Genomic DNA, 106,322 nt, shown 5'->3' on the forward strand with positions numbered 1-106,322 from the left:
GTGACAAAACACAGTCTGCTTAAACACTTCCACAATACTTTAATAAAAGCTATCATTAAGTAGGATAACTGGGCTTGCTTATTGCCTAAGGCCGCAGTTATTTTATTAATTGGTTTACAGATTTTTGAATGAACTATATTGCACAGGCGGACGGATATATAAATATAAATATAATTGCAATTTCAAAAGATGTTTTCTTCCGGGTTTGCCCAAAACGCACCACGGGTGGAGGGGGGGGGAGACGCGGCGCGCAGAAGCGTGTAACAGTAGATTTAGCGTGTTTTAGACAGACAGAACTGACGCTTCACGGCAAAACGCGCTCAAGAAAATGTGGTATACGGGTTTAAAATGTGTATTTGCGATATAAAGGCGCGCAGCAGCAGGGAGACGGGCGCGCGCTCCCCGGGGCGCAGGGACAGACCCGCTCCGTCACAGACTTCTGCAGGAGTTTGGCGAGAAATTGCTTCACGCGCTCTTTTGACTTACTACCGCTTTCTACATTTAATTTAATGCTATTTTGCTTTGTCGGCAGTACTTTATAAAAAAAATATATATAATAATTTATTTTATTTATATTGTATAAATCAATAATCGAAGTGCGGCGGATCCGTAAACCAAGTAATAAAATAACTAAGGCGTAATGTCAAATGTGAGATATTTTTTACTTTTACTTTGCTACATTTGAGAGCAGGAATCTGTTCTTTCTACTTACTTTTTCCCTCATAAAGAACTGAAAAGTAAAAAGTACTTTCTGTATGATTTGAGGGGTTATTTTTCAGCACGTTCATTTTAACATTGTGACTAAAGGTTTTGAGTTCCAGTCTTGGCTTTAATCAAGCAAATACACAAAAAAAATTAAAAAATGTTGAAAAATGTAAAAACTTTGAGAAATTGATTGACCAAAAAAAATAAATTCTTTATTAAGATTTTACTCTTTACTAGCTAATGTAGTGAAATTTAAACATATACTTCAATAAATGTGTATATGTGATATTTTACTCCTGCATCTGTACATTTACATTTTAAGTAACACAATTGAGCACTTCTGAATCGAGCCATTATGCAAAGCAACATAAACTCACGCCGACAGTTTGTCAGTCAGTACAAGTTTAATCATTTTGTAAAAAGGTAGCAAAACACACTGAATGTTGATGACAAACACAAGAACAATAAAAGCTCATACAACTGCTGATGCACACAGCGTCTACAGTCGTTTTTTAACAACTTCTATCCTGACAGATTCAAGAATTCCACTAAAAATTGGCTGTTTATTTTCCTCCACGCAATGCTGTTTATGGAGTGGCCCTAACACTTTCTGTCATCTCCAGAAAAGTTGAGCCGTAATCGCTGATCCCTTTAGTTTGTGTTTCCATTCTGTTTTGGCCCCGAGCTGCTGCACAGTGCTGCTTTCAACAGACTCTGCTGTTCTCTTCAGACGCACACATATCATAATCACATATTACCATTAGGCTAATAGTTTTGATTTTATTTTGAAATGCTGTTTTTCACACGAGAAGAGGCAAAAGTTCTATTGCTTTCAACACGTCAATACAAAAATCTTACAAGTGTCATTATGGGCTAGATTTTACGCACTGTCACTGCTTTTCCAGTCTTGGTTTTGTGTAATGATAAAGACCCAGTCCATTTCCATGTGTAATTTATTTTTGTCTTATCAATAATTGACAGTGGTGCGCCCTGACCCGAGCTGTAGACTGCGCTCTTGAACATGACCCGCGATGTGGCCCGTCCATCTGTCTGTCACTCAGTCAGTCCCCGGTTCTGCCCCAAACCTCTGGTCAAAGCGTCATACATATTTCACCGCACCATCTGCCACTGCTCACGCGGCGGCTCTGTGCACGCGCTCTGTTGACAGGGAACGTTAAAGGGCCTTTAGAGAAATCATCTTTTGAAGTGTAAATGAAAAGACAAGTGCCTAATCAACTGCGACAGGAGACTTCAATGGATATTTTTGAGGGATTTGTTTAAATTATGCTCTTACAAAGGCCTCAGGTTCAACATTTATAGAACAATGTACTTTTCTCTACAGAGAGTTGAGTCAGAAAGAGCAACTGACTGAAAATCTGTGTAAACTCAGTGTGCAGTAGCAGTAGCAACAGCACAAAGGAACTCATTTTTTAGTATCCTTTGCCATTTACCATAAAGCCGCATTGAGCACAGGATTTATGGTAATTATTTATTTAACAAATAAATAATTACCATAAATCCTGTGCTCAATGCGGCTTGAATCTTTTCCAACATTTTTCTATTGTTTACAGATGAAAATTTGACATGTAATCTCTAGTGTTTGTGGGTTTATTGCACTGCGGTCCTTTCCTATTTACCTAGCTGTCGTAGCCAAGGGCCATCTCAAAACTGATTTACAAGAATTCCCATAGCCCCATCCAATAACGCTCTACAGTTCTTCTAATGGTTTCCCTCTACATAAAACAAACGACTGAAACATTTTACAAGCTCAATTGGACATCTTCTGCGCAGAAAGTTGAATCCAAACTCTACTACAATGTTGTGATGTATTTTTAAATATCTGTATAAATGAGGGGTGAAGTCAGTGCAGTGTGAACATCTCATAAGTGGACATAGTTTAAGCTTCGTGGGTGCTTCAGCCATTGAGCTCTCTAATTGCTAATCCTGTCAGTTTAATTAAAGTTTAAAACTACAGGAGCCTTATAACCATCTGAGCATATCGCAGAAGGGAGGTTTTTTCTTATTCCCGCAGCCTCCTTCATGTTCTACGTTTTAGCCGTGCTCTCTGATTTACCTCGCTGTACTAATGGACGGTTTCATGGCTTTACTCTGGAGAGGCCTACACTTAAATCATTAAATTGCATACATTTTTAAATCGTTACTTTTTAAGTTTTATTGCCAATAACAGTTGGTTCAATCATTTCCTGAACGAGACCCCAAATCATGTTTTGTGCTAGTGTCACTTTTGATGCTTTCTTTTTTAATGCAACTATTTATTCAGTCCACTGTAAGATAAAATTTTTACCCTTGCTTACAACGGCTTACAGTTTTTTGTGACTCAATCGCTTGTTTGGCTTCTAAAATGCCTCAGAATTGCAGATATTAAATACAAAAAATCCTTAGATAGTGTCACAGTCTGCTCATCTCCTGTCTGCTGGTATCTTTGCGCTCTACCTGTTAGCCACGCCTCCTCATCAGACCCAGACCAACTCCCTACACCTGTCTCTGCTCTACCTGTTAGCCACGCCTCCTCATCAAACCCACTCCCTACACCTGTCTCTGCTCTACCTGTTAGCCACGCCTCCTCATCAAACCCACTCCCTACACCTGTCTCTGCTCTACCTGTTAGCCACGCCTCCTCATGAGATCAACTCCCTACACCTGTCTCTGCTCTACCTGTTAGCCACGCCTCCTCATCAGACCAACTCCCTACACCTGTCTCTGCTCTACCTGTTAGCCACGCCTCCTCATCAGACCAACTCCCTACACCTGTCTCTGCTCTGCTCTACCTGTTAGCCACGCCTCCTCATCAGACCAACTCCCTACACCTGTCTCTGCTCTGCTCTACCTGTTAGCCACTCCTCCTCATCAGACCCACTCCCTACACCTGTCTCTGCTCTGCTCTACCTGTTAGCCACGCCTCCTCATCAGACCAACTCCCTACACCTGTCTCTGCTCCGCTCTACCTGTTAGCCACGCCTCCTCATCAGACCAACTCCCTACACCTGTCTCTGCTCCGCTCTACCTGTTAGCCACGCCTCCTCATCAGACCAACTCCCTACACCTGTCTCTGCTCTGCTCTACCTGTTAGCCACGCCTCCTCATTAGACCAACTCCCTACATCTGTCTCTGCTCTGCTCTACCTGTTAGCCACGCCTCCTCATCAGACCAACTCCCTACACCTGTCTCTGCTCCGCTCTACCTGTTAGCCACGCCTCCTCATCAGACCAACTCCCTACACCTGTCTCTGCTCTGCTCTACCTGTTAGCCACGCCTCCTCATTAGACCAACTCCCTACATCTGTCTCTGCTCTGCTCTACCTGTTAGCCACGCCTCCTCATCAGACCAACTCCCTACACCTGTCTCTGCTCTGCTCTACCTGTTAGCCACGCCTCCTCATCAGACCAACTCCCTACACCTGTCTCTGCTCTGCTCTACCTGTTAGCCACGCCTCTTCATCAGGCCAACTCCTTACACCTGTCTCTGCTCCGCTCTACCTGTTAGCCACGCCTCCTCATCAGACCAACTCCCTACACCTGTCTCTGCTCCGCTCTACCTGTTAGCCACGCCTCCTCATCAGACCAACTCCCTACACCTGTCTCTGCTCTGCTCTACCTGTTAGCCACGCCTCCTCATCAGACCAACTCCCTACACCTGTCTCTGCTCTGCTCTACCTGTTAGCCACGCCTCCTCATCAAACCCACTCCCTACACCTGTCTCTGCTCTGCTCTACCTGTTAGCCACGCCTCCTCATCAAACCCACTCCCTACACCTGTCTCTGCTCCGCTCTACCTGTTAGCCACGCCTCCTCATCAAACCCACTCCCTACACCTGTCTCTGCTCCGCTCTACCTGTTAGCCACGCCTCCTCATCAAACCCACTCCCTACACCTGTCTCTGCTCTGCTCTACCTGTTAGCCACGCCTCTTCATCAGGCCAACTCCCTACACCTGTCTCTGCTCTGCTCTACCTGTTAGCCACGCCTCCTCATCAGACCAACTCCCTACATCTGTCTCTGCTCTGCTCTACCTGTTAGCCACGCCTCCTCATCAGACCAACTCCCTACACCTGTCTCTGCTCTGCTCTACCTGTTAGCCACGCCTCCTCATCAGACCAACTCCCTACACCTGTCTCTGCTCTGCTCTACCTGTTAGCCACGCCTCCTCATCAAACCCACTCCCTACACCTGTCTCTGCTCTGCTCTACCTGTTAGCCACGCCTCCTCATCAAACCCACTCCCTACACCTGTCTCTGCTCCGCTCTACCTGTTAGCCACGCCTCCTCATCAAACCCACTCCCTACACCTGTCTCTGCTCCGCTCTACCTGTTAGCCACGCCTCCTCATCAAACCCACTCCCTACACCTGTCTCTGCTCCGCTCTACCTGTTAGCCACGCCTCCTCATCAAACCCACTCCCTACACCTGTCTCTGCTCTGCTCTACCTGTTAGCCACGCCTCTTCATCAGGCCAACTCCCTACATCTGTCTCTGCTCTGCTCTACCTGTTAGCCACGCCTCCTCATCAAACCCACTCCCTACACCTGTCTCTGCTCCGCTCTACCTGTTAGCCACGCCTCCTCATCAGGCCAACTCCCTACACCTGTCTCTGCTCTGCTCTACCTGTTAGCCACGCCTCCTCATCAAACCCACTCCCTACACCTGTCTCTGCTCTGCTCTACCTGTTAGCCACGCCTCCTCATCAAACCCACTCCCTACACCTGTCTCTGCTCCGCTCTACCTGTTAGCCACGCCTCCTCATCAAACCCACTCCCTACACCTGTCTCTGCTCTGCTCTACCTGTTAGCCACGCCTCTTCATCAGGCCAACTCCCTACACCTGTCTCTGCTCTGCTCTACCTGTTAGCCACGCCTCCTCATCAGACCAACTCCCTACACCTGTCTCTGCTCTGCTCTACCTGTTAGCCACGCCTCCTCATCAGACCAACTCCCTACACCTGTCTCTGCTCTGCTCTACCTGTTAGCCACGCCTCCTCATCAGACCAACTCCCTACACCTGTCTCTGCTCTGCTCTACCTGTTAGCCACGCCTCCTCATCAGACCAACTCCCTACATCTGTCTCTGCTCTGCTCTACCTGTTAGCCACGCCTCCTCATCAGACCAACTCCCTACACCTGTCTCTGCTCTGCTCTACCTGTTAGCCACGCCTCCTCATCAGACCAACTCCCTACACCTGTCTCTGCTCTGCTCTACCTGTTAGCCACGCCTCCTCATCAAACCCACTCCCTACACCTGTCTCTGCTCTGCTCTACCTGTTAGCCACGCCTCCTCATCAAACCCACTCCCTACACCTGTCTCTGCTCCGCTCTACCTGTTAGCCACGCCTCCTCATCAAACCCACTCCCTACACCTGTCTCTGCTCCGCTCTACCTGTTAGCCACGCCTCCTCATCAAACCCACTCCCTACACCTGTCTCTGCTCCGCTCTACCTGTTAGCCACGCCTCCTCATCAAACCCACTCCCTACACCTGTCTCTGCTCTGCTCTACCTGTTAGCCACGCCTCTTCATCAGGCCAACTCCCTACATCTGTCTCTGCTCTGCTCTACCTGTTAGCCACGCCTCCTCATCAAACCCACTCCCTACACCTGTCTCTGCTCCGCTCTACCTGTTAGCCACGCCTCCTCATCAGGCCAACTCCCTACACCTGTCTCTGCTCTGCTCTACCTGTTAGCCACGCCTCCTCATCAAACCCACTCCCTACACCTGTCTCTGCTCTGCTCTACCTGTTAGCCACGCCTCCTCATCAAACCCACTCCCTACACCTGTCTCTGCTCCGCTCTACCTGTTAGCCACGCCTCTTCATCAGGCCAACTCCCTACACCTGTCTCTGCTCTGCTCTACCTGTTAGCCACGCCTCCTCATCAGACCAACTCCCTACACCTGTCTCTGCTCTGCTCTACCTGTTAGCCACGCCTCCTCATCAGACCAACTCCCTACACCTGTCTCTGCTCTGCTCTACCTGTTAGCCACGCCTCCTCATCAGACCAACTCCCTACACCTGTCTCTGCTCTGCTCTACCTGTTAGCCACGCCTCCTCATCAGGCCAACTCCCTACACCTGTCTCTGCTCTGCTCTACCTGTTAGCCACGCCTCCTCATCAAACCCACTCCCTACACCTGTCTCTGCTCTGCTCTACCTGTTAGCCACGCCTCTTCATCAGGCCAACTCCCTACACCTGTCTCTGCTCTGCTCTACCTGTTAGCCACGCCTCCTCATCAAACCCACTCCCTACACCTGTCTCTGCTCCGCTCTACCTGTTAGCCACGCCTCCTCATCAGGCCAACTCCCTACACCTGTGACACCTCCAGCTGCATTACGCCTGCTCCCGCCTGTGCAAAGAAAGATTGTTCTTGTGTTACTTATTCCCCGTTGCCTTCCTCGTCTCTGCTCTGGCTATTACCTCAGCCTTCTGTTTTTCACCACGAGTTTGGCCTGTTCCCTCCTGGTGAGCGACCCGCTTGGCTCTGTGGCTAAACCGCTCACCACTAGAGCTGCCTACCAGTTAGACTCTGTATAAACTGTTAAAATCTGCTGTGATAAATAAAGGTCATTACCGACTGATATTTCGTCTGCCTGTGCTGCTTTTGACACAGTTGTTTTTCATCCTTGAGTCTACATAGCACAACTTTCAAGCAGGTTTGTTCATTCATTCTGCAATTGTATTCAGTTTGACCTTACTGACAACTTGCCTTGCATTTCCGAAAACCTTGCTAAAAAGCTCTTCAATGAAAAAGTCTTGTTGATAATAACCCTTGGCTTCTCTTCTCACATTTGAAAACTTAAGATTTTCTCCAGTCTCATTTATTTTCTAGCAGAGAACAAAAGTAGACCCTCCTGTGTAAAGCGCACTCGCGGTTAGTCAGGTGGGTTCGATTTAGGCCTTCACAAGTGGCAGAATAGTGTTTGTTTTGCAGGTTTATACTCTTCTCTTTCATTCTCTCTGTGCCTGTAATCTATTGGTACTTCTGATCCTCCCACCCGTGAATAACAAGCAGCTCGAGGCAGGTCTGATGCCAAGTGTCACGTCACACATCTGGTTGTGATTGTAAACGGCGAACATGTTCAAAGTCAAATATTGCAATATGTGCAATACAGCGACAGAGATATTTCAAAAGGCTTTACAGTATCTTCACACATGAACGGTTAGTTACCTAGCACCACTTTCCTGTGCCAGCTCTAACCCTGATTAGTTCTTGTAATATATGTACATTTTATTTGTCCGTGTCAAAACTGGTGGTTCTGTCAGGGAATTTACTTTAAACTTTAATGTTTGTTATATATGTATAGAAATGTTAGGAGCCGCATAATAAACCAAAGAAAACACATAGGGGCTAGTGGGATAAGTCTAAAAAAGCTTCACTACTATTAAGCTTCACCTCTAAATGTATAGTATGTTCTTTGGTTGGCCTCGGACCTATTTGTTAGTGACCGCTCTAATCATTTTTACTGCAGCTGACGTTGTTGGCAAATACAACTTTCATTTATTCAATGGTTGGCCCTGTACAACCTTCATGGTGTCAGCATATGCTGCAGAGATGAAAAACTGACTTAAGCTCGAGCTTGTACACATTGAAAAACAGATCAATCATGAGCTGTTCTATCCGTAACAATGACCTTCGATCAGTGTCTAGTTGGTCGCAGTTCATGTTTATTTGGTTGTTTCTGAAGCGCTATTCAGAGCCTTGGGCGTCTCAGTGCATCCCAGATGACACAATAGTTGAGGTCTTTATTGAACCAAGAATCTTGGGAGACATCAAATTTGGTTTCTCTGATTCCTTGAAGGCAGAATTAGAAAGTCTCAGTTTGATTAGCAGAGTAAATCTCACTCCAGATCCGTGCCTGGCCTAGCAAAAAGCAAAGGTTTTAGTCTATGAGGGTTTGACCAGTATTTTCAGTGTCTTTCAATATTCCAATCAATAAAATATTTGTATTATTACATTCACAGTAAATCTGACTTTCCCAAATTGTATTTAATTGGTAAAATGTGCTGATGCTGATATTGTTCAGGATGATTAATCATTGGAGCTATAGAGATCTGTGCTTTGTTCAGTCACAATTCACAGGTCAAAGGTTTGATAGTAAGCAAAGTGGTTAAGATGCACCTTCATTGTAACTGATGGAAACAAGTGTGTTGACATTATAAACAAACCTTCAGTCGGATAACATCAAACGTCTTTGACCATAACAGACATCAATATCTGTTACGTTTGTCACCGGTATTTCACTATCATCGTTATTATACTTGTTGGTTTCAGAAGCTATTGAATGTTTACAGTGTGGCCCTAGTCATCTTACTGTTCGTAGACTCTCTAATCTTGTGAAACCCCAAGTGTCTTTACAAAGCTGGTATAGTTGATGATAAAGTTTAGATGATAAACTGAAAGGCGGAGAATATGCCCAAAACACTCTTTTAAACATTAAAGGCCGCCAGGCTTTTAACATGCAGTTGCAAATCCTTAGCCCCGATTGAGCAGAGGAAATCCGTGAAAAGTCCAGAGACAGAAGAGAAAGAAGAGAAAGTAGAGTGTCCTTTTGTGACTGCTGCTTATAACCAGAGCAGAAGCAGCAGGAGTGAGGGCAGGAGCAGGAGGAGACGAGCTGCCGTGGGACGTGGGCAACTGGCTCGTAGAGACTCTTGGTTAATCTTCTCCTGGTTGTTGGAGGAGGCGGAGTTCGAAGTCGAGGAGTGGCTGGTGAGTCTGGAGCACATCTCATACAAGTTTCCAGAGAACTCCATCTTCTTGGACTCCTGGCGCAGAGACTCCCAAACAGCTGCTGCCTCGTCAGGACAGCCCGCCATTGCCACATTAGCACAATCGTGGAACTCATCCCAGGACCTGAAAAACAGAGGGATATTTTCAGTGTCATGGATCAATGAATATTACATAGAATGATTTGGTAATAGCGTGCATTTAACTCTGAACAGACTTTGAGATAATCAACATATTCAACCTACGGGAATACAGAAATATGATGCACATTTGAATAATAAGGAGATGGTCTTTTTGAATTGAAAGCCCAGATGTCCACGTCCAATGCATGAGTTACAGTATATCTCACAATGGTAATACCTGATTAAAGTTCTAATGGTAATATCTAATTAATCAAACTTTCTTTTCAAACTCCATCAACCTTAATCTACAAAGTTAGCTTTTGTTCAAATGTTAGCTTAAACTTGAGATGTGAAATTGACACTACAAACACAGCATCAGTAAATTAATTAAGTCAAAAGTCAACGACATGCCCTGCAGTCTCTTGATAGAAATTAAATAATGAAGTTCTGTGACTCACTGCAAACACTTTCACTTAGCGGTGCATTTGCTGTCACATGAAACAGATTACTTGGCAAGAAACTTGTTAAGCCAGCATAAAGTGGTTTCTTAAAATTGTTCCATATATAAAATCCAAAGTCCAAGAAAGTCGTTCCAGTCTCTCATGTTTCGTGTCATGTTTCGTGTCATGTTACGTGTCATGTTTCATGACATGTTTCATGTCATGTTTCGTGTCATGTTTCGTGTCATGTTTCATGTCATGTTACATGTCATGTTTCGTGTCATGTTTTGTGTCATGTTTCGTGTCATGTTTCGTGTCATGTTACATGTCATGTTACATGTCATGTTTCGTGTCATGTTTCGTGTCATGTTTCGTGTCATGTTACATGTCATGTTACATGTCATGTTTCGTGTCATGTTTCGTGTCATGTTTCGTGTCATGTTACATGTCATGTTACATGTCATGTTTCGTTTTGTGTCATATTAAATGTCATGTTTCGTGTCATGTTACATGTCATGTTTCGTTTTGTGTCATATTAAATGTCATGTTTCGTGTCATGTTACATGTCATGTTTCAATGTCATGTTTCATGTCATGTTTCGTGTCATGTTACATGTCATGTTTCAATGTCATGTTTCATGTCATGTTACGTGTCATGTTTCGTGTCATGTTTCGTGTCATGTTTCATGTCATGTTTCGTGTCATGTTTCGTGTCATGTTTCGTGTCATGTTTCGTGTCATGTTTCGTGTCATGTTTCGTGTCATGTTTCGTGTCATGTTTCATGTCATGTTTCAATGTCATGTTTCGTGTCATGTTTCAATGTCATGTTTCAATGTCATGTTTCGTGTCATGTTTCGTGTCATGTTTCGTGTCATGTTTCGTGTCATGTTTCGTGTCATGTTTCGTGTCATGTTTCGTGTCATGTTTCATGTCATGTTTCAATGTCATGTTTCGTGTCATGTTTCGTGTCATGTTTCGTGTCATGTTTCATGTCATGTTTCATGTCATGTTTCATGTCATGTTTCATGTCATGTTTCATGTCATGTTTCAATGTCATGTTTCGTGTCATGTTTCGTGTCATGTTTCATGTCATGTTTCAATGTCATGTTTCATGTCGTTTCGTGTCATGTTTCATGTCGTTTCGTGTCATGTTTCGTGTCATGTTTCGTGTCATGTTACGTGTCATGTTTCGTGTCATGTTTCGTGTCATGTTTCGTGTCATGTTTCGTGTCATGTTACGTGTCATGTTTCGTGTCATGTTTCATGTCATGTTACATGTCATGTTTCAATGTCATGTTTCATGTCATGTTACATGTCATGTTTCATGTCATGTTTCATGTCATGTTTCGTGTCATGTTTCGTGTCATGTTTCGTGTCATGTTTCGTGTCATGTTTCGTGTCATGTTTCGTGTCATGTTTCGTGTCATGTTTCATGTCATGTTTCATGTCATGTTTCAATGTCATGTTTCGTGTCATGTTACGTGTCATATTTCGTGTCATGTTTCATGTCATGTTACATGTCTTTCTAATGAAAGAAAGACATGTAACTTGACAACTTGTCTTTAAAATAAGCATTTGAATGCAAATAAGAGAGATCAAGGGAGTATTTTCCAGGTTAGAGCAGTGTGTGTGGAGGGGTGTCATGGAGTCACACAGCGAGTTTTCAACTATTTAGACCAGGAACAAGTCACTGACCCAGCGCTTAGGGACTTCCTCTTTTTTGTTGCACACTAGATAGTGTGATCATAACATACATTTCTAAAGGAACTACTTAAACCCTATAGATTGTGGCTAAGTCTATCGTAGTAACACAGGTTGTTAATTCTCTCCTGCAATGTCGTTTCTCATGAAATCCACTCTGAGAGCGATTTCACTGCAGCAGCAGAAAGCACAAGCAGATGGCTCTGTTCAAATCTGTCCAATTGAATAATCCCTAACGACTCTTTTCTTTGGTTTATCAATATTCAATAGTTGATAATTTTTTATTCTTTTATGACAAATCAAATTTTCTTCACCCCTATAAAAGGGCACTGCATTGAAATGTTTTGCACTTATGTCATTTTGTTTTGATAAATGCTCCTTGACATTTTGCCTGAGTATAATATGAGAACAATGGACTGCACACAAAATGTCTTTCTTTGCTGGTTTTGCCTAATTTTTTTTCTAAGCTCAAATTTATTTACAGTTTCTATTTTTCTGTTCTTGGTGCCTTGTTCTTGTTTGTGAATGGCAGAGGGAGATAAAGGACACTTTCCCTCGTCCCATCAAATAGGCCTAATTTCTTTAAAGGTGCCATAACATGCTTTTTTTCATGTTTCGTAGTCTATCCTAAGTGTATAATTGATAATAATAAGTGTTGTGCAACACCCTTAACATAATAGTTAAGAAATATCACCCAGACCTTGGACCCCCTCACCAACCCGGAAATGCAGACGGCTTGGATTGATATTCGCCCCCACCCTTGCGAAGAGCGATCTGGCTCCCCCGCCCAACCCGTGACGTAGTCTCAGAGCGCGTGTGTGCCCCGCCCACCTGTGACGTAGTGTGTGCCCCACAGCTGTCTGCTCCGCGGTGCGCAGCGCCGCGCCAGTGAGAAACGATAGAACTTCAGATCAACACTACTTTGAGACTAAATAAATCTATAAATCTGGTGTTTATTCTAGATATAGAATATATATATATATATATATATATATATATATATATATATATAAGTCTTATGTCCATCGCGCTCTTATTTCCTGGTTTTTCGGTATCGAATAGAACTTCTCTCCGTTTATTGTCCCGGTTGCTGCATCAGCTGCCACATCAACCTTCACCATTGTGCTAATAGTAAAGAGTGCAATATCATTAATGAAGTTTTGGGCCTCTTTGAGCCGTGTTTCGTCGTAAATCGAAGCAGAAAAACTCCGGGGCTTGTATGGGGAGACACGGGAGCCTGGAGCAGTGCGGAGCCGGGGGAAGGGGGCGGGGGGGGGCGGCAGGCGGGAGGGGGGTGGAGAGGGGGGAGGGGGGATAATGACGCGTGCTTGCCCTTATGACGCGGTCTTGCCCCACCGCCTGTCAGTTTGGAGATTCGAGGAAAGGAGATAGTCTGTAATTTGGCTAAACACTGCGGGAATCAATCAAAAAAACACTCTGGGTACATATATGAAGCACAAATAGTAATGTAAGAAGGTTAAAAGCTCTGAAAAGTTGATTTTGCATGTTATGGGACCTTTAACAAACTGAATCAGGAACAACTTATTTGAGGGCAGAAAGGTAATCAACTGTATTTGACCAAAGTATGAATAAATGTGTGCAGAGCCTGCAGTGTTCTTTTTGTTTGTCTGGTTTTCAACTGCTGTTTATTTGCTTTTCCTCCTTTTAGATGTCAGACTTCATCTAAATATTAGCAGAATTGTAGACTTTTATAATAATACTTTACCAGCTCTTTCACATTTTAGAAATGTATTACTCACCACTGAAACTGTTTTGCCACTCATTGTCAACTGTTGTGATGTCATTTGCGTAGACTCTATTCATTTAGATTTTCTGTTTAGAGGTGATATTTGCCATTCAAAAGATACAATATTTTGTATTGAGTTGTTAATTGCTATGGTAACATAATAGATGTTCACCGTGGAACCCATGAATACCTGCTTGTCTCCATGGAGATGTTATTACCTTGGTCTGGGATGTTCCACAATATAGAAATAAATGTATCTATTTAGCAGCATTCATTTAATTAGTTATTTTAACCGCTCAAAAACTCCAGCATTCTCATAGAAAACATGCGTTTTCCTTGTGAGCGGACTCGCATCTCCACAGACCTGTAACGTTGTCTGCCGGTGGCTTGTCTCCATGGAGATAGATAGGTTTAAAGTCCACTGTTACTGTGGAACTTTCCAAAGCAATGTGTCTAAACACAATGCACTTTTTCAACTCATATATCAGAAAATATAAAGCATAGATCTTAGATTCTAAGGTTTCATATTCCCTATAATGTACTATTTGTATAATGTCCTAAAATAACTCTTTGGCCCGTGTAAACTAGATCACGATCTGCTCACACCAGCTCTAATCTTGAGACATATTTAGACAAATGGAGAGACGAGAGCAGACACTCTGCTGTCTAACACATTAAAAGTCAAGTCGAGCTGATCTTAAACCATCAAAACCATCTTTTTAAAAGGCACAATTCGTAGGACAGACGTACTCTGTGTCATTTTAAGGATGGCTGCCTATGATCACAAAGTCCAAAAGTAACATACACATGATCAAACATTCCTTATTCCTCTTTGACAGACTCAGCTCTCGCTGTCAGTGCACTTGTAACTGATGTGTAGCATGTCTAGATTCATCACAAGTTATAGAGATTGGTTTTATAGATGAGTGTCCCATAATGACAGTGTAAACGTGGAGGGCGAGATCTGGCTTGAGTCCAGGTTTACAGTCTGGAGGGCCGTCCTGACAAAGCAGCTTTTACCTGCTGCAGAGAGAGAGAGAGAGAGGGGAGGGGCAGCATCTGTCTACAGTGTGCCTAAGCCAAGATGATGACCATGTCAGAAAGTGGAGAGGAAGTGTTCTGTGCAGTGGAGCAGGTCGCATTAAGTTCCACTGGAGCTTTTGTTCTTGTAAATGCTGCAATGTCAAGACGACATGAATTATTTGACCAGGAGATTGTTTCATAAGTGTCTCACCTCACATGCAATTTTCCACCCCAGAATATTCATAATGACTCTGATGAAACATATAAATGAGTGACATGTCTTGTGAGTGTGCTAGCCATGCAAGAACTGGGATGTTTTCAACTTCCAGGAATTTTGGGGGCCATGCATTATCATGCTGGAACATGAGGGGATTGTTATGGATGAACAATGTCCCTCATTGAGCGTGTTTGGGATGCTCTGGATCGGTGTTTACCACAGCGTGTTCCAGTTCTAGCAAATATTCTGCAACTTGTGGGCAGCCAAAGGCACACCTGTACAATGGATGGATTATTAATATTAATTGCTCTGTAGGTTTTTTTTTTTTTTATATGTGTGAACAATATTTGAGAAGAATTGGTCTTTTGTGTTTATAACAAAAAAGGTTAATATAGACCTCTAGACCTCTAGACTATCTTATCTTATTAGCTGTTGGCATTGTAACTAAGACCTTGACTAAGAACTAGTTATTCTGAATTGGTCACTTCAACACAGTTACTACAAGATATATTATCAGAATCAGAAAACTATTAGTCTCTTGAGCGATTCCTTCTCCAAAACATGTGTGACACACTCATTTTGTGTTTTTTTTTGTGATTTTGCGTTTTTATCATGAATTACTAAGCGTCACTATTGTTAAGAAAATCATTTAGTATTTTGATGTATTGTATAAAATATAAATAATATATATAAGGCTTTGGATGATTTTGCATATGTGAAACACAGATGTTAGCACGCAACACAACACTGACAAATGCTAGGACCTAAAGACAAGAAACAGTGGTGTTCGTGCCAAAGAGCGGAAACTTTTTAAGACTGTTAAAACTTGTTAACTGGTGGAGTACACAGCAAACCTAGTGTTTGCATTGTCAAATATGTTCTCAGATTTTTGTGCTGAGAGGTGAGTGTGTTCTCAGTCACAGGTGGTGCAGAGACAGCACAAACCCAAAGAGGACTCTGACAGACAACCAGCTGCAGCTCCCTAGAATAAACCTCTGGAGAACGCCTGGGCTGCTACTAAACACTGATGACACCTCCTTGCCTTGTTTCATGTTTTTTCTTTTTCACATTGAAGAAAAAAGCTTTGTACTGTTGCTGAAATATGATATTCAAGATTGCTTGAATTTGTGTTGAATTACTAATCAACAAGGAAGAGGAGCAATGAAAAATGTGTGCCGTTGCTATGGCAATTAACAGTTCAAAACAAAATATCGGTATCACTGTAGAATCAGGTATAGATAAAAATGTTATTAATCAGTGACAAACAAACTAATAACTTAACAATAATTGACCAGGGTTAGTGTTAGTGTTAGGGCTGGTTAATGTTAAGGATTAGTTTATTTTTGTTAACAATTACTTAATGATTAACAAACCTTTATAAATGTTCTGTATCTGTGCCTTATTCTAAAGTGTTACCAAAATATCTGTTGAATGGTGAAACAGTGAACACTCTTCAGCTTTAGGAACGACACTAGTGTAACAGACAAACAAGACATTTATTCTCTAATAATCATGAGCTATTTTTGCCATGTGTCATTTTGAGTTGAGTGTCGTTCTTTATGCCACTGTGTGAAACCTTTTTATACTGAAAGGAGGAGAGGGGCCTTTTATCACCACTCCTGATGGCACAGGTGCATTACGCTACAGTTGAAGGTCAAGTAGAAGTGAAGCACAAATATATCCCCTCTGCACGCTAATTATTCAATAGTCTGAAAATAATCAGTCTAATATTCATGCAATATTTGTGTTTGTGGGTTATGTGAGATGGGAGCGAGTCGTGACTGTGCTGCTCGTGACATGTAAACGGTTAGACAAACACTGTGCTTGGCTCCAGAGTTTACAGGGGCAGAGGAATGACAAGAAAAGAGTTTTATAAAATCCACACGCGCTTAAGCACAGTGGCCTTCAGAGAGGTCAGGGGCAGCAAGCTTCAGCAGGATTATGTTTGGAACTTTAAAAATGTTCTAAACCATTGCTTTTCCCTCCACCATGAGTTCCTTTATCAGTTCAGAAACAGTTCAGTCACAGAATGACTAAAATACATCTTGTGTAGATCAGGTAAATGGCAATAAATATTACAACATATTTGATCATAGAAAATGGAAGATGACAGAGTAAATTGCACAAAAACATCCAATGAAATAAAATCAAACTAAATTACACCACATCTTGTCCACCATAGAAGTTTAATTTAGTCCAGTTATCATTTGAGTATTGGCACAGTTTGTATCGTCCATTTTCTTCTGGCCTTCTTTCCTGCCTCCAAAAGTATGCTCCAAAGATATCCATTTCTTGTATAAATGCTTTGCTTCTGCGTCTGTACTTTTACTTCAGTAACAAATCCACTGCATTCTATCAGGGTGTTTAGCCTCATCATTAGCTTATTCAGAGTTGTCCTGCACCTGAGGCTCAAGTGCTCCTATGCTGTGGTGAAATGTCACTGTGGAGAGAGGTTGTCTGTATTGAACCTATTTCTGTTACTAAGCCGCTTTGGATCCATATTGTTCTTTACAATGTAACAAAATGTAAAAAAAAAGTCAAATACCAAATCCCAGAGATACCTTTTTTAAGAAAAGCATGTCACATAATGTTGCTGTCAGAGTGACCTCTGACCTCTGCTTTATACTGTCATATCATCGTTTTAGCCTGGTTAGCATAATGTACATTTAGCAGATCTGCAGGTAGTGGACACCTTTTGATCTTGAAGCACTTTGTCCTAAAACTTTTATTATCTAAAAAAAAAGCTAAACAATGAAGAGCTGCAGTAAAAAAAAAACACCATAGGCTGAAAAGATTTACAACCAACAAGATGTAAACGTATGCATTTTATTTGCTTACTACAGAAATATGCAGCAAGGGATTTAAGGTTATTAATAGTCACAAGTGAGCCCATTAAAAGTAAGCTTTGTGTAACCTAACGTTATTGTAAATCAATCAATGCTAAGCCACTGTTCTGTGTCCATTGTAGTTAATCCCAGAGCATCTTAAGGCCGAATATTTCCTTTGCACCTTTTCTATGCACAAACTGAATGAGGTTGAATGATGTTTATTGTAAATGTGAGGAATAAAAGCAGCCTGATGCCTTTGGGAGCTTGGACTGCTGCAGCCCAGATGCAAATTCACACAGTCCGTTTGAGTGAATAGAAGGTGTGGGTCTGAGTGTGCACATGCAGTTGACAGAAAGACTCAATTTAGTTGCTATTTGCATAATAAAAGCTGTTTAATGACAAAATATGCATATAAAACAGTAAAAGCGCATTCAGTCCTTTGATTGTAGCAGACAGTGAATTCAATACAAAGTCAGTCCTTCCCTCAAAGCCCCTACCAACTTATAACATTCATAGTTACAGACTTAAATTCATTTTAACTTAAGCATTAAAGGCACACTATGTATATTTTCTGATGGCTTGCCATGCTTTTCTCCGTTGTTTTACCTGAAATTAAGATAACTTCATTTATTGTACTTTGCCTCAAGTTAAACTATCCCTATTTTCTTTTCTCCAGAGCATTTTGTGAGCCCGCACACAGTGATAATGCATGTTTTATTAAGTTTTCTTTTGTTTAACACCATGCAGAACGTTCCAGACAAACAATGCTTTACTGCATACTAGTTTTCTAGTGTTTATTATTGCAGCCCAACACTCTGTTTCTGAATGAATGCCTGACTTGTGGTAAAAGTATTTTGATTTTCTAATTGTAGAAATATGTGCTAATCTTTTTTCAACAATGGGAAATATTGGGGCCATCCAGCTCAAATGAACCTCTTTGCAGAGTTAACTTGGTGAAGTGCAGTGTGATAGTGAGAAAGAGGAGACATGAGATAGAGGACACAGGGAGCAGCACAGAGCACACCCTGAGCCGCTGGTTCAGGATTAGGACTTTAATTGGTGCCTGGAGGAATAGAGAGACTAAGAACAGGGAAGTTCTCCACGGTAACGTTCTGAGGGCCGCAACATTCACACTGTGTAAACCAGATCATTTTCACCACTGAGGACCACATTTGCTACAACAATCTTTAAATACTACAGTGGATATAAAACATCTACACACCCCTGTTAAAATGCCAGGTTTTGTTAAGTTAAAAAGATGGATCAAGATAAGTCATTTCAGAAATGTTTACACCTTTAATGTGGCCTATTGACCTTATTCCGCCCCAGCCACTTTTCCCTCTTCTTCCCATGTATCGACACTTCCGTTGTAAGCGCAACCAGAAGAAGGATTACATCCTATGGCGGTGCCTAGACGGGCTGGGTATTGCCTAGTACAGTTACAATACGTATCCCGACACAGGGAACTTTGTACGATACTCGTCCTGATTCATGGATATCCCTTAAAACCGGTGTTAAAAGTTTACTAAAATTATATTTTGATTAAGTAGAAACACCAAATGCAGTAGAATTTCATGTTCTACTGCATGAAATATCAGAATACAACTGTCCTATGATGTAGTCACATTTTTAGCTCCTCAGCTTTGGCCTTGATGCATCAGTCTGTAGGTTCAGAAGTGTAGAACTTGGACATTTCTAATGACTTCATGCTGCTTAAGTGATACACATCTCTGTATCGATACACGTACGGCCAAGACGTCCGTCACGATATCGATATATTGAGCACAGCCCTAGTGCCTGGACGGGCTTCCGGAATAAGGTAAATAGCCTGTATGAATCAGTTGGGGGAAAAAAAGTAATTTTGGGGAAGAGGGAGTAAATATTAAAAACTAGAATAATGTGGTTGAATAAGTGCGCACACCCTTCAACTAATATGTCGTTTAAGCACCTTTTGATTTTATTTCAACATTCTCATTTTGGCTAGAAGTATATCAGCATGGCACATCTTGACTTGGAAATATTTGCCCACTCTTCTTTGCAGAAATGCTCTAAATCTGTCAGATTGCGAGGGCCTCTTCAGATTCAGGTCTGGGCTCTGGCTGGGCCGTTCCAAAATGTAACTCTTCTTCTGGTGAAGCCATTCTTTTGTTGATTTGGATGTATGCTTTGGGCCATTGTAATGCTGAAAGATGAAGTTCTTCTCCATCTTCAGCTTTCTAGCAGAAGCCTGATGGTTTTGTGCCAACACTGATACTGGTATTTGAAAATGTTCCTAACCTTGACTAAGGCCCCAGTTCCAGCTGAAGATAAACAGCCCCACAGCATGATGCTGCCACCACCACCGTGCTTCACTGTGGGCATGGTGTTGTTTTGGTGATGTGCAGTGTTGTTTTTGTGCCAAACCCTTTTGGAGTTATGGCCAAGTTCAACATTGGTTTCATTAGACACCACACATTTTCCAACATGCTTTTGGTAGCCTTGCTCGATGTTTTTCTTTGTAACAAAAGGCTTTGGTCTTACCACCCTTCACCATAGCCCAGACATATGAAGAAGACAGGAGATTGTCACTACTATGTACTACACAGACAGTACTTGCCAGTAATTCCTGCAGCTCTTTTAATTTCACTGTAGGCCTCTTGGCAGTTTTCCTGACCATTTTCCTTCCTGTCTTTTCAATAATTTTGGAGGCACCCAGTTCTTGGTAAAGTCACAGTTGTGCCATATTCTCTGCACTTGGTGACGACTGTCTTCACTGTGTTCAGTGGTGTATCTAAAGCCTTGGAAATTCTTTTGTACCCTTCTCCTGACTGATACCTTTTAACAATGAGATCCCTCTGATGCTTTGAAAGCTCTCTGCGGACCATGGCTTTAGCCCTAAGATGCGACTGAGAAAATGTCAGGAAGAGCCTACAAGAAAAGCTGAACCTCACTGGGAGTTAAGGCCGCAGTTATTTCATTACTTGGTTTACGGATTTTCAAATTAAATATATTGAACAGGCGGACGAAATATAAATATAAATATAACTTAAATTTCAAAAGAGTTTTTCAACTTGAGTTGACCTAAAGCCCACTCCAATGCCACCAAGGAAGTCCAAAAGTTGATTTAATAAACGATTTGGGGCCTTTCCATCAGGCCTGAAGAAAGGGAATACCAGGCTTAAAGGCGGTATGGACGATTTTTCGGCGATTTGAGAACACAGGTGGAAGTGCGCATGCGCACTCCCCCGTGTAGACCGATACAACACACACGTGCGTTTGTTTACTAGCGCAAGGAGCGCATCGCATCTCTCGTCTCCCGTAGATTTCTGTCCTCTTCTGTGTCAGCTCGAACTGTCTTTCTCCGTCTTCATTTTGCCCCGTACACTGAGGGAACTATATTATGATAGATCCATGCGCTTAGGCACGCAGAAACAATGGGGAAGAGCCTGACGCGGCTGCAGGTGAGCGGTAGGTGCGTTTTATGATTGATACGTGGCAGGACAAATGATTTATCCACGCCACGAGGAAATATGATAAAAAATTTGCTGAAAAAAATCGTCCATACCACCTTTGAGTCTTGAGCAATCTCAAAAAGTGTTTTGAGATATTTATAAACTGTACTCCTGGTCCATCTTCATCAGAACACTAAACACAAGGTGATTTCTATGACATAATCCATGACGTCACATATATTGTCGAGCAGGTGTCTGTTTAGTATATCTCCAACTGTATCATCCCAATCACCACTTGCATATTATTTCAAGACGATATGGCCTCCAGATAGTACGGTTATGCAAAACCACACTGGCCCATGGAGCGCTGGCCACTGTGGTATCGCCATTTTAAATACCCATCATGCATCGCGCATACGCACATGGCGTCAGTACAATACATGACTCCCGCAGGATTATGGCGAAAAATTGCTTCACGCTCTCTTATCTTTTGACTTAATACCACATTTTATATTTCATTTAATGCTATTTTGCGTTGTCGGCAGTACTTTATAAAAAAAATATGATAAAAAGGTATTTTATTTATAAATTAGAAATCAATAATCTAAGTGCGGCGGATCTGTAAACCAAGTAATAAAATAACTGCGGCCTAATCAGAGGCTGTTTAAATGATGGCAGATGTGTACGGACTCTTATTTAAGATGAGTTTGAATGCGATTGTTTCATTCTGAACACAACCACATCCCAGTTATAAGATGGTGTGCATACTAATGCAACCTCATTGTTTTATTTGATCTTCGCCCCCTAAATCACAAAACTTGGCATTTTAACAGAGCTGTCTAGACATTTTTATAGCCACTGTATATACAGTGTTAGCTTTAATTTATATTAGACCAGTATGTTTATGGGAAATCTATAAGTTTGTATAACTTACAGTTTTAGAGATCTATGATACAATATATATTTACTAATTGTTTTGTTGCTTTTCAATATGTGAACATTTACATTCACTGTGTTGACTTCATGATATACTATACCTGATTAAAAAAAATGAAAGTTTTGCAAAAGATATTAATTAAATCAGAAGAAACAAACAAATTCACAATTCATAAGATTTAAACACATTTTTTCTACATTATTTTAAAAGACTGTTTTCAAAGATCCATCCATCCATCCATCTTCTACCGCTTTATCCGGGGCCGGGTCACGGGGCCAACAGTCTAAGCAGGGACTCCCAGACTTTCCTCTCCCCAGACACTTCCTCCAGCTCCTCAGGGAGGATCCCGAGGCGTTCCCAGGCCAGCCGAGAGACATAGTCCCTCCAGCGTGTCCTGGGTCTTCCCCAGGGCCTCTTCCCGGTGGGACATGCCCGAAACACCTCCCCAGGGAGGCGCCCAGGAGGCATCCGGAACAGATGCCCGAGCCACCTCAGCGGCTCTACTCCGAGCTCCCCCCGTGTGGCCGAGCTCCTCACCTTATCTCTAAGGGAGCGCCCAGCCACACGGTGGAGGAAACTCATTTCGACCGCTTGTATCCGCGATCTTGTTCTTTCGGTCACTACCCAAAGCTCATGACCATAGGTGAGGGTAGGAACGTAGACCGACCGGTAAATCGAGAGCTTTGTCTTTCGGCTCAGCTCCCTCTTCACCACAACGGTCCGATGCAGCGACTGCACTGCAGCCGCTGCACCGATCCGCCTGTCAATTTCACGCTCCATCCTTCCCTCACTCGTGAACAAGACCCCGAGATACTTGAACTCCTCCACTTGGGGCAAGGACTTCCCACCCACCTGGAGAGGGCAAACCACCTTTTTCCGGTCGAGAACCATGGCCTTGGATTTGGAGGTGCTGATTCTCATCCCAGCCGCTTCACACTCGACTGCAAACCGTCCCAGTGCATGCTGCAGGTCCGGGTTTGATGGAGCCATCAGGACAACATTGTCTGCAAACAGCAGAGATGAGATCCTGTGGACCCCAAACCGGACACCCTCCGACCCCTGACTGCGCCTAGAAATTCTGTTCATAAAAACTATGAACAGAACCGGTGACAAAGGGCAGCCCTGGCGGAGTCCAACATGCACTGGGAACAGGTCTGACTTACTGCCGGCAATGCGAACACAGCTCCTGCTCCGGTCATACAGGGACCGGACAGCCCTGAGCAAAGGGCCCCAGACCCCGTACTCCCGGAGCACCCTGCAAAGGACACCCCGAGGGACACGGTCGAAAGCCTTCTCCAGATCCACAAAGCACATGTGGACTGTTTGGGCAAACTCCCATGAACCCTCGAGCACCCGATGGAGGGTATAGAGCTGGTCCAGTGTTCCACGACCAGGACGAAAACCACTCTGCTCCTCCTGAATCCGAGGTTCGACTATCGGTCGGATTCTCCTCTCCAGTACCTTGTAATAGACCTTACCGGGAGGCTGAAGAGTGTGATCCCTCTGTAGTTGGAACACACCCTCCGGTCCCCCTTCTTGAACAGAGGGACCACCACCCCGGTCTGCCAGTCCAGAGGAACGCCACGCGATGTTGCAGAGACGTGTCAACCAAGACAGTCCTACAACATCCAGAGACTTTAGGTACTCGGTGCGAATCTCATCCACCCCCGGAGCCCTGCCACCGAGGAGTTTGCGAACAACCTCAGTGACTTCAGCTTGGGTGATGGACGAGCCAGCCTCTGAGTCCCCGGTCTCTGCTTCTGACTTAGGGATTAAGGAGGTCCTCAATGTATTCCTTCCACCGTCCGACGACATCCCCAGTTGAGGTCAGCGGGTCTTCACCCGCACCGTAAACGTTGTTGATGAAGCACTGCTTCCCCCTCCTGAGGTGCCGGACAGTTTGCCAGAATTTCTTTGGGTCCAACCGATAGTCTTCCTCCATGGCCTCCCCGAACTCCACCCAGCCCCGGGTTTTTGCCTCTGCGACAGCAGAATCTGCGGTCCGCTTGGCCAGCTGATACCTGTCAATGACCTCAGGAGACCTACAAGCCAGAGTGGCCTGATAGGCCTCCTTCTTCAGTCTGACGGCATCCCTTACTTCCGGTGTCCACCACCGGGTTCGGGGGTTGCCGCCACGACAGGCACCGGAGACCTTGCGACCACAGCTCCGAGCAGCCGCATCAACAATGGAGGTGGAGAACATGGTCCACTCGGACTCAATGTCCCCAGCCTCCCCCGGGATATGGGAGAAGCTCTCCCGGAGGTGCGAGTTGAATTCCCTACTGACAGAGGGCTCCACAAGACGTTCCCAACAGACCCTCACTTGAGCCTGCCAAGTCTGTCTGGCTTCCTCCTCCGCCAACGGATCCAACTCACCACCAGGTGGTGATCAGTTGACAACTCTGCCCCTCTCTTGACCCGAATGTCCAAGACATGCGGCCGGAGGTCAGATGACACAACAACAAAGTCGATCATTGACCTCCGGCCTAGGGTGTCCAGGTGTTCGTCATGGACAATCCGTGGCTAGCACAGAAGTCCAATAACTGAACACCGCTCGGGTTCAGATCAGGGAAGCCGTTCTTCCCGATCACCCCTCTCCAGGTGTCACTGTCATTGCCCACATGGGCGTTGAAGTCCTGGGATGGGTGCTCGACGGCGAGCGCCTGGTGGCACAGCCCGAAAGAGCGACGTGGGGCCGCCCTCCCGTGGGCCCACCACCCGCAGGAGGATCCATAGGGGCTGGTGCAGAGAGATCTGGGCGGCAGTCGACGGCAGGGGCCTCGGCGACCAGATCTCTGGACACAGACACTAACTCTGGGGACATGGAATGTTTTCAAAGATGAAAAAGTATATAAATATTATAGGGATGATACACTAAGAGGTATGGTAATTTATTTTAAAAATGTTGATGGTATTGTGAGAGATGCTAATCGTGACCTTTAAGAAAACCACTTGGGGAGATTAATATGGATAAAGGCGAGAGAGACTGGGCAAACCACAGACGGTAAAAGAACAGTGATTATTGCCATTTTCAGTCTCCAAACTGAGTTGATGAAGCAATAAATAACACCTCTTGTTATTGAATTATCATGTGTTTTAAAACCACTTCTCCTTCTTTTTACCCCATCTACCAGAGGTGGTAGGGAAACCAAAGAAGCCCTTACACAAGTAATGTTAATTTAGAATGTTATTTCTCAAGTAGAGGTCCAAAGTAGATGTCCAATAATTACTCAAGTAAGATTAATTGAAAGAGTAACTGGCCATAGCATCTGATTTGTAATTTGAAGTTAATGTAATTTGGAAAAACAAGACATAAACAAAAACAAGAAAAGCTAAACATAAGTAGTGTCACCAGGCTGATCTACCTGGTCAACATTAAGCTTTTGTCACTTACAAACTACATTACATATTATAGTTAATCATAATTGCTGTTTAATATAGAAGTACATTGAATATTTCTCAATGGTTATGATGGACCTGCAATGTGCCCCAAGAGAGTCTCACGAATAAAGCAGGCAATAACGAGTCTGCAGCCGCACTCATTGGAGGTTTACCATTTCATGTTCATAACTTCATTATAGTCCCCATAAGGACAGTAATGTCACGCCTGATCATTCATAATGAAAGACCCAGGAACAGAAGTGTGTTTTATTCACAACATGTGTCCCTCAGCCCAGAGATACTTTGTACATACAGTAACAATACAATGGGATAAACGAGGCTCATGCATGTCTTACTTTACTTTCATTTTTTCAGCGTAAGACCTTCAAGCCCTTTTGAAAACACTTTTTTGGAATCTGATGAAAATGTTTCAAGTGGGAAATGCTGCGTTTCACTTGTCCTTGATGTGATGTTTTCTCAGAATTTCTGTGTTTCACTTGTCAAGTTGGACAAATTATCTAGTGTTTATAACAGAATTTGGAAATAATACAACGTGGGAACCGATTAGAAATTCAAAGATGAAAAGTTGTTTCAGTTTAAATTTACTAATTGGAACTGGGTCAGGAAAACTTGACCTTGAACATGAGTATGAACTTTCTCTTGAGGGAAGAGTTATAAAGTTTACATGCTCTGGATAACTCAGAGTGAGCCAAACAACGTCTTTGCCCCAAAACCACTCTTGTCCCAGTGAGGCAAAGCAAGTTTACTTGTAGAGCACATTTCATACACATGGAAATTCAAAGTGCTTATTTATAAGATAGTTATTTTGTTTGTTTATTGGTCTCCCATAGGATACATTTCTTTGGAACAACTGCTGAAAATCAGTCACATAGAAACACAAAAATAAAACCTAAACACAATCATCAGGTTGAAGAATCTTATACTAGATGTTCAGGTGAGTCTTGTAATTTAGTATTAGAACTAAAACTCGCTATAATTGCTAATAAAAACGGCACCCATAAACACCCTTTTGGTAAATATGAATAAATGATACATCCTTTACGTTGAACATCTTCAGACAGAAACTGCGTTGCTGCTCAGCATAAATGAATACATTGAAGTTCCACTGGTTCTTAGCTAACTTGGCTATTCTGCAGTGGTGGGAGCGTAGTTTATCATCACTGCTGACCCAAAACACGTGAGTACACATTCAAACTCGTGTCTTATATTTCCCTGGCTCTGTACAGTTCTTCTAGTCGGCAGCAATAGGACTACACACGGACTTCTCAGATTTGGTATTGGGACGTTTGAGATTCTTATCAAGACACCTCAATCATACTTCTCAGGTTTACATGCATTTTGAACATTCGTTTTCCTGGCGTACATGTAAGCCTAGTGGATAGAACACTTATACAGAGGTTAGGAGGATAACAATAAAGTAATACTTGAACAAAGTACATTCTTATAGTTTTTGTTTCTAAATAGTTTAGTGAGTGATTCATAAGCATCCTAAATAACAACCAGGCGTTTTTGGATCTTTGTCATTCAGAGGACAGAATATTTTATATTACTGATATAGCAACAGTCTTCATTTTTCATCACCCTGAAACCCATAGATAAGTAATAAGCAGTGTTTTCCTTGTTCTCTATCTCAGTTTTCAGTTTATGAATTATTAATGCAGTAATTGACTGATTTACCAATGATTTTATACATAATTGTATGTATCATTTGTACATTAAATACTAACTAATTAACTGCCACTTCGTCTTATTGTTTTGACCTAGCAGCTGACCATAACCCGGAAGTATATTGTTAATGCTGAAGACTCAATCTGCTCATCGATTCATGTCGTTTACAAATGGCCGTTGACAGAAACACTGCACCCAATAGATAAGCAACAGTGCAGCGTACCACTCACATATTAATATCTTTGCGTGTCCAAAAGGATGCAGTTTGTGTGAAGATGGATGGAAGAGGGAGGTTGAAAGAGAGCAGCCATGATGGATTGGCAGGATATAGAGGAGTGAATGAGAAAGCCTTGTGAATATTAACCAGCAAAATCACGGAAACACCAGGTGCAGTTTAACACTGCTTATGAAGGGTCTTTACTGTATAATGAAATGTGGCATTGCAATTAAATATGGACTTAATTATCTTCAGACACCAATGAAGAACACAGTATACTGATCTGTATTCTTAAACTCTGACAGCAGAATTTGTGTAATGCATCACTCAGATGCAGTTTGCACTCATCAGTAAATCCTCTTGGACTGTTTTTTGACATGCATGACCACTTTTCTGTTGACATACGTGTTACATGTGGAGTGTGAGCGAGACAGAGTCAAGAGCGCGACCCAGCCACAGGCCAAGAGCAGCCTGACGGAGAACATCTGACACAGGAGAAAGGAGAGGAGAAAGGAGAGAAGAGCGGTCTATACTTTCAAAGAGTAATGTAAATCCCGCAATCACATTTGAAAAGAAATTAAATGTTGACTCTAATTGAATTTAATGTCCTACAATCTAAATAATTTGCTTTGAATCAACATAAATAGTGTTAATAATAAGATAAGTCATGTTTGTTGTTTGGTTGTTTAAAATGCAATTTAATATTAATTATACAAAAATATAATTAATATTAATTAATTATATTATGTATTTTATGATTTTGTATTGACTCACATTTTATCGTCGTAAATGTCTTTATAAATAAAGGTTGATTAATTGATTGATTGTTTTTGAAGATTTTTAGGACAGTCTCTTTATTAATATGACTTCTAAACATTATTTGTGATATATAAGCGCCTATTTTTCAATGCATGTTAAGTATTTGATCTTTGGCACATTTATATTCATAAATGAAGCAATCTCAGTTTTTCAGGTGCAACGTCTGTGATGGTACATTAGTTATGAAAATCCATGTTTTTTTATTGTGCATGTGAACTATAAAATACATGTACCATAGCGTGCTGCTTGACTCACTGAGCCGCTGTGGTGCTTATTGTGCATAATGCTGTAGGCATCATTAAAAGTGATTGATGAGTGCTGCTGAGATTAAATCAGCGGAGTTGATCAACACTGCAACACAACTGAGCTGTTTGAAAGAGTCACTGAGGTACAAAATAAAACTGGGAGAGAACAGAGAAGGGATCAATAAGATTACTATGGAATAAATGCAGTGGTTAAGGTCTTATCTTTGACCAGGAAAGCTTTGGTTAACGTGTTAAATACACATTCACACAAGAAAAATAATTGTTCTTTTATGTGGCTAATACATATACATTGAGAACTAAAGTTGAAAATGCAATGTGTAATTAAAAAGTTGTAAAAAAAGAAAAAGAAAAGAAAGAAGTAACCTTGAGTTCTTCTCACGACACAGTCAGCGATCAACACAAGCCAGTCCAAGTTTGATTCATTCCTTAAAGGCGGTATGGACGATTTTTCGGCGATTTGAGAACGCAGGCGGAAGTGCGCATGCCACTCCCCCGTGCGGACTGATACAACACACACGTGCGTTTGTTTATTAGCGCAACGGAGCGCATCGCATCGCTCGTCTCCCGTAGATTTCTGTCCACTTCTGCGTCAGCTCGAACTGTCTTTCTCCGTCTTCATTTTGCCCCGTACACTGAGGGAACTATATTATGATAGATCCATGCGCTTAGGCACGCGGAAACGTGGGGACGAGCCTGACGCGGCTGCAGGTGAGCGATAGGTGCGTTTTATGATTGATACGTGGCAGGACTAATGATTTATCCACGCCACGAGGAAATATGATAAAAAATTTGCTGAAAAAAATCGTCCATACCACCTTTAATTGTCTGAGAACAGATGATGAGTAAGTGCAGTGGGGAATTACACAATTTAGACTTCGATCTATGGTCTGTAGATGCAGCGCCCTATCAATATAACATACAGAAGCCTGGTGAGAAATAGTAAAATGCTGGTCTCATCCTTTTTACAAACACCGCATTTAAACTCAGATACAAGGTTTTCCCAAGAGAGGGCCAGCTTTGTTTTTATGGACAAGGCATCTGAATACATACGGTACTGCATAACAAGTACACACAGGAAAAGAGAGAGCCCCACGTGGAAAAGAAGACTTTTATTGAGTAATTTTCTACAACGATGTATCTAACTTTCATTTCCTCCCCCAAAGATGGTAGTCTGTTCTGGCTGCAGAGTCAGAGCAATGACATTGTTTTCCCCTTTGAGTGGAATTTTAAGTCGAGTTGGTTTGAGGATTGATAGTTGGTCTTGATAAATGTGCATGATTTTATACCAATGTGTTAAAATATAAGATAGCGAAAGGAGTTTGGAAATTTGCTCTGCCTTAGGGTTACTTAAGACAATAACACAGAAGTATATACAATTTGAAGTACAATACAAATACATCCAATGGCATTATGGCCCAATAGAACAATGGAGAACGGAGAACAGTTGTGTGATTGTAAAGTCTTGTGCATTACTGACCTGCAGATGGAGTGTATTTCGTGTGTGTCTTCATCCTTGCGAGCGCTGTCCGTCAGACTGTCTCCCAGAGCCACGAGACACTGAGCAAAGCCCTTATAGATGGAGTGACACCTGCGGGCGGAGGCGGCTGCCACAGGCCAAGGCCGCAGCACTACAAAGCAACAAGAGACAACACGAGTGCAAAGATGTTAGTAAGCCGACAGAGGGTGATGGTATTCGTTCAAAAGTGCGTATGTAACTTTTCTGGTCAGGTTTTTATGCGCAATAAACACACACACAAACAGACGCACCTGAAAAGTTTCCGTACAAAGTGCTCTTTTAAACTGTACGACAAAAAAGGTCAAGATGTCCAAACATTTGAAAAGCTTGAATTATGCATACTCAGTACTTCTGACAATGACATGAAATTGTTTCTTCCTCCTAATGATATATATAAAAGATCTAATCAATCAATTATAATGTATGAAAACATAAACAATGGACTCAGAAAAGTCAAACCACAGCATGCACCAGATGATGTTGAGGGTGAGCAGTGACGCTGGTTTAGATGACACTGGCGTCTTCAAGCCTATTTGTTCCATTGATGGACTGAGAGAGTCACTGCGATCCATCACACACAAACTGCTGTGGCTCCACTTTCTGCCTCATTCAGTGTTTAAAGTCCAGACCTGATGGATGGGCCACACCACCGATGAGACACGCCAATGTCTGTCCAATGCCGGCCAACGAAATACTACCAAAAATACATACGCAGTGATGGGATAGTGCAGTTTTCTGATAAATGTGGATGTCTTAGCAATGACAGCAGTGGAGATTACACATTGAGCCCCCATTGAATACCGTATGTCAGACATTGCGGAAGTGCAATTTCTTTCTGAGTGACAAATCATAATTCCAAGCATCAAGTATTAAATATTCTACACACCAGTGAGCTAAACATCTTTACTTAATTATATTGAAGATAAATGAGAAAGCGAGGGTAATTTAGTTCTGACTGACGAAGAATGGGAAAACATGTGTACATCCCAATGGAGCACCACAAAACCATATTTGGAAAGAGTTCAGTTGGAAAAATGTTATACTTTTTTTCATAACATCTTGTCAAAGTGCACATTATTCACAAGGAAATGCTATGTGCTTGAGAAATTGTGGTTGTCAGCAGGCCCACCATTTTCATTAGTTTTGGGACTGTCCTGTGGCACAGAAATACTGGAACAAGATCAAAAAAGCCCTCCAGACTTTTTTTTAAAATCATCATCCCATTCAATTTCAGAACAAGGACATTATCGATTATTATAGGTCACCTCTGGACCATACTACTGGCAGCAGGGAAAAGGCTATCATAAAAAATGGATGAAACAAATTGCACCAACAATTAAGGACTGGACTGATATTATATTGGACATTTGCAAAATTGAAAAAATTACATTGAGATTTCATTTGAAAATGCCCAAATTTGACAGACATCTGTATAGGTGTGGCAGTAGGCCCACTAGCAGCCTATGTGACCTGGGCCTTTAAAAGGAGGTTCCCTCACCCTTGTTGCCCCTTTCTCACCTCTGACGTCACCCGCCATCTGTCTCACTTCTTAAAAGTTTATTTTAATTCAAAACACCCTAATTTGGCACTGTTTGTAGCGCGTAGCGTTAGGTGAAGGGTTTGTGCACGTCGGGATTCCTCCCGGCCACGGTGCCTCGTTCATGTTAAGATTGGTATGGTAAGCATGGTTTGTCTACATGAAATGCAATCTTAAAAATGGGACTGCCTAATTATTCACTACTTTAGCATTTGGTGCTTTAGTTTACGACAACCCTTGTTGGCTTGCCCCAGGCGCGTATGGTGCATAGATTCAAGCATCGGTATGTATTGCTCTTTCGCTCTCTCTCGTTGCTCTTAAATGTAATAAAATGTGAGTTTTTCTATATCTAAGTCTCCTGGTCCACTCAATCACCTATCTGCGCTTGTCTTTACCTCTGTAAGTGTCCCTGGCACTGATTCAATCCAGGGTGGCGTTGTTTGAGACTAAACAACTAAATAATTGTTTATTTAACCCACTAATTGGAGCTTGTGGGTGAATGATCTAAAGGTATTGCCCCACAATTAATTTGGTTTATGTGTAAAGATGGAAGATGTGGATCATACCAATCTCAACCCTTTTCATTTATCTATATTTAGAATGGGTACGAAGACAGTATCTTTGAGGACTGGCCATCCACAGTACAATGAGTACTGTACTACCCCGGGATCCTGTTTATGCACTCTGCTTTGAACACCATGCTCATGCTCTGCTCCGGGACAAGCTCTCCCAGCTCAACGTGCCTGACTCCACCTGCAGATGAATCATAGACTTCCTGATGGACCGGAGAATGTCTCAGATACTCGGACCATCAGCACAAGTTACTTTACCCTCTACTCTTCTGTACACTGCAGTACCCCCTGCCACGACTCTGTAAAACTGATCAGGTTTGCAGACAATGCCAACCTCATTGGTCTCATCTTGGGCAGTGATGAGTCTGCCTACAGGAGGGTGGTGGACCGGCTGGTGTCCTGGTACAGTGGCAGCAACCTTCCAGTAGAGAGTAGAGATGATCTATGGACTCCAAGAAAGTCACAGCCTCCCAGCCCCCCTCGTCCTGACAGAATCCCCCATCCTCACAGAGGGCTCCTTTTGCTTCCTCAGCACCACCATCACCCAGGACCTCAAGTGGGAGCCCACCAGCAGCTCCCTCATCAAGAAGGGCCAGCACAGCAGAGGAAACCTTCTCCACCACTTTTGTGGTATGACTGACTGACTATGCAGCGCATTGTGCACTCTGCTGAGAAGGTGACCATCTAAGCAGGACGTGTATGTCTCCAGAACTCGAGGACCCACAGGTCGGATCACAAAGTATTATAATTCTTTCTTCTTCTTTTCATTGAATCGAATTTAATGTCAAATCAGTATGTTATAGCCATCTTAAATCAATAAAATGAAAATAGAACATTTCAAATGTGTGGTTCGAAAAACATTGTGGGAGGATGATTTTGAGTTTATTCCAAACTTCACACAAAGTAATCACATTGCATGTGGTCTAAAACAAAAGTCCTAATTTTAAGCTGCACTTGACAAAAAATGTTAAAGTTAAAAGACGAAAATATGATACTCCTTCAAAACAATAATTTTTATGAAAATTTGGAACACCCGTGAAGTGTGATTCACAACATGACCAGCGCCAGCAGTTGTTTGTTCACGCTTTACAAAGGGAAACTCTTCCAGTGCACTAAATAATTCTGAGCCATCCCTGTGTCGCTCCAGTGTTGTTCCATAATTAACACAAGCTGGAGGTGACTGAAGTCGAATCAGCTTTCATGTCCTCACTCTCTGTACAAGCATTGCTGACTTGAATAGATTAATTAAGTTCAGAGTTTTGAAATCCCACTATTCAAAAATGGCCTATTTCACAAAAAGGGATCAGATAGAGAACACGCTGCTTATTCCATGAAAGATCAGCAAACAAAAAATGATGGTGCAGTGCACCATGTGTATTTTCTTGGTCTGCTACTTGCTTGTCTTCATGGAGATGTTATGGCTTTTCTTTGCATGTTCCACAGCATGACATCAAAAATGTCTATCTTTTTTCAATTACTATAGTTTTTATTGCTCATTAGAAATAACTTGAAAATCCTAATTCCTCACTGTGAGCAAGCTTGCCTCTCCACAGATGTGGCCTGTCTTGGCCTGGTGATTTCCAAAGATACATGTATTACAATACTGTGGAACATGCTAGACAAAGCAGAAAAGAGGGTGGCAGACGCTCCACCAGAAAACATGCATATTGGACCGTTTATTTGAATATTAGGAGATTAGGCCTTACTGTCCCCATAGGGCATTTGACCCATCCTTCAACACCACTGGCATCTCCTCAGGACTTTGTTAGGGCTGCTGTAGCTGCAGCAAAATCTGCCACCATTACAACCACATATAGTGGATGGATCCCTGCCTGACTCCATTTCAAGCCAACTTCAACTTTTTTTTAAATGTTTGCGGTGTAACCTATATTTTTCTCTATTTCTCCTTTTTAATAAAGTTTCAAGTACACCATGTTTGTCACTATCATACAGAATACAACGTATGTTTCATTACAGTAATTCCTTCTTCTAAACATAGAAATGTAACGTAGAAATTATTAAACACTTTGGAAATTTGGAAATAAGCAATACAAAAAGACTGCTCTAATATAAGAGAATGGACCTGTCCCTATTTAACCTGTGTCCATTCTCCTGTCATAAACTCCTGTTAAGTGTTTGGCATTACGCTGAACTGATTACATTTGTAAATGAAAAGATATCTGCTGTGAACGCAGCTTCTGGTGTAAAAGATGACAAGACAATCAATAACAAATGATCCTGTTACTGCAGCAATCCAACCACCGCATTTGTGAAGAGCCTGAATGCTAATACCAGGGACTGGATGTAGCCTCCACTCATACTGTATTTTTGTTTTTTTTTGTACTACAATCACAGCGGAACCTGTGGTGCCAGCGGTTTAACCTGCAGATGACACATACTGGTACACGTTTGTCCCATGTGTCATGTTCAGCTCAGAACCTCTAGAATTCCCCCTCACTGAGATGCAGAGGCTGCACTGATACTGAATCATGATTGATGTACGTGTTGGGCTTTAGGTAGTCATTCAGATCAGAGAGAGGTTTAAATTAACTGGATGTAGTCATAGGACCTGCAAACGTAAATGAGCGACTGATGACAATTCTGCTTTCTAGTGGATTCAACATCATGTCCAATATTTTTTTAAATAAGAATGAATCAACATTATGACATATTGTCATCAGCAAAAGCTCTATTTGATGTCTATTTGACATGTTAACCTTGTACCTGGAGACACAGATAGGTCATGTTTATGAAATGTATTGATCCTTTAATATCTACAATAAAAAACAGTGTAAACAGGCTGTTAAAGTGTCTTCAATGTCAGGAAGCAAACCAGGCTGAAATCAGAATGTGAGCAATCACAATTGGTCAAACACAAAAGGTAAAGTCAACAAAATATTGTGGTAAATTTTATTATTTTGAAATATTGCCATTAAATTGCCATTTCCAAAATCAAAAACCAAAATCATTCAAGCTGTGTTCAAATCGTTGAAGTTATCAGAAAGCACTGGTGTCTTTATTCTTTCAATACATTTGTAAATCCTTGCACATTAGTTACTCACATTTTCCAACACTGTTTCCTGATCCCAGTTGAGCATTTGCCTAGCAACACATTGCATTAAGATTAGTGCATCTCTCTCGGGAATTTGACTTTTTGACAACACATAAACTATCTGTACCCTTCATAGACTTCTACTGCTCTCTGATTGGCCTATAAATGCCCCTTGAACACCAGAGCAGGACCGGCCTCTCTTCCATCTGTACAGTGGATGATAATTGTGAGAGACAGTGCATCCCCACAACTCTTCTCCGCTCCCCAGAGACCAACTCTTTAATATTTAATACACAGGCCATTCGTTATCCCACCACACCACACTCCACTTGCTTGAGACTTTCAATCATTTCTTTTTCTTCTTTTTTGTACAGAAAACCTATTGATTTAAGGAGGGGCTTTGGAGCCGCCTGGAGATTATTGGTCTCAGTCATCTCCATCAAAAATGAATGAAGACCTGAGGAGAAAAAGATGCAGAGAATGATTGACAAAGGAGGAAACTAAAGCTGAGAGGTTTTGTACACTACATCCAATGTCATGTTTTACACTGAAAATATAGTATGAATTTACAACTGATGGTTGTATTGTTGAGATGAGTTAAGACACAGTAAGAGAACCTTCATTTGTCTCACAGTGGGGAAATTCGAGTCCCTCACTACATTTACACAGCAGCATGGTGGCAGAGTGGCCAGCACTTGCAACTCACAGCAAGCAGTGGGTCATTTATACAGAGTTAGCATGTTTCGGGTGCTCCAGTTTCCCCCATTAATCCAAAACCATACATAAAATCCTCCTCCTCTACTGTAGTCCTGACCGAGCCAAGCACAAAGATCTGGAGACCAGTCCCTGGACGCTGAACTGTAGTGACCACTGCTTCTGAGGGGGCGCCCCAGGTTGAAGGATGGGTCAAATGCAGAGGCCAATTTTTCTATGGGTACAACAAAGGCTAATGCACATCATGAAAACTGGATAAGGAAGCAGCCTCGCATTCAACTGCACAGGGTAAGAAACAGTCAGGAAAATATGTAGAGATGTGTTTGAACGTGAAGTCACTTGTTTTAGATCAGCAGAGATGACAAACTACAGTCCGTCCGCTGCAGACTAAGCATGTGTTAGTTCATTGTTTTGGTTCGCTACGTTTAAGTGAACATGAAAACTACTGGAGCTTCAGTGTGTTTATCTGTGCTGCTGAGTAACAAATGAGATGCTGCATATCTACCGTACATATCCTCGGTGGTTAGACATTTTATCAGCGGCAGGTTTTAGCGCTGCTCATGCTAAATCTCAGCCCTTTGGCTCTTTGACTTGCTGTAGACTGGGACAAGACTGGTCTGGGGCAAAGACTATTTGAATTTTGTAGAGAGGGTACTCAGAGTTCTCTGTGCATGTAAACGCAGTGAGCTTTGCAATTCAAATTCAAGAACAACAGCAGAATATAAATAAGCAATTAAAAGACATTTGGAAAACTAAACTCTTTTACCACATATTACATTATTTTTGCACTTAATGTTGACTCATTTAGTTGATTTCTTGTTATGTTTTATTTCTCCAACTATTTATATTCTATGTTTCAACAACTAAACTAACTAAAAATAAAATAAAATAAAAAACAGGTCAAAACAGATGAACTCCTCTGCTGCTGTTATTCAGGTACTTCCTATTAGACTATAACACACAAATGAGACAATTTCTTTACTTTATTACTACATAAACTGTTTACTCTTACATAGCACAGGATACATCTCTTTAATTGAGAGCAGACTTGATTGAACCTTTCCGGGCTCACCCTGAGGTCTCCAGGGGGCAGACAGACCAGCCTTGTTAAACACTAATGGTTTGGTGCTTAAACACTGACCACGCACAGATGGATGTTTCTCTCTGTACGGCGCTCCCACATACTGTGAAGGAAGAAGATCAGGAGAGGCTAAATAACTTCTGAGGTGGGAGTATTTTCCTCATTGTCCTCAACACGTCAGTCATTAGGGATAATCAACAACAAACCAATCATTTATTTAGTTTTTTCATTAATGGATATAAGTGGACCATAAACAGTGCCATGTGGAACTCATATTTAAGAAATTCACAGAAAGGTTTGTTGATAATAATTAATTACATTCTGTGTGTGACTACAAAGATTACATGTAATTACCCTTGGACCATACATATAATATTGCGTTATCCTCTAGCGCAGAGTTGGCCCGTGGCATAAACGATCTAAACAATTGTTTTGGAGCACCAGAAGAGCCACATTTCACTGGTCATTGCTGGCTGGTTTTATCCTTTTTTGTCATTAAAACAAACCAACAAACTTGTTTAACACTGAAGAATATTGGGCCCGCGCCGCTCATTTTTCCTTCGTCCAACCCTCATTTATTGTCATTATTTGATTATATTCCAATGTCATATCTATTTAATAAAGTCTATATGACATCCGTGAAGCTGAAGACATTTTGAAAAATAAGAGTTTAAAATTACAGAAAGTAGAAGGGAATTTTAAAAAGGAATCCCCCTATGATGTCATCCAGATGAGACGTGGCTTTGAAATTAGAGGCTGCGTCCGAATGTCCACACTGGTCCCCGTACCCCTCCTTCACTACATTGTCCTGCACTATTTAGCAGACTATACAGTGCACTCAATCACGGAGCGATCTCTACTTTCTTGGATTCTTCCTGCCTGTCATGGTGTCCTCAAGCTAAAGCAGGCGGTTTGTATAGGAGTGTTTTGTTCATATTCTCGAGTCAACAGTGTGTTTAAACAGCTTTCATTCAGTCGTGAGTTCAAAGTGTACATATGCAGTGTGCTATAGAGTTAAAGTACACAAACCATATTAAGCCTTTTTCTGGCAATCAACAAAATATTCAATTCATATATGTTTATTGACCAGAAGTACTTCTTTAGAGGGTTATTTTGCCAACATACAAAATATATTCACAGCTTAAGTCTACATGTTGATGCACTGGTGTCTTTTGAAGTAAGAATTTGGAAAATCTCATCACATGACATGAAAGTTCACTGTCTTATAGTGTGGTGGACCAGTGAAGGGACGGCTGATCAACTGCTGCTCACCCTGTGTGCATTAATATTTGATTTGTGAACCAAGACTGAGCCCGGGAGGCCTGGAGCACAGAGGGCCTGAGTGATAGTTACAGACAGCATTGAAATGTCCAGGCTCGGCTCTTTTGATTGTGATCGGAGGGACATAATATGATAAAAGCAATGAAGAAGTGTACAAGAGACGATGGAATGCTGTGAAAAATACAATTGTTTGGCACTTTGGCCCGTAAGTGAGAAGATATTGTCAATAAAATCACATGGTTAAGACTTAAATGCTGAAACTGTTGAAATAAAAAGCACTTAACGTCAATGGTAATCAATGCACTAATACTAATAAATTACAATACAACTAATACAATACAACTTATACTTATTAAAGTATATAGGTATTTTTCAGTCAGATGCCAACCGAGTACAATGGTGATAATAAAGCAGGGAGGGAGGCAGTACATCACACTACTTTGTAATTGGATTGTCAAGAAGTCCTATAGCACCCTGCTGAGAGGCCCAGAACATATACTCAGAATCAGAATTACTTTTATTCATCCTCGAGGGGAAATCATTTTCATTACAGACATGCAACCGACAGAGGTGGTAACAAACCGAGGTCACTCAGCCCCGCCTTGGAAGCTTCAAAATGGTTGCCTGGACCAAGAATACACACTTCTCCAATTCTATATTAAGTGTGAGTCTGGTCACCCTTTGTTGTGGCCTGGCCATTCACCACATGCCTGGATTCAAATATGACCCTCTGAGGGGAAAATAATTGCCCACCTATGGCCTGGGGACACAATAGCCCCTTGAACGAGATGTCACGCTAAAATATAAAGCCCATTCACACATGCAATCTCAGCTGGAATATTGCCGGCATTTTACCATAAACGATTCAGGGGGGAAGAGAGAAAGAACTTATTTACCTGCATTTATGTCCTGGGTCAGAACCAAAATTACAGCTTAAGTGAAAACAACAATGTGATGCTGCATTCTCATTGAAACTCTTCTCATTGTATGTGAGAAGGGAATGCAGAGAAGTGCAACGTTCGCTCATGTGTCTCATGTCCCCGGATGATAGGGACACGCAGCTCTACTATAGAAGCCTGCAGTCAGATACAAACGATTAATAATGATTGTGGAAAGTGTTTTACTGCAGGTAAAGGTGTGGCCACCTGTGTGCCAATCCTGTATGAGAGCCGAGGGCAGAATGACAATTTAAGCACAAATGGAACTATTCTGAATTGCATGTGTGATTGGTGGTTGCTGGTGAGCATTCTTCCAATCTTCACCTGACAGAACTGTGTGTGCAAATGCAGCTTAAAACACATGTGCCGCTCGTGGCCGAGTGGATAGCACATATGCCTGCCATGTGGGAGAGGCCACAGCGTTGTGAAGTCAAATCCGGCTCTTTCAAATAAATCCTATAGGCCAAAAAAATCCTTAACAAAACACAGCCAAGGCTTTGAGGGAAATTTCTTCTACTCATCTCATTTTTACAATAAAAACACTAAACCACAAACCTACTGTTGTTCAAGGTTGTGTTTTTTTTTACTGAAACATTTTTAATCCAAATCAAATTTTTTTGTTTAAAATTTCCAATGAAAGAGGCTACTTCACGTTGACATTTTGTCACCAACTTGAACACGCATTCTACTCACTAGTTTTTAAAAATAATGAAAATGCTCCCAAATGTTTTCATTTAAGTGTAAAATGCCAAGGACATAAGCCATGACATCTTACTACAAAACATTTGTTTTCTTTCTTTCTGGACAGGAATTAGAGCATGGGAAAAGATGAAAAAAAAAACTTACCTTTTTCCCCAAACTGTGTTTTAGAGAAGACCTATTGTGCTTTTTGTTTGCTGCTATAATCTGTACATCATTTTGTTATGTTTTGGACATTTTAAATTGCAAAATTGAGCCAAAATGAGTTAAAAAACAAGTTTCCAAGGTTGAAAACCGATTTTCCGCTGCCCCTTTATAGTAGGTCGCCCTGAGAGAGCTGACATTCACAATGCATGCCACAGATTTTGTTTCCATTTGTACCAAAACGGTGCTGTATTATGCACATGCACGTTGGTAGTGACTTTACACTTGTTCACACATGCACCACACTGATCTATTCATGAGGGTGGTCGTGCGAAGGCTGGCAGGATATCTGCTGACTGAGCGGAAATGCTGCTGATGCCTGCTGCTCACGCACACACAAAGCTCGTAGTGGGGGGTTGCATCTCCAGGGGAAAGCGTTCAAATTGGTTATACCTATAGCTATTTTTCTTCTGGTGTCAATCCATGCCTGAATGAAGCGCATCCTCACCCCACAGCTGCAGTTCTAAATGATTGTGTTTACCCAGGTGTGTTTTTATTACGTGAGTGAGGCTACAGCAACCTTCACTATGGGAACTTGTGACGCACTCTGGTTGTTCCTAAAAACATGTGGAGAGCAGCACTAATTATGCAGCTCCAGGTGACAGGCCTGTGTACATGAAACACACATCCCAGTGAGACCTTAAACTGTTTCTAACCAAGGAGCCTCGTCCACGTCATGTACAGGGCTTTTACATGTATGAAAATGCAAGACCTAAATCTTATGATAGCAGAAGATTTAAGGAGCGCAAATCATTTTATCAAATAAGTGGCTGTCATCAGATCACTTCTATACAATGAACTAAAAACTATATTTATGTTCAAATATTGATTTTACCAAAATATGAAAAAATATTGGCTATTATTATACATTTATGAATATTGCAGATATTTCAAAACGATAAATGTCAATGTTTATACCATGCTATAATAAACACTATTTACATTTGTGAATTTCATTTGCTACATTTAGATGTGCTGTATTGGGAGTGAACAACAGAAGCTTATAATTAGACCTGGTCATGTGACTTAAGTGTGACTTGAAAACGATTCATTTTCCATTACAACATTGTTCATGTGTATTTTCCTCATTATCCTGGTGGGTGAATGAGGAGTAATAGTCAAACACAGATGGAAGAAAAGCTATGTCCAGCAATCCGAGGTTGGTTTGATAAAGGTTGATGCATCTTGTGAGTGGAGTTTGTTAATGTGGAGAAAAACAAATCCAACAAACGAGATTGACGGTCTGCAAGCTAAATTCTCTGTTTCGTATTGTATCGAACAACCTAACAACCCAGTCACTTTTTCTGATCAGAAACAAATTTTGACAACTGTCCTGGACTCAAATCTAAACTACAGTCTTCTCCACCCTCTCCTACCGACTGTCTGTGTGGTCAACAACCAATGATGTGTTGGAGCCTGTGGCCAGACTTAACAACAGAGCATTCCTGGGTCCACCACTGTTCTGTTCAGATGTGATGCATGACATTTGAAAACTATAGAAAGAGCATGTTTTACTTTCAGATAAAAAATGGCCATGGGTCCCCCGCATACCCTCAGTTAACACTAGATTGTGTTCACAGGAGCAGCTCCTTAGGATCCTTTATCTACATCTAAACCAGCGTCTGAAATAATGTCTATCTTTTGCGCCTTTTTTTTTTTCTTTCTTAAAGGCATGCAGACTTTTCTTAAGCGATTACGAGTAGAGTATATGGGTATCGTGTTGTTGTGGTCTACTGATGTTACTCTGTCCTTAGCTGTAGAACAGGAGCCTGCTTGATCATTGTATTTGAATCTTTTCTTGTACAAATACATCTACTTAAAATGAAGGCCGTGGCTGCAGAGCCGTTTCAGTTTCAGGAACCGCGGGACTTCTCTTATAGCGTCTTGGCTAACCCTAACCCTAACCTTAACCCTAACCCTAACCCTAACCTTAACCCTAACCCTAACCCTAACCCTAACCCTAACCTTAGCCTTAACCCTAACCTTAACCCTAACCCTAACCTTAACCCTAACCCTAACCCTAACCTTAACCCTAACCCTAACCTTAACCTTAACCCTAACCCTAACCTTAGCCTTAACCCTAACCTTAACCCTAACCCTAACCCTAACCTTAACCCTAACCCTAACCTTAACCCTAACCTTAACCTTAACCCTAACCCTAACCTTCCCTTAACACTAACCTTAACCTTAACCCTAACCCGGCGCGGTCTAAAACGGCGCTAAAACGCGGTCAAATGGCCGCGCAGTTTCATGAACCACGGGACTTCTCTTATAGCATCTTGGCTAACCCTAACCCTAACCCTAACCTTAACCCTAACCTTAAACCTAACCTTAACCTTAACCCTAACCTTAACCTTAACCCTAACCTTAACCTTAACCCTAACCTTAACCTTAACCCTAACCTTAACCCTAACCTTAACCCTGACCTTAACCCTAACCTTAACCTTAACCCTAACCTTAACCTTAACCCTAACCCTAACCTTAACCCTGACCTTAACCCTAACCTTAACCCTGACCTTAACCCTGACCCTAACCCTAACCCTAACCTTAACCCTGACCTTAACCCTAACCCTAACCTTAACCCTAACCCTAACCTTAACCCTGACCTTAACCCTAACCTTAACCCTAACCCTAACCCTAACCTTAACCTTAACCTTAACCCTAACCCTAACCCTAACCCTAACCCTAACCCTAACCCTAACCCTAACCCTAACCCTAACCCTAACCTTAACCTTAACCTTAACCTTAACCTTAACCTTAACCCGGCGCGGTCTAAAACGGCGCTAAAACGCGGTCAAATAGCGGCGCAGTTTCAGGAGCCGCGACGCGCGGCCGGCACAAAAATAACATGGCAGTTTCGGCCGCGCGCCGTGGCTCTGCAGACACTCCCGAAAATGAAATGAAGGATTAAACCTCATTGGTTCGACCAGGGCCGGCCCAAGCCTTCAGGGGGCCCTAAGCGAAAACATTTTTGGGGGCCCCTCACCACGTCATCAGAATCAGTTTTATTGCCATTGTCAGTAAACAATTCACATAAGGGAACTTTCTTCAACGCAAACAAAGCGCACCCAAACTCCAGGGCATCTGTTTGCCAGTTAGTTTATTCTCAGCACCTCACAAGCTCAAATATTGATAACTTAAATCCCACAATGCAACTTGGTATTCCGCTGACATCACCTCTACTCCCTGTACAAATAACACACGTCCCAGATATGTTTTTGGGTGTATTTGTGAGCGTTAAGGGTCTACAGCCACATTAGCACATTAGTTTAAACTAATGAACAGGGGGGGTCTGGGGGAGATTTTCAGACCTTTTCGTGTATTCTGGTGCATTTTAATGTGGTCCAGCCGGCTAAAATAAGAGTAAAATGTTGAGGTTGTAATGCTATAAAATGATGATGTGATGAAACTGTGCCAGGAGAAAATGACTAAAGCCAGTTATTAATACATTATGGTACTTAATTACTCAATACAATAATGGCTATGAAAAATAATTATGATCAAAATGATTAATTTTAACTGAAAATGTAAAAGTAATAGTTATCCTTACTCATTTATCTTTTACAGCTCCCAACTGTTCCTTCTTGCCAAAGTGACAAAACAAGTTATATTAAATTAAACAAATGGCATAAGCATTGCTTGATAACACTCATAAAGCTTCACAGTGCAAACATGTTATTCCCAGAGAATGAACAGAACGAGAAGTGAAGGTCCAAACCTCGCTATAGTGAAGAGACTGCGTTTCTGCAACTTTGCTACTTTTATATAAAAATATATAGTATTATTCTATAACAGACATAATCATAATAAGTCTGGTTATTTTTCACTATCACTTTATTATAATTTATAACAAATAGTCTAATGATGCTTTTTAAATAAATTGAAATGTTTTATCGCTCTATTAAAAGTTAATTACAATATAAATGTTTGTTCTGATCAGAACATCACACACTGGACTCCTGCATGACACAATGCTGCGATGTGATTGGCTGATGGACCTTACGTGCATAAACCTTTACGTTCCTCTCATTGCACTTTAAGAAGTCAAAGTAAAACAGACATCACGAGTCACGATTGATCTCACACATGGTGATGTGAGAGAGAGGGACGCAAACTCAAACCCGCTCATCTCTAACTGAGGCTGCACAGGGGCCCGGGACAGGGGCCCGGGACAGGGGCCCGGGACAGGGGCCCGGGACAGGGGCCCGGGACAGGGGCCCAGGACAGGGGCCGCACACTGTTCACTCCAAAGTCTCACGTCAGAGGTTCTGGACGAGACGGCGCTCGTCCGGACCGGATCTCCGCCTCTTAGTGACCCGGGACATAGAGGCCCCTCACCGGCCTCACCTGCAGCTAACACTACCGGGCTGGTGTAAATGTTAATCTTATTATCTTTCATTCAGACACATTATTATGTGCGGGGCAGAGCTCTCGTCGCCTCCAGCCTGAGTGAACTAACGTGACAGAATCGTGTTGTTTCAAACAGCAGCATTAACCGTCTCTTTGTAAGAGAAGTTCAATACCTGGAGAGTGTTGTTGAGTTTGCAGTTTCTTTACATCGTCAAGAAGTTTCTTCTTTCGTTTTTCGGCATCGGGGGGATATATTCCTCTGGACATGAGGACCACGCAGGGACCACGTTGTGTTGTGTTTATGATTTGCTCTCGAGCTCCTCGCGCACAATGAAGTTGACCAATCAGCGCAGGTCTGGTGTCTCGGTTGCCAGATTGTCATTACAAATAAATGCGGTTTGTGCGTTATATGTTACCGCTGTGTGCGCTGCCGCGCTACTACACTAGTGGCGCACGCTGCGCTTGCACTTCGCATAAAACGGGTTGCCAGATTGGGGGCCCTATTAACGCCTCGGGGCCCTATGCGGCTGCTTAGTTCGCTTATAGGCTGGGCCGGCCCTGGGTTCGACTCTGAAACTGTCCTTTATACAGGGTATAAGCCTCCTTAGGCCCATGGTTGTTCACAGCTCAGGCTACTGTCCACAACCACTAATGAGGTCAAGAAAATGGATGAGGTACTTCAATGATAATTAGTAGCCTTACAGGTATATACTGTATAAATCATAGCAGAGGCCCAGAGTGAGAATGCCCCTGTTTGATTGAATAAAAAAAATCAGTCAATAGTCAGATTTTATACTTGCAAAGACAGAATAAATGCAATTTTATAGTTAAACTCTCACATGAAGCATAACTTTAACTGTTCACATTTATAAAATACATTTAATCATTTGCATAATTTACATTGACGTGAAATATTGTGAGTAGCCAACAAGCTGATATTTTAGAGAGGTGTTTTTTTTTACGCTCAAGTCATTAAAGAAACATTTTAGCCTACGGCATGCTCAGCAAGTCAACAGATCATCACAGGTATGTCTTTTCATGCAGGTTTTCATCGCAATGATGAAGCTGTGAATGGCAAGCAGCAGAGCAGTACAGACAAGCTACTGTAATTCACAGTCAGTATGAATACATAATAAGTCTAACAGAATAAAATATAGAATTGCATAAGATGCATAATATCCAGTCCATAGTTCCTTATAAACTTTTGTTTTCATTCTTGCTTAAACCTAATATTATCTGAAGTTATTTATCCTAGTATGAATCGTTTTAACCAATCCAAACACTTCCTCTGCTCTCATCTTTCTACATCCACTTGTCATCAGTCCAGTAAACAGCCTCTTAAATGTGACCACTGTTGTATATTTGCTACAAATCTTAACTGCGCGGCTCCAGCTCTTGCAAACATATCCTGCTCTGATCTCTGCATTAAGTGGCTGACAGGACTGAGATGTTCAATACTGAGCAAAACTTTTCTCAACAGCAAAGATGAAATGAAGCCAGTATCACAGTTTACATGGGGCTTTTAAGTCTACAAAGAGCTTGTGATCAGTGAATAAATTGGATCTAAAAGCAGACATGCCTGTGTAGTGATCGCGCGTGTCTTTGGGTTGAAAAAAAATTGGACAAATTGGACTTATAGCTGTATCTGGCATCGCTGTCTGTTCTGATTTGTAAATATTACTTCAAACTATTACCTTTAGTCAGAGTGCTCACAATCCAATACTTGATTATGAGTGGCTTAAAGCAGGTCATTCAGGACTCTGGGCCTATGGAATAAGCACCGTAAAGACTAAAGACTATACATTACATACAGTACCTTTCTCTCTTCATCTGTCTGACAATTATAGCCCACTACAATTTCCTCTAAGTCATCCTCTCAAACCACTCAAATAAATGTACTCTCTTTCCCTTCTTTGATCATCCTTCAACAATTTGCCTCTATCTATTTTGTCAAAGCGTTACCGCTGCAGCAAAACCATCAACCACCTCAATCCTTACTGAAGCAACAATGAGCATCACCGTGCATCAGATCGCAGCGTGGCGTGAGAAAGCTTTTACATCACGGGAAATCAGTTGCGAATCTCGTGATGTCTGTTTTGTTCTGACTAAATAAGAAAGAAGCGCAGCAATCACTGATGAGTGAGTTCACTTTTCTCCACTGCATGTAATGTCAATCAGCCAATAACATTGCTGCATTGATCATTGCAGAGGGAAGTCACTCAGAGTCCAGTGCGTGATATTCTGACCAAAAGCAGATTGTGCTCCATCTCATGTCAGCTGTATATTCTACCCACAATTTTAATGAGCAATAAAATATTCTATTTATTTTAAAACCATCATTACACTAATTGGACTACACTAACACTAGTAATAGATAGTATTATATAATACAGTGTATATACAGTGAACACGACTACATTTAAGATTTTACTCAAATGTTGCAGATCTCTCCCCAGTTTGACAAATGTTGTGATGTTTAATGACAGAGGTAGAGGTCATTCCTAGCAACCATATTGTAAACAAGGGTAAAAATCCATATAAATTACAATAGTTATGATTAGACATATAATCCATGACAACACCTTTATTTTGTTAAAATTATAGTTTCAATTGTCAGTTGTGTGTAAATTGTCTCTGCATTTGAGATAGAATGTCGTTTATTGATGACATAGACTGAGGGACTTTTCTCAAGCACAAACTGCAACGTGACTGATGTAAAACTATGATAAATATTTACCATAGGAACCGTTCCACCAAATTAAGTAATGATTAGACAAACATGAGAATCTGTCATAAGCACTTTACCCACGCTATCTCAGTCATTCTCCTCCTGTTCATCATCAGTGTCACAGAGATGTCTCATTCAACAAATCCACTACGTACTCTTCCTTCATCACATTGTTGTTCACATCTCCACCTGCACCAAGCAGTTTCCTCTTGTGTCTCTCCTGTTTGACCTGTGCATGAGGGTGAATGTGCATCTGAAGCACATCTGGGCCGTCACAGCTGGAGTTGAACACTATTTAAATAGAGCCTGTGGTGAGTTACAGCCTCCTCGGGGGACTGCTAAATCCTTTACACATGCTAATGAGATCCAATGACATCCTATTATTCTATCAGGACAAGTGCTGACTAAGGTGATCTGCAGGAGCCTTCAGGTGAAAAGTGGTTCGAGCTCACTATTAGGCACTCATCAGAAGGTTAAGAATGCAGCGTAAGTGACATTTCAGGCTCAACGGACACTCCAAAAATATCAAGATATACAGTATTTTAATGTATAGATCAAAAAGGTATCATATTATAAAAAACAGTTTGAGCTGATTCTAATCGTTACAAATTTTTGTTTGCTTTTTGAAGGAGAGGAGTGAAAAAATAGGCCCTCATTTATCAACATTGCCATGAAAATTGTGTAAATTTGGATGTATGTTTGTTGGTACACCAGAGGGCGCGTGGTCTTTATGAAATTGTGCATACTGCTCTGACTATGATATACCATGAACTCTAGTGTTAAATACGGTGGATGAAAATCAGTAATTTGAATAAAATGCCCCAAAATATTAATGTTTAAAGTAGCCTCACCCACAGGATTTACGGCATGTGTGCACGGAATACAGCAAAAAGTAGTGTTTATCTATGAATCAGAATCAGAAAAGGTATATTACCATTGCCAATGAAAAGAATTCACAAACATAGGGACTTGGTTTGGTGATACGGTGTAACATAAAACAATGAACAATGATAAAACAAGAAATCAGAAGAATGACATTAAAATAAGAAATATGATGTTTTGGTTCATTGGAAAACACAGAAAATGAAGCTTCAGCAAATCAAAAGAAAAACAATCAACCGAACTCCATATCTTACATTTGCTGAAATTAAATAATGAATTTGTGTTTTTAGGTTTTAATCAATTAATCAACTTTAAAAAGGAAGATAGTGTGATCCAGGGGCTACAGTGGGGCTAGATCCGATCCAAACCCAGGCCTGAACAAGCGAAGCAGCTCTGGTTCAGGTCGGGCTCAGATGAAGGTGGTGTGTGAGGTGGTTCGGCCTGAGCAGCTCTTCCCGGAGGCGTGCGGAGGATGAGCCGCTCCGGACAAGGTCTGCCAAACCGAGTGGCGGATCCGTGCCACTGTCTGTGCGTTGGTCCACCTCGGAACCAGCTACGGCCCACGATCACGGAGGACAGCAATCTGGTTAAACCTGCCAGGACTGGTCCACTACGCACATGTGATTTTACCTTACGCAAGTTTGATAAATGAGGCACGATGAGAGTTCGAGGGTGTCAGTTGAAAAGGTTACTGCATTAGTAGTTAAAGTACGTTTAGGGGTTTATCAATACACTTAAAGGGTTCCCGCTGTACAACATATTTTACTATGCTGAGATTTGTGAGCTGAGGGAGACTTGTGTAACATCAAGGAACAATGAAAACAATTTAAGACAATTATTTATGTGTTACAAAGTTCCAGTATCACTTTAAATCCACTAATATTTGAGGATAAGTCAAAACACTGTAATTTTAGACTGGAGGAAAAAATATATATAAAGCCATTTTAATGAACGTTTCCATGGTTACACGGCGGGCCCTGCTACATCAGCACAAGAGCCATTTCCACTTTGTATGCAGTTGTACCCGCTCCTCTTTCGCTCTACGGCAACATTTCCTCAAAAATCAATGGGGGCTGTGGCAGGTGTACGTAGGCAGAGCTGCTCCGGCCGGCCCCTGGAAGCCTAAGGGGTTACCTGCTTGTTATAGCACTGCTCTGCACTACAACACTGCACGCACTAATTGCCAAAAGGAGCAGCCGTGGAAAGTGGAAAGTGCTCTACGGTAAACACAGAGGTCCAAAAGTGTTAATAAGGTTCGACCAGGCCCATCTGTTTTTTAACAGGAGAGAGTGTGTTGAGTGGTCCGTGGCTTGTTCTTGTTTAATTGACCCGCTGCATTAGCGGAGTCACTGTGACCCTCTGAGCTCCAGCTGTGAAGAGGCCTGCACTCAATGAAACAGCAGGCAAAATAATGAGGGCTGTACTGTACTGAGGAACTAACTGAGTAGTCTAGTGACGTACAAATCTAAAGCTGTTAGTCACTTTGAGTTGGCTCAACATGGTGTGAAAATGGAAAAAAGTGACCCTTACAGGCTAAAACTTTTTCTGGACGCAAATACGTTGTCACTCTATGCCGCACATACAACTAAGCCTATTATTTTGTAGTTAACTAACATTTGCTATACGTCAACAAAGCATGCCAAATCTTGCTTTTAGTGGCCATCATGCATCTCACCCTGATCTCGGTTGTCTAACCTGTCGCAACTGTTCCCTATGTTTTTCTATTTTATCTTACCATTTTCTGAGTCTGGGAGGAGGTCAAACTGCAGTTCAAAAGCCCAGTGTTTTGTTGTACAGTACCGTCGCGGCTGGTCGAGCCTCTCTCAGAGGAAAGCACCCTGGTTCAGGCACGTACTTCCCCTGAGGAGAGCAAGTGACGGCCAAGCTTAAAATCACCAAGTCATTGGACCAGAAGCTAAAGACGAAAGGCTTGCCAAAGACAATGACCTGGAGCTTAAAAATGCCAATGTTGCTCTCAAAAAGAAAGTGAACCAGCTGGAAGAGCAAATCAAGGCACACAACGATATCCACAATCTTTATAATACTGCAGTACAGGACAATGTGATACTCAAACAGGAACTCTCCAACGCCAGTAGAGTAATGGAAACAATGAAAGACAAGCTTAAAGAGCAGGACATTGTAGTTTTCTGAACTGAAAAACACAGACAGGTCAGAGCATAGATTGGGAACCACATAGAGATAGGAAAGAACACATAGCGCATTCATAAACATGGTATTATTGGCGAGCGTGGTAAACTTTGAAGGCGAGAATTGCCCCATGAACCTGATTATACAGTAAAAATATACAGTAAAAATATATCAACTCATGCAAAGTGGTGGTTGTGAGGCATAACTGATCTGGGGGGGAATAAGCAGCCGTTAAACTACTATGCCCTGGACAATGCCATAATGGGTAATCCATTACATTTAGGTTAAGAGACTCAACTCCACACTATGCTTGTTATTCAGAGTTTAGTGCGATTGCATCAGGCGCACAGGAGTTTTCCTCCCTGTTTGTCTACTTGTCACAGCATTCTATGTTGCAGCAGTTGACAGCAGCTCAGTAAGAATGTGCCTATTTTGAAACGTACCAAAACCTTTGAAACTTCCTTTTTCACAAAGTAATTCAAATAATCCCCCAAAGTCATTAATATTAAACAACAGAGCACCACTGAGGATCTCTGGATGACATCACAGACAAAAGTTGAAAATCTTGTATTTCGAAACGCCTCTGTTCTTTGAGCCACTTAGTCTGCCTGCGCCACATTAAGCCTTCAGCAGACTAACACAGTGTCCAGCCCAGTGCCAGAACAGGGGCTTCTGCTTGGCACTAATAGTGTAGTGTGTCTCCACCAATGATACTCTATCCGTCTGTGGCATTCGGATCGATAACTAGTGGGGAGTGCAAAGTATAGACCAACTACTCTGCTGCGCTCCTGTCTCGGCCTCGGAGCATCGTTGACGCCTGTTTACGCCTTGCTTTAATTACTGCATAACATTCAAATATGCTTGTGCAAAGTGTCTGTTGCATCCCTTCCTAACTAGCAGTGGATAAAGTACCCACTATCCCAGGATTTACTGTGGAATAGCTGAGTAATAGGGCTCTTCTCCAGGCTTTAAGTTGCTGGTGCATAGCCAATTACTCTGACTGACTGCCAAACTCATATTGCCCACTGACAAACAAACATCCTATGTGTGATTAAGGTGGGTCTAAGCCCAGAAAGGCCGCTCTCCAGCTAACAACTCAAACACAGCCCCAGTACGAGGGGATTCTGCTCTAATCTGACACTTAAAGAGAAGATTATTGGTGAGAGCAGATTTACAGAGTTTAAGAAAGTATATCAACTGGATCAAAATGTTCAATTGTTCTAAACGTTGTTAAAGCTAAATGATGTAAACAAGTCCAGAGACACTAAGAGGGCTTTGTTTACATGCTCACCCAAAATCTGATCATTATCTGATGTCTGGAGTTATCAGATTATCAAAATGTCATGAAAACAGCTACATCTGCTGTGAGTAATCTGACTTCTTTCCGATCTTGGCTAGGAAAATTATGCAAAATGGGCAAACAAATGTGACTATGACAAACATTTATGAAACAATGTATAAGATTGGATTTTACTTTGTCTTCCAAATACAATAGTTGCTCTAAAAATCCATTGATGCACTGCTGAGCACACGTGGGTAAAAAGGCAGTGCATCACTACCATGGACCATCTTTATGTGTAAATATCTCATGTTACAACTTATTGACAGGTGCGGCCCGTATATGTACACATTTTGACATTTCTGGAAAACTGACAATACATACTTATAATGCATTATTTTTAATTGTTTCAGATATTAAAAAAAACAAGTACAAAACAAACAGAACAGAACAAAGAAAGTGAAAAAAGCAAAAAGAAGATGTCTGTGTCTATGTATCAATTTGTATTTATTTCCAAAGTCCATCGATTAAATTGCTCATAATCAAACCAATCAATACCAAGTGGTCAATGTTGCAGACACTAAAACCTAACTAATGTAAAACAAATCATTGAAATTTTGATGGGCAACGTTTCACATTGCTGCCAAAAAAAAAAATCAACCACACGTGCAGTTTCACCTTGGCTGGCAGTATTTATGCTCAAACCTACATATTTGCTCTTTTTGATAACTGTTATCTTGCATTCATTAAAGTATTAGAGCCAGAGAAACTTATTGACGATCACATTTTTTAAGTTGTAGCAAACAATACAAAATCTTTAAGAACATTTCATAACTGATTCCTGCAATCCAGCCACACCTTTTTATCGAACTCAAGGAAATGAAGTCTGTGTTTTGGAGCTTGTAGCTTACTCTGTGTCTTGACTGATCCATTACTTTTCCCCCAGACATGGTCCAAACTGCTCAAGTTAGTCTACAGTCAATATGGAGACTCAAGTTACCTTCCTCCTAAAAACTAAATCCAGTCAGAATCGTGTCAAAACATCAGCATTCTCCTCTCACTCTCTGCTCAAGGTGTCCTCTTTCATTCTCAGATTCTCCCTAACTTTGCCCAAAGCTTTCTAACTTTGTTTCTTTCCAACCACCTAAACCTTACGTTGTTCAGATAAGTGCATGCGCGGTGATCCTCAAAGGGCCGAGACCGTCAGATCGTCTTGTGTGAGCTCTGCATCGCACCATCACAGTCTGTCCCCCAGAGAAATTCACTTTTATACACTTAACTTCAAAACCTCACACATACATATTCCTAGAGGTAACTCGCTGTTTCTAAAATCCAGTGTTGTTAATGATGTTTAATATTTGGTTGTGATGAGAAGATGCTTAAGATGAATGTCAGGGATTTGGCAGAGGCTAATCTTAAAGCTGGTTTACCTGACATTATTCATGTAAATAAGTAGTGTAAAAAATGCACTTTAGACAATATTAGAACACTACGCACTGTCTGCATCTAATTATAAAATATTCTATCCATCACGAACTAGAGAGAGAGAGAGAGCTGTAAGAGTTAGCATTGACTGAGCATTGGCAGTACACTCAAAAAAGCTGTTCTAAAGCCCAAAAAGCATGCATGTGAACAGTGTGTGCTAAAGGGTTTATGACAGTGGTGTGCGCTCAGGGCAATCAGTGATGTGCCAATAAAATCTAAAATTACCGTGTGTCACAACTATGTATAAATTGTTCTAAAATACATCCAAATAAGCCTGTTTTCCCCTCACTTCTGCTGCTGAAGCTTGGCTGAAGTCACGGTGTCTTTTACTGGCCGCTACAGGCCGCTGGGCATTACTGCGCGGGAAGCATGGTTCTGTTTTTACCAGAGGCTCAATCGGTGGCCCGTCCATGCTCCGCTCTATAACATGAGCCATTAGAACTAGAGCGGAGAGCAGCTTCTTTTAGAGCTCTGCGCATGCGCTCTGAGGACCACACAGCCTCACCCCCCAGGGATCTGTGCTCAAACCACGCTGAATACCGGTAAACCTGTGTGGGAATCGAGGATGTTTGCAGGTTTTGCCCTAACTGTGCATGTGCGAGGAGCAGTGAAGCAACAGCAGCGCCGAGTTTCAACAAACGGACTTAAAAACTATCTTTTACAGACATGTCTTTGTTTTTAGCCAAGGCTTTGTTATTGTTTGCAATTATCCCCCCAACATTTAATCGGCGTCCCGACGATATTTAGGCCTCACACACATACAAATTCGTACACATAGGTCAACTATAACCATTAAACTCACCGAACGGGAACAGGGTTGTCAAATACACCTCTGCAAGGTTAAAACCATTTAAAATGACGCAAGTCGGATTCTCCAACCGCCTAAGCTGTAAGCTACAGCTACCTCATCTTACACTCTCAACACAGATGAGGGGCCTTGACGGCAACTTTACTCAGCCAGCACCTGAAATGACATGGCCGGTTCAATCAGATCACACAGACCTGGGTGACATTTGGGCGCAGTGAGCTACCTCCCTTAAGGCAACGGTTGCTCAGCCCTAAACACTTCAAAGACATCCACCCCAACTGGTACAGCTTCCTAGCCGCCTCTTCATCCTCTACTCACTCCTGGAGCTAGATGAAGTGTCCTTAAGACCCCCAGTGGTTGAACGTTACACACCCTAAAAAATTTACTTTGCCCCATACTTGCTAAAGCTGTGCTCAGGCTCTTCCCCTCTGACAAAACTGTAACAGTAGCTGGCTTGTCGCCGACCGTAAGCGAGGCATCCTTCATCTCATCTCACATACCACTGCTGGGGGGTACGAGCCACCCACTGGAGGCCGCCAGGCACAGCACTTGCCGCTTGGACAAAGCTGCTGTGACCCACACACTCCCACAATCCACGACCACTCCTCCGTTGCCTTGCCCTTAAACACGACACAAATAAAATTACACCGGTTACCAATTTTGAGCTCCACAGCTATACTATAAACCTTAGCTCAAGTATTCCACAAGTGTCAGATAAAGCAACCATGTCAAATGACCAACATGTTTTGGCTATTGAAAACAAAATGTACATTAAACTAAAGCAAAAAAAACAAACCAAACATGAAAATGCATGCAAATGTACACATTGAAAACAAAAGAAAAACAGAACACTGACGATCAATGCAGGTTTAGACCAACACATGTACAAACACTCTAGTCAGGGTATTTAGCTCACTGGGATAGGACCACCAACAATATACACTGGAAACCTTGCCTCTGTATTTTTAAAATCAAAGATCCTGCCAGCGTACGCCAATATGTGGCATTCTGGTGGTACTATAAATGTTTTAAACTAATTTAAATTAAATAAAAATAAAGAAAATAAAACCAACAACGCCAATATGTGGCATTCTGGTGGTACTATAAATGTTTTAAACTAATTTAAATTAAATAAAAAGAAAATAAAACCAACAACGCCACCGGGCTTACATCCGGAAAACTAACTAAAAGGACACACAGATTCGTTCTTGATTATACAGAGGTAGATTCCAGTTTCACATGTAATTTATTTAACAGGCTATTAATTTAATAAATACTTTAACACAGGCTTAGGTAACAACACAGTTCGTATCAGTTCTTTATGCGTGGATGTATAGTCTTTTAAGAGTCCAGTGGATCTGGACAACACAGGGCACAGACATCCATATCAACAGAGGGCAGGGCAAGGCAACGGCTCCAGCGCACACCGCCGCTCCAGAGAGTTTAGGTTACATCTGAAAAGAGACCTGGTTAACGCTAACCTGAACACTAGGCTACCGGCATATCACGCTCAGAACGTACCACGTTAGCTGCCCGGGACCACGCGTTGTGGGGCCATGACAGCGAGACCACAACAATCCCGAGTCAGCAGAGATCACATCGGAGCGTTAACAAAGCGGCGCCAGGTGACGGGCCACGGCACTAAACCACAGAAACCATTTTATGAGTAAAACTACACGATCGAATTGCATTAGCATAAGGGACAACTACTACCTGGCGAGCGGAGGAACGTGGAGCAACACCCAGACCCAGGAAGTGCGTAGGTCAGAGGATGAATGACAAAACGGAACAACATTTTATTGGCCAACGGCCCTAATGATTAGCCAATAGGAAGTGGCATGGTCTGCCCGCAGGCCATACTGCCACACAATGATTTGATGTTAGTAAGAAATACAGGCAGTCATTTAACAATACAGAACGCTAATTTGTGCAATGAATTATTTATCAATTTAGCACACCAATAAGGTATTAGTTTAGCCCAGTAGGACAGGTGTTCGTCCTTCACCTGAGCTTTAAACCCAGGTTCAAATTACTTTCCCCCCCACACTTTTCTATTATTCACTAAATATTGAATACTACTTGCCCCTCCATATAAGTCACCGCATTCCACTGGTTTATGAGACAGATTTAAATGTCTACTTTCTCCTCTTGCAGTTTTAAAATCGGGTAATGCTGCTTTAACTGGGCAATATAATGAGGTTTCTGAGAAAGATGCTCTCAATGACCTCTCCATCTCTAATCCGGTCTTTGGTGTGGTGAGTAGCTTCAAGTATCTGGGAACTTACAATGATGATAAGCACAGAATGTGAATGAATAGCTATAAGAAATACAATGTTCTATATGTACTATATATATATATATATATATATATATATATATATATATATATATATATATATATATATATATATACACATATTTTGTAAAGATCGAAAATGTCCTTGCTTTTATGATCTCTGTTTGCTTTGGCAATTTGATAATGGCAAACAAAACAAACTGAACAGAATAGTGAAAACTGCAGAGGGAAAATTATTATATATTATTATATATAATATTATATTATAACAGAAAAGCTTCTTTACCAGTTGGCTGTGGTTAGGGTTAGGGTTCAGGAAGGTGTACAAAGGCCAATTTGTGCCAAATGCAGTCAGTTTATTAAATATGTATCTTTTAAATACAGCCAACCTTTTACTTTTTATATTATTAATTTATTGTAATGCTTGATGGATTGATTGTGTTATGTGATGGTGAACCAAAGACACATTTCCAATGTAAAGTATAGTTAAAGTTAAAGACTCATTTGAGTGGCAATTGTAGAGGTTCCTTTGTATCAAAGAGCTGCAGAATCACAGGATGGAAGTCCTTTATTTGATTTTCTATTTTTATTTTTTAAGAAGACAATCCATCAAGGAACAAAAGGAATAATAGAAAATGAAAGGTTCCAAATATGGAGAAAAAAAAACTTTGAAACGAGAGGCAAGTGAACATTTGACATATCATAAACAACCATATCATTTAGTGTTTAAAGTCAAGCAACAAAGACTAAAATGTCAAGCCACTAGAGAATGGAGTAATGTTGTGTCTCTGCATCCTCAGTAACTTGAACAATAAGGAGAGACATAGCAGGAAATGGGAGACATTCTGCAAAACAAGTATTTGTAACAACTATCTGTATCTATATCTGTAACTATTTGATTGCAATATATGTTTTTTGGCTTGTTTGTGGCTGATATGTTGTCACTGTTTGAGATTGACGCTGCTCCACAACTGAAATTCCTAATGAATTAAGTTTTTTCAGTGGCAAACAAACATGTATGTACAAAACCATTCCACCACCGCACCTCCAAAAAAATGTGACGGACACTAACAGATGGTTCCAGATCAAACGGTTGTTTAGAAATAAAAGCACAGAAAAATGTTGAAAAGCAAGCCAAAAGTCCCAAAAGCCTGAATGTAATTTCTGCAGTAAATATAACTTTGAACTGGGTCAGAGTGAAAAGCAAAGGCCTGTATGGGACTGCATTAAGGTCACCCATGAGCTCCTTCTGCTGCAGAGAATGTCTGTTACATCCAAATGAAAAACAAAAGAAGTCAGCCTTGTGTGTCTATGTTGTTTCTGATTTCCCATGGCCCTCTGCTCTTTCTCTCACACACCATTGTACGAGGAGTTCCGATAGGCTCCACACACACTAGTGCCTGCAGTGGGTCCCCTCAGAACGGGGCTGGGTGATTAAAAAGGCCTTTGAACAAACACCTTTTACGCAAGCAGATCGTGTGGGGATTCTCATGGAGTTGTATTTGTACCATGTTTTAGACTTTGGTGAATGAAATAGTAGAGTCTAACCAACTTGGCAGGAATCTTTTGATACACAAATCGGCAGCTGGTGAATTGAAAACATTTCTCATTATGTCAAATGTATAAAAGCAAGTGAAATCTGTGAAGCATGAATCTATCCATTTGAAGTCTTACATTACATCTGGAAAAAACTACTGGCAGAAATCGACAGTCCACCTAAGTTCATTGGCGTGTTTATTTTGTTAGTTATTACTTATAGTAGAATAATTACACATGTGATTCATGTGACACGTTATGTCCAGACACCAAAATGTTGTGAGCATTATTTACTATGTTAAACCTATTTTGTTAGACTTACTTACACAGGAAACCCAAACAAGTAAAGGTTTCTTGGGAAAAAAGAGTAAAAAAGCAGGGCATTTCAATTCTTGCTCAACATTACTACATTTTTTTGCATCCAAGTCCAAACTTGGATGCAATAAAATGACAGTTGCTCTATTGCCACATAAATCCATCCTAAAGTAATCTCAAATACCCCAGACCTCAGAGTAAACTTGCCTAAACTTGGTGATAATTAACATGTTTAGCATTATTCGGTGTCCATTTCTGTTCTGATCAATGTTTCAATGACAAATGTATGCCACATTACCAAATATCGACCTCGACCATCGACATTACAAAACTGTGTACGAAACAAAACATGATGTAACGGTCACAGCAGAATGACACAGATGACACTCATGCTTGTACTGCAAACAGAATAAATCATGTCCATCATGTCTTTATGTGACAGATACACAAACTCACAGCACAATTCAAGAAAAGAAAATAAACCAACCAATTTTCAAACAAATATCAGGCAATAAATCTGGAACTGTTTAAATTCTGAAATGAGAATAGAGTCTGGTGTAGATGGGGTAAAGTTTTGTTTCCTTAATGTAGAAGAGACGTAATTATCATCACCAAAGCAGGAAATTATACATTTTTAAAATTAGGTTTCAAGTTTTACTTTCCTTATGGCAGATTTCACGGAGCTCTGAAGACCCAATTTAAAAGCTGGTGTTTCACTTCATGTGTCACTCACCTTTCCATCTGAACACTGAGCCCCAAAGATGTTACTACAAAACCCATTTCCTTTACAAGGTTTCTAATATATATATATATTATATATAATATATATTATATAATCTGAAACGCAAGCGAATTGTCAGCCAAACAAAAGAAAATGTATCGAATAAAAAATTATAATATGTTTTTTTAAGCCAGATGCCTTCCCTGCCTAGCCTATAATGTGTGTCTGTTAGTTAATTTGAGTATTGGCCATATTTTGCAGTACTATTACATTACTTACAAAGCTTTAAAGTGTCTATAAAAAGGAAAAGAGCTAATTCCATAATAATAAACAACCATCAATGTTCAATAGTCTATACGATGCACTTTGTTCATTAGAAATGGCTTATTAATTAATAGTGGAGGCTAAATTAGTGGGTAACCTACTTCCTGTGACCTTCCAGTCATTACAGTAACCCTGAGTCGCTGTGACCTTCTCCCAGTAGGCACACCTTATTGATTTACAATATGTTGACATGTTTGAGGAAACAGATGCTGCTTCCTAATTTAACACAGTATGGATCACTGGCGCACTTTGTGACATTACAGTGGAGTGTCCCAGTCAGTTATTATTTAATGGAGGAGTTGAAAAGCCATGTTGTTGCAGTGTGGGTCATTATTTCATCTTTTTATTCATATATTTAAGACACACGTTTTATGTTCCTTTACAGATAAATGATGAGGCACATGTCCAAAGAGGGTGTTAAAAAGGCTTTATAAAATTCAGTCATTTTGCCTTTTCCCCTCTGTAATTTGGTTGTCTGGCCTGTTATAAACGTGTGCCTCCTTTGGTCGGGAAGATGCCCTCATTGGCCTGGTGTAAATCTGGGGCAGACTCCGAGCATATTGCCCATGGGGCAGGGCACTTAACCCCGCCCGTCCAGGTGCACAGCCATGTCGGGCCGGGTGATGCCCACAGCAGATGGACAACGTCCTGAAGACCTCTTCTCCAGTAGAACTGAATGTGAGCAATCGGATAATTCTGTGTCCAATGCAGGGTGCTGTGGAAATGTGGACACGCCTAGTGCATTATTCAACCTAAAATCTTGTTATGAGGAGCTCAGTGCAGAGGTGTTATCAAAGATTGATGCACAGAAAACAGTTTGGTTAGCTGGGCTTATGTAAAACAAAAAAGCAATGGTTCAGAGGGGAACAGAACTGCACATATTCCGTTAAGAATCAAGAACCACAGAGTGACAATGACACACACAGGGGCAACGAGAGAAAGTCCTTACATCTGAAAACAAAGGGATAGAAATGGGCCTTAAAACACATGGCATGTTGTGTTTTAATGTCTTTTATATCTGTAAAAAGTATAGAAAAGCCCAACCAGGAACGGGAGTTGAAAATTAGCACTGGCTAGAAACTTTTATACATGTATGTATGATTACGTTGTCCCTGTCAAACAAACAAACAAACAAACAAACAAAAAAGCACATCACACATTTTTCAAAGAGAACCTGCTATATAACTTCCTTTAAGTAACCTGCAAGGGTGAAGAGTTAATCTGTTCTCACGCACTTCACCACATTGTAATTTACAACCGCTTCAAAGTGTCAATCTCTATAAAAATGTTTGTCAGTGTCATGAGGCCTACATGGTGGATTACACAGACATCTTTCCAACCGAGTGTTCCCTTGTTGACCCGTGTCAAACACCAAAGCAGCAGAACAGATGCAATGGGCAATGATGTGAGGCACATGCATGCTCCTCAGAGAAAGACGGAGTGGAGCACAGATTGTCCCGGACGATGCTCCGACCCTCTGCTTCGGCTAATGAGCTTTTATTGACTCCGGCACCTGAATTCACAGCCGCAACTAATCACCGTTAGCACCCTGATCCACCGACGCGTGGCACCCGAGGGAGAGCGCGGCTAACACCCATGATCTCACAGCAATGAATAAACCACATGTCTGCTGGGATTTGAACCCACAAACATGTTCTACAACTGTGTTTATTAAAAGTGTTGTGTAACCATACGTTTCCCAAAAATCTAGTAAATTATGCTTTAAATTATAAAAACAATGATTAGGATTTCTAAGGAGATGGAGTTTGGTCTTTGATAAGCCTGAAAACAGCAATAAATTGTCATCAAGCGCCAATGACTTCAACCGTATCTATTCATCTATATTATTATTTGATGAGTTTCCTACTTGCTTATGCAGGTATAAACAACAGCAGACCGTACATCAATCTGAAGCCACTATAATCCATCCCAGTCCATCACTCTGCTCTGAATGCAGAAAAGTGAAAGGACCAGAGGCGTAGCTACCCAACAGGCAAAAGTTTTTTATTATTTATCCAGGGGAAACGCCATAAGAAACTCTCTTTTTCGTGCATAAGAAGAAAGAAGAAGAAGAAGAAAAAAATATAAAAATGACCTGAGACCTCAATTGAGGAATACTTGATCTGATGTTTAGCAAACTTGATAAATAATCAGGCAAAATACCAATAAGAGCCTTATAATCAAACAAAATGCAGTGCTGTTCTCTTCTTGCATCCAATGATTGAGATCCAGTCATGGGTTCAGCAGGTTCATGTACATATAATTGATGTAAATAGAATGTTTATTTTACAAGTATTATTAGTATTATCTTGTCTTACGCTAGCTGTTTTTGTTCTATTTTATCTTTATTTTTCCTCTCCATTCCTTATTAAAGGCGCAATGGACGATTTTTCGGCGATTTGAGAACGCAGGTGGAAGTGCGCATGCGCACTCCCCCGTGTGGACTGATACAACACACACGTGCTTTTTTTTATTAGCGCAACGGAGCGCATCGCATCTCTCGTCTCCCGTAGATTTCTGTCCACTTCTGCGTCAGCTCGAACTGTCTTTCTCCGTCTTCATTTTGCCCTGTACACTGAGGGAACTATATTATGATAGATCCATGCGCTTAGGCACGCGGAAACGTGGGGACGAGCCTGACGCGGCTGCAGGTGAGCGGTAGGTGCGTTTTATGATTGATACGTGGCAGGACAAATTATTTATCCACGCCACGAGGAAATATGATAAAAAATTTGCTGAAAAAAATTGTCCATACCACCTTTAATAAATGAGAGGTTATAAGTTATGTCCTTTTCCTCTGTATCTACCTGCGTTGCAACAATGAAATTTCCTCATATGTGGACAATAAAGGAATATCTTATCTTATCTACCTCTGTATCTACCTGATTGGTTGCACCAATGAAATTTCCCCATGTGGGACAATAAAGGAATATCTTATCTTATCTTATCTTAATAACTAATTGTGGCATTACTTTTGCAAAGGAGAATTACCCCCCCCCCCCCCCCCCCCCCGTTCTTTTAAGTTTGTTTTTTTAAGTTCAGAGGTAAAGAGCAGAAGAGGTGGAGTCTGTCCCGAAAGCCCTTTGTGATGTTTCGCTTGGGGGCCCAAGCTTTGGTTAAACATATGTCCCTTGCTAACACTTTACTCTCTGGAGGCAGCTCCACACTTTTGTTGACACTCTGCAAACTCTGCAAACAGCTCTGTATAAAAGTGTTTCAATCTATTTACAGTCTGGAGCCAATTAGTGCTATAATTATTTCCAATTATATGTGTACCCACAGATTTTCCTGCATACATACGTTATAACTCTGCCAATTCAATATATTGTATTATTTGAAAGATATGACTTTTTTCTCTGCAGCATAGCAATAACAAGGTTCAGAAATAGCACAGTATTTGAAGTGTAATGTGTTCATTACAAAGCATTTACTCAGTATTTTCTTGGAATTAATTTGGAAACAGGACTGCAAAAAGTACTATTCCAATTACAATGCTATTTTTATACAATTACCAGTAAATGTATTGCATAAAATAATTTACTTGAATAAAAGCATAGAAGAACCTTTCTTTAAATGTGGTCGAGTGGTTAAGGCACTGCACAGGCCAGGCTCAAGTGCAGCAGGCCACAGTGAATCCTGACTCCAACAATGCACTGCATGTCCTCCCTGCTCTCTCACCCCCATTTAACGCTGTCTTTCCTGTTTAATAAAGCCTATGGGCCAGAAATCACCAGAGGTGACGGAATAAATAACTTTTTATATTTATTTCTTTTGTTTGCGCAAAGCAAAAATGCAGCTGAGTAGAAAGTACAAATACCTAAAATATTTTTTTTTATTACAGTACTTTTACTTTTGTTCTTTGTTAGTTTCCACGACTGCTGATTACTCTGCTGACTCTGTGCTTTAAATAAAGTGTGTCCTTTTATAATCAAACACTTTACAGCAAGAGAGTTACAAGATGCAACTTCAGGGAAATTAAAGAAATAAGACGCATTCTCTTAAAACGTACTCATCACACCGACAACTTACATTTTGCAATATGTTAAACTACTTTCTAACTTGGTGCATCTCTCACTGGATTATTACAAAGCTCAAACATAAAAAAGAACAGGACTAAACCTGGGCAAGTGTGAATACACCCAAAATAGTCAGTGGCTAGTAGAGTTGACAAAAGTCAGATACTAATTGATATTGAACCAACTATCAAACTAGATACTTAACCTTTCTTTGAACATTTCAAAATGATCTTGAGGTTTATCAGTTAGACCACATTAACATGAAGAAGTACAGTTTATTTGAGTTGAAAATTAGCCTATTGTCTTAAAAAGAGCATTTTTTTTTAAGAATTGAGAATTTTAATTTATTTTAGTATCGAGTATAGAGCCTATTCTTTAGTATTGAAATTGAGTTAGACATTTTAGTATCGTGACTAGACACTGATGACAAGAGCATTTTGCTATTAACATGGGTAATGACAAGTGACTAACCAACCTTTACGAAAGAGTCTAAAGTAACCATGTCTTAAAGGTGCACTATGTAACCTTTCTGGTGTAGGGTCTGTCGCCATGGAGATGTTTGTCCTCTGGAATGTTCCACAGTATGACATTAAACATCTTCCTTGTATTTATTCAATTACATATGTTTTTGTGTTAAGAAAATAAACAAATGACACGTTTTGTCATTTACCAAGATAGAAAGTCTAGTGAAAACATTGCAATGTTCAAACGTCTCAAAACCAAACTGACTCTTTTTTGCAGTTTATGTTTTGAGTGCTGCAGCTTTTGAGTCCTGTAATCTGAGGTTGTCCCGGAGTCAGGAGGTGTTCTGTTCAGGGCCGAGTGTGGAGGTAGATGGAAATGTAAAATACAAATGTTTAATTTCCTCCTCCGTTAAGATTAATTTTTTTTTTCATTTTTTTTAAAACAACCTTTTCTCTTCTTTTTCAAAATGTCTGCTGTGCGTTGAACTGGTCTGAACTTACTGTTTGTCTGTTTCTGATGCAGTCCTCTGAGGATTATCTTAAAATACAAACGGTGACAATTTGGCCCTGCTTTGCATTATGAGGACACAAAACACACAAACTTATACTGTTTCTCAGCGGTAGCGTTAGCCAGATCTATAGGCTACTAAAACTGGCATCAAAACTGCCGGTGGATACTAACTGAAAAAAATAATAATTGTGAATTGTTTTGGGGCTTGATCTTTATCAAACCACATGATAATATTAAAAGGTGCATTATGTAACCTTTCTCATAGGGATCCAGAACTTGTTTGTCTCCATGAAAATGTTACTACTTTGTCAGGTTCCACAGGTTAAATGTACTTCCTTGCATTCATCTAATCACATGGGTTTTATTGCTAAACTATGGGGAAAAACAGGCTTTTTTTAGTGAGTGTTGTCACTTCAAACGTGGCTTGGATGAGTCCATGGAGATAGATAAACGCTATTGTGGAACAGGCAAAGCAATCCCATCTCCATGGAGACAAACACGTGGTCGACCCTCCACCAGAAAGGTTACATAGTGCACTTTTAAACAAACTGCTTTCATGTGTTAAAAATAACATTCCATCTAAAAAAATAAAAAAAAGAGTGTTATCATTGTTGAGTGGCAATAACCACAGATATTAGTTCAAGGACGTCAGTTATTGTCAAATTCTTTATAACACATAAACAATTAAGAATAGAAAAAGCAATTATTTCCAACAACATTTTTCAACATCAATTCAAGCTGTAGTTTATTTTTTCTTCCAATCCATTTTGTGGAAGAATTCTTTTAAGACTTCAATGATTTGCGTTTTGTCTTACTCGAACACTTCTGCCGGAGTAGTGCTGCATCTTCTCCTTTTCCTGCAAGCCTGAGAATATGATCAATCTAAAGTAGCTGTATAATTCAGACATTTATTTCCCTAACAGGCCAGATCGCATTTTCAGCCCATTTAGAGGGAAGCCTGATTACATTGTGACTATTGACAACATCATCAGAATGCATCTCCGACCGTCTCCGCTCTGCTCCCACTCGCAGATTTGTGTCTTCCTGCATCTTTCACCGTCGTTATTCAAACTTTGTGCAGTCATTAGGGTTTACAGAGATGATGTTGAATTGAATTGTCTCAGAGCTGCGGTCAGTGATCCACATTGTTGGCCGTTTTCTGACAAAATAAATATGGGTTTGATCTGGTCTCTGCTCTCTATTTTATTTTTCATTGAAATATCTCCTTAAACATCTGCCACAAATAATCCACAGTATAGTATTCAAGCTGTAGTTCATATCTTGCATTTAAACATCTGCAGTGTTTTTACTGCTCAAAATGATCTTGAAAAACAGTGAAGAACTTGTCCTGGTGGTGCCTCCTTTTTATTTCACTGATAAACTTCACAAAACCTTTACAAGTTAAATAAATACCATTGTTTATAAACAGTGTGGGGAAGTAACTGATTACATGTACAAAAATACATATTTGGAATACCACCGTAATTTTGAGAAACTGTTGTCTGGCAACATGGTCAGATGATTACATTTTCTACCTTCAACGCACTCAGCGCTTTACATAAAGGAACCCATTCACACACAAACATGAGAGGCGGGTTAAGCGCCTTGCCTAAGTATACAACGGCAGTATTCACCTGAGACAGCTGCGACCTGTGGGGCACTGACCGCCAATTTGCTGTTGTTTATGTTCTGCAGAATTCGGTACAGAATTTGGGATCATGGACTAAACCCAGTTTAATATCTGCGTATTGGATTAACTTTTGGAGACAAACGGTTAGAGATGCTTTTAGTCGTCTGTGGAGCAAGGTAAAAACTTAATTTGTGTTTGTTTTTGGCAAATCCAAGCACCCTCACAGTTGGAATATGTGTGTTTAGTACACTTGTGTGCACTAGACATGTTGTTTTTCCCACTATAATATAATGCAAATCAATTTGAAAGTATTCTTAGTATTCAGAATACAGTACTCTGATTAGACCAAGTAACATGTTTCAAAATATCGGTACGAAATACATTTTCAAAGTATTCTCCCCATCACTGTTTATAAATGAGTCGATTGTGCTCACCCAGGTTTTCTTTAGTACTTTTTCCCAATCAAAATGGCAAAACTATAGTGAGCTTAAGAAAGTGTATTCATGAAATGCAATAAAAGATACAATAAAAGACTGTCCTCCAGCTCCTCATCTAACGTGAACCCTGCTGTCTTCTGTGTGTTATTGAGAAAATACTTCAGTTCAAAGACAGAGTTCTAACCTTGAGTGTCCTCTGCTCTTGTCCTCTGCTTAACCTCCCTGTGTCGCTCCACTGGAGGAATGTAAGCGCATGGACACCAGGGATTTACCATCTTTAAACAGCATAATGAAGTAGCACATGCAAAGATTTATACAGAATTTACATGACTCCCAGTGGCTTAAACAGATAAACAGGGTCACCTTAAACTTGTTTTTAATTTTAAGATTTTCTGGCGTGAATTGGGGAGAGAGAGCGTAGAGATATTAAGCAAACGGTCAATGCTAGCAGGCAAACTCATGACACTAAGCAACCATATATGTTAACCCATTACACGAGTGGCAGGCACTAACTTCTTACTTAAACTTCTTTTCAGGTTGCTTAGTAATTTTTATCAATGTTATTTGAGCTATTTCAGATGTACTTAGTAACACACTAACGTGCTGAAATGATGTTCAGCACTTATCCTTCAACCATTCTAAAACCTTCATGTTTTTCAGAGAGCAATGGCCAAGGATCTAGAAGGGTCCTCTGTATACTTCAAATAAAACAGTTTTGTACTGGTTTGTTTCTTAAGAGGTTAGCTGAGTAGTTCACTTTGGTCAAACATACTGTACCGCATATTTCACATCAGCTGCGATTCAATCAACACTAGACTGGATTAGGACCAAATCATATCTACATCAGGACTAGACCGGGATCAAAGCATAACCAAAGTGGGTTCGCAGCCTTACTTCTAGCTTCTGGAAAATGGCTTAAAATGTGGCCATGCTGAGAATGCCATGTTACTAGCCCAAATAAAAAAATAAATATAACATACATTTTGACAAACAAGCTTGGTTTGTACCACGATTATTATAATGCCTTGGATTTGTATAGTGCCTTTCAAAATTTCCAAGGTTATTTACAATGCACACTGCTACTGTTGAAACAGAAACAGATCTGTTTTGTTGAGCAGCCCCAGCAAAGGAAAACTATTTTATATTTATAGGACCCCCAGTTGATGCATCTCAAGGCTATCCTTACTAAATAAAAAATCATGTCAATGTATTTAAAGCCATTTATCACATTCAGAAGCATAATCATCTACAAAATCATCATTCAAGTACTACAGAAGTATCTTTCGAGTACTACGGAAGCATTGTATGAGTACTACAAAATCCTCATTCTAGTACTACAGAAGCATTGTACGAGTACTAATGAAGCAAAAATGTATAAATAAATTTGCCCCTAAAATTAGGCTTCCTGATATACATTAGCCTAGCCAGCCAAATGTTTTAGCAGAAAATTTTACCTCTTATAATACCCATCTATGTCTGTAATATATACAGTACTAATAATTTGTAGGAGTGTGTTGTGGATGTGGAGCATAATTTTATAATGCAGTGTGAATTAGACTAACTTTTATTTGAAAGTAAGTTTGCATACGAGATTATGAGGTTGCAGTATGTTAGATCGCTAAATAAAGTGTGTACTTATGTTATATAACTATCAAATATCGATCTGATTGAAATACACACAAGAACATAATTTTCTACAAGCTTGCTCCGATAGACCTGCAGATCATCTCCACAAGGCACAGCATCTCAACAGAACACTGGCATAGGCGATGTACAGCGGAGTCTCCTCCCTCCTCATTCATATATAGACAAAGTGGCTGAAGTGTTTTGCCTAATGGTCAGCGAATAATCTGACCAACCATTAGACGAAGCCACTAAAACACTGGCACACCTCTGTGCATAATCTCGCCCTGTGATCGCCTCAGACTCCCCTGCACACTGTGTATACTTTTACAGCCTCTTTAAACCCTGCCGTGTCTGCAATGAATATTCATGTCCAGAGTAGTTCGGGGATCAAACCGGCAGGGTCATGCCCGGCTGCAGCCTCATTACTTGCTGCTGTTTGTTATAGAGGGCCACACACACAGACAACGCTTGTGTAAATGGGCTTAATCCTATTCTTGCAGGATGTAATGCAAAGTCCTGTGTGTGTTTGGAGGTAAGCCGCTGGATAAGAGCTTGTAAAAGATTCAAAGGTGTGTGCTCGGCCCCTGTGCGTCCCGTTCAGAAGTGCTGTTTGAATTACTGGGCATAGTGTGCGTGTGTGTATGTATATATATATATATATATATATATATATATATATATATATATATATATATATATATATATATATATATATATATATATATATATATAGGAGATGCAGTAATGGCTATATTCTGTTATGCAACATTGTCATGCTTTCTGGAGTCAGTAGGGTTTAATAGAGCATGTACCAAAGAGCTGTGGTGAAGCTCAAGTGGAAGTAAAAAGTATTTCAGGAAGTATGTCTCCTGTTAGACCAAAGAACATTAAAAAGTCTTATTATGTACACTGTTGGTCAATTTGGGTTCTTTAATTGTTTTAATTTACTCTCATTTAGATGTCAAATTTTGAAATGATTGAATTTTGGTATATGTTTAAGCTTACCACAACAACATCAGTGAATAGAAAATATGAAGTAATATTAAAGATGCACTGTGTAACTTTTCTGCTGGAGAGAACACCACCAACTTGTCTCCATGGAAATTGTATTGCTTTGCATAGAATGTTCCACAGTATGGCAATAAATGTATGTGTCTTCATAGAGACAAGCAGGTGATGAACCCAAGCTGAGATACTGTAGGCGACTGCTCACAAAAATAATGCAAGTTTTTCAGGGTATTTTTGAGCAGAAGAAACACTCATAATCAATGTCATTCTGCATTCTTCCAGGAATGGTCCGAGTTTTCAACGGTTGTCATCTAGGAAATGTTTTTGAAACTCAGATGGGCCAAACTCTATGGGAGATTTGCTGTTGTTGAAAAAAATATTCAAAATAAAAATCCACAAATATTGTCATTATTTGTTTAGTATTGACTCTACAAACTTGTCATATTAATTTCATGGTTTTAAATCCTTTCAACTGCCAACAATCATGCTTTCGGTGTTGAATGATGGCACCACTTTCTGAGGCCACAGTCAAAAATGATTTCACTTTTGTTTATTTATTCTGACACAGAACTTGTACCAGTTTTTGATTCATGTGGAAAGGCCCAGGAATGACAGAGATATGAACCATAAACTATGTCAACAAATCTGCAATATGACAGTTACAGTGAATTCTGCCATATTATGTCCTCCTCCAGTTCAGTTTTAAACAATAGGAGTACTAGATTGTTGTGATGTCAATCAACTCAACTTATGGAGACAGCCATCCAAAGTCATTTTTATTAGATTAGCCCTGCCAAAAGTGAGGAACTCTCAAACTCGAGTTTACTATTGGACGTCATTTGAAAACAGTGAGTTGCAGATTTTAAGCAGGAAGAAAGGATGATTTGAAAGAGTGGTGAAGGAGGTGATTTTAGTTTTTGGTCAAAAAATGAGACGGTAAACAAGATAATTGGGACAATTCTCACTTCAGAGTGCTGTGAACGCGGTAAAGAAAAACAGCAGCGTAAAACAGTTGTTAGTTGTGTTGTCAAATGCAGTTAAATTCATCACAAAGCCACAGCTCAGTTTAGTTTGGATCATTTTCTGAAATGGCCACAAACAAATGAGATTAGCCCTAACGTTTTTACAGTGCTGTTGCTGGACAGTCACAGATTTATTTAGAATATCATCAGTTTAATTCCTACCATTCCTTTCCATTGTTTCCTGTTAGCTCTTGCTGCTGAAGCAGAAGCGCGGCACAGATTGAAACTCTACAGTAAATGCATCGTGGGGAATGTACTTGCATCGTTCCACACTTAACTTAAGTCCAGAGAGAAGTTGACCCTGCTCACTTCAGCAGCGAGCGCTAACTGGATAAAATGGAAACATATAGTAAGACACAACAGGCAAGGCTCAAATAGCTATTCTTCTACAATATAATACATCTAGTGCATATACTTATGTTGCGATAATTATGTTATTTTTAGATTGTCCACCTAGAAGCCTTCCATTCCCATGTGCTGGTATCGTAATGTGCAAACCGAGAAGCCATTAGATATGTATATCTTCCCTATAAGGGCCCTTTAGATCTTTCTAATTCACAACAATGAAGCTGTCGATGAAAAGAGTGGGGCTGACATGATGAAAGCAACATGAGAGCTGCAGCCAAGAGAGCCGACACAAAATTGCACAAAGAAGGAGCTAGGAAGTAGGGTGTAGGAAAGGAGACAAGGAGGTTGGGGTGTGCTTTTGTATGTGTGCGTCTCCTGTGTGTGTGATCTAAGTGCGGCATAGCGAGGAAATGAAGAGGAGAGAGGCTACATTGCTGGCATTTTTTCCATAAAACTACTTTAATGAGGAATCTTTGTGTCTGTGCTGTATGCTGCAGTTTGAGGGGGAAAAGCCTGTCTCTAAAAGTACTGCAGTCACCCTAGTGAGAAGGAGGTGGAGGAGAGAGTTTCCTGAAGAGAACAATTAGACGCCAAATATAATCTCACTCTCGCCTATGGACCGCTTTTAATGTGGTTATTGGCGGGGTGCTGGTGACGCAGGCGGGGAGGACGAGCACCCTAGGGACCCCTTCTACCTCTGCCTTTATCCGGCCCTCATCCTGAGCTGCAATTCTTTTTTAGAAGTTACCCACTGCAGGCGTGTGAGAGAGAGAGAGAGGGAGAGCAGGCTATAGGCTTATAATGAGCACTGTGTTTCTACAATACACTCAATTTAGAAGTGCGGGTAAAGCAGCCAGTCCCACTCTCAAATCGCTTTCCAACACCTTACTGGCTTTAAGGAGAGCAGTGAACGGGAAGAATGTATTAGAGAATCGTGGTCGCCTTGTGTTATACAGCGAGAAGTCACCATATATGGAAGATGAAGGTCAGGAGGTGTGCAGAAACAAATGTATGGTATTTTTCTGCGACACTAAGGATATAGTCAGATACAGTTCAGAGCCAAGTCTATGATCACTTTGTGGGTTTTTTTGAGAGATGTGCATCTGGAATGTATACATACTCATATAATTACTCATATTCCTATTCATAGTACATATATTTTTTTGTTATTTTTTTATCTTTAATAAATTCAAACAACCGTCTTTCACGTTGTCTAACTATTATATGGTATTGTTTTTGAGGCAAATAATGAATTTAATCCATTTTGGAGGCTGTAACATAACAAAATGTGGGAAAAGTGGTGGATGCACTGTAAATGCTCTTCCTCAGGCATTGCATGTATTTTCGATTTTGAAACTATTTTGGACACCTTACACATTTCCTGCAGTATAATTTTAAATAATATGCCTTGGAAAAACCTCAAATACTTGGCATGATAGATATAGCAATGGCAATACATCATCAGGCGGCGTAAGAACTGAATCTGCTGGAACATGGAAAGTAAAACATGGATGACACAAATTGTACAAACAGTCATGGATTGGACTGACATTATAATTGACATATGTTTAATTGAATATTTATTTATTGGTCTTGTTCTGTTTTTTTTTTTTTTGGTGTTTGTTGTTAAGTGTTATAAACTAAAAAAATAAAATAAAAACCTGAAGTATGCTGCTCGGTGACTGAGTGCATAGAACACGTGCGCTCCATGTGAGCAGACTGCAGCGCTGCACATCCTCCTCTCCATTTCACACTTTACTACCAAATATATGTACTACAAAAGTACACACCTATGACATAGGTCCTTAAAATAGAAGATGCTCAGTTTGAGAAATCACATTTTCCCTGTTTATTGTCGAATTAGAATTATATGAAATTTGACAGACTGTGGACCAAATTAGACATTGGTTTTGTTTTACGTGTGACTTTTTTTCTTTTCTTTTTCTTCTGGTTTGGATTTTTGAATACTGTTCTCTCTCTAGTGTTTTGTTTCTTTGAGTTCTTTTTTATATATATTTTTATACTTCTAAACACCTAAATTCAGCTAGGTGCCTTTTCTGCACTCTCACAGCCATTCGAACTGCTGTGCAGCTTTATATTGCAACACAAACCAAATGTGAAATGCATTTTCTCGGAGGAGGAGGATTTTGCAATGGCAGAGTGGAAAAATGAAGAAAAGCAATGAAAGAAGTAAGTCATAAGAGCAACCAGAAGAGGCCATTTCAGCAGATCTGAAGGTCCCTGGAGTCACCCGTCTATAAAGACATGAAGAAAGCTCATCATGGCATGGTTTATTTGTGTATGTGATGTGCAGCTTACAGGGACGGGATGAAATATGACTTTATATAAAACAACACGTATTACTTTGAATGACATTGAGCATATATCCACAAAATATGAATTAAAAAAAAACAAATAAACTTGAGATAGTGCGAGTTAAAGTAAACATACATAAAATAATTAATCTGTTCCTCTGTGTTGGCTCCTGGCTGGCTTAGAAATGTGGCCTTTGTGTTTTTTTCTTATTTTCATCATCGGAATTCTCAAGATTTTATCAAAGATGTTTATCGTTTTTTTTTAATAGAAAAGCTTCATATGAATGATTGCCACAGCTGATGTCACAATCTTTCGCTGTCGACTCCACAGTGTGATATGTCTTGATCATGTTGATTATCATTCATTTTAAAACAACTTACTAACAGCATGCAAAGTCAAAATGCTTAGTACTAAAAAAAAGATGTAGTCTTAGGACTTTCCACAGATCAAATATCTGGTGTTTGTGTGGTAAACTTCAGCCTTCAGCGACTGAGCTCATCAACTGACTATTACTTAATTGCTGGCTATAGTGACATTTGGACCAATCAACACCAGAAGTGGGCAGTACTCAGTTACAAATACTTTGTAATGTTTTTTAAAAAACAGTCGCTTGCAAAGTGTTTGTACCCCTGAACCCCAAAACTTTAAATAATTGACATTTTTGGTGAAAGAGCAACACCACACCGAGCGGCACACAATTGTGAAGCGGAAGGAAAATTGTACATGATTTCCAGATAATCATATTTTTTTTAACTGCAGTGTACAAACAGTGCAGCATATTGCTATCAGAAGTGGCCTGATGATCACCGAAAGACTGATTGTTGACCCAATGATTCAATGGAGTCCGCCTGTGCGTAATCTAATCCCAGGATGAATGCATCTGTTCAGTGAAGGCCACAGAAGGTAACCCTTGTGCTATCCTCAAAGATAACACTTTTTCATGTTGGGGAGAGAGAGGGAGGAGGCGTTCTACTATACACGCCTGTGGGTCATCCAGACCTGAAGATGGGAGGGCAAACAGCATCATGAAGTCCATGGGACACACCAGGCAAGTCAAGGATCAAGTTGTGGAGAAGTTTAAAGCAGGGTTATAAAAAGCCAAAGCTTTGAACACCTCGGGGGGAATTGTTCAGTTCAACATCTGGAAATGGAAAGAGTATGACACAACTACAAACCTACCAAGAAATGGCTGACCACCAAAACTTACAGGCTGAACAAGGAGAAGACTGATCTGAGAGCTGCAGAGATCCAGAACTCAGGTGGACAGGGACTCTGTCCACAGGACAACTATTAGTCGTGCACTACACAAATCTGGCCTTTAAGAAAGAGTGGAAAGAGGAAGCCATTGTTGAAAAACAGCCAGAAGCCAGAATCCATGTGGGGGACACAGCAAACATGTGGAAGAAGGTGCTCTGGTTAGATTGATTTTTTTGGCCTAAAAGCAAAACGCTATGTGTGGCAGAAAACACTGAACACACCTCCACTGTCAAACATGGTGGTGCAGACTCATGCTGGGGAGCTGCTTTTCTTCAGCAGGGACAGGGAAGCTGCTCAGAGTGGAGGGGAAGATGGATGGAGCCAAATACAGGGCAATCTGGGAAAAAAACCTGTTGGCGTCTGCAAAAGACCTGAGACTGAGGTGGAGATTCACCTTCAGCAGGACAACGGCCCTAAACATAAAGCCAGAGAGGGAAGTCTGACCTGAATCCAGTGGAGGATCTGTGGCAGGAGCTGAAAACTGCTGTTCACAAATGCTCTCCATCAAATTTGACTGAGCTGGAGCTTTTTTGCTCGGACACAAATGTCAGACTGTAGGTGTGCAAAGCTGGTGGAGACATTCCCTAAGAGACTTGCAGCTGTAATTGCAGAAAAAGGCGGTTCCATAAAGTATTGACTCAAGGAGCCTGAATACTTTTGTAACTTGCACTTCTCAGTTTTTTTTTTCAGTTAAAGAAAAATCGGAAACTCATGTATCATTTCCCTTTCCCTTCACAACTGTGTGCTGTTGTGTGTTGCTCTTTCACAAAAAAAGCTTAGACAATTTATTTAAATTTGTGATTGTGACGTGACAAAATGTGACACAGTTCCAGGGGTATAAATACTATTGCAAACCACTGTAAATATTTCACTTAGAGTATACGAGTAGTTTTCAGACCATATACTTTTACTCCCAGTCATATAGGCCAGACCAACATCACATGATCTCTCTGGGTGGAGTCTGCATGTTCTCCCCGTGTTACCGTGGGTTCTCTCCGGGTTCTCTGGCTCCTCCCACCGTCCAAACACATGCATGTGTTAGGCAAAATTAGCAACTCTAAATTGGCCCTACACTGTAAAGAATTTCCCTGTTAAAAAACAGTTAAGAGCTGGCAGTATAGTTGCCATTATTTAACCGTTAATTTAACAGGGCATTACTGTCGCAAATTTAACAGCTTATTACTGTTCATGAAATAACATTAGGTCATTGTGATTTCATTGATTTAACTTTAATTTACCGTTAAATCTAATTTCAAAAACAGTATAATAATGTTCTTTTTTTTTAATATATATTCAAAAATATGTGAATGTTTCAAAGAAACAACAATTTAGCATTATTTTTGATTGTTTTATTAAACAAATCAGTATAATTGGCTGTGAATAATAACAAAATAAAATAGTAACATAAAAACATCGCAGCAGCAGGATTTTATAAAATAAAGTGCTATCAAGGAGGTGCTCCGCACATCAGATTCTGTGCCAGGTGCGAAGGAAAAAAGGCGTACGTGACGCTAAATGTAATAGGAAAAGGATTCCTTCAATAGGAAAGGGATTCCTTCAATAAGAAAAGGATTCCTTTTCCTATTGCATTTAGCGTCACGTACGCCTTTTTTCCTTCGCACCTGGCACAGAATCTGATGTGTGGGATTCCTTTTCCTATTATAAAATAAAGTGCAAATTCTATACTGCATGTCATTTTTCACACCTTCTTAAAGATACAGCCAACTTACAGCCAACTTACAGGCAACTTACAGGCAACTTACAGCCAACGCTGATGCAGAGGAACAAAGTCACCTGAGAAGAGGAACATTCTCTAGTGTCACATTAGGTTCTTTGGGATTGAAGCGTTAAATTAAATCCCATTCAAAGTCCATGAGCTTCCTCAATAGTGTGGAGACACGTGGGTTTACGGTGGATGTCTTTTTCACCGTCACTTTCCCGTTTTTTTTGGAGACGACCTCTCCCCTTGTGATCTTGGTGCCCCTTTCAGGGTTTATCCCTATGAAACGCCTGGAAAATAGAAGAGGCATAAAGTCAGGAAATCTATTACTTAGAGAACATAACTTCTATTCATTTTTATAATAATTACTGTTCTAACCTTTGAATGAACTCCAAAGTGCAGGCTGCCTTGTCCGGGTACTCCAGGTTAAAATTATAATAGGTGGAAAATACAGCTGCAAGTCCTGTCCCGAAGGTTGGCTGGATCCCATCAGAGACGATGCTGCCCTCAAGGCTCACTTTCCAGTGCCTGATGCAGTTGCCACCAGTGTCACCTGAAACTACAATGGTTTTAGTGTAAAATATATATAAAGTGTAAATATAATATAGTCAGTATTTATTCTGCTGTCAAATGACAATATATAAATCCTTCAAAATACAGTTCAAGAAGATGGAGAACTATGATAACATGAATAAAACTTCAGGTGACATACCACAGAGTATGAGACGAGGCGTGGCAGGAAGGGAAAGGGTTCCCTCTATGTCAGCAGACGTCATGTGTTCCTTTCACAAACAAACATAACTTATTTGGTTATATTGTTCATTTTACATTTGTATTCTATGTGTTTTAAAGGCAAACTGGGAAATGCAAGCATAGTGTATGGACCTGGGCTCAGACCTGGGCTCAGACCTGGGCTCAGACCTGGGCTCAGACCTGGGCTCAGACCTGGGCTCAGACCTGGGCTCAGACCTGGGCTCCAAAAATTGAATGCCTGATGTCCTACTTTACACTGCACCCCATGGCTGTGCTGTAGGCTACTTACTTGTGCTAGCAGGACTAAGCCGTCGAGTTGTTCTCCAAAGTGTGCCATCAGGAGCTGCAACACCACAAAGGGGACCTCCACATCTGCGGTCAACTTGAGAACTTCTTTAACTTGTTTGTTTGTTGGTTTTATTTTGAAGAACTCAATAATAGCCTTCCCACATTCCTCCATTGCCATCTCCAGTGTGCTCAACAGTTAGAAGTTCAAAATGACTGAACAGGCCTTTTTGGGTGAAAAGGTAGGGCCACTTTGTTTTAAGCTCAGCGATGTTTGGAGATGGAAGAGCATTAATGTGTAGCCGCTGTAAGGCGAAAGTCACGTTCATTGTTTCTTTGACATCAGCTCTCTCGCCTCCATTCATCCCTTCTCTTGCATATATTTCCAATAATTGTTTCCTTTTTGTCTCCTATGTCTCTTCGGTTTCCTCTGGTGGTAGAGCAGGTTGAAAACGTGTACACCCATAAGTGTCTGTGGGTCCTCTTTTCTTTCCATTGCTGGAGCGATGCTGCTTGAAGAAGGTGGGTCGATTAATATTTTCGATTCTATTCTTGATCTGCAGTAGAAGAGAATCATATCCTCCTCCAACTATTTGGCCACTGTTCATCTGATCTGCAAATGTTTTTGGATATTGCCTCACGATGTTTCGACACACCACTGCACACTGGGCACGGGTAGGGTTCAGCTCATTTTTCCTCATTTTGTCTGCAATTATCCTCACCATTTGTCGGCGTCCTCCTGGTGACGCCCTTTTTTCCTCTACAATAGCAGATTGTGTGTCTGCTGGCATGAGATTCCAGGGAACTTGGAAGGTTTCTGGCCATGTTTTTAGTATTTGGGAGGTGCCTGGACTTTCTTCAGATTCACTAGAGAATGGGTGGCAGGATGAGGATGAGCTGCATGGACTTGGGATTGGTACAATGATGGTGTCATCAGCATGTCACATCTTCAAGATTCAGCGTTATGGATTCCGTCACTAAATTGGACACATCACATAAATCAATAGGGATATGAAGAAAAAGCAATGATAAGATGATGAAAATAAAATAAGTTTAAGCAGTACCCATTTTGAAGGCCTCCATCAGTTTTCTTTGCTGAATAACGGGTAGAACATCTTTGATATCCTCTTGTTGTAAATACTTCAGGTCATCAATGCAGTCGATACCAGAGCTAACAAGTCGCTCCATTATGTTTTCTTGGGTCTCCTCTGAACAGGTTGGTAGGGTCCTTTGGATGATACTTCGCAACTCATTTAAAGTTGACATTATCTTTAAAAAGGAAGAAATGAATGGTGAGGAACAATAATTGGCATCTGACACCATGTGTACTGAGGTAAAGGGTAGTAATCAACTAGCTCTTGTTGACTAATGCATGACACATCTCCTGTTGGTTGAAAGGCATAAACTCCTATGTCAGGGATAAACTGTGTTTGACAGTTGTTGGTGATAAGGTAGACAGATACATTATTTTGCAGAAGAACTAAAATAATTTGACCAAAAAGGAGGTCATCAGATGTATTTTTTATTGCCACAAGCATATTTTTCTTGTATTTTGTGCCTTTCACTGTTGCTTCGTGAGCAATTAAAGTGTTCAGAGGGGTGAAATTATGGCTTGAGACAGATTCTTTGATTTTATCATTATAGTCATCCAGGAAAAAAACAGCTGCTCTTTCCATTGACACAGATGGAGGGAAGAGGTCACCTGCCGTGAGATATGCCTGGAGAAGCTGTTGCCTTTCAGCAAGAGTTGAGCAGAGATTTTTGAAATTGTGGAGTTTCCTGGCACATTGTTTGAAATAGCTGTGCTTGCTTTTGAATTGTAATGTCCATAAACGAATTAGTGGGCCAAAATGGATAATGAGCTCAGGATAATGAGTCACATAGTGATGTTTGGGCCGTAGCTTGTGGTCAGGGAAAGTTTTTTTCCGGAAAAACAAATATTCTTCATAAAGAACTTTCAAGTATGCAATCTGTCCAGTTGAAATAGCAGGTGCACAAATAAGAGCAACTACTTCTCTCAGTTGTAACACTAGCTGCCAGACCTGATTTTCACTTGGAGCTATAATTTTGTCTCCAATCAGCAGTGGTTGAATTCTTATCAAACACCGGTTTTGGACAGCGTGTCCACTCAGTGTGTTGCTTCCAGGAGAGACTACACAGGGAGTGTTCTTTTGCGTCATTTCCTTTATACTTAAATTGCTTAATCCTTCTGTTCAAGTCAAGGTAGGTAAATTGCTTGTCAACTGTCACCAGATGTTTGATGTACAAAGCCACATCAAATGCCACAATTCCCTCAAGTAAGTCGTGGCCAATGCATGGAGGAAGTCCTGGCTTGCATACATGGTAGAAAGACAGCTTGTTAAAGATAGAGTCAAATTGTATGCCACCAGAATGAGCTAAGCCTGGTCCAATCTTTTGGATATGCTCCTTATATGACTGAACTGTGCGATCTGGAGCTCTGCTTAGGGGGTCATCCTGAAATGTCTTTCTGTCGATTTCACAAAACCTACAGAAATGTCCACTGGTGCTGAAATTTTCCAAAAACCCTCCAATTCCATGGGACCCCAAATTGTCACCAGAAATAGCCAGGAGAAATCCTTTGCACACTTGTCCATCAGACAATACAATACCATTGTTCTCAAGATCCATCAAGTCTTTGACCAAAGGTCCAAAAACAGCATTTTGACTGAAATGCTTAAAATCCTTTTCTCTGCAGAGAAGTCACAAGTTGCATTTGGTCAATAGTTGACCTGTTGTGAGGTTTTAGATTTCCTAGTGTAAAATAAACCGCCATTATTTTGTGCTTCTTTCTTCCTGACCCAAGGGGATTTACCACTTCAAATGCATCTTGATAAATAATTAAGCCTAAAGCAGGATTGTGGTGGATGATGTCTTCAGTAATATTTTTACCGTCCGAGACATCTTTCAATATTTCACTCATGTCATTTTCTCGGTCATGTGTGTCATTGAACTGTTCATTTACAGATTTGCATTGAAAAAGAGCCTCGAGGGTTTGTCTTATGGGTACGTACTGAGCAAAGCATTCGATTACCCGCTTCATTTTCTCCCAAACATACAGGTACTGGTTCAACATATTTCAACATGTTTTTAAACAGAGTTTTTCTACGTTGATCTGTTTTCAGAGTGTTTGTATTGTGAAGGTGTAAAATATCCTCTTCTTTCAGATAATTAATAAGAGAAGTAATAACATCTTCAGTGGTGCCAACTGAAAGCATTTCTTCCCTCAGTTTGAAAAATAACTGTGATTGGTTAATGTCATGAACTGACTGAAAATCCTCTATAATTGTTTGGATAGTTGATGCCGGGAGAAGTAGCTTGGCTTGTAGTTTAAGATAAAATAGTGCAAGATTTTTCAAAAACATGGTCTCATCAACACTTTCTGGGTCCACCTCCATATCTTCAGTAATGCTTCCTGTGGCATCAGAAATCTGCCCATGCACCAAACTACCCTGCTCATGAGAGGAACTGGGTTGTGCACTGTATGTGCTCTCAACGGAATCTTTCAGACGGCCTCTTCCACATTGTTTATGCTTTCTTGATAAATGAGAGGAAAATGATGATACTACTTCAAAAGTTTTATCACAGTTCTTGAAAGGACATGTAACAACTCTCCCTTCTGTGATGTGAACTCTGAGGTGAGCATATAGCATACTTATAGCATCAAATCTTTCACTGCAAAAATTGACATGGCACCTCACATCAATTGGCAACATCTGAATGTTTGAACCAATCATAGATTCCCGATGATTTCTGTAGATGTGGGCTTTTAAACCAGAATATTTTCGAAATGTCATTTTGCAGTCAGGCATGCAACAGTGCAACACATTAGGTAAATTGTTGTGAATTTTTGTGTGTCTTATAAACTCCATTGGCGTGCCGGACAGTTTGCCACAAATATTGCATGGAGATACCATTATTGTTGGTGGTCTTTCACAGATGAATCAAATAATAGTAAACTTACTATTTTTTGCTAAACAGGATCTGGGTCTGTAAAGTGAAGGAAGAAAACAATTAATTCGACCTTAACCCAAACAGTGGATAAATGAACAGTATATCCATCCATTTTCTACCGCTTGTTCACTTTTGGGGTCGCGGGTGACTGGAGCCTATCCCAGTGACTTCGGGCCTTAGGCGGGGTACACCCTGGACAGTGGCCAACTTGTCGCAGGGACAACACAGAGACACAAACATTACAGACAGTCATTCACTCTCACATTCATTCACTGGGGCCAATTTAGAGTTGTCCTAACACATGCATGTGTTTGGACGGTGGGAGGAGCTGGAGAACCCGGAGAGAACCCACGGTAACACGGGGAGAACATGCAGACTCCACCCAGAGAGATCATGTGATGTTGGTCTGGTCCAGGAATCGAATACATGATCTCCTTCTTGGGAGGCAAGAGCACTAACCGCCTTTGCCACCGTGCACCCCTGAACAGTATATCAATGTATTTAAAAAAAAATGTAACTTTAACATTCTTGTTTGAAATGCACATTTGGCTGTCACGTCTTAGGACAGCCAAATGGAAAAAAATACTAAATTCAAAAACGACAATTTGAAAGCCAACGCACACGTCAACACACTGAACTGCACAAACCGAACTTAAAACTAGTTTTACCTGCCCATTATAGATAAAAGCAAGTAGTGCGAGGTTGTGTGAGGAGAGGTAACGCAGTAGTTTTAGCAGACATGTTTATCGTGAGTTTCCCGGGCACATTGAAAACAGAGGCGTTGCTTCCTCGGTCTCCCGCATCTCATCCTCACTTCAAAGTTAAAAGTGGCGCATCTGTTCTACTGTAGAGATCTGCTGTTCCTACCGGAGAAGTCCAAATGTGATTTCAGCCACAACGCATGGGTCCAAATTCAACAAGTAGCACGGTAGGTGCGGGCACGAGCGCGGGCTGCTGAGCAGGGGCGCCCCGGTACGTGAGGCGGCGCGTGAGGCGGCGCCCCGGTACGTGAGGCGGCGCCCCGGTACGTGAGGCGGCGCACACGCGTTCCGGGGTGCTTGACGCTGTTGGGGTGTTAATGGCAAACATATACACTTATACAGTAGACTATATAATGAACAAATGGCTGCGGAGCAAAGCAACTGGGACAGTCCTGCGCGCTGCAGGCGGACACGGGTGCATTGGGTCTTGCTCGTGTGCGCGCGCGCCACAGTGAACTTAACCCCGGTTAAACCAATGGATCCATGGGCGATTCACGATTGAAAACGAGAAAATAAGCAAATTCTGTGGGAGAAAGTTTTCTCTCCTTACCTTCCCACGGCCGAGCCAAATGCAGCCAGATTATAGAAAGAAATAAATCCTTTCGCATCTGGCTTCTAGTAGTTTAAAACATAACGACGTAGTGCTTTGTGCTACAAAAACTCACATAATATTGATTAATATTGAAATTTTACTTACCAAATACTCAATATAGATGAACGCTGGCGATCTGGCACATGGAGTTGGTGTCTTCGCATGCTAGGTAGCAGCCAAATTTCCCAGAATTCCAAAAATACAGTATTACCCCGTTTAGGACAGATTCTGACAATGAATTAACAGTATGGAATAGTTTGTTTGAATTACATTACAGTGCTGGTAAAAAACAAACCAAAGCTTGTATTTTAAACAAAACACATAGTAAAAAAACTATTTATAACCGTATTTCAAAATAACAGTTTATTAATGCTGAAATATAGGTGTAAATTTACATAAATTTGTTACAGTGTAGTGAATGAATGTGAGTGAATGGTTTGTCCGTGTGTCTCTGTCTCTGTGTTGGCCCTGTGATGAGCTGGCCCCTGTCCAGGGTGTACCCCGCCTAAGGCCCAAAGTCACTGGGACTCCAGTCACCCGTGACCCCAAAAGGAAACAAGCGGTAGAAAATGATTGAATGATGTTTGTGGTATGTTCTTTGTTATGTTTCCCTTTATTACAATTATATTAATTATGAATCAGATAGATATAAAACAGATGTTATGCCAAGACAGATACATACTCTTCTTTAGTAGTGTCCAAGGATTTTTTAAATTCTACTTGAATAATTACTTGAATAATTTCTTGAATCACTGCTTTGCATCTGTTAAGTGAAATTATATTGAAGTGACTGACTTTGTACACATTTTTGCTTAGACGTTGTATAAGATGATAACATCTTGTTTAATCGGTCATAAATGCATCTCAAAAACCTTAACGTTTATCTGACCTTATAGTGTGATGTGTAAATGCAAAAAGTTTGTGTTAAAAATAAAAATGAGTTCAACGACACAAGCTGACGTGACACTTCCCGCACAAGCCTTTGGACACTTTCTCCTGTCGCAGTCCGCTCTGTTCAAAGCCGGTTACGCACGGGAGACGCGCGGGAGACGCGCGGGAGACGCAGGGGAGACGCGCGGGAGACGCAGGGGAGACGCGCGGGAGACGCGCGGGAGACGCAGGGGAGACGCGCGGGAGACGCAGGGGAGACGCGCGGGAGACGCGCGGGAGACGCGCGGGAGACGCAGGGGAGACGCGCGGGAGACGCAGGGGAGACGCGCGGGAGACGCGCGGGAGACGCACGGGAGACGCGCGGGAGACGCGCGGGAGACGCGCGGGAGACGCGCGGGAGACGCAGGGGAGTCCGTGTGTGTTCAGTCAGAGGCGCCTCTTGGGGCCGCAGCGCAGGAGGAGGAAGAGGACAGATGCGGTTCATTCATCATTTATCTCATCGCTGCTGCCACATTTCTCTCCCCGCTGCTGCTCTCTGTATTCCCCAGTGTGACTGTCCCCTGGGGGCCCCGGCTCCTCCTACACATCATCAAGCACCTGCATCTATGCCACATCTGAGAGATGATCAATGACGGGACAGTATTTAAGAGGACGCAGATTAGTGCGTGAGTAAAATGCCTTGTGCTTCACAAAGTGCAACCCTTTAAACTTGAATCAGTTTACTAATGTTTCTAAAAACCTGGTTTTGTGAAATATGCCACTAGAATGTTAAAATAGTGTTATGCAGAGAACGTTTTTAGCCTTTAATTGAAATGCTTTAAAAACTGCACTTTGCTATAAAGCAACCCAGTTCTAAAACGTTGTATTATTTACTGTCGATTCGTCTTTGTATTTAATCGAATATTTAGAACTTCATGACTGTTTTTTAGTTGACTCATCTTCCAATCAATTTAAAAAGTGACAAACTTGATCATTACGTTTCATGAATAGCTGCTTTAAAATCTCAACGACTTCAGCAGGAGTTTTGCGACCGAGTGAGTAATGTTTTTACACCAGATTTATAAATAGCTGTTGTTTGATCGTAACATCCCGCGGGAGACGCACCGCTGTTTGCGCGATGCTCCCGTCGTCACCGTTGGGAATAAATATTCTCACAGCTTCCATCACACACCTGGAACTTTTACGTGGACTTCAAAGTAAAGATACACACGTGCGACTGCAAGCAGCCGCGGAACATCACGCAGACAACACACAAACACTTCAAACACCACCACGCACGAGCCCGACACACGTAAGTCTGAAATGCACTTACTCAGAAGAAGTGCAACAGGCAAGCACAGGAGGCAGGTGGCGCTCACGAACGATGCCATGCTGGTTCCGCCTAGTTAAGAGCAAAGTCCCACGCGCACGGTCCCGTCCCGAGTGCCGCTGTCCTCCTCACAGCAGTGTGTGTAGTCCGCCGCGTGAGAGTGGATCCGCCGTGCGCTCGCGCGGAACGGAGAGGGCGCGTCCAAAGCGAGAAGGCGGAACACGAGCGCGAGCGCATCCTCAGCCTCAGCAGCAGCAGCAGCAGCGGCCCACGCGACGCTCTCCAGAGACGCACGAGGAGGGGGCGGATTGTTTCCTCCCACTGACCATATGTGGCTTAAAATACTCGTGTCAACGGGGCTGATCAAACTAAAGCTGTAATTGGGAGTGTTGTAGATTTCCTTTCATACGTTGAGGAAATAAACGGTTAAACATGGGCTCATTACTTCTGTTTGTTTGGCTCAAATACTGACATATTAATATTTTAGAACGTTTCAAAATCCCGGGCAATTTCCGACTTGTATCATCTTGCACAATTGTTGGGAACAGAAGAAAATTCTCCATTTATTGCGATGTGTTTTTGTCTTAGTAGAGGTTTAATTATCGGAAAAAGTCACATTAAACCCTAATTTGAAAGTTTAGCTCTTTTTTAAAATCAGCAGTTTTTGTAGTTTTTTGTTTTTACTTCAAATGATACACCCCATTACCGAATTGTGCATATCAATAACATTCACATCAAATTGACACGTTGCCCACCTCTAACAATCAGCACAGCAAGTGACACAATCAGGTTGAACTACATTCATGAAAAGACATAAGAATGAACTTTTTTTTTTTTTTATTCCAAAATGTTTAGGGTAAAACAAACTGTAAAAGATACAATAGGACACCATAGTTTCATGAAAAGAAAGGACGCAGTTTAAGCCACCGTTGTATTCTGTGCATGAGGTTGAAGATTTTCAGTGCCGCAACTGAGATCTAACTGTTCATTTCTTTTTAATGAGAAAACAGGCTGAAAGTTTAGAACGTAAAGGGAGATGTCTCTGCGGAACATGTTGGGGATCATAATCTAGGCAAATGAGACGTTACAATAAGGCACTTGGCTAGACAAATCCAATGAAACCGACTCAAACTTGACAAAAAGGGGGTCCATCAGCTCAAGTGGTCACCCTGTCCTTAAACTATGAGCTCTGCACAGGAGCTGTACATACATTATCTTACACAACATTAACAAATGTAATGCTTTTAAACTTAAAGAATTGCTTAGAAACTCGAATCTGTAGAAGCTGCAGGACCAGGAATGGTTTCTGAATCGAAAAAATTATAAGCAGTAGGCAAATACTCTGCAGTCCAACTACGTGCTGCCTCCTAGGGTCTATGATGCATAACTGCACATTTACTACCATAATCTGAAATAACCTGATAAAAAATATCACAACAGTAAGAAGTGTATATTTTAGTTTGAAACCTCCTAAAGAATACACGTCAAATACTAAATGTAGGTATTAAAAGAGCGCAACAGAAGAAAGCGCAGGATTCACTGGACAGAACTGTACACGGGACAGCCAACGCGCTGCACACTGGATCCAAGCATCGCAAACTGTAAAGGGGAATTCTGTTGCGGGGAAAGCCTCACCATGTTGTTATGGAGCTGTCCAGAAAGTGGCCTAATCTTTCTAATGGAAAACATATGTGCTCAGATTTTTTGCTATTAAACATTTGGACATTTCCTCGGTAAACAGGAGGTGTTGCCCGCTCAAGCCCATTAAGAAATAACTGAATCAAAACAACCACCAAGATAGCATTGGTTGTTGCATACTTCTGGTTGCTGGGGTGTAGTACAACTAGCTCCAGGTTGTTCATAAGAAGAAAAAATGCCAGCAATCTGGCATGACAAGATTCTAGATGGTGTGGACTTTCAAAAACAAAACACCAGCCTTCACAGACACAGCAACATTATAGGACAGGCCTTGCATCAGTCCCAGCCTAGAACAAGACCTGCATTATTTGCTAATGTGGAATGGCTCAGGCTGACATTCATATTGTCTAGTGTCTACGTACGTCAAAGTTCAAACATAATTAACCTTTTCTGTCTTCAAGGTAAATAAAAGAAAACCTTGCCTCCATTGAATCAGCAGCTGTATCTTGTAATCAGTTGATATGATAAAAAATGTAACCAAAAGACAAAAAGCTGTCAGAGGAAGATTCTTTCTGGTACCGCACTGTTCTTCATGCCACATGCATAAACTATTTCTCTTACTTAAGTTGAACACAAAGAAGCATGTAAAATGAGGGAGCTTGGAGCAGTTCCCCGGTGAACGCCAGTGTGACGTGTCCCGGACAGACACTAGTGGTTGACCAGGCCCTGCAGCATCATCATGAGGCGGCGCGCCCTCTTGCTCAGGGCGCTGTGGGGGTCCTGCTGCAGGTACGTGAAGAGTTTGGGACGTACTTGGGCCAGCACAGACGTCATGTGATCGCGGGTCAGAGGGTCGCTGTGGTCCAGATTCATCACAGCATCCTCCAGGTAACTGCAAACAGACCAAAGCGGGACGGAAAGGTCATTTAAAAGAAGACATGAAGAAGTTTAGTTTATTCTCCTACTCAATTATATAATCTATGACAACTGTGGATCATTTTATTTTTAGGACATTTAAAATCCGGTCAAAAATGTGGTGCAGACTATCACCTGCCCCCTTTGTTGAGATGACATTTTGTAAGTGTAAAGGGATGTGAGCAGTGTATTTTTCTATTACATGAGCGCAAATGGCTACAAAACGCTGCTGAATCCTAAGAGTAATGAGGTCTTGGTTACAGGAGAATGAAGATCACTGAAACATGCATGGAACAATCCAAATACTACTTTGAATGGAGAAATGAGAATCCCAAGGGAAAACATATTTAACATAACGTTTCCATTAAGAATCTAGGAGGGTTACGTATTTATAGATGTCAGCAAAGGAATAGACACAAATTTAGTGTAGTGATTATCATGGTTAAAATGATTAGCAATAATATCTTAGTTAGACAGTAGTAACACACATAAATATACACAAATATATGCACATATGCACACACAATCTGCAGAGTGATTCCAACGCATACCATCCTGTCATGCACAGCAGCACTCTTAAACTTGGCGGGCTCCATCTTTCAGTTCATTCTTATGCTATTGTCTGCCACTCACATCCAAACAAGTCACTTAGGACAATAAATCAATGAATTATTTATTAAAAGGATGGCCTATCCTTAACCAGGACTATGTCACAAGAGGAATACAGAAGATAGAAATGTGTAAATTGTTGTGTGCAGTATAAATTATGTACGCAGCAGGCCTAGTTCTGGATAAGCATAAAACAATATGAATGAGGAAGGGCATCCCAGGGAAAAGGCGAGCATATCACATGTTCAGTCCAGTACCTGGATACACAAGCTTTAGTCATGAGACAGCAGGTAGTCCAGAAGCTGGACTCAACCATACAGCTCCTCAATAAAATGGCTCTGAACACTTTGGAAGTCACGCTCTTTCATTTATTCCGGAGTAAAAAGCACCACAGGAACAACACGCACTCTTGATTAAGTGTCCCTGGCTTTGACTGCAGGGGACAAAGACACAGCCCAGTATGAATGTCAAGCGCTGTCCTTGATCACACTGCCGGCTGCTGGCCCCAATGTGACTGTAAACCTTGTGCTGTCACCACATCATGGCACAAATTGAGTTTTGCTACTGTCACCTGCGGCCTTCTATCACGCTCCTTCCTCACAGTGAATTTAACTCAACTGATCCCACCACACATCAGGAGAATAAGGCGTGTGCCTTCCCTTTCCTCATTCAACCCTCAAGATGATTCCAGGACTCTGCATACTATAACATCTACATGAATGATTACCATAGTACAAATCTAGAAAACTCACTAGAAAAGTATCTCCAAGAATAATGGTTCTGAGCCTGGGCACCATGTTTTCAGTTTAGAGGCATTTGGAATAAAAATACAAATAATCAAAGTGCTGTAATATTAATCATTACAATGCCAAAACAAATGGGGCGCTAAGGAAAAGTGTAGTGCGTCAGACTGATCCACAGCCGTATGTGTGTCCAGATGGTGCGGAGGCTCGGGGAGGGGGCACAGCCACACAGGCATTGACGGCACATCCAGACCTGAGCACAGCTGTAAAGGGACCAAGCTCCACTAAAAGGCTGATCATGGAGGAAAAGCCCCCAACACCAAGAGAGGACTGCTGAGACCAAACAGAAAAAGAAAACTTTGTCGTTTCATAAGTCACATTTTTAGCAGCAGTGTTATATGTTTACTAGCCTGAATACACAGAAGGGCATTTCAAAATAGTTACTGTTATTCTATTATAAGAAGCAAGACCACTTAAAAGTACTAAAGTCTTAAAAGCTAGTTCTCACAGTATATATTCCAAGCCTGGTCACCACCTTCACCAGGCCTGTTTATTTCAGTGGGAAGTGGACAAGCTCCTTCGCCATCTACCATTTCGAACAATTCAAACTCCTCTCACCTCAGATTAACAGCGTTTAGAGCTTCACGCAATAATTTTCCAAATTTCAGTGCAATCTATTTCTTCCTTGTGAGCAGCTATGTATTTTATACAGACTAACAAGACCTGTAGTCTGAACAGATGTGCAAGTATTGGCGTGCACTGCATTTTTTACACATCTCAACTGTAATTTAGGGACTAAACCATTTTTTAGTCATGAGACATTTTCCACTGGATGGCAAAACAAGCATTATTTGTTAAATTAGCCACAAACATATGGTAAGAACAGTGTTTAACAGGACTTTAAAACCAAAGCCCTATTCGGACGGGATTAGTTTTACCTGAGGACGTGAAACAGACGTTTTTTGTGTGCATTAGGACAGGATAAGCAATGTCGGGAATTTTCTTGTTTCTACGGACTTTATTCAAGTAATAGCGGACTGGTAAACACACTGAAATACGACAACCTTTTAATTAAATCATGTCGTTGGCATTTCTTTTATTTTACGGTTGTTTTTAGCGTTGACGACATGGTTGCGATCAGAACGACTCAAAACTTAAAATCATAATTACCCAAAGCTTGGCAGTATTGCCTTTGCTTGTATTTCCGAGTTACCTTGCCCGGAATTTGTTATGTGTTTTTTACTTTTTTATTGTAGTGTTTTTATTGTAAAATAAATCAACATTAAATTTACCGGCTAAAACCTAAGCATTTATCCAGGACTAAAACAAGCAAAGAACCTCAAAGTTTTGCTGAAATACAGTAGGTAAAATTAGGGAATATTTACAGATATTTTACAGACATGGAAGATTAGCATGGAACTAGAAACATAAGATAAGATATTCCTTTATTGTCCCACATGGGGAAATTTCATTGGTGCAACGCAGGTAGATACAGAGGTAGATACAGAAGAACAGATCACTTATAGGAAGTCTGAAAAACACTTTCAGTAGAAGATCTCCTATAAATAAATAAAAACTCCCATAGACAAATAAATAAATAAATAAATAAATACCATTGCATGTGATCCCGACAGTAATTGCACATGAATATGTGTCACGACAGCACATAGATTGCACATGAATTTCACAGTAATTGCACATACGACAGAATTGCACATCAGTATTAGGTTAGGTCAGTATTGCGACGGGATAACGTGACGATCTCCGGGTAAGACGACTGTTCTCCGCAGTTTCATGAGTTCCTCCTTTGTGGAAACGCGGTACGGCGCCGGAGCCGGGGGGCGGGGCCGGAGCCGGGGGCGGGGGCGGGGCCGGAGCCGGGGGGCGGGGCCGGAGCCAAAACACATCGCAACGACACGACGAAAACACTCAATCCAGCCGAATAAAGTCAAAACAAGTTAATTTAAAGCGATTCCAGTGCGTGTCCCGATCGTTCGTGAAGTTCCTCTTTCATATAAACGTGTATATAAACGTGTACCGACGACACGCCGAACTTTAGCGCGGCCGGAGGGCGCGGGGGGGGGGGGGGGGGGGGGCTGGTGGGCTCGCTCGGAGCTAGCTCACGTCACAACAACACAACGAACGCAACGAAAAACGCTCAAATCCAGCCGAAAAAAGTCAAAAACAGTTGAATTAAAAAACTATTCCAGCGCGTGTCCCTATCGTACAGTAAAATAGAAAAAATATACTAACTATATTTACAAAATATAGGAGATAAAGCACAATAAGTGTGAGAAAGAAGAGAGAGCGTTTACACCGGGCTGCCAGCTGTACCAGCGCCTTAAGTGAACTTTGTAATTATCACAATTTACCTGAGGTACCACGGTGAAACTATGTGTCGTGTGTGCATAGTTATGGTAATAATAAGCACAACAACTATAAATAAGCATGAGGCCACCAGCAGAAGTACATTCTTGCCTTGTAAGACGAAGTAGAACAACCAAATGTTTACTGATCTCATGTGCCTAGATTACATTTTTTTTATGTCTAAAAAAATAAACTTGTAACGTGACATTTCTTGTCTTCTACCCAGATATAAACATTACATTTTGAACTTCCTGGCAATAAATAATTACTTCACCAACACTGAGGCCGGTCATCACTATTGAATAGAAAAATCATTTTTGAGACGTACCTTTCCATAAAAGAAGTTAGCTGAAGATGAATGATAATTTTATATGGGGAGTGATATTCCTCACCTGATTTTAAGCTCAGAGCGGGTGGATAGGTTGGAGGAAAGCTGCTGGATGAGTGACAGCAGCACTGGTTGGCTGAGAGGACAGGGGTGCTGTCCAAACACCTGCTGGGAGTCTATGGTCTCACACACGTACAACACAAGGTTCAAGTCTGTGGCTGAGAGGGCCTAGGGAATAAACAACAATAATACTTGTTAATGCAAATTGACAGATCTTTTCTAGTTTCTCTCTCAATACCTAGTGGATTTAGTAGAAAATACAAACTTGAATCAAAATGTTTACTCCATGGTGTATTTGTAAGCTGCTCTAGCAATGGCAGATATAAGTTGCACCTTTTTTCATAGTTTTGGCCGGGGTTCGATAGATACTCAAGGGTGACTTAAATGTGATTTGTTATTTTCACACGGACAACCGCAAGAGGGCGCTCTAGGCTCTAAGCGACGCAGAAGAATCAGCACTTCCTCTACCTTTTTTGCGGAGTTGGCAGAGTTGTTTTGAAGTGACACAGAGGAAGAAGAATTCAATGTATTTTGTGATTTGGGGTGGTAATGATGCTTTGGTAAACTTGTTAACTATAGCATAAAGAACAAGCTATCTGAATAACTTAATATGCTACATTAACATACCAGACACAACAGTTCGTTGTCTGTGTGTCATGTAGTTGAAGGTGTTACATTAGCATATGTTCACCTATTCACCATGTTCTTTAATCTGTTATTTTAAATTGCATTTCAAGATTAAATGTCTGTTCTTGGTGTTTGATTTTATCAAATAAATGTCCCCAAAAAATGCGACTTATACTTCACGACATATAAATGTTTTTTTCTTCTCTATTATGCATTTTTTAGCTGGTGCGATTTATAGTCCGGAAAATTGGGGAAGTAAAAGATGTTGGATGTCGTACCTGCTGGAAGGCCTGGTTGAGCTGACCCTGCTGCAGGAGCTGGAGGATGTTGGCCTGCTGGGTCTGGTAGTCGAGGTGGGCCGTGGGGACGGGTGTGCCGGCTGCTGACCTCATCGCCTGCATGATGCTGGAGGTGACTACTGCCTGCTGCTCTTTCATTGCCAAGCTCACCTCTCCTTTAACAATCCTCTGCACATGGCTAAAAATAGACTCTTGCAAACTGTGGACAAAACGCAGGAGGGACACAAAAGAGGTTAGACTGAGGTTAGACACACTAACCGCCAGTCAGGTCAAAAGTGTCGCAGAGTGGATCACTAGAATTCATGTTTAAAAAAAAAAAAAAAAAAAAGGCCCAATCTTTCTGAAATTTTTAAATTAATAAAATAAACCTTTGAAATTCCAGCCTCTGAGCATAGTTTCTTTATTTAAGTCACCTTTATTCATTCTCTGCACAACATTGAGAGCTCGCTTTTACCCCTGGGGTGCCCGGACTTGACCAAGACTAAACCTGGAGGTCTGAACACAGATTGCACCGCAGTCCACGCTCACGTTACTGCTTAAAAAGTTTACATTTCATCCATAAACGAGGAGAGGCAACAGCAGAGCAATGGGAGCAGATGATCCTGAAGAGCACACCCACTGACTGCTGATGCATTACTCTTGGTGCCATGCCTCTGAGGCCCCGGTGATAGTAGTCACCCAGCATGGGGAATTTACAGGCAGAGATGTGCTGCGTGGACTCGGTGCGTTTTTCTTCACACCACTGTATGTTATTTACATTAAGGCCACATCTTCAAATGAGGTGAGCTTGCTTGATGGATTTACCCTGTGCTTATCATATTGTGTGAGCTTCTTTACTGCATAAAACAAATGAGAGGTTCTGACTCCGCGTGTCTCAAAGAAAGTGTCGCGAACGTTGCGCGGACACAAGCACGTTTGACAGGAGATAGTAATTTGATGCTTGCATTTGTACTCGTGACGGTGTGGAAATGCAGCGCAGAAATGCCAGTGCACTCTGTGGACTGTCAAGACTTGTCTGCGGTGCCTTTAATGTTTTTCTGCGCACAATCTGTCAATTTCGCATCGAGACATATCAAGACAAGTGTAAGATCCCTTAGTGTAGATAAAAGCACCAGCCTGGCATACATACTTTCCCATCAACATCTGGACCTGGTGTTGGACCTCTGCCCGGACGTTAGCAGTGATACTGTTGCTCAGCTGCTCAGTGGAGTTTTGGAAGCCGTCAATCATCTGCTGGAGCTGACCAATCATGGGGTCTCGTGCATCCTGTTCCCTTTGCTTACGGTTCTTCACATGAATTTCAAGTTGTTGAATGTCTGTTGAAAATGTTTTAAAATGGCAATTTTATGGCAATGGCAAAATATATATATATATATATATATATATATATATATATATATATATATATATATATATATATATATATATATATATATATATATATATATAAGTTAACGCGATATTATTATCGTCCGATGCAGAATTTGAGCGCGTGTACATTAGAAAGACAAACGCACCAGACGCGCGTTCTCTGCGCGCCGGACTCATGTCCGTAGAATACACTCCGCAGCAGACGTGCGTCCGACTCGTCCTGCACATGCTCAGTGGAGGAGTTGTGCAGTGACGCTTTTCTCGTGGTGTAAATGGATTTTAATGTTGGACCATGGCTTTGGTTTATTAACTTTACAAAGTCAGCTGCTAGGCGCCAGCCGAGGCAACCCGCCAGGGGCCCGCGTGAGCAGGTCCAGGCGGGCGCCGTAGCTGGGGAGATCCGCGAGAAGGGGCGCGCGTCTTGAAAACTGGCTTAGTGCAGAGGAGTAAAAAAACACCCAGTTTTAGGAATCTAAAACTTTTCTGGTTCTTTTCAACGCCCTGGCAGTGGCAATAAGCTTTAGTTTTGTGTTTGATAACATTGTTTAAGTTAAAATGTACACAAATGTATTTATTTTTATTTAACTGGTTAAGTGTTTGTTTGCACAACTAATGTTATGGCGCTTTAGTGTTAACTTCTAAGAATGTACAAACTGTACTGAAGTGTTTTCTGGTTATGCTGCTCCTAAAATGTGTTTTGAGTGTCTAATGTTTAATGAGATTACAATTTTTCTGACGTTACCTCCGAAGTGGCCTGTTCATCTTTAATGATTGTGGCTCAGGATTTTGTGGCAAGTGAATACTTCATATTTTATTTAACTGCTACTGAATAAAAATGCTGATGCACTGCACACTTCTTTTGAATTAATTTTGAACGTAAAATGCGATTAAGAATTTGAATCGTGGCCCAGCCCTAATTATAATTATTATTATTTTTTTTAATTATTATTATATTATATACATACATACATACATACACACAGGATTTGTATATAATTTTACACACACATACACTTTCTGCATTGCCTTCTGAGATGAAATCACTTACATTCTTGTGTGCCCTGTTTGAAACTGTCGTTAATCTGCTGAAACATCGATTGGCAGCCTCTCTCAAAAACAGGAAGCACAACAGTCTGGAAAGCATCTTTATAAGCAGCCTGTATAGGTCCCTGCATCGCCTCTGCTGCAGCTCGGCCAATCGCATCTGTTGTATTCTGGAAAATGGTTGAAATCAAACTTTTTATTGCAGAGGAAAGAAAGTGCCATTGAATATGAAGCACTGGCATTGTGCCTATGTCCTACCTTCGATTTGACCACTTTGGTGACATTGTCTTTTAGCGTGATCTCCACAGCGGTCAGTTTAGCAGCAATAGTGTTGTTCATTTGACTTGAAACAGGTTCCAGACTCTTGGAGATTGCTGCAGGGGGGGGGGAATATTTATCACACAGGGTTTGAGTAGAAAAACTATGCATTTAATATTCAATATCTAATCTGATTTTTACATGGTTCAGATGAGACAATTCAATTTTACACTGTTTACATACAAAAACTATGTAATAATTTATACATTTATAAAACTAGCATAAACACGTAAAAATGCACTAAACCAGTAGAGTTCTTTCATACTTTGTGGAACAGTTTTCTTCATCTCCTCTCGCAGTACACGGTCCATCCTGTTGGTCAGGGCAGAGGTCAGGGTTTGGCTGAGGTGTTGGCTCAGATGCTCCTGCATCTGCTGTTGTTGACTCTGACTTTCAACGAGCAGCCGCTCCAATCTGCGCTCTGAGGCCACTTACAGTTAAGGCATAAAAAATAGAGGGTTTGATAAACACCACTTTAGTTTGTTGTTTCTAGTTTTAAGGACTAAGGACATAGTCCTAATGTTGCAAATACTTTTGTTTTAATGTATTAAAATTAGATTAAATACAGGCTTATACATTTTGATATATTAGACGCACATCATATTAGGAATAGATGGAATTGTTAAGGATCAAAAAATGTTAAGATCTTATCCCTGAGAGAGATAGAGATATATATACACATACATACATACATACACACTAACTGGTTCCGCCGAATCGTGATTCAGGCAGGCAGTAACGACGCCCGTCGGAGACAATCAGAAGTGCTCAAATTACAAGTAGATGTTTTCAATGCTGAACTGTACAGCCGCTTTTCAGCATTCAACAGCTTATCTTATGGTGCGATTAAAAACAATGTAGTCTTCGCTGACAACTGGAGTGTGTTTTTGGGAAAGCCCCGGCTCATACGCAGGGATGGAATCCATGAGACTTCGGAGGGTACATCCTTATTAGTACGGAATTTGGAATATTGGTAAATTAGACCTATTTCAAATCAGCCATTTTCTCTAAAATCCTTCCAAGAGTTGAAATTAAACAGCTTGTTCGCCATCAGGACAATAACTTATTTGAAGTTTTCCGGTCGGGTTTCAGAGCCCACCACAGCACTGAAACGGCACTAGTTAAAGTAATACTTTATTAGCTGCTGATGATGAACTGGTCTCAATCCTGGTTCTGTTGGACCTCAGCGCAGCTTTGACATCATCGACCACAACATTCTACTGCAGAGGTTAGAATGTTAGATGTGATGTAGGAGTCGGCGGGACAGTCCTCAGCTGGTTTAAATCCTATTTGTCTGATAGGTACCAGTTTGTTCACGTAAACCAGAGCTCCTCACCTTGTTCTAAAGTAACTTACTGTGCCTCAGGGTTCAGTACTCAGTCCAATTCTGTTTACTCTTTATATGCTGCCGTTAGGTAACATTATCAGAAAGAATTGCATTCACTTCCATTGCTATGCAGATGACACACAGCTGTATTTATCAATGAAACACAAGAAGACCAATTAAGTAGAAAGACTTGTCATTTGTGTGAGGGATATAAAAACCTGGATGACACTTAACTATCTGTTTCTTAACCCTGAAAAAACCAAGGTCATTGTACCAGGCTTTTAAAGTCTACGAGATGCCTTATCTGAGCAGATAGTCACGCTAGACAGTGCGATTACATGCAAAGGAAAATAACGAATTATTGCTTTAATCCGATACAATCAGACATCTTTGTGAGCATGTACACCTTACTCCGATAGAAATCGGCATTCAAAATCTCCGATTGAGGCACCCAGATTATGCGATTGCATAACTAGACAAGTATTACCAGTCTGGCTGGCCCCTTATGGTCTTATGGTCAGGCCAGTTAGAAACACAAATAAAGACATAGTTTCCCAGCTACGCTGCCCTAGGAGAAACTATGCTGGGGGAAGTATGGCAGCTTGAGCACTCTCCTTGAGCACTTTTTCTATCAAACAATATCTAATATTTAATTTTACTTGCAATTTGTTCATTGCTTTTCCCACTTCCCCGCCGGGAGTGGAACAGGCACATTGATGACCAGTGGATCCAGATCCTCGTCAACTGCCTGTTGAAACGGTCTCTACTCCATATGGACAGTTCTTCATCTGCCTGGAAGAACTGGTTCTCCTCCTGAGTGGCTCCAGCTCCTCTGTCTATCTCGCGTCCGCCTGTCCGTCTGAGGGAGTCGGATCCGTCTTTCACTGTGGAACTCCTCCAGGTTTCTAGTTTTTGCCAAAGAGGTTTGGTATTTTTTCCTGGCCGAGAAGGAGGTAGGAGAGATATTGCAAAGTCCCTATGAACATTGTTTACAGTTTAACAATGTTCACTGTCACCCCTCGAGGCAACTGCTGTTGTAATTTTGGGCATTACAAAAATTAATTGAATTGATCAACCGTAGTCACCGTGGACTCATCACATATCAAACCTAAAAATATTACAGGGAAGGATACGTTCTTTTTCCTGGTAGCTGCTCAAAGCCTGCTCAACCTGAGACATAATAGAGCACTTCATGGTTTCAATCTGTCCACGAAGATCACTTAACTCCCTCTGCTGGTTGCGCAATAGCATCAACAACTCATCCTGCACCTCAGAATTCACCTGTTAAAAAAAGCAAGAGGTTTGTACTCTACATGTTCATTACCGTGTTAACAATATGTGTTTTACACATATTGTACAAACATAAAGTACAAACTCAGATTTAATGTCCCAACACAAATGATAAAACCAAATCTCCTTACCTGTCCTGGACTAAACTGCCGAAGCTGTGACGGTTCCCTGCAAATAAACAATGTTTTCAGTTAGTTAAATCTGTCACACAGATTATGCACTGGTCATTGGAACATTATCCCAATCACCTGTCTTCTTTCTTGTTTTTTCGTTTTAATTTAGGAGACCCCCGTGGTGAGCCTTTCCATTCCTTTGCCTGTTTTCTGTGAGATGAGCGTGATGCACAGTTCCCTGAAGATGATGCCAGACTGGCTACCTCATCATCAGGGTCACTACAGAAAACACATGTTTATTGAGAAATGGATTAAGGAATGCTGCTCAAAGTGTGGGGCACACCCATTTAGGGGGTTTGTGTGCACATTAACTGCAACTGTAGTGTTTTGACAACAGCCAAATGCCCAGCACCTACACTGGGTCAATCTCTAGAATATATATGAGCGTTACATATGAGATTACATATGAGCGTTAGGTGTTAATGGTCGGAATTTACGATTATTACAGCGACACACATGCATTTATTGGACTCAGCGCAGGTTTGTACATTCACTTCAAATAGTTTAAGTCCATCAAAGATAATGTTTTGCCAACAAACTTTCAAGCATATAAAATTTGCAGTTAAAAGGCAGAATAATAAAATCGACTTATAATCGGAATTTAAAATAAACTGATTGTGACACACTTTTATATAATATTTTTTTCACATAACTAAATATATATGGCACCTCCAACTTCCTTATACATCAGCCTTGTATCGCCTCCAAAATAAATGCAATCTATTTTTCACCCGAGTTTGTATTCCCTCTTTTCCAATAATCTCGTTCTGGTGATAATCCCCTTAGCTAAAGCATTCCGGAAGCCAAAGTGCGCTGGACCACTTTGGAAGCTACGACCACAGAGCACCCGCTTCGGACCCCTTAAGCCGGCCGCTCAGTTCACTTGAGACAGTGGAGACACTTTCGGACAATAAGTAACCCAGTGCTATACTGACCTCTGCTCTGTTCCAGGCTCCTGGCTATCATTTGGAGTGAGATGATAGGAGCGTCGATGGTAAGGTGAAGTTAGGTGTCCATCTGTGGATTCCTCCCTTGAACTGTAACAAGACATTAAGAATAAAACATAACCACACATTTGTTACTTTGTCAACTCTACATTAATAGCATGACTGATATTTTATGTATGATAGATTACCAGTCTACTATGCCATTGTCCCGAAGGCTGTTTCTGGTTTCTCTGGTAATATCAGGGGCAGCTGGCCACGGCGTGTGGCCCACAGTTCCTTCTGAGGCTCCAGAGCAGATACCAGGGTTCTCTTGAGATAAAGCAGTCTCTAGTAAAGATGGAGTGTGACTAAGTCTGTTTTCTGCCTCTGATGACCCACCAACAGAGCCCTCAGCACCTCCAAGTTCCAGAGGCAAAAAGCTGTTACAGAACACACACAAATGTTCATTAAAACAATGTTAAGTGTTAAAAGAGTGCAATAATAATGGGGTTGTTAAGAGATGTACAGTCTTATGTAAGATTAATATATTGGGATTCACTAGGAAAAATATTTTTTTACAATGCCTGAATGAAACGTTGGCACTCTGTTTAGATAAAACAGTGGCAACTTGAAAAGACCAAGTGACTTTCTGGAAAAGGTAAGCTAGATGCAGCTCTGCCAGAGCTGTGGAACAGAGCATTTTCAACCTCCAGTATGTGTGAATTATACAAAACACAACTCCAGGTTCATTATAACATAGATAAAATCTCAAAGACAGTGAAGCATAATCTGTAATCTTCCAGTGCCGTTTATTTGAACAAATTACACACCTGTTGGCGGCCCGTGGTGAGGTGAGCAGATGCAGCGCTGAGGCAGCAGAAGCCATGCTGTCTGTCTGCAGAGTTGAGAGAGGTAAAGAGTCCATTGTAGATACAAGTCCACGCTGAAGCGTCTGAGCGTCCTGAGACATGACAGTGGATGCAGACGAGATGACATCAGGGGAGCGGGCACGGGTAGGTGAGGCCAAGGGTGGGAGAAGAGGAGGGTCTAGGACCTGGGAGCCATCCACAACAAGTGAACCACTGGGAGGCTGTATACAATGGCAAAAATATGAGAAATTAGCCTTTTTTTTTTCTTTTTTTTTTAAAAGGAAAAAAAAAAGAGTGAAGACTAGATGGTCCATGCTCAACCTGAATGCCATCCAGTGCAGAAAGAAGCGCAGAGGCAGCTCTTGGACTGCTGCAGGATGTAGAAATGCCCAAGCTGCTGCAGTTGTTCTCCACTCTGTTAGGACTCTGGCTTACCAACTCATCCAATGCTCTATGAAAACATGATGACCCAAATAGTGATATACAGAGAACTCGGAGGTCAAAAGTTCTATGACAAAAGCAAGTACCTGTTGGTTGAGTCGGAATTGCTGCTTATAGCGGTTACAATTGTGAGACTGCTAGCACTACTACCAGGTGATGCTGGAACCTGTAAGGTTGTGAAAAAACATCAGGGGGTCCTCAAATAACACAGTGAAACATATTAAACAATTAGATTGACACCTTTTAAATGCAGATTTATATTTGTTTGCCTATCAAATTTGTATCTCGCTCTCTGTCCTAAAAATAAAATAATTATTCATAAGGTAACTTTATCACTTTGGTCTACTTTTTGTATTTGGGGGTAACTAGCGGTTGTTAATATGATGGGCTAAACAGAAAAACAAGTGGAGAACCACTGATCTAAACCATGGCTGTAGCTGGTATTCATTTAGCTATGAACAGCAGGCGCACACGGGCAAACGGCGCTTGCACGGTAATTTTTTTAAGTACTTTTTGCGGACAAAATTATTTGGACAGGGTGTTTTCAAATCCTATCTAAAAGCCTGGCCAGGTCTAGAAAGAGTTCTGGTCGTTCCAAACTCCTTCCATTTAAGGATTATGGAGGCCACTGTGCTCTTAGGAAGTTTGAGTGCTGCAGAAATTCGTCAGTAACCTTGGCCAGATCTGTGCCTTGCCACAGTTGTCTCTGAGCTCCTTGGGCAGTTCCTTGGATCTCAGGATTGTCATTTACTCTGACACTGAGCTTTAAGGTCTTTTATACACACACACAGGTGTGAGCCTTTCCTAATCTAGTCCAATCAGTTTAATTAAACACAGCTGGACTCCAGTGAAGGACTAGAACCTTCTCAAGAGGAGCAGGAGAAATGAACAGCATGTGAGTTACATATGAGTGTCACAGAAAAGTGTGAATACTTATGACCATGTCATATTTCAGTGTGTTTTTTTTTTATAAATTTGCAAAAATGTCTACATTTGTTTTTTCTTTCAAGATGGGGTAATGGGTGTGCATTAATGAGTAATAAAATTAACTTTTGATTTTAGCAAATGAAACTGATTTAACTGGTCTGAATACTCCAACTGTATAGAACACCAATTTCAACAAAAGGACAAAAGGAAGATTCCTTATGGTTTACCCACCGAAGTGCTTGGTGTCATAAAGGCATCAGGAGTCATGAGTTTGGCTCCTGAGTTTGTTAGAAAATCAGCTGGACTGGGAAGAGAAGAAATTTTCCTCAAATCAGTCTGGGAACCACTCCCCGAGTCTTTGTCCGAGCTCTGGTCTGTCAAATGGTCCGAAAACCCTGCAGTCAGGTTTAGGTTTAAAACATTGTATGCAATAAAAAAAATGCAAAAGAGGCATCAACTAGGTACTTTGGTGGTGTTGTGTTGTGTTGTGTTGTAAAACCTACCAAAGCCATCCTGAGAATCTGAATGTGGCAGGAAATCTACAGGACTAGAACACACATTTGGTTGAAATAATATTTGGACATCTTGTAGACTCCTGTACAATGGGAAAGAAATAAATATTAGTGAAAGAACAAATACAAAATTTTAAATAAAATATCTGAATTGTGACGCATACTTTGTGTGGACACAATAGAGTTTAATCTGGATTCCGGACTTTGATTCTGCAGGTCCTTGAGTGCCTTCTACAATGAAACACACCAAAGGAAATATTACAATTGAAAACAAAATGTTTACAGTTAAATTTTAACTAGGCAGCTTAATAAAATATGTATGTATAAAAAATATGTTCCATAGTGGCTCCACACACCAGTAGTCAAACTTTCGCCTTCTTCCTCTGCTGGCAGGACCTCAGTATGGCGGAAACGAGTCTGCAGCACATCTCTGACCCCAAAACTGAGTACGGGGTGAGTGAGGAGAAACTCAGACACAGCAGTAAAACTGGCCATTCCCTTCTCAAGGTCCTGCTGTAACTCCATCACATATAGAACCTAGCGAGACAAAGAGAAATAGGCAATAGCAAAAATAAGAGGCATTTCACAGTACAACAAACATGTCATCTGAGTAAATTATAAACTAAGCAATTTTTTCATTTAATTTACCTTTCGATGCACATCAGTGAGAATCAGATACTCGGCAGCGAGGTCTAGGCTCGCCTTTAGGCTTGGAAGTACAGTGGAGTTGTAGGGATCTGGGGAAAACCTAAAAATAATTGAATATGTAAGTATGTTTAAAAAAAAAAAAAGCTTTTGTCCCGTGCTGTGGACATTCAAAACGCAGCTAGAGTAGGAACGTGTGAGCTACAGAAATTAACTGATGTTTTATAATGCATCTCTTTTTACTACTGCTTTTATTTAAGTATTATGTTTTGATGTGTAGGGGAGTGGATGAATTTCTACCTCTGTAGACAATAAAATTATTCTATTCGAATACAGTCATCAATTGTTTCAATTCGTACACAAGTCTATATACAATGTTTATACAAACTGGCATTGGCCAACAACATTAATTTAAATATGAGGTAAATACAATACCTAATAGTCTGTAAACATGTCCAGGACACAGTGCACCACATCTTTAACTCCTGATTCTGATCCGCTCCAGTAATCAGAAAGCGCCAGAATGGAACCCTTTAAAATAAGCAGATAAGTTTACAAATGCTGCCTTTAATGACATTAATCTGCATACTTACTCTGGATCTTGTCTCTTGTGGTTGTCGCAGAACAAAAGACACGAGAGTGGCTGACCTCCATGAGGCCGTAATTCGTGGAGACATCTTAACAAAAGAACAGAGACAAATTAAGAGAAGTACATTTTAAAAGGAATTTATATAAACGCGGTTTACACTTACCTCGGCTTGTCCTGTGTACCTTCGATGTATATTTGCCAAAACTTGATATATCCATCATGACTGGCTGTTGCCAACACAGTTCCATCTGGGGAAAGTGCTCCTTCACTAACCCTCTGAAATCAATATTACATTTTGTATGCAACTATCTATACAAATGCAAATATCTTTGGTTGGCGTGAATAATGAGGATTGTACCCGAGTATGGCCATTCACTGTAATTAGGCCTTCACTAACATCTACTGCATCAATAGGCCATGTGCTGAAGTTAGCTCGTAGAACTTCCAGGTCCCATACCTCAGCCTGAAATTACATCTCTCAGAGGATTAGAATTGACGGACTATTCTTATTTTCCAACATTTTATGTCAAATAACACTTACCCCATCTTCATGTAGAAGTGCCAGTGTCTGACTGATGTCATCCAGGTTCTCTTCATTATCGTCCAAGATAAATGGGCACCAAATAAGTCGACGATGAGGATTCAATAGAGTTTCTTCTGGACGACGAATATGAACAATGACTTGGTCTCTTTTGGAAAGAAAGTTAAGGGGCAAAAAAACTCTCAAAAGAAATAATTTCAGATCAAGTTTATTTTATACCGAGTCCAATAATTGACAGAACACATATTTTGATAATCATTTGGTAGTAATCATGCAGGATACAGGATTTTGTCAGGTGAACTGGTGAGTTGCCAGACGACCAGATTACCAGCTTCATCGACACAGCCCAAAAGAGATGAGTCAAGGTGGGCAAAAGCCAGATCTGTGACTGCTCCAGTGAATCCTTTCAGCAATGCACGCTCAGTAGAACCGACACTCAAGACACGAATCATTGCTTGGTTGTTAGCGCCTAACATTAAATCAATGAATAATTGTAAATACTTACAAACACAACATTAAATCTAAGAAAGAAATTAATAATATCATCTTACCTTTAATAGCATAAGCCAAAAATGAATTTGAGACGGCAATAAGTCTTCCATAGTAATATTTGTGTTCCCAATCGTACTTTGCCACTGGCTGAATCTTCACCTGAATAGAAACACCAATTAGGCCAGGTCTAGTTAAGAAAAATGTAAATTCCCTAATGTTAATAGTTATACTGAAAGATACCTTGTTACTGCCACAAGCTTTGCTGTTGATGCTCGAGTCTTTACTCGCCACTATCTCCACATTGTTAGAAGTCATGGGCTTACAAGTAGACCCGTTATCACCAGAAAGAAAACTACAAAATAAATTGTATTGGATCAAAATCGATTATCAGAGATTTCCAACAGGTTATCAAAAAAGTAAGCTCACATTATCTGACTGTCCTTGGAGATGCTCATATCTTGGGAAAGGGGCCTGGATGATTCTGCCATGAAAGAGCGATCAACGCTTCCAAGAAGTCCTGCAGCTCCCAGTAATCCATTTAGTTCTCCATTAAAAGACTTCCTCTGTTCATCTGATGATTGGGCATCTGAGAACAAAGACAAAAAAGAAAAGAGAAAGACAAAAATAAATAATATGATTGACCTATTATTTTCAAATTTAATAAACGTTCTACTTATTGTTTTTATACAGCATGCTGTAGTTGTTGTAGAAATCAACCAATTAGACAAATACATTGCTCAATATTTTAAGTGCTTAGTTGAAAACTAGTATATTTAACGTTAGTAAGACGTTTTAAAAAGGTGTGCGTGTCAGACCAGAACCATAATATTCAGTAAACTTTAATTCATACACCCTGTGCGCACTGATTAATATTAGTGCAAAAAGGTCAAGAGTATTTGTCTGGATGGTATGATACAACAATAGTGTCATGGTTTAAGCTGTTTATCAAAATATAGCTCAGCTACCTTCCCAACGCTAAACGAATTGTGTATTGTACTAACTTAAAAAAAACTGTAGGAAGCAAAACTGTTGATGTAAAACCTAAAAAGAAATTGAAAGTAAAATGTAAGATTAAAGCTAGCGTTAAATCGTTACAGCAGCTACAAGCTAGGTGTACATACAACTACGCAGACACAGCTCCGACCTTATCTAAAAACAATTTTAATGCTTTCCATTGCAGTTATCAAAAACGTGTATAGTTAATATTGTAAAATTCATATCGAGTTATAATATACAATAGACAACGTTAACTGCATTGACACCAATGTAATGTCAGTCCACACGTTTGCTCTGCACCAACTTAGCGCGTTAGCTTTCCGTTAGCTTCTTGAGGGCCCCAGCGCAGCGGTTCATCCGCGGAGGTAACGACGTCACTCACCAGAGCCGGTGCGGTCAAGCTTGAGGATGTCCCGCAAATGCTGGGTTGCCCCCTCAATGTCAATATTTGAACTGGACGCCATGGGCGATGCAGGAGAGTGGGGTTAAAATAAAGGAGATGTTTGTGTGTTCTTGTATTTTCAGTTCACTGTAAAAGCTCACCCGGAGCAACCGTCTAAACTTCCGTTACGTCAGCAATTGTGTCCGACATTACACGTTCTTTCTTTGGTTCCTACCTACATTCATAATTTAAATGCCATCACCGAACTTCAGATTAATGCTCAGCGTGAAATATATATTTTTTTCATTTTGAAATCGGTGGTCGAGTGGTTATGGCACAGTACATGTATGCTAGGCTCGTGTGCATTATGTGTCCCGACTCAGTTTACTGTATGTCCTCCCTACTCTCTCATCCCCATTTCACACTTTCATTTCCTGTCTAATAAAGCCTACGGGCAAAAAAAATCTTGGTGCAAATGATATATATATATATATATATATATATATATATATATATATATATATATACCTGTGTCATTGATCTATTAAAATATCTCAATCAAGGCCTATCCATTAATATTAAGTTCCTTATAAGTTACTTATAACTTGTAATTTGTGTTATTCATGCACATAAAGTTGGTTTTATTATTAGTATCTTGTCCATATGGGGAAAGTAACAACTCAAGTGCACTAATTTTTAAGTTTCTAACTTACGATTCTGGCCATTCACAGAATGCACCAGACCACGGCCTCAATCTCTTAGCATATGATTGTGTAATTTGTGCAGCCAGGCACGAAGGAAGTACAGTGGGTGTGCAGTGAATCATGCCAGTCCCTGGTGGTATCCAGTTTTTCATACCTAAGACTCTTTCTGATGATTCAGATGTCTGCCACTGTGATGCTGACTGGATTCTTTCAGCGAGGTTGCTGTGGTGCAATACTTCATTCACAAACTCTGTAAACAACAAAAAATCATCTTTTTACATAGATCAAATAATTTACTCTTTCCCAGAACATCACACTGAGCATCTTTAAAGCTCATACATACACCCATCAGTCCACAATTAAACATGTGTTTGTTTTGAGAGGAGCCAGCACGTGATCAGCACTGTTGGTAACATATGACACTGACAGATAGCCACACAAAGCTGCATTTCCAAATGTTGTCCAGGAGTTTGACTTACGTTGGTATGAAACAGAACTGTGAATCCCAAAGAAATTAATGGGGAGACTGCTGGGATCAAAAATGACCCCAAGGACTTGAAATTAATTAAATTAATTACAATCCTCCCCGTGTTACCATGGGTTCTCTCTGGGTTCTCCGGCTTCTTCCCATCGTCCAAACACATGCATGTGTTAGGCAAAAATTGATGACTCTAAATTGGCCCTAGTGAATGAATGTGAGAGTGAATGCTATCTGTAATGTTTATGTCTCTGTGTTGGCCCTGCAACGAGTTGGCCACTGTCCAGGGTGTACCCTGCCTAAGGCCCAAAGTCACTGGGATAGGCTCCAGTCACCCGCGACCCCCGGAAGGGAACAAGCGGTAGAAAATGAATGGATGGACAATTTAGTTACAGAACATTTTGAGTTATATAAGACATATTATGCCTTTTCTGGTATTTTGTAGGGGAAAGGTAAAATGTGTCATCAAAGTTAGAAGGGCAGCTATTCACTGTGTAAACCAATGAAAATTTTTGCCATATATAAGATAAGATAAGATATTCCTTTATTGTCCCACATGGGGAAATTTCATTGATGCAACGCAGGTAGATACAGAGGTAGATACAGAAGAACAGATCACTTATAGGAAGTTTGAAAAACACTCTCAGTAGAAGATATATCACATGATCTGTTTCAGCATATATATATTAATGTCATAATGTTAAAAAATACATGTCTAAAAAATCTCGAAACCCTCAGCTCATCTTCCCAACACCCACTTTGGGAACCACTGCAGTGTTCGATGGTGTCATCAGCATAAAAATTTAATTTTGCCATTTGGCACATTGTTCCACTCTGTTAATGTCAAGAATTTTCAAAAGTGGCTCCACCACTGTCTAAACAAGTGGGGCCTTGCCAAAGTTATCCCCAGACAAATCAAAATTGCTGAAACAGATCATGTGATATATGGCAACAATTTTCATTGGTTTACACAGTGAATAGCTGCCCTTCTAACTTTGATGAAACATTTTACCTTTCCCCTACAAAATACCAGAAAAGGCATAATATGTCTTATATAACTCAAAATGTTCTGTAACT

At 41.0% G+C, this 106,322-nt stretch overlaps 2 protein-coding genes and 1 pseudogene across 2 annotated transcripts; all 3 read right to left on the minus strand.

Annotated features, from left to right (window-relative positions):
* Positions 1-9,156: 9,156 nt before the first annotated feature.
* On the minus strand, positions 9,157-83,700 carry nrn1la (neuritin 1-like a). The gene is made up of 3 exons (XM_072435155.1): positions 83,638-83,700; positions 29,728-29,878; positions 9,157-9,558 (listed from the first exon to the last, which is right to left on the minus strand). Exons 1-3 carry the CDS (start codon positions 83,693-83,695, stop codon positions 9,267-9,269), a joined length of 501 nt encoding a protein of 166 aa, XP_072291256.1. The 5' UTR covers positions 83,696-83,700; the 3' UTR covers positions 9,157-9,266.
* LOC140349255 (uncharacterized) lies at positions 76,294-77,297 on the minus strand (annotated as a pseudogene).
* A 760-nt stretch (positions 83,701-84,460) lies between the features above and the next one.
* Positions 84,461-104,263, minus strand: edc4 (enhancer of mRNA decapping 4). Its single transcript, XM_072434405.1, has 30 exons — positions 104,064-104,263; positions 103,112-103,271; positions 102,926-103,037; positions 102,745-102,844; positions 102,476-102,662; positions 102,194-102,341; positions 102,011-102,115; positions 101,816-101,928; positions 101,657-101,740; positions 101,499-101,594; positions 101,067-101,166; positions 100,775-100,955; positions 100,583-100,649; positions 100,410-100,501; positions 100,138-100,301; positions 99,066-99,145; positions 98,860-98,989; positions 98,500-98,759; positions 97,879-98,109; positions 97,679-97,780; positions 96,819-96,962; positions 96,702-96,738; positions 96,414-96,561; positions 94,219-94,374; positions 93,894-94,009; positions 93,640-93,805; positions 92,350-92,536; positions 91,200-91,419; positions 90,299-90,462; positions 84,461-86,164 (listed from the first exon to the last, which is right to left on the minus strand). The coding sequence occupies exons 1-30, from the start codon at positions 104,143-104,145 to the stop codon at positions 85,981-85,983; spliced, it is 4,116 nt and encodes a 1,371-aa protein (XP_072290506.1). The 5' UTR covers positions 104,146-104,263; the 3' UTR covers positions 84,461-85,980.
* Between the last annotated feature and the right edge of the window lie 2,059 nt (positions 104,264-106,322).

The sequence above is a fragment of the Eucyclogobius newberryi genome, unplaced genomic scaffold (genome assembly GCF_026437365.1).
Source record: "Eucyclogobius newberryi isolate DKJ021-1_F unplaced genomic scaffold, fEucNew1.0.hap1 SCAF_7, whole genome shotgun sequence".
Lineage (NCBI taxonomy): Eukaryota > Metazoa > Chordata > Actinopteri > Gobiiformes > Gobiidae > Eucyclogobius > Eucyclogobius newberryi.

Bases quoted from the DNA above. Each gene is read 5' to 3' on its own strand.
- edc4 (XM_072434405.1), bottom strand. From the start codon at position 104,145: ATGGCGTCCAGTTCAAATATTGACATTGAGGGGGCAACCCAGCATTTG. The intron at 102,845-102,925 runs GTATCTTTCAGT...GTTTCTATTCAG, and splicing joins AAGCTTGTGGCAGTAACAAG to GTGAAGATTCAGCCAGTGGC. The intron at 97,781-97,878 runs GTAATCTATCAT...GTCTTGTTACAG, and splicing joins GACAATGGCATAGTAGACTG to TTCAAGGGAGGAATCCACAG.
- nrn1la (XM_072435155.1), bottom strand. From the start codon at position 83,695: ATGGCATCGTTCGTGAGCGCCACCTGCCTCCTGTGCTTGCCTGTTGCA. The intron at 29,879-83,637 runs GTAAGTGCATTT...GTTGCTTTGTAG, and splicing joins GCCTGTTGCACTTCTTCTGA to TGCTGCGGCCTTGGCCTGTG. The intron at 9,559-29,727 runs GTCAGTAATGCA...TCTGTTTTTCAG, and splicing joins GAAATACACTCCATCTGCAG to GTCCTGGGATGAGTTCCACG.